The following is a 144,179-nucleotide window of genomic DNA, read 5'->3' as shown; positions in this document are numbered from 1 at the left end:
GAGGGGGAAGGGAATAGGATCATTAAAAGACATCTAGATCAGCTGAGGAAGAGATCTAGTGGATGCTTGCCAGAAGATGGGGACCAAAATATATTGGGGGGAAACAGTACATCCAGGTTCAGTAATAACATCATGCCAGAGAGTGAGGGAGAGGAAAGGCAAAATAATTCACCCCCTGGTACTCAACAACAACCATTTAGTCAATTTGACTGGGTAACACCCCTGCGAGGTAGGCCAGTGACCACTAATCTGCAAGCACAAACAAATACACAAATCAGCAACAGGGAAACATCAGAGTCGGGTAGCCAAGAGCCCAGGTCCAACAGAGACAATCAGCCAAGCATAAATTCAGGAAAAGGGGTCCCTTGCAGCCAGAGCAATAGATACCCTTCTAGAATCCATAAGCCACCAAAATATCTAAAGGATTTTGTTCAGAAATAACAACAACTGGGGGGTAAGGGGTGTTGTGTATGTAAATAGTTGCAAACAGGGAAGATTGCAGATTGCAAAAGTAGTGGGGTTTGAGCGGGAGATTCTGTTGCAATCATTGGTTGCCATAAACAAGAAGCGGGAAAATAGTCTCCAACGATTGGTTACAGTTCAAACAGTTCCACTATAAAAAGGTTGCAACATTTGACAGTTGACAGTTGACTTTGTGTATTCAATAAACTCATTCCTTGTTAAACCACTCTGAGTCCTGGTCTATCAGAACCAAACAGGCAGGCTTCCCCAGTTCAGTGCCTTCCGGAAGTTCTGAAATAACTCTTCAATAGGGTTTCTCAGTGTGGCCAAGACAGCTAGAAATTTTGGGAATTATATCACAGTGAAAATGGCAGTTGCTGATTTGAAAGAGGCAGAATTAGGAAACGCTATTACTAAACGAACCAGAGAGGCAAGACAGCAACTCTGAGAAGGCCTTAGAATAAAGTCACAGGAATAAACACCTTGTTTGCCATTGCAGAGAGGGAAAAAAATGTCTTGGGGATAAAGGTGTGCTGCTGTGCAGTGAGTACTAGTGCAGTTAATGTTTAATATTACCTCATCTTCCTGGAGGCACCTTTACAGCATAACAAACTGATGACAGGCCCCTGATACTTCAGAAGAGATAGGAACTGAAGCCTAAGGTAACGGATGAAATGTAACTTCCCTTCCCCCTTTGTTTTGATTTTCTACTCATTACTCCAGAGCTTAGGCTGGGCATGACCTCTGGCTGCTTTTTCCATCATTCTACTCCTGCCAGATTTTATGTGGAAGTTAATGTCTGCTGCAGCCAAGTCAGCCTTTGCTGTTACATCTAGACATTAACCCCTGCCTTCCATGAGAGGCTGATGCCACAGGCCAGGCCAGGAAGTAGCCTGGAGGAGAAAGAGTCAAGACGAAGTTGTTTTATCATTGACAAAGGTGGTGCTGACATTTCTGTGAAGAGGATTACTGAGTAATTGCATGCTGAAGACTCTTTCCCAAAGATTATGATTCTGAATTGCAACATCCCAAGTAACGATCAGAATGGTTGGAAACAAGGACCAAAAAAAAAATCACATTTCAAATCAGTGGGCTCTATTATTCTCCTTGTCATATTTGTGTGAAGCTGCTTTTCAAAATGCTAACTACACCACAACAATTTTCTTCCAACTGATGAAAATGCTAGTTTGTTTATCCTTACGTGGCATTGATTAAAATAGCAGAAAGATTGCCTCCCCCAACCTTCGCCCAATGTTCAGAGTGGCTGTATTCTCTCACTTGGAAAGTAGTACTTCATAGCACTACACCATTTATTCTGAGATTGGCTACAGCTCACTTTCTTTTCATCCCCTTCATTGGGAAGTTATAGAACGGTTTCACATTTGCTATTTTTGGCTAAAATGTTTTTGTGAAAAGTCGCTTATCAGCAGCAGGTGTCTTTGGAAGCAGCTCAACAGGGCCTAAGGCCAACATTTAGGAAAATTAATAGAAAGGGGTCAATTAATCTTCCAGCTCTCTCAGTCGAGATGAAGTCGCTGCATAATATATTCTTTTGGAACTTTTACAAGGATTAAAAGTAAGAGACATTGCCTTGTGGAGATTCTACACATCTCATGTATGGAAATTTCAGAAGATAGAACTGGGAGACATCAGCCCAAAGAGATTTATTCCTTGTTTTGAATCAACACGTTCCTTTTCATCTCCTTTACCCATCTACAGAAAATGTTCTGGTTAGGTCACTTCTGGGAGCCTGAGGAAGGTATTGTTGATATAGGATAACACTGTGTTATCTTTTTATATTTCCTTATGTGACAGAATACCATGATCCTCCATGAATGATAACCATGACGAATAGAATTTATGAGACAAATGAAGCTTAGACATCACTCTGATCTAGATATCAGAGGCAGGAAAAATCAAATGCATGGGTATAGTATAGGTGGTACCTTGCTCAATAGTAGTAACTGTGAGAGGGATCTCGGAGTCCTAGTAGACAATCACTTCAATATGAGCCAGCAGTGTGCTGCAGCTGCCAAAAAAGCCAACACAGTGCTAGGCTGCATTAACAGAGGGATAGAATCAAGATCACGTGAAGTACTAATGCCATTTTACAATGCCTTGGTAAGGCCACACGTGGAATACTGCATTCAGTTTTGGTCACCACGATGTAAAAAAGATGTTGAGAAGAGCAACAAAGATGATTGGGGGACTGGAGGCTAAAACATATAGGGAATGGCTGCTGGAATTGGGTATGTCCAGTTTAATGAAGAGAAGGACAAGGGGTGACATGATAGCAGTGTTTCAATATCTCAGGGGCTTCCACAAAGAAGAGGGAGTCAAGCTATTCTCCAAAGCGCCCGAAGGCAGGACAAGAAGCAACGGATGGAAACTAGTCAAGGAGAGAAGCAACCTAGAACTAAGGAGAAACTTCCTGACAGTTAGAACAATTAACCAGTGGAACAACCTGCCTCCAGAAGTGGTGAATGCTCCAACACTGGAAGTTTTTTAAAAGAGACTGGACAGCCATTTGCCTGAAATGGTATAGGGTTTCCTGCCTCAGCAGGGGGTTGGGCGAGATGACCTCCAAGGTCCTCCTCCTCCTCCTCCTCCTCCTCCTCCTCCTCCTCCTCCTCTTATTATTATTATTATTATTATTATTATTATTATTATTATTATTATTATTATGTGTTATCTATTTGGTTTCTGTGGTAGCCCAATTCACAAGAGTGTCTCTGGGAAACTTACAATTGAAAAACTATGCAAACAAAGAATTAAAAATGCAGTAATTACAGTAATAACAGAAGCAACCAAGGTCAACCAACACATCTAATTTAAAAATCTTGAATTCTCTAGCTACGGACTCACCCCACAGTTTGTTCCAATGTTTGGGGAAGAACCAGGTCTTTGAGGGATAGAAAGGTTGGTGCCAGCTGAAAAAACTGGAAGAATGAGGTTCCATAGGACAGGTTTTTAACAGAGAAGGCATGCCTCCTTGGACCCATAAGGTGACCCTGTTTCAAGGAAATGATCCAAAGTGTGCACACTTGTGCTAAATATCCGTTAGAGCAGAGACAGATAAAGGGGTACTGCAAGTAACACAGCCCTAGCCATGAAGGACTTCACAGATGATAATCTGCACCTTGAATTGCATCTCAACATTTTGGAAGGCCAGTTCAGCTAGCAAAGTTGTGATGTCACATGCCACACTGAGGTGCATTCACATCTACGTGTGCCAATGCATTATGGACCAATTGTATCTTTGGATGGTTTTCAAGAACATCCTTGTGTATAGTGTACTGCAGTAGTGTAGATGGGAGATGAGTAAGGCAGGAATCACTGTGAATGTAGTCTCTCAATCCAGAATAGGCACAATTGGCATGATAGATTTGCCCTCTTTGATATGGCTGCCATTTGTTCTTCTAACAGAATCTGAGACTCCAAGGGGACCTCCAAATTGCATACCAGTATAACCTCTTTCAGAATCAAAAATAGAGAATTTCCAGAATCTGGGATCCAAACCCCTGCAGCCTGACCCCATACTTATGAGCCATGGTAGTGCAATGGTTAAAATGCAGTATTGCTGACAGTCTGGAGTTCGATCCTGATGGGCTGAAGGTTGACTCAGCCTTCCATCCTTCCAAAGGTGGTAAAATGAGGACCCAGATTGCTGGAGGCACTATGGTGACATTGTAAACTGCCCAGAGAGTTCTTTAAAGCACTGTAAGGCAGTATATAAATCTGTTGCTATTGCTATTATTGACCTCATCCAGATATTTCATGTAGGCATTAAATGGATAAACAAAAGAGCCTGGGCAAAGTTGCAGTGTAGAGGCCTTGGGCTAGATCTATTTCCTCCAAAATTGACTTGAAATCTTTCACTTTTAAACCTCAAAACCAATCCAGAAGTATACGTATTATGAGTGATGTATTGAAAGCAGCTTCAAGATTAATGTGATAATACTTTCTTTGTCCATACAGAGCACTTGAGATGTGGTTTATGACATTTACATATTGTCCAAGTAGATAAAGTTCTCTGGACATTTCAAAACTTTCCTAGTAATTATCATCCGCATGTACCAAAATAATTTCTAAAATGAAGCTGGCTTTATAAACTCGGAAAGCTATTAGTGCTCACATTCTATTGCAATGCTTGTTTTGTAGGATTTCTTTTTTTAAGTGGGGCACTAAAATGACCCAGTGATAAGGTTAAAGATGTTTGCTAGAATTAAAGGGTTTTGGAAGTTTATGATGTTAATTTTTGATCCATGCTTACATTCAGAGGTTGATTTGAGAAATATATTGGTTTTGATTCTCTTGTGATTGTTATAAACAAAGGCAGTGACTTATATTGGAGGCACTAAACATGATTTAAGTGATTTTGTCTGGGCTTCAAGCCAATTTATAAGTCCTTTGGTTTGCACTCTCCTTCTCCTGGTGAAAGAAATATTATTATCATGTAAGATTCTTAAAAGCTACCAATTTGGTTTTCCTACAGTTTTATAACAAGCCACAGCTCCAAATGGACAATTGGCCATTGCTTCCTTTGATGTCATTTTTTATCTTCTGGACTGGGGTGTTTCTCTCCCTCTCTCTCTCTCTCTCTCTCTCTCTCTCTCTCTCTCTCTCTCTCTCTCTCTCTCTCTCTCTCTCTCTCTCTCTCTCTCTCTCTCTCTCTCTCTCTCTCTCTCTCTCTCTCTCTCTCTTTCTCTCTCTCCCCCTTGCCTAAGGCAATATTCCATAGAGTCTCTAGGGAAATTTGTCTTTCACATGCATTTAAAAAAGATTGGGAGGCTGGTACAATGACTCCACTGTTTGACTTTTCACCCTTCCTAGTTATGAGAGGCCATAAAATGCAGGATGCAAAAAACAAGGCTGGTGTCTAGGGCAGATCACAGCACTGGACACAGATCTAGTTTCTTGGGATTATTTTGGTCAAATGCAGGCAAGAGATTGGATGAATTGATATCTTCATTGCTTTTTGCATTATCATCACTTATAGTTGATGAAAATGGTGACAGTATAAGAGATGTAAACTCATCTTTGGTGTGTGTGGTAAAAATGGTGTTCTTTTATCCTGGGCCTCTTTAGGACTCCTCAGATAGTTTGTGTGAGCAGGGACAGCAAAACCATCGATTCAAGACCATTTTCTTTTTTTCTTTCTTTTTTACATTTGGACAGGGGCATAAAAGTTGGATTTGAAATCCATAATCTAACCCACTTGGTGAGCTCATGTTTATAACTAACATTTCTAGGTTGCCTGGTCTGCATATAATAAAATCATATACATCAAGAAAAACTAAAACTAAAAATGAAAATAGAATATATATATTGTTCAAAATCTAAACTTAAAAATAAATCTCCCATGCACCTATGACTAACCTAACTTAAACTAAACTTAAACCTATGACTAAAGTAACTGTTCCAAAGGAGATTACTACTGAAAGGACTGCCACCTCCTGTGCCTCAGGAGTCTAGCTGAGCAGGGGGTTGGACTAGATGACCTCCAAGGTCCCTTCCAACTTTATTATTATTATTATTATTATTATTATTATTATTATTATTATTATTATTATTATTATTATTATTACATTTATACCAGATGAGTTTCTAGGTTATCTCCAAGGCTGTATCATGTGGAATACGTAATTCAGCCAAGTGGGGCGTCATGACATAGTATTGACAGGGCATCTTGATCCAGCTAAAATCAGAACTAGTAAATCAACCAAGTTGCAAGTTAGAAATTCTTAGAGAGTGTGTGATCCTCTGCAGTGTCAGTATTACTAGATTACCTGAATATCCTTTGACAACTTGTATTCCAACTTGGAAGGACAATCTGTTTAACTTTTGAAGCAAATAATTTATGTTCTCAACATCATCTATCTCTATCTACACAGACACACATACACACACATACACACACAGAGAGACACAGACACAGACACACACACACACACACACATGTATACATACATACACACACACATTTATATATTCATATACACATACACTCATATATAAACTTATTGACTTAAGCAACCTTTGACTCCAAATGTGCACAGAACATTCCATAATTTAGTTGAATTAACTGTATCGTATGCTTTCACTAGGTCAAAATTTTCTTTCTCTCATTTTTTCATGAACTGCTAAGGAAAAACCACATCAGCAATTCTCTGTCCAAGCATTGTACTTCCCAAATTTTCAAGGGGTCACCTTTTACAGCTTTCAATTGAAATTCTGCCAAATGCCTTCCCAGACACACCTAACAATCTAATCCTCCTTTAAGTTTTGCACTCATTCTTTCTATTTCCCTCATTATACAAGGGGACAATAAGAGTATTCTTCCAATTATCAGGCACAGATGCAGTCTTCACACACATGGTAGAACAAGTTGCACAAGTGGTTCCATAGCAAGGCTATATCCAGATGTTAATTCTTCACTTAAACTATCTACTCCTACAGCCTTATTATTTTTAGGCATTCCCCCTATATTTATGACTTCTTTTTCATCATTTCAAGGGCACCAACTACATTTACATTTTTTTCAACAAGTGATTCCAATATTAAATCTCTAAATCACTATTTCCAGCACTACCTCATGTCAGTATAATTGCTATTATATTATTCTACTATTAGAATAATATAATAGAGAGGATATAATATCCTCTCTCCTTATATCCATGTTGGGAAATTAATCTTCTAATGCCTTTTCACACAAAACACATACTTTCTCTTCCTATAACCACTCCTCTTTCATTCTAACGTCTCATGCCTCTTTTCTCCCATGTCCTTCCCCCCACCCCCAAAGATCCATTTTTGGAGAAAATCCACGCTTGGATCCATCCAAGATGCTACCATATCAGACAACACCTTTGTCTGTTATGAGCTATGGTGGCTCAGTGGTTAGAATGCAGTATTACAGTTTAATTCTGCCCACTGCCAGAAGTTCAATCCTGACCAGCTCAAAGTTGACTCAGCCTTCCATTCTTCTGAGATCCGTAAAATGAGGACCCAGATTGTTGCAGGCAATATGCTAACTCTGTAAACCACTTAGAGAGGGCTGTAAAGCATGTATGAAGCAGCATGTAAGTTTAAGTGCTATTGCTATAAATGGCTATTGATATAAATTGTTATAAATGAATCTCTCATCACCTTTGCATCCTTCCAAAATTCTCTCAGTAATTTATCTGTACGAGATGCCTTGCGTACAGTCACTCATGCGCTCGTGACCTCCCGTTTGGACTACTGCAATGCTCTCTACATGGGGCTGCCCTTGAGGACTACTTGTTGTGACTCAGGGCCAGCCTGTGGGCCCGACAGCCGGGTCCGATGTATCGGAGGACTCAGATGTGGGGGAGGAGGGAAACGAACCGGCTGATGATGATTTGGAGACTTTGCAGAGTCCTCAGCCGGGAACCTCTTCTCAGCTGTGTGAGCCCGAGAGTGCGGAGGATGATGACCCACAGCTGGCCCTGTTCAAGGACGCCCGACGCAGGAGGCAGACGAGCAGGGACAAACAAAGGAAGGCTATGGGACTCCTCGGGAGGAGGCACAGGGAGACCACGCCCTGAGCTCTCTATAAAAGAAGTGTTTGGGGAGGGGCTAGTTGCTGAAAGCAACTTTTTCTTTGAGAAGTCAAGCTCTTGTATTTTTGTAACAGTGTAATTAAAACTTGGCAGAAGCCTTTTGATCTTGGACGCTTTCCAGACTCTTCCTTTGATTAGGGGTGTGAGAAGAGGGCTGGTTTAGAACACTACTCGGAGGTTTCAGCTGGTGCAGAATGCAGCCGCGCGAGTGGTGGTGGGGTTTCCCGATACTCCCATGTAACACCTCTACTCCGTGAGCTGCATTGGCTTCCGGTTGCCCTCCAGGTAAGATTCAAGGTGCTCGTAATGACCTATAAAGCCCTAAATGGCATGGGTCCGGATTACTTACGGGAGCACCTGCTGCCGGCATCAACTTCCCTTCGTCCAGTGCGCTCCCACAAAGAGGGCCTCCTTAGGGTGCCGTCGGTCAAAGAGTGTCGACTGGCGACCCCCAGGGGGAGGGCGTTCTCTGTGGGCGTGCCAGACCTTTGGAACCGTTTACCGGTTGAGCTCCGGATGGCTCCCGACCTTCGCTCCTTCCGACGTGACCTAAAAACATACTTATTTGAACAAGCCGGCCTGGTCTGATGGGTTCGGGTATTTTAATATTAATTGTATTAATTTTTATTGGAATTGGGCTGTATTATTTCTTTTTAAACTTTTGTACATTGTATTTTTATTGTATTTGCCCTGTACACCGTCCTGAGTCCTTCGGGAGAAGGGCGGTATAGAAATTAAATTATTATTATTATTATTATTATTATTATTATTATTATTATTATTATTATTATTATTATTATTATTATTATTATTATTATTATTATAAACAAATAAATCAATCCTGCTTTTTATCAGATTCCTCCCTCCATTTATATGCATTTATAAAAAGGTAAAGGTTCCCCCGCACATGCGTGCTAGTCGTTTCCAACTCTAGGGGCTGGTGCTCATCTCCGTTTCAAAGCCGAAGAGCCAGCGTTTGTCCGAGGACGTCTTCGTGGTCATGTGTCCGGCATGACTAGACGCCAACTTCTATGGAGGTGCTTATCTGTGACTCTTTTCAAGTGATGATCCTTTTCCTTTTTTTCCTGTAATTTCTCATTCATCCATCCTACCCATACATGTCACCTAACAGAAACCTCTTTCTTCTGGATGTTTATTCAGAAATTTGCATTTCCCCCCCCCAAAAAAAAAAATCATCTATGGTTCTTCCATTATTTTCATTCATTAAAGTGAAATAAGTAACTACCAACATTATAGGAATTCCTACTTTCATATGGAACCAAAATAATGTAGATTGGGGTCTCCAACCTTGGTAACTAAGACTTATGGACTTCAACTCCTAGAATTCCCCAGCCAGCTGGAAGCTGAAATCCACAAGTTGCCAAGGGTGAAGAGCACTGATGTACAGTAGATGACACCAATGAATACCTTTGGTTTTTTCATCCATTAATTCTTTATTTTTTAACATATTTTTAACAATGAAAATTATTCTTGGCAGCCTACATAAAAATGTAATACAAAACATATCAAATATAAAAATAAAAAAACAGCAGCACTACGACAATACAAAGAAGACAGATAAAAAAAATAAAAATATATCAAATGGTGGGGGGAGGCTCTCCTAAACAGTTTGATTTTATGAACCTTTGAAAAAATAGCAAGGAGGCAGTGAATTTGTATTCCTTGCCTTCCATTTCCTGGTATATCAGGGAACTTTATCTACTCTTGTTCTTTTAGACATTTTGCTGCTGCTTTTAAGAGTGGATGTGTTATTTTGATTTGATTGCTTTAATTGCTACTTAGCTGGTTTTGTTTGACTGCAGAAAGAGTAGGTCTTTCCTTGTGTGGCTTCAGTGGTTTGTTGGCTCAAGGGAGGAAAATGCTATCCACCATTTATAGCAGGGGTGTCAAACTCAATTTCATTGACGGCTGCATCAGCATGGCGGTTGCCCTCAGGGGGCCAGGTGGGTGTGGCCAGGGTGGGTGTGGCCTACTGCGTGGGCATGGCTAGTGCGTATGGCCTACTGGGTGGGCGTGGCCAGCTCTACAACGTTTGCATCAAGGGTGCTTATGGGGGCCTGGGCAGGAGTGGGACAGATCTGAGGGTCTCTGGCAGGAGGAGGGTCTCTGGGCCAGGGCCAAGGCAGTGGGGGCCGTTCCCTCACTGTTTCCAGGATGGCTTCGTGGGTCGCATGAAACCACTTCGCGGGCCGGATCCGGCCCCCGGGCCTTGTGTTTGACATGTCTGATTTATAGTAATAGGCAGCCCATGTGTAAATTTGAGTTAAAGACAGACTTAGGAAGACCACTGGATCTTAATGCAGGGACTACCTATATGCACAAAGACGAAAGATTTGGCAACACCTACAATGGAAGAATGATTGGTAAAGATGACAGAATTTGCTGAAATGGCTGACTTGATTAGAGAAAAGACAATATTTACCTTTATTGCTGACTGGAAACCTCTTATGGACTTTTTTGCTTAAGAATGAAAAATAATGAATGTGACTTATGGTTTTAATGATTAGACAGGGTAGATTGTAGACTGAAGAGAGTCATGATATAACTTTACAGAGAGAAGTTAAAATGTAATTGTACTTATAATTGCTGGGAAGATGATCAGAAGCCACTTCTCTTTATTCTTCTCTTTCTTCTACTTTTTTTCTTATCGCATTTTAGCATTTTATTTCTCTTTCATTTTCTTTGTCCTGTTTTACTTTGTATTAGTTATTGCTGCTATTAAAACTTTCAATAAAATTATATTTATAAAAAAGAATAAAAGGAAATATTTGTTAAAGAGACAGTCCTGTTCATGCATTTTTACAATATTTAGTTCAGCCTTCTCTAACCTGTTACTTTCCAGATGTTTTGACTGTGACTCCCTAGATTTCTAGACAGCATGATTAGTAGTAGTTACATCTAAAATATACCACAGCAGGGAAGACTAGTTTAGCTTGATTATATGTATCTTCAAAATGCCACTGCTTAGTCTCAAAACAAAATCTGACTTTTCAAGATTATTAGTGTACTTGTAACCCACTTGCAAACATGTCTGGGCAACATCTCTTTTCTGCCATGTCCTCATGATGTGGTCTTCATATCATTCCCAGTTCCTTAGTTGTACTGATCTCAAACTAGCATTTGACCCCTTAAGTGGCATTTTCATTCTTATTTAGACACAGGGCAGCCTTAGGGAACATAAAACTGGTTAGGCTTTGTCAGCCATTATCTTGAAGTCAGGTGGTCAGCAGTGACTGAAAACAGAAGCAGTAAAGGCAATAGAGCAGAATAGGGATCAGCAATAGAAACAGCAAGTGTCATGCTAACATAGCTTTCTGATGGCTAAAAATATAGGTGAAAAACGGTTCATTTAGCAATGTCCAGTATGAAATTGGAGCCAGTGCAAGCAGGTGTGCAAGTTGTGCCCTGCACAAAGATGCCATGACATGGGGGGGGCACCAAACAATGAGAGCAGTGATAGCCCAGTGCCGCAACACAGAATGCCAGGTTGAAGAAAGAAGCCCATCCACTTACTACTCCTTACATGCACTGTAGAAGAAAAGGGAGAAAAAAGTGCTAGGAAACACCATTCTCCCCATTTTTGTGAGGTAAAAAGGACTGGACCCAGAAGCAGTCTTTTTTTCCCCATAGCAGCCATATAAAGGTAAAGGTAAAGGTTCCCCCGCACATGCATGCTAGTCGTTTCCGACTCTAGGGGCCGGTGCTCATCTCCGTTTCAAGAGCCAGCGTTTGTCCGAGGACGTCTCCGTGGTCATGTGGCCGGCATGACTAGATGCCAAAGGTGCACGGAACGCTGTTACCTTCCTACCATAGTGGTCCCTATTTTTCTACTTGCCTTTTTACGTGCAGAAGCTGGGACGAGTAACAGGTACTCACTCTGTTACGCGGCACTCAGGATTCGACCCGCCAAACTGCCGACCTTCTGATCGACAAGCTCAGCGTCCTAACCCACTGAGCCACCGCGTCCCTAGCAGCCATATAGAATATACCAATAGCACTTAGACTATACTGTACAGCTTCAGAGTGCTTTACAGCCCTCTCTAAGCAATTTACAGAGTCAGCATATTGCCCCCAACAATTTGGGTCCTCATTTTTACTAACCTTGGAAGGATGGAAGGCTGACTCAACCTTGAACCAGTGAAAATCAAACTGCCAAACTGCAGGCAGTAGAAGTAGCTTGCAGCACTGCATTCTAACCTCTGCGTCACTACGGCTCATGGAAGAATATTCTTCCCTTTTATGGCCTTTTAGGTTTTTTACGACCTTTTAGGTTTGTTACAGACTTCTGAAAACTGGTTAAAACTAAAAGTGATAGAGTTGGATTCATCTGTAATTTATAGTTATTGGTTGATGGTTTTACTGCTCCTGATTTTCTGAGTTTTATATCCCTTTATCTTGTTTTTTATTATTCTACAATTTAAACACCAGGAGATTGTCACTAGTTATGGTAATATATAGATATAACTAATTTTTATACTATTTTTATACAATTAAGTCATCTCCTGATTACTGTTTATCACCAATGAATCTCAAAGCTATCCTTCTTAGTTGACTCTTCTATACAATTCCATATATATATATATATATATATATAGTAATGCTGAAAACAAGTAGTCCTTTTTTCGCGTTCATTCACTATGATGATGATGATGAAAAATCTTCACATTTATAAACTTCACAGGTTTGTAAAACAAAGGAAAGCTGAAGTAAAATTATAAGTATGGTTATGGTTTCACTTAGCAACCTCTTCACTTAACTACCCTAGTTTCCGGCGTATAAGACGACTTTTTAACCCATGAAAATCTCAAAAGTCAGGGGTCGTCTTATACGCCGGGTGCTGAAACTTTAGGGACAGGGCTGGCTGGAAAACCTGGAGCAGATCTCCCATTTAGTCTGCGCAGGGAAAGCGGGACCAATTGGAGAAGAAGCTGCAGTCTGTGATTTTTTACAGGCTGAGGTCTGGGCGTCTTTCCTTCTAAAGTTGAAGAGCAGCTGTAGTCTATCCCAACTTGAAAGGCAGGTGGGGAATGCCGCAGTCAGAGCAGCTGCTTAGGTCTAAGGACACATTTGACTCAGGAACTGGGTGGGCTGGCTGGAAAACCTGGAGCGGATCTCCCATTTGGTCTTTTTTTTTAATCCCATTTATATCCCGCCCTTCTCCGAAGACTCAGGGCGGCTTACAATTTAAAGCACAAATCAATGTGCTTAGCAATAGCCTTCATTCTATGTATATGTCTGCTTATTAGAGCTTTCACCCCCTCCCACAAGCAGCATTATTACAAAGTCAGCTTATTGCTCCCAACAATCTGAGTCCTCATTTTACCTACCACGGAAGGATGAAAGGCTGAGTCAACCTTGAGCCTGGTGGGATGCGAACCTGCACTAATTGCAGGCAGCTGGTGTTACTTAAGGCTCTGTGCAGGGAAAGCTTTAGAGTGAATTAGGAAAAGTGAAAAAGTGAATTAGGAAAATAGGAAACGGTTGCTGGAATTGGGTATGTGTAGTTTAACAAAGAGAAGGGTGAGGGGTGACATGATAGCAGTGATCCAATATCTCAGGGGCTGCCACAAAGAAGAGGGAGCCAAGCTATTCTCCAAAGCACCTGAAAGCAGGACAAGAAGCAATGGATGGAAACTAGTCAAGGAGAGAAGCAACCTAGAACTAAGGAGAAACTTCCTGACAGTTAGAACAATTAACCAGTGGAACAACCTGCCTCCAGAAGTGGTGAATGCTCCAACACTGGACGTTTTTAAGAAGAGACTGGACAGCCATTTGTCTGAAATGGTATAGGGTTTCTTGCCTTAGCAGGGGGTTGGACTAGATGACCTCCAAGGTCCCTTCCAACTTCTTCTTCTTCTTCTTCTTCTTCTTCTTCTTCTTCTTCTTATTATTATTATTATTATTATTATTATTATTATTATTATTATTATTAAGTTTAATCCATTTGCACTGTTTTATGTTTACATGTTTGATGACAAACAGCCTTATGTTTATAAGTGACAGTTTTCCTACTAAGTACCTGCATGTCATAAGCATTTGAATTAAAATTACTATATTAAAATCAAATCTGATGTTTTTTAATTTTTATTTGGTGTGTGTTGGAAGAGGGGTAGTCTTATACGGCGAGTATAGCCCAAACTCTATAATTTAACAGGAAATGTAGGGGGTCGTCTTATACGCCCAGTCGTCTTATACGCCGGAAAATACGGTAATGAGTTGCCCACCCCAGTTGTGGTCTCTAAATGAGGAGTAGCATAAATAATTGAAAGGTGGTCAAACTATTGATCAAAGAATTAGCCCAATAATTGACTCTGAAAATGAACAAATAAAACTTTACTAAAAAGCTATATCTTGTGCATTTCTTGGTATATTACATGTCCTTCTTAGTTTGTAGGATGCCAGCAATTGTACTGGTTTGCAAAGTAGCCTCTATTTTAGAGATCTTAACTTGCATAATTTACTGTGAGCATGTAAGATAAAACTGGGTTTATCCCAAAAGAGAATAGCACAATAGCTATGTATGTCTGTAAAAGATTCTGTTATCATCTGGTCAATACAGGCCTGCAGGCTGGTTGAGAGGAAAAATATTCTGTTCTTAAATGGAAATGTTTTCTTTGCGGCCAGCAGTTTGATAAGATCTGAGAAGCACATTTTAGTCAAAATGCTTAACTCACAAAACTTGATTTCTGTGACGGCAGAGGTTTTTTCCCCTTCTTTTTTCACTATATGAATTAGCCTTTAGGCATTTTACCACTACAGTGTCATGTCATATACTTCTATTTAGAGTTCTACTCCCTGTCTGTCACCTGCAGAATCACAGATGCATTTGACAGAAGAAACTACACACCACAAATCTGCAGGTGTGTCTGGGCCCTGTGGGGAAGAATATTCCCATTAACATAGACACACAATTCCAATACAGGGACAAAGTTTGCAAGAAACTCTACTTTAGAACAGTCTTTTTTGTCCCAGCATCCTGTAATGTGTTAGAACTAGTCTAAACACATCTGGTAAGGGTGCCAGTTGAAGAAGGCCCTGTAAAGCCATGAGGCTATGTTTCAAACTTTTAGTGAGGCAGTCATTCCAATAATTAGGAAGTGCCAACAAAGACCCTTACAGATTGAGTTGATTGGTGTCATTATTAGGCAGATATTTAAGGGATGTCCCATTTATGGAGGATATTGGCTTAAACCAATTCTGAATTTAAAAATAAATACTCTGCACATGTGCCATTGCACATGGTAATCTTACTTAAATTGGAGAATAAACATGACAGAAATAAAATGAAGTTTGCTTCTGTTTCCTCGATGCTAAATATAGTCATTTCAGAATAAGAAGTATTTAAAGAAAATTGTATACTTTAAAGTGAAAAATAATGTGTTTGTATCTGTGTTTCATTTTTGGACTGCTTCTTTTGACTAGAGGAGCATGCAGTTAAAGGGCTGAAGCCTCTCCCCACCTGTTTAATTGTAATTATTTCATTCTTGTTTTTAACTGTTTTTATTATAATATTTATATATGGCTTTCATGTTTTTATGTCTGTTTGTATACCACCCAGAATCACTCTGTGAGGAAGATGGGTGATTTCTAGATATAATTAAACACAAATAAAACATATAAGATCCTGTGATGACCACTGTTAGTTTTGGTGATCCTAGCACACATATCAACTTAGAAGTGGCTACTACTCTTTTTGCCTTGATTATTTCTGAAGATTTATTTGAATGGCTACTTAAATACTCTATGACTTATGTCATCCTGGACTTTGATATAAAACTCAACTTCTGGTAGCACTGCTGGTTATAAACTGAGGTGAAAAAAGCAGGTAGGATGAGGTGGTCAAACTCAGTTGAAAAGAAATGGAATAAATCTAACTCTGCCTGTAAAAAAATATGGGATGACCATTCCACTGGAGCACTACAAGTAAATAAGAATGAGCTAAGGTTCACAGGAATATTTTGTCTGGAACACTGTATATGTTTGACAAGTGTATATAAACACCTCATTGACCTTCTCTAATTTGTTTGTTCAGCATAATATCTTGCTGGAATTGGAAGCCATGGCTGTTTCTCTTGATGTGTTTAAATAACAAGTGGGAGAGGCAGAAATATAGCAGGTGAAGCTTTTCCTGGCGGAGAGACAAAAAAATTAAAGCTAAATGTTTCACCTGCTAAATTTCTTCTTGTTAGGCTGAGAAAACTATAAAAGGGTAGAAGCTGGCCAGAAAGTAGTTAGCAGCATTAGCTTGGGCAAACTCTGATGTCATGATGGCACTGATAAAATGGCTCATTTGATAAATAATATAGGAGCACATTTTCAGTAAATGGCTTGTGTTTACATTTTGCTGACAAACTATTTTGCTAACTGAGACTATCCAGGATTCTGGTCTTAGCTCACAGGCTTGGCAAGTAGTATGTGTGACATAAACAGATAAAATGTTTGCCTTCTGGGGGTTAGTTATTTTGGCTATGGACAGGCTCTAAGGATGATTTGAGATGAGGCTTATGTCATGCAATCCCTCTGCTTTCTTCATAGAATTTTATGGGTGGCCCAGACTGTTATTTTCCACTAGCTGTCCTATCTTCTCCCATTGCTTCAGTTGCTTTCCATGCCCCCCCCCAAAAAAAAGATGGAATATATATGTCATTTTGACTGAAAGTACAAAGAACTGTGCATCTGGGCACACCCTCAGCAGCTGCCGATGACATTTTTACTTTCCAAGGTAGAAGAGGCTTCTGCGCAGCTTCTTCTGCTGTCATTCAAAAGGCCTAGTGCAGCTGCTGTAGCTTATCTTCCTCACTAGATGTTATCCTTTTTTTAAAAAGAGAAACTTAATGGGAAAGCACAGGCAGATTATGTACGGAATACAATGATGTCTAGATCCCTTGTAAAATTCTGTACATCAGCAGGGTAATTATACAAATACAAATCCAATAAAGTAAAATACATAATAAGAACATTGACAGTATAATAAACTGTGTTAAAACAGAAGATTCAAGGATAAGCATGAAGTGAGCTTCCATTAGTACCACATTCTGAAGACTGGATAATCAGGCATCACTTTTCTTAACCGAGGTGCCCAGGGAAGATGCTAATTCTTGGAGAAAATTATCTTTGTGCTGTATAATGTTTTAAAACTAAGTGTATATACATGTTTTAGAATAATTTCTCTTAACTGATTACTTGTTTACTGAATGTCATTTCCAATGCTACCCTATTGGTCAGTACTTCTCAGGTGCCTGGTAGCACCTCAAACAGGTACCACCTGTTTCAAACAGGTGAAAATCTTAAGGTAGGCAAACAGAGTTTTCAGTGACTTCACCCATAAAATCTTCCCTGTTCTTGTATGATATCTGCCCTGGGCTTTAACAACACTGCTATTCTGTGAATTTTTAAAAGAGTATATGTACAAGAGTAAAATGACAATGTATTTGTTTACTAGTTTTGCTAAAATCTTCCCTGTTCTTGTATGATATCTGGCCTGGGCTTTAATAACATTTAATCAGATGAGCTGTAGAAGAAGCACTTAAAAAACACATTTTAAAAAGATTTCCTAGCTTTTTTTTGCTATTCTGTGAATTTTTAAAATGGAATTGGAGGCTATTATCTTTCTCTGATCAAAATACATGCACACAAAGGATATTTTTTTTCCTTGTTTGTACAGACCTTCGGAGGGATGCAAATTAAAAGTGGTTTTCTTGAACCAAATGTTCTTGATGTCAATCTTCTTTAGACCTATTCCCAAGTACAAATTAAACCCTTAGAAATAGCTTAAATACCCCACATCTGTTTGTTGGTGGGGGGAGGGGAGACACTGTGTAGATAAAATTAAGCATTTGGTAAAAAGAGCATCTTTCCCATGAGAAAAAGATGTGGAACAGGAAAGATAGCTCTCAAGGATCCAACCTGGTAAATAGTAGCATCTTACAAGCCGCGCTAATGTCAGTATTACAGCATATGCGTCATGACAACATCATGCAAATAATGCATTAAAGTAACGATGCAATGACATCTGATGCAAGCACACAAGTCACATCAGTTGTATGATAATGCAATGACACAGGTCATTCTTTGCTCCTCCTTCCCTCTGTGCAAATATCTACCTCCAAGCACCCATTCCTGACCTTGAAAAATAGGAGTTGGCAGATGGGAAAAGGCAAGGAAGGTTCCCATCCCTACAATAGGGCCCACTCATTAGCTTTGTAGAACTGTAGTGATCTAAACAAATAGAATTCCTCTGCAGTGATTTCATATGTGGTGCTTCTGGGAAAAAGAAATGAATGGATGAGATCAGTTCTCAAACACAACGGACATCATGAGATCAGATAGCCTTTGCACCAGTCCAGAATGAGCTCTGTGCCTTGCGCAAGAAATCCCAGAGACACCTGGTGGCTGCCACGGGAGGCAGAAATTTAATCTATATAGGTGTGGAGGACCTTTGGTTCTCCAGATGTCGTTGGACTAAATTCCCATGACCCCTTGCCATTGCTAAAATGGCTGGGGCTGATGGGAATTGATGTCCAATGTATCACAGAGGACAACACTTTCAGGAAGGCTCCTTTAAAACAATAGGAGAAAAGGCAATAGGTTGTAAACACAGTCATAAAACCATTTTCAAAGAACAGTTGTCCTGGATCTCTCAGCTGTATTGCTCTGCTCTTTCACCTTTCGGTAACAGTAAACTCCTGCCAAAGTTTAGAGTGCTTTCTCGTTAAGAAGAGGTATACTCCGTGCCTAGCTGTTGACGTGCCTGAAGGTGAGACCTCTGCTTAAATTCATGGCTTCAGCTGTCAAAAGCAAAGAAAAGCAGCTTTTCCTTGGCGGCTCGTTGCTTTGGGTAGAGTTTGACATCTTCCTCTGTCAGCAGAATTTAATCAGCAGTGAGTACCCACAGCCTCTACGCTCCACCACAGTTCATTTGAGAGGGGGTGGAGGTTGGGGACAAATGCTGGGTAATAGAAGGGGAAGGGAAATCAAGGCACAGTGTGCCTGAAGGCACATGATCTCACCAGGGCCTGGAGGAAATCTAAAGCTTTGTCAGTCTCATTACACTGTTTGACTCGGGGATTTCTGTTTTTATTAACCGCAAAGCTGAACTCTCGTCTTTTTTAAGGATACCTGTCTCATACAAAGAACTCATGGAGTTTTGAGCTCCACTTTAAGTGGTTCACATAACAGTGTTTTAGTTTGCAGATTTTGATGATAATGATTCAGCTGTTATAAAAGTCTTCTTAGAACAAAAGGCTGTAGAAGAATAAGGCATATATCTGATTTCTAAAAGCTGGATCAAATCCCTGAAGGAGACCTCCTTACGACCAATAAGGATTTTTCCTTATTACTTTCCCTCACTCGGTGTGAATGATCTCATTTTTCACCCCTTTCCCCTATTCTTATCAATTCATATAAGCAGAGGGAGTATATTGCCTGAGTTTAAATAATTTGCAGTAAGCATTTGTTTGTTTTTAGAATTTGTTGCTGTATTAATTTGATCATAAGTAAGGAATCCTCTACAGCAGACATGTCAAACACAAGGCCCGGGGGCCAGATCCGGCCTGCGAAGTGGTTTCATGTTGCCCCCAAAGCCATCCTGGAAATAGTGAGGGAACGGTTCCTGCTGCCTTGGCCCTGGCCCAGAGACCCTCCTTCTGCCAGAGACCCCCAGATCTGTCCCACTCCTGTCCAGGCCCCGGTAGGCACCCTTGATGCCAATGATGTAGAGCTGGCCATGCCCACCCAGTAGGCCATACGCACTCCAGCTGCACCCACCCAGTAGGCCACACCCACCCTGGTCATACCCACCCGGCCCCCCCCGAGGGCAACCACAATGCTGATGTGGCCCTCAATGAAATTGAGTTTGACACCCCTGCTCTACAGCTTGATTGACTAACGATCATAGGATTTGCTCTTTTTTTCTCTAGCACATCTGGTGGCTTATAGTTTCATTTGCAGTGATGCTATTCTATAAACAATATCTCCGGTTAGTTAGTTTGGTTTATGGCTATGTGTTCAGAATGCTCCCCCGTTATGGGTTTGATGTAAAATTGTTTTATTCATTCATTTTCTACCAGGGCTTCTTGTAACCCAGTCACAGTTGCTCTGTTTTGTTTTGTTTTTCCCCACGTGATTCTTTTATTTTTTCTCAAACAGCAGAAACCCTTGACTTCTTTTCTTTGGAAAGGATAGAAAAATAGTATAAACTTCTACTATATTTTAATAATTTTTTCCAGTATTTTAACAGCTATATTTTCGCTATGGGCAATGTGCATTATTGTATACTATACATTATGAGCCTTAAAAGAGGCTTATAATAGATTCATAGATTCATTTTTTTTCTTACCACCAAATATTAATGAAGGAAAGATGGAAGATCTATTCAAAAACAGCATGGATATCCTGTTAAAAGCTAATGAATAAAATAATGGTAATTTCAGAATAAATTCCTAATGTGGAAGTCCTCCCCAAAATTCAAGTTTTTCTTAATATGAAAAAATAAAAAATAGAAAGTTCAACATTTTAATAGGCATCCCACACCAGTGTTATTAAAAATACAGTTTTTAATTTTACCTGAATAAAAATGATTTTGAAATATTTGCTGGGTAAGAACTGGTCCTCTCTCTGAGTGGACTGTAAAGTCATCAGTTTACGATGACTGGCTTTAAATAAGCTACTTTTCTGCTACAGTCTATTATATAAGGATATCACTAGCCACTTTATTGGGGTGTTATAAAACCAATATTTTGTGTAAAATGTTTTTCATCAAGTATGGAAAGTGCTTTATGGTACATACCTGCTAAATATTACAGTTATAACCATTTGTTTAGTGACCGTCCAAAGTTACAATGGCCCTGAAAAAAGAGACCTATGGCTGTTTTTTCACATTTACGACCATTGCAGCATCCCTGTGGTCATGTGATCAAAATTTGGACACTTGGCAACTGGTTTATATTTATGATGGTTGCAGTGTCCCGGGATTACATGATTCCCTTTTTGCGACCTTCTGACAAGAAAAGTCAATGGGGAAGCCAGATTCATTTAACAGCTGCGTTACTAACTGAACTACTGCAGTGATTCACTTAACAACTGTGTCAAGAAAGGTTGTAAAATGGGGAAAAACTAAATTTAACAACACTGTCTTGTTTAGCAACAGAAATATTGGGCTCAATTGTGGTCATAAGTTGAGGACTACCTGTATTATCATTTGGACCTGACTGGCACTGTTTTAACAGATTGAATGGGATAAACTAGGTCTGAAGAAGATTTGGTGGCTGGGACAAATTGAATGCACCCAAACAATAACCTGATAGTATAATGACTGATGAGTCATCTATATGCCTGGGAGATACTATATATTCTGTCCTAAAGATCTGTACACTATTGGAAGATACACTATTATTTACCTGCAGCATGATATATACAGTAAAGCCAACATCTGGATGTCTATTTAAATCTCTCAGGCCATCAATTATATAGAGTGGGATACACCATAATCAGCTCAATTCCATTAGACACCCCCCCCACTTATCTGCAACTCTCCTTCTTCCTTCCCTGAGCAACATGTATGTTCTGCAGCATACTAGGTTTGGCAGGAGTGATCACCATAAAGTAAGCTTCAACTTGTTTATGAGTCATACTGTCAGCCAAAGTGCTCTTCACTCCATCCCAGGAGAGACAAATGCAGCCTGTTAAATACATACAACAGACATCAGCCACAAGAGTTCTACCACGTTTCCAAGTGACACCTTGTAAAAGAATTATATGCAGTACGCTCTCATGAATCAAGTCTTACACTTCAAGTGCAATTGCAAATATACGTAGCATATTGCAGCAAAATTTGGAGAAAAAATACGCTTAAGCCTGACAAGAGTTTTGCCGGCGTCCTATTCTCTTCAGAAGGAATCAGCTCGCAGACAAGGCCCTACTAGAGGTTTTTTTTTTAACCTTTCCTTTCTGCAATGAGTGAGGAGATTTTGCTGCAGCCAAATCCCACAGCAGCACAGAGCAGGAGGATGTTTTTCTCTCCTCTGGTGCTTTGCATGCTGGCTGGTCTCCTTCGGAAGAAAACAGGGAAGCTAACAAACTCTGCCATGCTGGTTTTGTATGAACTAAGACAGACCTGCTAGGGAGAAAGAATTGAGGCAACAGTTGGGTCAGATTCTGCCAATCCTAGGAGGACTTCCGGACTAGAGTGGAAGTTGAAACATAGGCACAAATAAACACAGAGTCTTCAATTAGCTTCATAAAAGTTTGTTTACATCAGTTTTTCTTAAAGCAGGCTCCAAGGATTCCTGGAACTCCCCCAAAACCCTCTCAGCGGTTTGTGAAAATTATTCGCCAGACACTGAACAAATTTGCAAAAAAATTAAAATAATGTCACTCTTTATTATTTTTATTGTAAAAATATAAAGTTGAAAATGAAAAATCTAATGGATTTAACAATGTTTTTAACATGGTTCAATAAACTATGAGTGAATCAATTTTATATTTCAATGTGGCAAGTATTAATGCATATAACCCATACAAACAAAAGTTCTTTTGGAATCTTCTATAATGTTTAAAGCTGGGAATGGATTTTGAGATTAAAAAAAAGTTTAAGAAATACTGATTTGCATCATATCTCAGTATTGTTGGGGCAAAACAACAAATGCTTTTGTAAAATATCCCACCCCTCACTATGGGGGGGTGAGTCATTACCTCCTGTAGATAGGGCTCGCAACTTGGGAGTCCTCCTAGATTCACAACTCTCCTTAGAAGACCACATTGTAGCTGTGACTAGGGGGGCCTTCGCCCAGGTTCGCCTGGTGCGCCAGTTGCGGCCCTATCTAGACCGGGATGCCTTACGTACGGTCACTCATGCGCTTGTGACCTCTCGTCTTGATTACTGCAACGCTCTCTACATGGGGCTACCCTTGAAGACCACTCGGAGGCTCCAACTGGTACAGAATGCAGCCGCGAGAGTTGTACTGGGAGTTTCCCGATACTCCCATGTCACACCTTTGCTCCGCGAGCTGCATTGGCTACCAGTTGTCTTCCGGGTGAGGTTCAAGGTGTTGGTAATGACCTACAAAGCCCTTCATGGCATGGGTCCGGAATACCTTGGGGAGCACCTGCAGCCGGCGTCAACTTCCCTCTGCCCAGTACGCTCCCACAGAGAGGGCCTCCTCAGGGTGCCACCGGTCAAAGAATGCCGACTGGTGGCCCCCAGGGGGAGGGCGTTCTCTGTGGGTGCACCGGATTTATGGAACCATCTTCCGGTTGAGCTCCGGATGGCGCCCAATCTCCGCTCCTTCCGGCGCGATCTTAAAACCCATCTCTTTAAACAAGCTGGCCTGGCCTGATGGGACGGGGTGGGATTTTTATAAATGAACTTTAATTTTAAATTTGTATTAATTTTATGGGCATTGTTTAATCATGTTTTAATAATTTTAATTTTTGTATCTAGTTTTTATGTATTGCCCTGTTCACCGCCCTGAGTCCCCTGGGAGAAGGGCAGTATATAAATTAAATTAATAAATAAATAAATAAATAAAATACTGAAAACTTTTTATGGACTTTTTGCTGAAAGTGGAAAAGAATGAAATGAGGATTTCTGGATTTGATGATTGAAAAGAGAATGAATGAAATCCTGAAAGGATTTTTATAATAATAAAAAAGGGAGAAGAATAATTAATTTGTTTGTAACTGCTGAAAAGAAGATTGGAAATTGCTTATTTTTTCTGGTTTGTGCTCCTTTTTCTTTCAATCTACTGCTTTCTGCACTTTTTCTTTTTTATTCTTTCTCTCTCTTCTCTCTATATTTTTATATTTGTCTTTTATCCATGTAAAACTGTTAGTAAAATTATATGTATATGTGCATGTGCATGTATCTACTTCTACACCTATGCCTATATTTATAGGATTTCCTAATCATCTCCTATAGAACTTATAAGGTCCAAGGCTTAACCTTTCTGAGACCAGCTCTTTAGTCAATCTTGGCTAATCTTGGAAACTAGTCTGGATAGACCTTGGTTAATATTTGGATGGGAATTATTTATTATTATTATTATTTATTATTATTTATTAAATTTTTATACCGCCCTTCTCCCGAAGGACTCAGGGCGGTGAACAGGGCATATCTTAAAACTACAAAAATACAAAAATTAAAAAGAATTAAATTATTGCCCACAATAAAAACAATAAAAATATATATAAATATTAAAACCCTAAGTAATTCCCCATCAGGCCAGGCCAGCTTGTTCAAATAAATGGGTCTTTAACCCGCGACGGAAGGAGCGGAGATCCGGTGCCATCCGGAGCTCAACCGGCAGCTGGTTCCACAAAGCCGGAGCGCCCACAGAGAAGGCCCTCCCCCTGGGGGCCACCAGCCGGCATTCTCTGACTGGAGGCACCCTGAGGAGGCCCTCTCTGTGGGAACGCACGGGGCGGAGGGGAGTTGACGCCGGCAGCAGGTGGTCCCCGAGGTATTCCGGACCCATGCCATGTAAGGACTTAAAAACCATCACTAAGACCTTGAACCTCACCCGGAAGACAACTGGTAACCAATGCAGCTCACGGAGCAAAGGTGTAACATGGGAGTACCGGGAAACTCCCAAGACAACTCTCGCGGCCGCATTCTGTACCAGTTGGAGCCTCCGAGTGGTCTTCAAGGGAAGCCCCATGTAGAGAGCATTGCAATAGTCAAGACGAGAGGTCACGAGCGCATGAGTGACCGTACACAGGGCATCCCGGTCTAGATAGGGCTGCAACTGCCGCACCAGGCGAACCTGTGCGAAAGCCCCCCTGGTCACGGCTACTACATGATCTTCTAAGGTGAGCCGTGCATCAAGGAGGACTCCCAAGTTGCGAGCCCTATCTACGGGGGGTAAAGACTCACCCCCCATAGAAAGTGATGGAACGTTTTGAATGTCCCGGGATGCCGGAATGCACAGCCACTCAGTCTTGTCCGGGTTGAGTTGAAGTCTGTTCCTCCCCATCCAGACCCGAACCGCCTCCAGGCAACGGGACATCAAATCGAGGGCATCACTGGGTTGGTTTGGGGTCGAAATGAAAAGTTGGGTATCATCAGCATATTGATGATACCCAACTCCAAAACCACGAATGATCTCACCCAGCGGTTTCATGTAGATGTTGAACAGGAGAGGCGAGAGAACCGAACCCTGAGGAACTCCACAAACGAGAGACCTAGGGGCCGATCTCTGCCCCCCTGCCAACACCGACTGCGAACGTCCCAGGAGATAGGAGGAGAACCACCGAAGAACTGTGCCTCCCACTCCCAATCCCCTGAGACGCCGCAGCAGGATACCATGGTCGATGGTATCGAAAGCCGCCGAGAGGTCTAATAGGACCAGGACAGAGGAATATCCCCTATCCCGGGCCCTCCAGAGATCATTCACCAGAGCGACCAATGCCGTCTCCGTGCTGTACCCGGGCCTGAAACCCGATTGGTACGGGTCCAGATAATCCGCTTCATCCAGGACCAGAGGGAGCTGGTGCGCCACCACACTCTCAACAACCTTCGCAAGAAAGCGAAGGTTGGAGACTGGACGAAAGTTGTTCAAAACAGCTGGGTCCAAGGCAGGCTTCTTGAGGAGAGGTCTCACCACCGCCTCCTTCAAGACGGTGGGGAAATTACCCTCACTCAAAGAAGCAGATATCACCGCCTGGAACCAGCCTCGTGTCCTCTCCCTGGCTGCATAAACCAGCCAGGAAGGGCACGGATCCAATAAACATGTGGTGGAGCTCAACCTCCCCATAATCCTGTCCACTTCATCAGGGGTCACAGAATCAAACTCCTCCCAGATAAGAATCCCATTGCTGATGACAAGTTAGAGAAATTAAAACATTCCAGAAAAACCATTTCTGTTCTGCTGCTGTGGAAGATATGTGAGTCATTAAGATCAAGGTCTCTTTGTAAGTACTGAATCTTTCTGGGTTAAGTTTCAGTGGATCAGACAGATTCTAACATTTGTGAGAGAGGGAGAAAAACTTCCATTTTTCACATCACTTTTATGCTTCTATTATGTATTATGCTTGTATTATGTCTTTACCTGCTTTCTCGCTAAGCTAAAAGGATGTACTTGTTGTGGACTTTGTTGTAGGTGAGCCACTTTAACCTAAATTGCTCTTTTTCTCTGCACTATTCAAGTAAAACAATAAATACTTGTGGCAAATATGGCATTAGCCCTCAAAATTACTATCATTCTACAGGGTCAAGTGGTTGCAGTTTGGCAAGACCAGTAAAAAAAAACAGGTTCTGAGTTTCTTAGAAGGAAAAGTTTGAAATAACTTCAGCTAAATGATGATGCTTCCCTCCAATGTTGCTTGGATTTTTTTTCACCTTTTCAATCAATTTATACAAAACAATGTTTAGGTGTGGGCAAAAATAAGACAATATTTTGTAATGGCATCACCATTCTTGACATTTAGTGGCTTCTTCTCCCACCCAATTTTTGTAAGGTAGATCAAACAAAAGTGTCATTCCTACATCTGGCCAATTATTTGTTGTTCTGGGTAGTAAACAGCCCTCATGCATCTGTCATGTCTAAGTCTCAGTGACTGCGTCAACCTCTGAATTAACCCCTCTCAATTTTTGAGAGAAGACTAAAGATGATTAATGAAGCTAGAAGAATGGATTGGAGTTGTTTGGAATTAGGAGATTGTATCTTCTTTCATTTGTAATTTCTTCTACATACTGCCTTTCTCAGCCTGGCTAAGAGTTCTGGGAGTTGCAGTAAAGCATCTAGAGGATGCCAGACTGGAAAATCCATTGTTGATGTATCTGATCAGGCCTCAAAAGACCAGATAGCCAGACAGAGTTTCTGTGCTCTTTCTATTCTACTATCCTGCCTAGATACAATGTTATTCTACTTGACAAAAAAAAAAACTAGAATAATGACACATTTCTTCATTGGCTTTTCCATTTCTAATTTATAAGCCAACTCACATTAAGATAGGTACAGAAAGAAAATCTTGGTTGACTATTAGAAATATGAAAAAGAGAACATTCCTGGGCCAAATTTAAAGTGGCAACAACAGCAAAATTTGGGGAAGCCTTCCTTTCTTGAAAAAAAAAAAAGCAAGACCATAATTCCACTGTAGCAGGCATTCCACCATGGGGTTGCCCAAGCTTACCACCTTCATAACAGCAGAAAAATTATATATAATGTTTCAAATCTGGATGTTTCAGAGCCAACCAGCTATCCGACACAGAGCCTTGAGGAAGCCAATGGAACATGAACAGGTTTTATGACTCTTGTTTACAAACCAGAACTTGGAAAGACTTAAAACCAATAGCTTGGGTATGAGTCAGGCTGTCCTTGACATGGTCTTTTCCTTCCCTTGTCGTGTCATTTTAACCTAAGCCAAAGAGGTCTGAATATATCAGGACTATCTGCCTTCTCTACAGTCTGGCATTCTCGTTCCATCGTGATGTAACACCTTCTCAGTTTCTACAAGAGAATAAGAGTTTGTGGAAGATGAATACGAGCCAAACAGAATATTTGTAACAATGCTTAGTTTCTTTATTGGGAATATCTGAAAAATTAAATTACTCTTACAATTGTAGGTTTTCTTACAATTTTAACTTTTGTAAATAGAAATGATTTGGGTACTCTTTAAACTGCAGGTTGAATAATAGTCTACGCCAGGGGTGTCAAACTGCCAGCCCATGGGCCAGACACATCACGACAAAAACCGTGCCCACCCCATTGCCGGCAATGGAGAAAAAGCTCTGATACGTCGCATGCCGTCATGTGAGGTTGCAAGTTTGACATGTCTGGTCTACGCTATGCAATTGCTTGAATGTTCAAATACCTTGATATGTTTTTCTGTCTGATACATATTTATGAAAGATATTCAGCAATAAAGCTAAGGGGTTAGTTATTAAAGGGAAATGCACAGAGTTAACAAATAAATCACCTTCCTATGTATCTATGTGTGTTTGCATCTGTAAATTCATATTTTTGATAATAGAGTAGCACTAGCATTAACAGAATAACAGTTGGAAGGGACTTTGGAGGTCTTCTAGTCCAACCCACTAAATGTCATTTGCAAATAGACATTGGCCTCCTCCCCCCAAAAATCACATTAGCCAGTCAGCCACTAGCATATTCACCACACTGTGTGAAAAAAATACTATTCTGGAAGGGAAACCCTACCCAATTTCTCCAGGTTTGGCCTAGTATCCCACAACTGTTGCACTGGAAAAGTACTGATTTTTTACAGTTTTACAGCATCATATACTGCATAGGTTTTCAGTATTTGATCAATAGATTTGGCTTCAGGATAGGCTGTGATGTAGACAACAGATTTCATGACGTTCCATCAGCAACTGTCTCTATGGAGATTCTCAGTCATCCAGGTCAGGGTTGTACCAAAAATGCTTTTTCAAGAGGCTACTGGACTTTCTTGTTTTTCTTTGAAAACATTTTGCTTCTCATCCAAGGAGCTTCTTCATCTCTTCTAAAGGTTCAGAAGCTTCTTGGATGAGAAGCGAAACATCTTCAAAGAAAAACAAGGAAGTGCAGTTGCCTCTTGAAACTGCACCTTTGGGTTGGCAGTTGGGGCATATTTAAGATGATCTGCTTTGCTGACCACAAACAACTTGTTGTGATTCAGGGTCAGCCTGTGGGTTCGGCAGTTGGGTCGGACGACTCAGAGGAGGAGGAGGGGGGTGTTGAAGAGCTTGCTGATGATGGCCTTGAGGCTCTGCAGAGCCCTCAGCCAGGCCCCTCCCACCTGGTCACGACGGAGACCCAGCTGTGTGATCCTGACAGCGTGGATGAAGATGACCCACAGCTGGCCCTGTTCAAGGACGCCCGACGCAGGAGGCAGTCAATCAGGAGTAAACAGAGGAAGGCAATGGGGCACCTCGGAAGGAGGCAGAGAGAAGCCACGCCCTGAACTGTATAAAAGGGGAATGTGTGAGAGGGCTGGTTTGCTGAAGGCAACCGCTTGATTAGTTCCTGTTTCATAGCTCCTGTTTCATGGTTGGTGTCTTGTTTTGCTGTTTTATGTTAATAAATTTGGCAGTCTTAATTCCAGCCTCTTGCCATTTGTAAAGGGGTTGTCCCTGCCTTTTCTGCAGGGCCGGTAGCAGGCTGGTACAGAACACAACTGAGCAGTGACTGAGTGAGCACCTATCTTTATAGCCAGGTGTCCATAGTCCATTAGTCCATAGCCAGACGGTAGGCTTACTTGCGTACAGTACAGGAAGTGTGATTTATGCTTTCAGTCCTGGATACTGCATTTTGTAACAGGCTTGCCTTTTCAGCTGCTCTTTTGCTTCACTTCTTGTTCTGGAAGAGAAGCTCTGTGCTGTGTGTCAGTGGACTGGGTTAAGTATTCCCACTGTTGCAAGAATCTCCCTGGGATGCTTTCTCTGAGGGGGAAAAATGCAAAAGGCAGCTGCTTATTTGGGTCAGAAACAGTACAAAGCTTGCTTCTGGGACAGTTGACGACACACTGGCACATCAGCAAGGTTTATATACAATTTTCAGCCTTTGGTGAGTGGAATATGCTTTTATGATCATGAGAAAGCAGGAAATATAGCTTTTATGGATGGAGGAAATCTTCTTTATCAGCAGAGATCTTGCTGGCTAGGCAGAAGTGTAAGAGCATGGGCACAAGTGTTTAAACTCCCATGCCTTTTAAATGTTGATTGGTTCCAAGGCTGTCTGCCAGCATTCTACTGGCCTTTAAGGAAAGATTGTATTTTATTAGTGGAGATGGGTTTTTCTGACTTCAGATCCGAAGGCTGTTAAAAAGATTGGGCGGGGGGCTTCTATCACCACAATATGGTTGACTGGGTGGGGTTAATTTAGCTATGGCTGCAAGACCCAGGCTACAAAAGTTCTAATGATGAGTGTATGGTTCAGATCTGGTAGCATAATGGCCATGCAGGAAATCATTATTATTCCAAGGAGTTTAGTGACATATTTTGATTTCTCCTTCGTATCAAGAAAAGTCTAGAAGTTTAGAGCTCTTTCTGAAGACACCATAACTGGACCTCTCCATTTTTAACAAATGTAGATTGGTATTGAATTTGCCAATCCAGGCCCTTCAACTGTATGATCACTGTTGTCAATAAAATCACATGACTTGTCATAGGTTTCTATGGTAAAATTTAAACAGTACATTCTTGATTCTATATTATCACTAGTATATGTTCTTGAAAATAAAGACTTATTGGAAAAATATTTTGATTGAAAAATCATCTTTCTGATGCTGGAAAACACCACACACACACACACACACACACACACACACACACACACACACACACCCTAAGCACATTTTTTGCAGATTTTTGCTGTAATTTTTGTTGTTAATCAAAAAATGGTAGAGTGTCCTCCTTCCCTCTCCTCTTTTCCATGGAGACCTATGGAATTCTTCCTCCTAACATTGTAATCTGTTGCTACTTTGGTATGTTTAAGATTTTTTAATGACTTTTTTTACCCTATAGAGGATGTGTTTTTATCTACTGTCTAGTCTTTTAATTATAATATGATATTTCTGAATGCTTTTTAATTTTGTAGCTATTTATTGCAGTATAGGTTTATAGCATATATATTTGAATATGTTGTCATGTCCTTGGTGGAGCAGTGGGCTGATGCCTCCTTAAGTAACACCAGCTGCCTGCAATTATTGCAGGTTCACATCCCACCAGGCTCAAGGTTGACTCAGCCTTCCATCCTTCCGAGGTAGGTAAAATGAGGACCCAGATTGTTGGGGGCAATAAGCTGACTTTGTAATAATGCCGCTTGGGGGGCACGAACGCCCTAATAAGCAGGCATATACATAGAATGAAGGCTATTGCTAAGCACATTTGATTTGTGCTTAGATTGTAAGCCGCCCTGAGTCTTCAGAGAAGGGCGGGATATAAATGGGATTAAAATAAAATAAAATAAAATTTACTAATTTTTTTAGACACTGCTGTGACTTTCCTGGGATTGTATGGTATAAAAAATGTTTAGATCAGTTTCCTCCAGTAGAAGTTCCAAATACTGATGTGTAAGGCAAATCACAATTCAGGTCTTTTTCCCATGAGCCTGGCTCTCAATCTAGATCTGCCATTTAATGTCAGAATGTTCCATGAACATCATAATATCTCATTTAATTTGAACCTCATAATCTGTTATGTCTGACTTTGCTTTTCTCCCATCCAGTTTCTTCATAATAGTGTCTTGTTCCTGGACATAATGATAAAGAGCTTTACTCAAATGAGTCATGAATTACAAGCCATTATCTGTTATTAACTCATCTATAATATTCTGGCAAGCAATCCATGAGCTCCAATGCTCCATAGCCTATCCAGTGCTATACTCTCTGTTTGAAAAACGGTCTGTGACCCAGTTTGAAAAAGTAATCTTTTAGCAGGGGTGTCAAACTGCCGGCCCACGGGCCGGACGCATCATCCCAAAACGCACCCACCCCATTGCCGGCAACGAAGAAAAAGCTCCGATACGTTGCGCGACGTCACGTGATGTCGCGAGTTTGACATTTTCAGAAATATTAGCTGGCTTTTTACTTGACTATTTTTAGAAATTGAACTTTCATGTTGCATAAAAAGTGTATATACACAGATCCACACATTATCAGTATGAGGGAGACATATAAATGTGTCCTTGTGCTTCCTTAAAGATAATCCCAATACTGTAAATGTTACAACTGCCATGGAAATCTCTTCTTAAGCATGCATATCTGTTAAATTCACCAAAAGGAGGTTTTTCTGTACTTATTTGGTTATGTGAGGGACCACCTATCTCCTATGCCTATGGCATCTTCTGAGGCAATTTGATCCTGTAGGATTGGGTTGCTCTGGGTTCCTTTGATTAATCAATATCATTTCTCATGACCCTAGAAGCCCGCTTTCTCTGTAGCAGCCCTGGGTGTTTACCCTGACTTTACTTCATCATGCTTGCTACTTTTATTTGTTTATGTTGCATATTTTATTGCAATTTCCTTGTTTGATTGTTTTGAGCCACCCAAAGTTGTTGAAAGTCAGGCCTAGGAGGAAAGATCAGCCATCTTGCCTGCAATTGCCTCAGAGCTTTTTAAAGGACACTAAGTTCATAAATCTCTTTCTAATCACTTTTGGAAATTATCCATTAACTACTGTTAAGTTCGCCTGGTGCGCCAGTTGCGACCCTACCTGGACCGAGATGCCCTACGCACAGTCACTCATGCGCTCGTGACCTCCTGTTTAGACTACTGCAATGCTCTCTACATGGGGCTGCCCTTGAGGACCACTCGGAGGCTTCAGCTGGTGCAGAATGCGGCCGCGCGAGTTGTGATGGGGGTTTCCTGATACTCCCATGTAACACCTCTACTCCACGAGCTGCATTGGCTTCCGGTTGCCCTCCAGGTGAGATTCAAGGTGCTGGTGATGACCTATAAAGCCCTAAATGGCTTGGGTCCGGGATATCTGAGGGAACACCTGCTGCCAGCATCAAGTTCCCTTCGTCCAGTGCGCTCCCACAGGGAGGGTCTTCTCAGGGTGCTGCCGGTAAAAGATTGCCGGCGGGTAACACCCAGGGGGAGGGCCTTCTCAGTGGGTGCGCCTGCCCTCTGGAACCAGCTGCCCGTGGAGCTTAGGACTGCCCCCGACCTCCATTCATTCCGCCGGGACCTGAAGACCTGGCTCTTCAAGCTCTCTGGCCCAGGCTGAGAATTTTAATTTTAATTTTAATTTTTTTTTTTACTTTTCAGGGACTGTTGTAATTATTTTTAATTATTTTTAACTTTTGTATTTCTTGTTTTAAATACCCTGTAAACCGCCCTGAGTCCTTCGGGAAAGGGCGGTATATAAATCCAATAAAATAAAATAAATAAATAAATAAATAAGTTATTAGAGACCCTCAGAATGATATGTTTGAAAACACCAGATAAGTGTGCCTTCAAAGAATGAATTAAAGAAAAATTAATCATAAGGCTAAGAATTTAAAGACTTTAAAATGAACAGCAAACAGCTAAATAAGATTTTGATCTTAGAAAGTTATAAATGAACTAAGGGTCCAGATAAAATTGTGATATTGAAAATTTTACAGTGAGATTTTGGAATTAATAACAAATAGCTTCTTGTGGGAAATAGATTTGTTTTGGTTTTTATAAGACAAAACAAAGATAAACAACTTATGCTTTCAAAAACTGGACACTAAAGGAGACTGAAACTTTTAGGCCAGACATGTCAAACACAAGGCCCGGGGGCCAGATCCGGCCCGCGAAGTGGTTTCATGAGGCCCGTGAAGCCATCCTGGAAACAGTGAGGGAACGGCCCCCACTGCCTTGGCCCTGGCCCAGAAACCCTCCTTCTGCCAGAGACCCTCAGATCTGTCCCACTCCTGCCCAGGCCCCCATAGGCACCCTTGATACGAACGACGTAGAGCTGGCCACGCCCACCCAGTAGGCCATACGCACTCTAGCCACGCCCACCCAGTAGGCCACACCCACCCAGGCCACACCCACCCGGCCCCCTGAGGGCAACCGCAATGCTGATGCGGCCCTCAATGAAATTGAGTTTGACACCCCTGTTTTAGGCAGAAGGTAAGATTTATAATCTGGAAAAATGTTGCAAAATTTTGTACCAATAAAATAGTGAAAGGGCGTTTTAAAGAATAGAATCAGAAAATAGTAACCACAATATTATTATATTCTTACTTTTCTCTGTATTTTCACTTTTTTCCCTGCAGTGTTTACTCCTTTTTCCATTGCCATCATAACTGCAAATGGTTGCTAAGTAAGGCAGCTGCTGAACAAGGGCTACCTGTACTAGCTTTTTAATCTCTGTTTCAGTCTGAATATCCTTGTCTTTAATGCTGAATAATTTTACAGTCTAATCGTGCAGTGATATATTCAAGTGGAGGCAAATCAGTTTGTCATCTTTGTTGAACTGTGAGAAATTCAGGTCTTAGTGGAAATATAAATCTATAACTTTATAATTTATAATATGCATTTAATAATAAATAAATAAATAAATAAATAAATAAACATGTCGCTTCTCCAATCTTCTACAGACTTTCTCTTAAACTGTGTGTTAAGACATTTTGCTGCCTGTGACAAATATATTGGGAATGTCCAAGCAAGTCAACTAGATTTGTTTCACTTTTAGCGATAGAATATCAACTTCTGTTACAGCAGAAGGCAGGCTAATTCAGGGGACACTAAGTAGGTTGTGTGTTGCAAAGAGTTCTACTTTCTCAAACCTCCCATCTGTTCCTTTTCCCACATCTACACGCTGAGAGGCTGATTCACAATCACTCTTGCTGACGGGGCCCGACTTGTTTATCTTCTTTTCAGTAGCAAAAACTACAACTATTTGGATTTGCTCAGTGTTATATTGGATGCAGTTCCTGCAATCTTTTATTTTCTCAGGAGCTTGTGAGAACAACAGTCTCCAAATATCTGTCTCTCACAAACCAAAGAGTTCTTGCTTTTCTAGGATCCCTTACAAAGAGTGACCTAGAAATACTCTTTGCCGCTTTGTATTATGCAATTCCCCAGTGTAAACTTCTAATTCACTCTTGCCAGTTGACCTACAAAACTTTAGATTTGTTTGCCAACTGTTTTTCTTTACATCTTGCAAGATCTTTAACACTTTTGTGGCAAGGAGAAATCAATCAAGTGAGGCAAGAAAAACACTCTGTCAAATCTATAGCTATAACATAATTATTAAAGGCTCAACAGCCTTATTTTTTAAAAAGCTTTTCTTATTTTAATGCCAACTTGTAGTTTATGGTCTCCACTTGGATTCATAATATTGAACAGCTTTGCAAAGAAATGAACTATAAAGCTAATTAAGAATGTGATGTGCTTTTCTTGACTTCCGGTGGCGGCGCGGCGCCGGAGACAGCCTTCCCGGGCTGCCCACGGCTCAGCTGAGTTATTTTCACCCGAAACAGCGCCGATCAGCTGTTCGGGTGAATTTGAAGCCCCCTCCTCGGGAGAAGAGGAGGGGGTGAGGCCCCAGGTAGGGGTTGAGTTCTCCGGGGCTGCCTGAGCTTGTAGCTTGGGCGGCTGAAGGATCGAACTCCCCCGTAGCCTGGGCTGCTCCCAGCTGGTCAGCGTCTCTGCTCCGGACTTTATGGAGCAGAGCCAGGCGTTTGCGACCACCCCTGCCTGAAGGAAGGATTATGGAATAAAAGGAGCAGGCAGAGCGGTACAAGAGGAAAAGATGAAGAGGATTATTATATTCTACTCTCTAGCTTGATGGACTTTTTAAACTTAAAGTGAAAGTGCGTCACAAGTGAAAGTAAAAGATGGCGGCTAAACCTCCCTCAAAAACTGTTCGGAGTGCTGGAACTTCTCCGGTGCAACAATCATCATTGCAGGCGTTGTATCTTCCTGATGTATTGACATCGAAGGATTTACAAGATGCTCTTGAAAAACATGCCCAGGTAATTCTGGAATCAATGGGTGATAAATTTGCACAGATGGAGGCGAAATTGGAGAAATTGGAGGAGAGAATGGAAGAGAGGATGGAACAGAAGTTCAGGGTGATGAAGGCAGACATTTTGTCTTCAGTGTATAAAGTGGCTGAATGTGTGGAAGATCTGGAGGAAAAAGTGGAAGATTTGACTCAAAAGAATGCCATATTAGAAGCAAAAGTATTGGAGAATGAAGATTTAAGAGACAAAATGGACAGAGAATTGAGTCTTGCTCAATATTACCAGATGCAGTTTGCTGTTAGAATCAGAGGTTTAAAAGAGAATATTAAGGAAGATCTAAAGCAGCTGATTTCTGAGGCTCTGGAAGTGGTATTGAATCAGCCAGCATCTGAAATAAAGGGAGGCATGGATAAAGTGTTTCGTGTGAATTCATGGATTGCCAGACAGAGAAAGCTGCCTAGAGATGTGGTGGTTTATTTTACTAAGAGTGAAATTAGAGATGAAGTTATACAAGCTGCCTATGATTCTAAAGTGGTGATTGTTGATCAAGAAGTTTTGGTTTTAAAAGAAATTCCTCCAAAGATTTTAAGGAGAAGGAAGGATTTTACATTCCTCGTGCAAGAGCTCAAGCAACGAGATATAAGGTTCAGATGGGAGATTCCAGTTGGGTTGATGGTGATCTATGAAGGTAAAAGGTACCGTTTGATTACTGTGATGCAGGCGCGTGATTTTTATAATAACGTTTTAAAAGCAACCTCATTATCACTTCTGGAAGTTGCAAAGGGATCTGGAGAAGGTGAACATCAAGAGGCGGAAGATGGACAGACAGAGGAGAATGGTGCTGGAGGAGATCAAGCTACAATTTCTTTGGATGATCCTGGAGAGCGGAGGGTGACGCGTGCTGCTTTAAAACGATCAAAAAGAAAATAATAAAAGAGCAAGACCAGCAGAAGTCTATGGAATTTCCACAACGAATATCTAGGAAGTTATCGCAATGGACACGTGGGAAAAGATTTGGGTGAGGAACGTAAAATGTACATAAGCTCAAAATTTAAGAGAGAACTTTTATAAAATGCTCTATAGATGGCATTTAGATCCTAAAAAGCTTGTAAGTAATGTATCCGGATTATCAGCCAAAATGTTGGAGATGTGGAGATGAAGATGTTACATATTTTCATGTATGGTGGACTTGTAAAAAGATCAAGGCTTTTTGGATAAAAAATTTTGTGGGGGATAATTACGGATGTTACGGTTGTGGACACTAAGTTGATGTTAAATTTAACTACGGCAGCAAGACGTTTGATAGCTCAGTAATGGATGAAAGAGGAACTGCCGACTATAGGAGAGTGACTTTAAAGATTTCCGACCTGGCAGAGATGGCGAAGATTTTGGCCTATGATCTTTCGCAAGAACGTTATATTATGGAATGGAGAAAATGGATTGAGTTTATTCAGGATAAGTATAGGGTTAAGAAGTTTTATGTAGCATTTGAATGAGTCTTTTTTCCTTTCTTCTTTTTTTATTTTAGTTTTTTTATATATATTTAGTATTATTAAGGTTTGTTTTATCCTATATAAGCTAGAGAGTGATGGATTTTAGAGTTTAAGGTTGTTAGTATATGGTTGTTTATGATTGTTTTTTCTTTTTTTTATATATACCTTGTACTTAGCTTTGGGAAGTCGGGGGGAGGGTGGGGGGGAGGGGGGAGGGCTAGGGGGGAGGGAGGAGGGAGGGGGAGGGGGGTTTTAAAGAAAAATTGTATGTTAAAACTTTTCAATAAAAAAAATGTGATGTGCTTTTCTTGATCTAGACACCGTATGAGAAGCAAATAAAATGGACAATTAAATCATAAAAATCTGATTATTATTTAAATACCTCCCACTAAAAACAGCATATCCTTAACAACCATAGGAAATAGCTCTATTCTGTAAAATAATTCAGTTAAATATTATTCCAGAAATATTGGAAAAGAAAGTTCATAAAATTTGTTATGGTTCTCCTTAGACGATTTAAAAAATGATGGCTGTTTATCCCTGAGCTTCCTATTGAGGGAAGTCAACTCCCCAGAGAAGGAAATATTAAAAGGGCAGAAAAATATATTTCCTAAAAAGAAATTGAAGAACCAGGAAAGCATGCTGAGTTTTCTTAATAGTTTCAGGTCTCCTTCCCCCCAAGCAGAAAACCAGTTCTATAGACATGCAAATGTGAGCCATCGAGAAGGTTGGAGCTAGAAGCTTAGGAAAGACAAAGACATACCCCAGCCCCAGGAAGGCAGGGGCTGGGACATACCATACCCACAACCAGCAAAATTCCTAGCAAGATTCCTAGAGGGGCCCACCTGGACTAAGGATACACAGGAAATAGCCTCAAACAGGAACAGGAAACAACCAAACAATAGAGTCCAGGGGGTACAAAAACCCACTCCATCTTCCTGTCTGGCTTTCCTCTGCAATAAACTGTAACCCTCTTCACAAAGCAGTCGCCATGTTGTTTATCCCCGGCTTGTATGGAACTATGATGAAGGCTTTTCTTCCAACACTATGATTGTTGTTGTTCTTAGCTGCAAAGTCGTGTCCGACCCATCATGACCCTATGGACAACGTTCCTCCAGGCGTTCCTGTCCTCTACCATCTTCTGGAGTCCATTTCAGCTCACGCCTACAGCTTCAGTGACTCCATCCAGCCACCTCATTCTCTGTCGTCCCCTTCTTCTCTTGCCCTCAATCTTTCCCAGCATTAGGCTCTTCTCCAGTGAGTCCTTCCTTCTCATTAGGTGGCCAAAGTATTTGAGTTTTAGCTTCAGGATCTGGCCTTCTAAAGAGCAGTCAGGGTTGATCACCTCTAGGACTGACCGGTTTGATTGCTTTGCAGTCCAAGGGACTTGCAGAAGTCTTCTCCAGCACCATAGTTCAAAGGCCTCAATTCTTTGGCGCTCAGCCTTTTTTATGGTCCAACTTTCACTGCCATACATTGCAACTGGGAAGACCATAGCTTTGACTATATGCACTTTTGTTGAAAGGGTGATATCTCTGCTTTTTAGTGTGCTGTCTAGATTTAACATGCCTTTCCTCCCGAGGAGCAAGCGTCTTTTAATTTCTTGGCTACAGTCCCCATCTGCAGTGATCTTGGAGCCCAGGAAAATAAAATCTGTCACTACCTCCATTTCTTCCCCATCTATTTGCCAGGAATTGATAGGGCCGGATGCCATGATCTTGGTTTTCTTAATGTTAAGTTTCAACCCAAGTTTTGCACTCTCCTTCTTCACTCGCAACAAGAGGCTCTTTAGTTCCTCTTCACTTTCTGCCATTAGAGTGGTATCATCTGCATATCTTAGGTTGTTGATATTTCTTCCGGCAATCTTAATTCCAACTTTTGATTCATCTAGCCCTGCCTTTCTCATGATGTGCTCTGCATATAAGTTAAATAGGCAGGGCGACAGTATACAGCCTTGCCGGACTCCTTCCCCAATTTTGAACCAATCAGTGGTTCCGTGTCCAGTTCTCACTGTTGCTTCTTGGCCCACATATAGGTTTCTCAAGAAACAAATAAGATGGTCTGGTACGCCCATCTCTTTAAGAACTTGCCACAGTTTGTTATGATCCACACAATCAAAGGCTTTAGCATAGTCAATGAAGCAGAAGTAGATGTTTTTCTGGAACTCTCTAGCTTTCTCCATGATCCAGCGTATGTTGGCAATTTGATCTCTAGTTCCTCTGCCTCTTCGAAATCCTGCCTGTACTTCTGGTAGTTCTCGATCCACATACTGCTGGAGTCTAGCTTGGAGGATTTTAAGCATAACTTTACTAGCATGTGAAATGAGTGCAATGGTGAGATAGTTTGAACATTCTTTGGCTCTGCCTTTCTTTGGAATTGGAATGTAAACTGATCTTTTCCAATCCTGTGGCCACTGTTGAGTTTTCCAAATTTGCTGGCAAATTGAGTGTAGCATTTTTACTGCATCATCTTTTAAGATTTTGAATAGCTCAGCTGGAATACTGTCACCTCCACTAGCTTTGTTGTTGCTCAGCTTTTCTAAGGCCCACTTCACTTCACATTCTAGGATGTCTGGCTCGAGGTCAGTGACCACCTCATTGTGATTATCAGGGACGTTAAGCTCATTCTTGTATAGTTCTTATGTGTAATTTTGCCACCTCTTCTTAATCTCTTCTGCCTCTGTTAGGTCCCTGCCATTTTGGTCCTTTATCATGCCCATTTTTGCATGAAACGTTCCTTTCATCTCTCCAATTTTCTTGAAACGATCTCTGGTCCTCCCTATTCTATTGTTTTCTTCTATTTCTTTGTACTGTTCATTTAAGAAGGCATTCTTATCTCTTCTAGCTATTCTCTGGAATTCTGCATTCAATTGGGCATATCTTTCTTTTTCTCCCTTGCCTTTCACTTCCCTCCTTTCCTCAGCTATTTGCAAAGCTTCCTCAGACAGCCATTTTGCTTTCTTGCATTTCTTTTTCTTTGGGATGGTTTTGGTTGCTACCTGTTGTACAATGTTGCGAACCTCTGTCCATAGTTCTTCAGGCGCTCTGTCTATCAGATCTAATTCCTTAAATCTATTTGTCACCTCTACTGTATATTCAACAGGGATATGATTTAATTCATACCTGAGTGGCCTAGTGCTTTTCCCTACTTTCTTCAGTTTAAGACTAAACTTTGCAATGAGAAGCTCATGGTCTGAGCCACAGTCAGCTCCTGGTCTTGTTTTTACTGACTGTATAGAGCTTCTCCATCTTTGGCTGCAGAGCATATAGTCGATCTGATTTCTGTGTTGACCGTCTGGTGATGTCCATGTGTAGAGCCATCTCTTGGGTTGTTGGAAAAGAGTGTTTGCTATGACCATCGTATTCTCTTGACAAAATTCTATCAGTCTGTGCCCTGCTTCATTTTGTACTCCAAGGCCAAACTTGCCTGTTATTCCAGTTATCTTTTGGCTTCCTACCTTAGCATTCCAATCCCCCATGATGATAAGGACATCATTTTTTGGTGTTAGTTCTATAAGGTGCTGTAGGGCTTCATAGAACCGGTCAATTTCATCCTCTTCAGCACTGGTGGTTGGGGCATAGACTTGGACTACTGTGATATTGATATTGCCTTGGATTCGAACTGAGATCATTCTGTCATTTTGAGGATTGTATCCCAGTATTGCTTTTCCTACTCTTTTATTGACTATGAAGGCTACTCCATTTCTTCTGAGGGATTCTTGCCCGCAGTAGTATACCTGATGGTCATCTGAATTAAATTCACCCATTCCTGTCTGTTTTAGTCAGTGCTTTTTTTGTAAAAGAAAAAGGTGCCGGAACTCACACGTCATACAACCCACCTTGCCTACCCTACAAGGTTCCATCCAAAAAAGGTGCCGGAACTCCGTTCTAAGCGTTCTATGAGAAAAAAAGCCCTGGTTTTAGTGCACTGATTCCTAAGATGTCGATGTTCAGTCTTGTCATCTCTTGTTTGATCACGTCCAGCTTTCCTTGATTCATGGATCTTATATTCCAAGTTCCTATGGAGAAAAAATCTTTACAGCATCAGACTTTCCTTTCACCACCAGACACATCCACAGCTGAGCGTCCTTTCGGCATTGGCACAGTTGCTTCATTCTTTCTGGCGCTACTAGTACTAGCCCTCTGCTCTTCTCCAGTAGCGTATTGTACACCTTCCAACCTGAGGGGCTCATCTTCCAGCATCATATTGTTTTGCCTTTTGGTACTGTCCATAGGGTTTTCATGGCAAAGATACTGGAGTGGGTTGCCATTTCCTTCTCCAGTGGATCACGTTTTGTCAGAACTCTCTGCTATGACCTGTCTGTCTTGGGTGGCCCTGCACGGCATAGCTCATGACTTCATTGAATTACACAAGCCCCTTTGCCACGACAAGGCAGTAATCCATGAAGGGGAACACTATGATAGCACTACCATATTTTGAAGTTGATTTGCATTACAGTAAAGAATTAATGCTGTTAACTTCATTTCACCATCCTGGGGGAACAAAGTATAATACTGTAGTAACTCTCATTTTGCTGTGAAGCCACAGCGCCTCCCCAAGTTACAATGGTAAAATGCATTTGATTTTCTGGAAGGAGATACCACCTGCTTTATTTCACACTATGGCTTAAAGACAAACTTATTCAATAATGCTCACTGCTGGAACTATTTTTCAAACTTGTTTCTTATACGTTATGAAACTGTGACATCTCATATTAAATAATAACTGACTAAAATATTGATATCTGTGGCAATTTATTATTTCAAGAAAATAAATGAAAGATATGCTAAGTAATAAGATGCCAGAAATTAGCCTAGGTTAATGTGCCTTGAAAATCTTTGAAAATGTTAACTCCCACATCTTTTCAGTAACCCACCTGGAGTTATCTCGAGTGAGTTCAATGGCCATATAAATTTTTGTAATAAGTAAATAATAATATCATCTAAAGCAGATGATACCACTCTAATGGCAGAAAGTGAAGAAGAACTAAAGAGCCTCTTGTTGCGGGTGAAGAAGGAGAGTGCAAAACGTGGGTTGAAACTTAACATTAAGAAAACCAAGATCATGGCATCTGGCCCTCTCAATTCCTGGCAAATAGATGGGGAAGAAATGGAGGTAGTGACAGATTTTATTTTCCTGGGCTCCAAGATCACTGCAGATGAGGACTGTAGCCAAGAAATTAAAAGACGCTTGCTCCTGGGAAGGAAAGCCATGGCAAATCTAGACAGCACACTAAAAAGCAGAGACATAACCCTGTCAACAAAAGTGTGTATAGTCAAGGCTATGGTCTTCCCAGTTGCAATGTATGGCAGTGAAAGCTGGACCATAAGAAAGCTGAGCGCCAAAGAATTGAGGCCTTTGAACTGTGGTGCTGGAGAAGACTCCTGCGAGTCCCTTGGACTGCAAGGCGATCAAACCGGTCAGTCCTAGAGGAGATCAATCCTGACTGCTCTTTAGAAGGCCAGATCCTGAAGCTAAAACTCAAATACTTTGGCCACCTAATGAGAAGGAAGGACTCACTGGAGAAGAGCCTAATGCTGGGAAACATCGAGGGCAATAGAAGAAGGGGACGACAGAGAATGAGGTGGCTGGATGGAGTCACTGAAGCAGTAGGCGTGAGCTTAAATGGACTCCAGAAGATGGTGGAAGACAGGAAGGCCTGGAGGAACGTTGTCCATAGGGTCGCGATGAGTCGGACACGACTTCGCAGCTAACAACAACAACAAAGCTTCTAGAGCTTGAGACCATTCTAAAGATGAACTTAGGATCTGGGAAAATTCATACAAAATTGAGTGATCCCCAACTTTCAAAGTGGCGCTGAATGGGGAAGTGCCATCCTGCCCCATCCAGAACCAAGGGTGAAAAGTCTCCAGAACTGGATCCCAGCCCCCTCACACCCTCTGAAAAATTCATAGTTACTCATTCTTGCTAAGGTTGAGTCATAACCTGTTTTTCTCCATCCAGATCTTCACAGCCTCCAAATACTGGACAAAACCAAGACAGCTTCACTGGGGCAGCCACCAGCAGATGTATGTAGGATAGGATAACCTTTATTGTCATTTTTTACTGTGGGCACATTGGCACACATTAAAAATGAAATTTAGTTGCTTGCTCCCAAAAATGTACACATACATAACACACATTTAAACATGCTATATACAACATATGTATAAACCTACACCCTTACATATAAATAACATAAATATTAATAACTGACCATCTTGAATATGTTACCAAAAGAGGAAGCTTTAGAGTTCATAAAGTTAACATTGTATGGAACAAAACTATGACTGAATCTGGATGTTCTGATTTGGATACCACGAAGCTTCCTCCCAGAAGCTAAAACAGGTCATGAAGAGGATGTGCAGTGTCCCAGACAAGTGGCTTTCCAAGGAGTGTGCAGGCTATTGGTTCCTTTAAAGATAATGGAATCCCCTCCACCATCAAGTGAATGAACCACACATCGCCTCCCAAGATGCCTTAACTTAGAGGTCCCCAACCATTTTATGTACCAGGGACCAGTTCTGTGGAGAGAGGTTTTTCTGCAGACTGGAGTGGGCATGGTGTTGTTGGATCCTGCTTCTTAGGCTCAGGGAACACGTCCTCTGAGCACGCAGCCACTAGTGTAGCTTTACTAGCCGGCTAGAGAGGCGGGGGGGGGGGGGAGATGCCTCTTTCCTCCAGCGAGTAATGCCATCCCCTTGTGACTTCAGCCCTTAGGCGGTGAAGCAGGATCCCACCTTTGTCGCCACTATTATGTCATGGGCTCTGATGAGCAGGAATGAAGACAAGCAGTTGAGTACAGAGAAACTCATTCTTTACTTAAGCTGAAACTACTGAGGATTTGGAGTCACCCTGCCTCAATATATAGCCAGACCCTCTAGTAGCAACCAATCGGATTGAACCCATGTTTGCCGCCCATTGCAGGACCGAAGACGTCTTGTGTGGGTTGCTGGAGGACTGTTAGTTCTCCAGCAACACACAGGGTGATATTCCAAAAACCCAGTACATAACACCCTGCATTCCGTGGATGGGGTTTTGCTTGTTTGCACGGACCAGTTTCTGGCATGCCACAGCCCGGTGCCAGTCCACGGACGGGGGTTGGGGACCCCTGCCTTAAGCTACTGGAAGAGGCATGGGTTTGTGACACAGGTGGAGATGACTCTGGGACTCTACTCAGTTCCTCAGGACTAACAGCCTTAAATTCCTCCCAATCAAGTTAGAGCTTGTCTGAATCAACTCCATTGAACCTACATAACAAGTGTTCAACTCAGGCTAGATCTGAATGAATTTATTTGACAGATAACACCCTTGCAGGTAAATCCACTGGTTTGTACTTATGCAGGAGGGACCAGATCACCTAAAGTAATGGGTGACAGGATGCACATTGTTAGAGCAGAAAAATACATTTTGCTACTCTTATGGCTCTCAGGTAATCCCTAACAAAGAGAATCATTTGATGTAGTGGTTACAGCATTAGGTTAGAAACTCGTAAATCATGAGTTCTCTAGTCCCATCTTTGACATGAAGCAAGCGGGGTGACTACTGGGCCAGCCATTTTCTCTAAACCTTAGGAAGGAGGCAGTAGCAAATCACTTCTAAAAATCTTGCCAAGAAAAGTGCAGGGACTTGTCCAAGCGGTGGCCAGGAATCCAGTGACTGGAAAGAACCAAAATAAACATAAAATAAAATAAAATAAAATAAAATAAAATAAAATAAAATAATAAAATAAAATAATAAAATAAAATAATAAAATAAAATAAAATAAAATAAAATAAAAACCATAACAAAGGCTTCATTAGGTTTTAATATTGCTCCTCACCATCCCCCCTCCCTGTTGATGGTAATTTTCCATAGCTTTCAAAATGTGGCAACGCACCACCACTACTAAGGATTTTACTGGATCTGGATTGTCAAAACTTAGCTGATAGCAAAGAGACATTAAAGAAAAAAAGAAAAGAAAAGAAAAAAATTGTCTCTGTAATTTTGTGGCCATACAGATTTTTGGCAGCCCAGTCCCAGCATTGGAGTGGCTTTTTGTATACTTTTTTCAAAGCACCGTCAGGAACTCTTCTAGATTAATTAATTAATTAATTAATTTTATTTGTATACCGCCCTTCTCCCGAAGGACTCAGGGCGGTGAACAGGGCAATACATGTTAAAAACAGAATACAAAAATTAAAAAAAAGATTAAACAAGTGCCCAGAACTCTTAAATAGATTAAAACGGCATTTAAAAGTAATTAAAAACCCAACCCCCTCCCATCAGGCCAGGCCAGCTTGTTCAAAAAGATCACCCTATTGGGATTCTTCCATTTTTTCCCCAATGGATTGGAGAGCAGAACTGCCACCTGAGAGATTTCAGCCTCTGCGTGCACAGCGGAGAGACCGTGAAAAAAACTCAGGCCGATCGGGGGACGGGCTCCTTCCGAGGGGCTGACCCACGCGAGCAACCTTCGATTCCGAGAACCAGTTCGGAATGCAATTCCGTCTGGAGCCCTGCAGGGGGCAGCAGAGAGAGAGAGAGAGAGAGAGAGAGAGAGAGAGAGAGAGGCCGGGCGCGGTAGACGTTCTGTCTAGAGTTTCCGCCTCTCGTGCCCTTCCGCTAACTTCCGTTTCCTGGCCGGTCGGTCGGTCCGTCGGTTCGGCAGCGGTGGGGAGTTGTTGGCTGAGTTCGCGTCAACGGCTGGGAAGAAGCGCGCGGGGCGATGGTGCTGCTGGAGAGCGAACAGGTGCCGTGGGCTAACGCTCCGTCCCTGTGTGTGTGTGTGTGTGTGTGTGCCTTTTTGGGGAAGGGGCCGCTCTTTGAGCTCGCAAAGCCCGTTGCTAGGAGCGGAAAGGTCCTCCGACCTGGCCCCTTCATATAGGGCAGGGGTAGGCAACCTCGGCTCTTTTATGACTCATGGACTTCAACTCCCAGAATTCCTGAGTCAGCGTAGCTGAATTCTGGGAGTTGAAGTCCATGAGTCATAAAAGAGCCGAGGTTGCCTACCCCTGATATAGGGGAAGGCTGGCTTCCAGCTGTTCCTTGCTGCGTAGAGCCGATTAGGCGGCAGTGGGACGGGGGGGGCGGCGGGGGGACGGTTAACAAACAACAACAACAACAACAACAACAACAAAGGCAGTTTCAGAGGTCTCATCTCTTTTCCGCATTGAGTCTTCTCAATATCTGTATTGGGATTCTAGCAGCCGGACCAATGGTGCATAAGGCGCTGGGCCAGGCAGGGAGGAGCGCCCAAGCACTTCCCTCTTATAGTATTATGTCACTCTTGAAGGTTGTTTAACACACACACACACACCCCCGGCATTTCTTGGCAGAGGGGGGCGCTTTAAGAGCGCAGTTAATGTGTCTAGTGCCAGGGGTAGGCAACCTCGGCTCTTTTATGACTCATGGACTTCCAACTCCCAGAATTCCTGAGTCAGCATAGCTGACTCAGGAATTCTGGGAGTTTATTTATTTTTTTTAAATTTTAATTTAATTTTAATTTTAATTCCATTTATATCCCGCCCTTCTCCGAAGACTCGGGGCGGCTTACAAGCTTAGCAGTAGCCTTCATTCTAGGCATATGCCTGCTTATTAGGGCTTTCACACACACACACACCCAAGCGGCATTATTACAAAGTCAGCTTAATTGCCCCCAACAGTCTGGGTCCTCATTTTACCTACCTCGGAAGGATGGAAGGCTGAGTCAACCTTGAGCCTGGTGGGACGCGAACCTGCACTAATTGCAGGCAGCTGGTGTTACTTAAGGAGGCATTAGCCCACTGCTCCCCCAAGGCTCTTAATACCGTTTATTTTATTTATTTTTATTTTTATTTATTTATTTATTTATTTATTAATGGGACTTTATTATTTATTAATTAATTAATTATTTATTTTTTTCTTTCTTTCTTTCTTTCTTTCTTTCTTTCTTTCTTTCTTTCTTTCTTTCTTTCTTTCTTTATTATTATTTATTTATTAATGGGACTTATATCCTGCCCTATCTCCCGAAGGACTCAGGGCGGTTAACAACAACAAAATTAAAGGTCTCTGTACAATAAATTAAAATTAAAAATTAAAATAAATTAAAGATTAGAGTTAAAAATTGTAAACCTAATTAAAATCCCCATCAGTCCAGGTCAGCCAGGTGGAAAAGGGAGTGTTTTGAGGCCGCGGCGAAAGGACTGGAGATCTTGGGCCATCTGAAGCTCAGGGGGGAGCTGGTTCCACAGGGCTGGTGCTCCCACAGAGAAGGCTCTTCCTCTGGGGGTTGCCAGCCGACATTGTCTAGCCGACGGTACCCTGAGGAGGCCTTCTCTGTGTGAGCATACTGGGCGATGGGAAGTCGTTCCCGGCAGCAGATGGTCCTGCAAGTATCCCAGGCCTAAGCCATGTAGGGCTTTAAAGGTAAGTACCAGCACCTTAAATCTCACCCGGAGGGCAACCGGTAACCAATGCAGCTCACGCAGGAGGGGTGTAATATGGGAGTATTGGGGTGCTCCCATCACTACCTGTGCAGCCGCACTCTGCACCAGCTGAAGCCTCTGGGTGGTCTTCAAGGGCAGCCCCATGTAGAGAGCATTGCAGTAGTCTATACGGGAGGTAATGAGTGCGTGAAGTCCATGAGTCATAAAAGAGCCGAGGTTGCCTAACCCTGGTCTAGTGAATGCCAGAAGCTCCAGCCCATGGCACGAGTTCTTTCCTACGTGCCACTTCGTTTTCTGGCCCCACCTCATTTTGCAACTGTTAACGTGCTTGTTGAAAACTCCTTGTCGTGGAAAATTAATTATCATTGCAAAGCAGCTCGTTTGAAGTGGCTTACATGGCACTTTAAGAATATTGGCTGTGATGTAACGAGAGGTCTAGCTGAATGCAAATTAGTATCTGTTTAATAGGGAGGTAAGGGGCAATGAAAGATGCAGATTCAGTGCATATCTAGCTCCATGAATAGATTATAATGCTGTGGCTTAATAGTCAAATACAGCGGTTTCAGTTTAGTTGGCATGACTGGAAGCTTTAGGATAGAATTATTCACTAGCTAGAAAAATAAAATAATTATTTTATAGAAATAACTATAGAAGAGTGGACTTTAGAAGTTTCTAACTTGGCGGAAATGGCAAAGATTTCAGCGTATTTGAAAGACCAATCGCAACAGAGATATATTGTGGAATGGAGGAGATTGATTGAATATATTCAGAATAAATATGGGACTAAAAAGTTTCATTTAGCATTTGAATAAGTAGTGGATCTATATGATGTATAACTAGTTAGTAGTTATTTTATTAATATTTTGACGATAAAGAGTTAAAGTGCGATAGAATTTAATGTTTTATTGTTGTTAACATATTTTAGATTATGCTTGTTTGTATTTTTATACCCTGTATTCAGCTCTGGGAAGTCGGGGAGGGGGGAGGGGAGGGTAGGGAGTGGTTGGGGAGGGGGAGGAGGGTTTTTTTTGTATTCAAAAATGTATTGTAAAACTTTTCAATAAAAAAAGAAAAAGAAAAATAAAATAATTCAGAATTGTGATCTCTGTAACAATGAGATGTTTTGTTTGTTTGCAGTTCTTGACAGAGCTAACCAGGCTTTTTCAGAAATGCAGGACCACAGGCAGTGTCTATATAACATTAAAGAAATGTAAGTATTACATTACTGTTTGTCTCACATTAGCTCATCAGTATTTTCTCACAACAAAATAAAAGGAAGATTCTGCAGTACTGAGTAGTTGAAACTGCAGTTCAGTTAGTAAATGGGTAAGCAATAACTTCAGCAAATTCAGTAATAATATAGGAGTTGATTACTTCAAATTTAAACTATGGGGGGAAAAACCTGATTTAGATCTGTACTGAGTCAGGGATGTTTAATGCTTCCTAAACGTATTTTCCCTTAATCTGAGTATTTTCTGCTTATTGGATAGAAACTTCCAACTTTTTTCCTGATATAGTTTTCACACAGATAGATGATATGTGGCCAACTGTACCCGTTGTTTATAATAGCCTTTAGCTGGGAATTTCTGAGAGTTGAATTCCACACATCTTAAATTTGCTACGATTGAGAAATGCTGAAATAGTGGATTGGAGAAAAGAGGAACATAAAAATAATGGGGTTTTCTGTACTTCTAAGGTATCTTGCCTCCAATTCACCTGGTATTGGGGTAACAGAAAAAAGAGCAAGCCAAATTTTATTCTCCTCACCTTGCTTGAATCATAAACAATATGAAAAGGTAGTAAATTCTCTTAGAAAAAAATGTCTTGTAGCATGGGAGGAAAAATGTTTGCTTCCAAATGAGCAATCTGTATTGGTGTTGCCACAATTGGGAAGTGAGTTGGGTCCTTTAACTATTAAAGAACAACTTCACGTGTGCTTAATATTGTGAAACATTATTGTGCCCACCTTAATATAACAACCAGCATTCTAACAAAATTGTTGCCTCCCAATCTGCAGTTTTAGAATTCTGATATGTGAAGCAGAATTCAGAAATAGAGAAATGTATTTTATTAAAACATTATTTTGCCATCTTTGGATGGGAAAAATTAACTTGCTAGTTTTTGCTAAGTGCGATATCTAACTTTGGTGCTTCTGTTTAATGTAGATGATGGTCGGACAAGACCAATTCCACGGAAGGGCCATCTTGAGAGTTTTGAGCCTGTAGACAACAAATGTCTTCTTAGAGCCACAGATGGGAAGAAAAAAATAAGCACAGTGGTAAGTACTATTCTTTTATGAACAGATGTTTTTTCACCATTGCATTCTTATCTGAGTGGGGGGAAAGACATTATACATATTTTATGTATTTCAAGTTACTGCCTGACTTTGACCCTAAAGGTAGCTAACACTTTAAAATGAAATGTAGACAAATTCCAAAAATGGAGTAATCAAGTTCAGAGGAATTAAAAGGTCTAGTTAATTTCAAAATTATTAATTATACCTTTTGAAGAGATTTCATTGGTCTCTTTATATGTACGTGATTTACATTATGGACTTGTAACTTTGACTGAATTGTTGGTCGCACAGTCATATAATTAGACTAGATTGGGCATTTTTATCCACCTATTAAGTTCTTCCCAAATACTTAGGGTGGGAAGATGGTGTTAAAGGATGCAAGCTGTTCCAAATAAAACTGCCTTTTGCAATTGACTAATGGTGATTTTGTCAATACAGTGTTGTTCAAATGGTACCCTGAGATGTTTTGGAATTGCACCTAAGACACCACTTGCTATCTTTGCTTTTTTGCCACATATTATTCTATTATTTTGTATACTTCACAGTTAAATACATTATGCTCTTCCTGTTTTCTCTATAGTCCTGATATGTGGGCTGGACTGACAAAATATGACTTACCCAGAGGGCTTTCATACCAAAGAGAGTTCTAATATTCACTTTCCTGGTTTTTAGTTCAGCCCTTAACCAATGCACCAAAACATAATGTATCAATTCTTATTTTTCTGAATTTTGTGATCAACAGAACCAGCTGTTTTTGAATATAGTGGTTCATCATCTAATAATTTTATCACGTGATTAATTTCTTATAGGTGAGTTCGAGGGAAGTTAACAAATTCCAGATGGTAAGTTTGCATCTATTCACTTAAACTTCAGATTTTTTTAATCAATTTCCAATTTTTACACTGAAGGCATGACTGAAACCCATTATAGAAAAGTGTAGCTGCTTTATCTCTGCAAATATTTTGAGATAAACATTAGCAGTTTCCTGAAACTTGTTTTTTTTTAAATAATAATCTTGTTTTTGATTGCAGGCATATTCAAATTTGATTAGAGCTAATATGGATGGTTTAAAGAAGAAAGACAAGAAAAGCAAAAACAAGAAAAGTAAAGCAACACAATGATATGAAAAAAAACATTTCTCTAAAGAATGGACCCATGTTTTATCCATTTTTTCGTTATGTAACCACTTACCCTTTGACTTCATTTCCAGCTAGTAACTGAACAATAAGATTATTATACAAACCGAGAATGCTCTCAGGATTGTGATACACAAAAATGAATATCCATAATGCATAAATTTGCGCAGCTGATTTGTTTCATACCTTTGACTTATTTCAATAAGTAAATTACTGGAAGTTTTACTTAGAAAAATAATTTTGATGTAGTAGTTTTTGTTGAGTATGTGCAAAAGTTTTATGAGTGGAATAAAAGTTGAGAATGACTCAGTTCTGGCTTTGTTTTACTGTACATGGTAAAATCATTGAAGTAATTTTCAACTACTAGTATCTTGATTCTTAAATATTTGCGCTTAATGTAACAACTGTCAAAACAGTTTGATTCAATGGGACTTGTGTGGAAACGAGATGATTATAATTAGAAACATGCATCTTATAGAAATGAATTTGGTTCACAGCTATAGATATTTTTCATTAAAAAATGTTACTGTTTGACTGTATATTTTTGTACACTTTTTTCAAACTAAACAGAACTTGCCAACTAAAATACTGGAAAATGTGACAATCCGTGAATCCCTTTGTGCAAATAACAGTCAGTAGAGACTTGGTCAGCGGAAGAGCCATTTTAAAGACCCTAACTGGTTAAGAATACTCACATGGCTATGTGCAGTTAACCCCTATGATAAATACAAATGGTTGATGCTCCTTTTGGAAGTACCTTTAGTAATTCTGTAGTTTTGTGTTAAAGTGTGTATGAATAATAAACTAGCCTGTGTCTCTACACTGAGTGGGGAAAAATCACATCTAAAAGGCTTTAGGCAGAAAGGTATTTAAAAGTGCATGTCTGAGCTATCAGACCTACATGTATCAATCTAAGCAGTGAGCGGAGACAATAAAAAAACTGCCACCTCACGGCAAGGTTGCTCCGCTATGAGAAGAATGCAGTTGCAAGCCAGCCTACCATCACAGTGAACGATTCAAAAACATCTTGGAAATTGATTGGCTGGAGGGGGGGGCAGAATGGGGAAGTGCCTAAGTGAGGAAAACTTCACTTCCGGATTTGGCGCATGAATTTCAGTTCTGGCTTTGCTTTACTGTATTTCACTTGATCTTTTGTAAACTATACCTTCCTCAGCAAATGGGAGTGAAGGATCATTGTTGCCTAAAGGTTCAAGTTGAGGCAGGACTGACAAAAATTGTTAAATAGCCTATCGGGAAGAAGATTTCCTTCCCAGGTAGGCTTTTAAAAAAATCGGAGTTCCATTTTGTCAGTCATTGGCAGAAGAAACAGAAACATTCCTGCCCAGTGGCAGGTTGCAGTTCCAGGAAAAATACGTCAATCTTAGGACTAATAGTTGTTCCCTAATGAAAAATGATATGTAGTGCTGCCTTTCCTATACTTCAGTTTACTTGTTCTGCTGTGTGTATGTGCATATACACTGAAGGAACAACAGCTGGGATTACTTTTTTTCCTTTTCCTTCCTTTTTTTTTGACAAACACTTGCAACAGACCACATTCTAATCAGTAGCTTTTGTACTTTCAAAAAAACCCGTCACTTGTAAGCATTCTTAATACATAAATTCATCCACTTGTGCTAGTTCTTCAGCTTTTTGTATTCCAATTCTTCATTCCATTTTCCCTGTCATATTTTCAGATTGCACTCCATATGCATTGTTGTTGTTAGCTGTGAAGTTGTGTCCGACCCATCGCAACCTCCTGGACAATGTTCCTCCAGGCCTTCCTGTCCTCTACCATCTTCTGGAGTCCATTTAGGCTCACGCCTACTGCTTCAGTGACTCCATCCAGCCACCTCATTCTCTGTCGTCCCCTTCTTCTCTTGCCCTCAACCTTTCCCAGCATTAGGCTCTTCTCCAGTGAGTCCTTCCTTCTCATTAGGATATGCATCATACAATCTCATATTTGCAGTGGATAGCTGAATTCATGCTGCATCAATTACACACATGGGTATATGTATATTCAGTCACAAACCACCACCCTACAAGTATTTATTCCTTAGGATTAAAGTTATTAAGCAAACTATAAAGAGGTGAGGTGAGAACTCATTCAATAATATTTCTGCAATCTGGATTTGAAGCAGGAAAGGTGTTTTGGAGAGAGTATGGGTGTGCTCGCTGGCCCTGCTGATGTCATTTTCCAGGGCTCTCATTGGAATTGTGTGGTCCAGGGAGGCCAGCTGTGAGTCCTGGAAAAGGAAGTGTCTTCTTAATGAAGGCTGCAGGTGTATGTCCATTCCCCTCCAAAACATCTTGCACTTCAGCTATGCTGTACATTCTTGCCTTAGAGCAGTGGTGATGAACCTGTGGCACGCGTGCCAGAGGTGGCACTCAGAGCCCTCTCTGTTGGCAGGTGCACCACCGTCGCCAGCAGCAAGTCCATCAAGCTGCTACTGCTGCCTGGAGCAGGAGGCCTGCCCAGCACAAAGGAGGCAAAGCGGCCGACTAGCAAGCTCGAATACAGGTGGTAGAGCAGAGGTCACCAACCATTGTCGATTGGTGGACTGGAAGAAAATGGAGGGGGAAGCATTTTACATGCGTGCATGAGCGCATGGGGCCATGAGCATGCACGCGCTGCAAATGGGGCAGGGCTAGGGCCTGCGTGATACTCGCCCTGCCCCGTTCTTGCATGGTGCAGCGCCTTGTATCTGCACCCCGTGGCGGCACGGTGGCCATTTTTGCACCTTGCAGCATGGTGGCCCATTTTTGCACCCCCGGTTTTTGCGTGCCAGAGGCGGCACTCAGAGGCGCCTCCCAGAGGGCACCACAATGCTGATGTGGCCCTGGCACTTTGCGATAAATAAGTGGGTTTTGGGTTGCCGTTTGGGCACTCAGTCTCTAAAAGGTTCGCCATCACTGCCCTAGAGACTTGAATTAGTCCATGCAAATTATTCAGATCTGAGGGTCTTCTCAGAAGGGGCAGAAGCAAAATTCTTTACAACATGTTAGAGAAGGAAAATAGATGTGAAAAAAACCAAATTTGCAAAAGTATAATAATCACCTCCCTTCTAAGAAAAACGGGGTCCTAGAGAAGGTCTTAGCTGATTCCACTGAAAAATACATCCAAGTGTCTCAGCCTCTTCCGTATAAATTCCTTTTGGTTCACAAAAATGGGATGACTGGAGATCATTGCTTTTCTGCTTAGCCTTCCTTCCCAATTTCAAAAGATGTGGAAGGAGATTCACGGGATGAGCCATGAAAATTGCAGTTACTTGACTTTTTCATACCCAAATGCCACAATCTGCCAATTTTATTTTAAGCAAAAACAAATACATCCTAAAGTACTAGAAGATTACTTTATTTTGAAAAGGATACTGTACAATATATTTTGAAAATATTTACACCTTTCGATAGCACATGAGCTCAACATAATACTTAAAGGCAGCGATTGTTCGAGGAACGCTTGGGGAATCGGCAAGAACAAAGTGCAAGTTTCCTTTACATGAATATAACTGGAAGCGCATATTTTGTCCCATTCATTATTCTCATGTTAATCCTGACTTATAACTAAAACAGGATTTTGTAGTAGTCATCTCTGTAACTGTAGAGAACAAGGACAGGCACTCTGCAAGAAATAAACAGAAAATTGAGAAAACATAGTCAATTTTGGTAAAAGATGTTATTGTATTTCAAATTTGTGTTAGGCTTCCTCATCAGACCAAATAAATTTGTCCAAAAGCTATTGGACAAATTTAATGTTGTTCCGCAAGATCTTATATCCCAGTTGAAATCATAGTGCTTTATGGTTCAGGATTTCACATTATAATGGTTCCATATTGTAGCTCCTTTTAATGAATCTCACAAAGAGAAAGTTCAGTGGCCTTTAACACTAGAGTCTAATGTCACTCTTTGATATTATAGAACTCTTGTAGTGTTTATACAATCACCTAAAATCTGCAAAATGATCTTCCGGATTCAGCATGAGAGACTTATACTGTATTGCTCGTATGCCTAGGAATACTTACTTTTTTTCGATTTTGATGGTATAGATTTCATCACAAACTTGTTTAATGTATCTTTGCTTCGGCAATCGAGACATCAATTGTTTCACAGTTGTATAGAAAGCTTGGTCATCAAACTGAGAAGATGGAAAATATTCAAACCAATATCTTAGTCTGAAACAGGGACTGTGAAAAAAGCAATGCTGAGAACATCAGGATGTTTTTTATTTTTTGGGGGGGGATATAAATAGAGATTATAATCTTTGATTTCTTGGAAAAGCAACATACAAAAATGGGTATGTTGAATTTCCTCTATGCCAGGGATGAGATTTTGCTTATATTATGTATATAATCAATAGTTATTAATTAAACCCACCAGTAAAGGCCAGTAACAATTCACAGGTTTACCTCTAATGATAAGAAGTGTATTATAGTTTCCTTTGGTAAATCAACCTGTAAAAAAAATAAAACACAAAATCATTATGATGACATCAACTACGAGATACAGTTACATTTGTTTCATTTAGACCATGTTAAATTGGGTCTTGCAGAAGGCTAAATCTATAAAGTATCCAAATTTTTGGACTGTTTACAAGCACAAAAATTAATTAGATTGAAATTCCTCAAGCACTGCAAGAACAATTAAAAGTATCAGAAGCCCTGATCTGTAGTCACATAGATTCATACAGTACTCATTCATACCAGGTTCTGATGACCAATAAATAAATACCCAAACCCCAACCAGAACAGAGCTTGAAATTCTGAACTCTGACATTACAGGAGTTCTAAAATAGGTTTCCCTTTTGGATTCCCATCAGAATATTCTGGCCTGGGCTTAGGGAATTAATAGGTCAATGAAGTCCCTAATACAGAGTACTATCACTCCTTTCCCATACTCAGTGCTCCACATGCCCATTATTACCTTTTGTTGCGGGCAAGTTATTAGAGGCAATCATTAAAAGGTTTTGGAAAGACTCAGGATAAAGAAAGTGTTTTCAATGGATTTCATTGAACAGGAAATTTACCACTAATGAAACATTGATTCCTGGAAATTACATCTGTACCTCCGGAATGGCTTTAAATCAGGGGTCTTCAAACTCAGCCCTTTTATGACTCATGGACTTCAATTCCCAGAATTCCTCAGCCAGCATGCCTGGCTGAGGAATTCTGGGAGTTGAAGTCCATGAGTCATAAAAGGGCCGAGTTTGAAGACCTCTGCTTTAAATAGTTACTGGTTTCTTATCCAGTTAACAATTAGCTTGTTGTAAAAAAACAAAAAACAACAACAAAGTAACTTACTGCTAAAATGTCAACTTCACTCAGCTTCAGTGGGAAATTAGTAAAGCAAGCTTGGAGTTTGGTTTGTACCTGGAAGTTACATTGGATTAAAATAATTAACAAACCCAGACACAAACACAGAATATTTTATTTTTATATTAAACAAGTATACCTGTTAACTGTTCTTAAGTCAAAAGTGACATGCAGGGAATTATCTTCATATTTATAAACAGCAGGAGACGAGGGTGCATTCTCAGTTCCATTCTTGAAATCCCTACACTCCTGGATTTCCATCTTTCCATCTCCTTTTCCAGATTAATAAGGGAAAGTCACACCTGGACTTTCTCCAGTATATCTTTCTGGAGTGATTTTCTTTTTTTTCACACAAAGGCCACCTTATTCCTGGATTTAACCAAGAAATAGCTTTTGAAAGCTATGGCAAAAGACAGTGTGTATCTAGGAAGGTCCAGAACTATCAGGAATTTGACTGCCTGTTCAGGGCACGCGTTCATCTCCCCATTGAAGTGATACCTATTTGTTTTTACTTGCCTAGACACATACTTTTGAACTGTTAGATAGAAGCTGAGGTAAGTGACAGGAGCTCATCTTACTACACAGTGCTAGGCCTCAAGCCGCTGGAGCTGAGATCATCTCCAGGTTCATTAAGCCACTGAGCCACAGCGCCTCATGAATAATGACCTAAAAGGACCAGAATTCTGCTTGCCTACTCACCATTTCTTGTATTTCTTTCTACTTCTATACAATCTTTGTGGTATAATTTCAAAACTACAAGTCATATTGCAATTTAATTATTGAGAGAAGAGGTACATCTATAATACCTGAGCTTCATAACGTCGTCTGACACTTGCTGACAACTTTTCTGGTGGAATAATGCACACATTTGGTATTACCACAGTTCCATGTGATTCAGACAAACCTGAAACGCATAACGATTTAGTTAAAAGTTCCACTTTTTCTCATAGAACAGGGACTATAAAAAGTTTTATTTGAAAGTTTGTCTGAAACCTCATTCAGATTTTGGATGCTGGACTACAGGTTTTATTATTAAAACTTTCCTTTTAAACTACCCCCCATCCCTCCTCACATGTCTTATATATGATAAACAGCCTCATTTGAATTCTAATTTGAATACTAATTTTCAAAATAATACAATTATAGATTCATTTATTTCCTGCATTCTTTTTAACCATCTTGGAGGGGACTGCTTTTCCATTTTAATCTCCACCCCTGCTACATAAATAACTACTAGATTTCTGAAAATACAACACACTAGTCATTGCATACCTGAATTACTGGAAAATGATCCTTTTAGATTTTGGGTTGTGACATTATCAGAAATTTCTCTAAAATAGGATTCAAAAACCAAAGTTTGTAATTCAGTATTGATTTCAAAATAACAGATTAGGACAGAAACTGATATTTTATTAATAACTGAAAGCATTATACATTTATTTGTGAATTACCAAGAACTGCTAGGTAGTGTAATATATATATATAATACTTTTAAGCATATATTAATTAACTATCTTTGTAACATTCACAAAGTTGGATCCAGACTTAATCCTTTGTGGGATGAAGACATTTGTCAGCATTTTCCAGCCCTAGTACCAAATTGTTTCAAAGACCTCTCTACTCTATGGAAGTCTGCAACCAATTCAGTGTATATTACATATAAATAATTTGAATTCCAACTGATATTTACACAGGGAAGATTCCTCCCCCCAGGCCTACAGCCCCAACTTTTATAATATTTCAGTTCAATAAAGCCAAATCATCATATGGTGCATTGTTTATAATCTTTAAGGTGAATCACTGCAAAAACTATAGCACAACCACTTTGGTTTCTGGTATTTCATTTCCTGCTGCAAATAATCCTTGTCTTATTCTTCAAGTTAGGGTACTTGTTGCTACCTGCTATTTCTTTCGTCATAGAATTTGGTCCTCAGTTTCTGGGCCAGATGATCTACTACATCAGACTCCAAGATTCTTTTTTCGGTCTGCCTTTCCCTTTCAAATGATTTTACCTGCAAAATAGCCCCACAAAGTGTTAAAGCCTTTACACTGTTAAACCTAAGGAATGAACTATCAGATCTAAATGAGGAAATGGATGAGATGCAAGTAAATGACCCCTTAACAAAACAGCAGCCTGAAGGAACAAAACTAGCATTGACCAATAAGACAAGTAAGGCCTTTGAAAGACCTTTCTTCATGCCTGTTATCTGCCCCAGTTATATTCAAAGAAAACTTTTAAATAGGCATGAAAGCTGGCTGGTTGACTTTGGGCCAGTCACTCTTTCTTGGCCCAACTTACCTCAAAGGATTTATGTTGTGGGGAAAATAAGAGGAGGAAGGAGAATTAGGTATGATCTTCTCCTTGGGTTATTTATAAAAATAATAAAGAGGGGATAAAGATCTAGTAAATAAATAAATGCATTGAGTGGACAGAGTTGAGAAAGGAAGTATGGAATGATGCCACCATCACATTTACCTTTACATGATTTCCTTCTTTATCATAAATGAGGGCCACATAGGTGATTCCAGAACATCTGCAATACTCCTGTAATTCTTCCTGGGACTAGCACATTATTAAAAAGGAATAAAATTATTTTTGTATTGCTAAAGACTTTTTTCTCTTCCCCGAAGAAATTTGAGTAGTACTTGAGTAGTATTTAAACAGAAATAGATTTAAATCCCTTCCTTTTTAATAGCTTCTTTGAGGCCAGTCTTTACCTTACAGACTGACCTATCTTTTATTTATTTATCACATTTGTATACTATTATCTTTTATGACTGTAAGCTCCCCAGAGGTTACCCTGAGGTAAGATGGGGGACCAGTAAGTTTTGCAAATAAATAAAAATAAGTAAAATAAATTATAATCTCCAAAGACTCCAAATGACCTGCACTGAAACATTTAGCAGTAAAAAAGAATTCCAAATATTAAATAAGTACAGAATCACTTAACAACCTTCTTACTAACTGAACAACTGCAGTGATTCACTTAACAACTATGGCAAGAAAGATCATAAAATGGGGCAAAACCCACTTAGCAACAGAAATTTTGGTTGTAAGTTGAGGACTAGTTGTAATATAAATATTAATATAACATCTTAAAGTAATTAAACTGGCCCATTTTAAAACAGCAATGAACAATAAAAATAAATTTTACATGACTGATATGGAAATAATTCCATGGAAAGAAAAGACTAAGAATGATGATCTATCTAATACTCCAACTAAGCCTTTTAACACTCACACAATAATAATAAACTGCTTCGATTTCAATGTGAAAGATATGTGGAATCTCTTCTGAAAATAATAATGCTAGAAAATGTAGATCTTTACAATAAATTCAATAGATTCTACTAGTGCATCCAGTTTTATTAATAATATTTATGGAAAGCTACTTTAAAATGGTTACAGAAACCAGCCAGTGTCAGAATACAGCAGGCGTTTGCTTTATTTCAATGTACCACAGAGCAACGGGAAGTTGTAACAGCGAAACGGAGATGCTCTCCAGAGCCCCACAGCTTTCAACAGGAGGCAGGCTGATTACAGTCTTCTTCAGTGCTCTTTTAATGATCCTTTTACTCTAGGGCAGGGGTAGGCAACCTTGGCTCTTTTATGACTCTTGGACTTCAACTCCCAGAATTCCTGAGCCAGCATGCTGGCTCAGGAATTCTGGGAGTTGAAGTCCAAGAGTCATAAAAGAGCCAAGGTTGCCTACCCCTGTTCTAGGGTAAGTACTCAGAGTTTTGGTAAGCCTGAAGGATGCCATATGTAAAAAAAATACTTAAAACTCCTGACACCTTATAATAATAGACCAATCTGTGGTTGGTGGTTTTCAAAGGCAAGACAAGTAATTCACAAGTGAATTTTCTGCTGGTAGTTGAAATTTTTCCTCCTTTAATGAAATCTTCTTTAACTTAGCTTTGTTTACCATTCTACTCCTGGTGCGCTTGGAAAAAAGCAGATAAGCTCAGAAACAACCCTAATTAACAATTATAATAATTGACAACTTACCTGGGACCAGTCATACATAATTTCAGCTGCAATTCCTGCAGCCCAGAGCTTCTGAACAACATTTATGGCTCTTTCCATTGACTTCTGGCCAACACTAACAACTAACAAATCACAAGAGCTCACTGTAAACTGGAAGAAAAGAGAAATGGAAACCAGAATGTTATTTACTTGGATGGATTGTTCTGAAATCATTTAAACTAGAAAGGCAGGCAATGTTATTCTAAAGTTAAGATATTCTTGGTCACTTAATACAATTCGTATTACAATTATGATCCATGTTTTTTGGGGGTACATGAGACACCCTCCCCCCAAGACAACACCTTGGCTCTTCTGAAGAGATATACTAAACAATTTGAAATTACCATTTTATGCACTGTCTTCTTTTATTTGTAATTACAATTAGGTACAATTACATACAATTAGGTAATGGAAATAGTAACGCCAATGTGACACTGAGTTATCTCATTTCATTATTTAGATTGCTTGAGGAAGATCTATATTTCCTACCCTTTATGGAGTCTACCTGAAATATTCAAAGTAGAAAGACAAACATACTGGCTCTTCCATATTCAAAACTGTGGAACTTATTCTGTCTACAGCAATGCTGACTCCAACAGCTGAAGGAATCAGACCAACTGCATCTGGGCCTCTGAACTGTGAAATCTGCAGAAACCAGAAAAAGAAATATGCTAGAAAATGAGCAGAGTCTTTTCGTATACCGTATAGGACAAATTTGTAACACTTACCATATGATCGTATCTACCTCCAGCAGCAAGAATGTCAGTAACTGTTCTTTGTCTCCGTTTAATATATGCAATAAACTGAAAAATAATTCCATTGTGCTGCTGTATTTTATAAACCAAGCCCAAATTTATGGATATCTGTAAGAGAAAACTCTTATTTCATTATTTCAATCACATTTCAGAGGTGGGCAAGCCTCAAACTACATGTGAACCGCAAGGCCCATTTTCAACCTTCTGAAATTCCTACAGTGAGCTAAGCTAACAATTTTGGATACACCATTTGTTTTTCTGGAAAATTTCAGGCACCAATAGTAAGGTTGTGGCTACCATCTTGACTTTTTTGACTAGCCCCACCGTGAACACCCTTGTGAGGTAAACAAGTAACATCTCCTTTGCAATGATATATTACTCACACTTAAACAGAAACAAATAATGTAGTTAAATCTACAACCTGCTTATTTTTTGTAAAATAATACTGCCTCCTTCAAGATTCCAAACTTACACCATGCAAAATTTTACACCCAGATCCCTCTTTCTCTATGATGTTTGAATATTCTTTACACAGTTGACTGACTTAAGCCTTTAAGAAATTCTAATGATACAATTGACTTTGTTTTACAAACCTGGAATTTTATGCCAAGTTTTTTTAACAGACCCACTGTTTCCTCCAGTTCTTTCATGCCAAGTTTCACCAACGAGGCAACTCCTGTCTTTTGCTTCACCATAGTATTCAACAACGGGGATATATCTTGCAGCTCCCCTTTTTGCTCGATAAATCTGTAGAGTCGAACAAGCTGAAGAGACACGTGAATATGAACTGGAGTTCTGAACCAAAGGTGCAAAAGCCACTTTTATGTCTAACTTAACCTTTGTATTATTTAACTGCTTTGACCTCAGTTTTTCTTTAAAAAACTAAAATATACAGCTAGTCCTCAACTTACAACAGTTTACTTAGTGACCATTCAAAGTTACAATGGCCCTGAAAAAGTGACTTATGACCAATTTTTACACTTATGACAGTTGCAAAATCCCGATGGTCATGTGATCAAAAGTCAGACACTTGGTAACTGACTTATATTTATGACGATTGCAGTCTCCCGGAGTCATGTGATCACCGTTTGCAATCTTCTGAAAAGCATTGCGGTTTAGCAGTTAACTATAGATAACCCATGATTTGTTGGCCATTCTTTCAATGGGAAAGCCTGATTCACTTTACCAGCATGTCCTTAACTTTACAACTGCAGTGATTCACTTAACAACTGTGATAATAAATGTCTCAGCAACAGAAATTTTGGGTTCAATTGTGGTTGCAAGTCAGAGATTACTTGTAATTCAAAGCAAACCATTGGAAAGACTCTTCTTTCCTTTTCATCCCTTTTTGTAAAATAACTGGCAGGAGAGGTGAGACGGTAAATCTATAAAATAAGCGTGTACACAATCTTGTACTAACCTAATGAACTACTTGATTTATTTGTTCACACAAAACAGCTATGAATTATACCTGCACTCCACCCATTCAGCCATCTTAGCTGAGGCATCAGAAGTGCTGTGCCTCATCTGACGATGGAGAAAAATACAAAGAAAAGGTGAACTATGTTTTCAGACAAATAGGAATATTTGGCCAAGTTAACCTTTTGACACTGTCTGAAAGATAAAAAAAAGAAAATGTTGGGTTTAGTAGTTAACTAGATAACCCATGTAATTCTTTACCAGATTCCTCAACGCCTTCAACAAAAATAGAATTTCTAATATACTGCCTTCATTGGAAATAGTGGGATACTTCAGAGATGTATCTGGGCCTTGAAAATAGTCCATGTTGAGTTGTATAACACAATCATCAGCATAGGAAATGTTTTAGGACTTTTTGTATTATGTCAAACTGTTTTATGATGATTTTAATGTTTATAATTATAAAATTATAAAATGTTTCACAAAACTCACCAAATTTGAATTCTGTGGGAGACATGGGTCCCAGTCAGCCCATTCGAGATACCTTAGTTTAAAAATTGTTACCCTATTATGCACCATTTTACCCGGTGCAAAGTTACGGGAATAAGTTTTAGTAATGTATTAGACTAATGAAAGAAAGTTTACAGGACTGATGAATGGAACATAAATAATGTATAAATAAAACAAGTTAAATTTCAAATTACTTACATTGTTTGATGAAAGGGAAAGATTGCAGAACTTGGCCTCTACTTCTCTTTTAGTTAGCTTTTCAGTCTGCAATAACAGAAATAATTGTAATAGATTAGTTGACATTTCCTTATCCCTCATTTAAAAAACTATCCTGCAAATGTTAAAAGTGGTTTCCATTCTAACAACTATCTCTTCAGCAATTGCAGGCTAATCATTAGCGAAATTATAAGTAAATATGGTTAGTGTTACTAATTACCATAAATTTCATTTCATGTAAGATCTCCCAACTTTATCTTGACTTTGGAGGAATGCCTAAATAAATACCATCACTTGATATTATTTGTCAATTATCATGCCACTTTAAAAATGTATATGTATATTTTTATGAGAATCAGTGTATGTTCAAACGTTCATTACAGTGAAAGAAACAAAGTCCAAATGAAAGCCACCTATGTTTGGCATCTGCTTAGCAGTGGATATGTCAAGATCTAGGAATCACCAAGAACAATGCCCTCTATAGGGCCAAACATAGTTCTGGATGTATCACCCTACTCCTGGTCCTTCTTTTATTCCCCCTATCTCCTCAACCTTCTCTATTATTCTTTCTGGCACCAAATCCACCTTATGAGATGGTGGCACTGACATGTCTTCCTTTTCCTTTAACTCTTAAAGATTTTGAAAGCTACAGAACAAAGAAGTCACATGCAATTTTTCCATTTCTCCTGTAGTAAAGAAAAAGGAGTGGATCTATACTCTTTTAAAACACAATCTCCAGCCGTTGCCAGGTTTAGCAGCACCATTGCTTTTTAGTAGGCTCATGACGAGTAGAATGATTGCATCATTGCCTGATTGCAATTGAAATATTTTACTCAGTATCCAACATGTTTGTTCTGATGCAACTTGAAGTCTTTTTCTTAGAATGCCCCATGAAACAATGGATGCATAGACCAGATTTTTCAAAGTTTGCCCTTCATTTATTTCCACCTTTTCATTTTGCTTTTTTAAAAATTCCTATGCACTGGTGAGGCTGAAAATCTGAGCAAGAAAGATGTAGATAAGGCAAAACAAATACTGCAGCTGCACCTTGAGGTAACTTTCCAAGCATTTTCCCTTTATTTACAGAGAAGCTAATGCTGTCATGACTGGCTAGTTTTTTTTTAAAAAAAATCTGTGTATGTATGGGGAGGAAAAGAAATAGAAAAAGTTGTCTATATAGGTGAGAGAAAGTATATGTGTATTTGGAGGGACAGTATGTATCGGTTTCGTTACTATTCATTTCTTATTGTTAATAGAGGCCTTTTAGTTCAGTTCATTGTAAAAGAAATAGAGCTTTGCTCTTTTTTGTCATAGCTTACTTTTTTGGTCACTGTCCTTCTAAAGGGTGTTTTAATGGCCATACATTTTTTTTCTATGAGCCTAGTGAACGGCTACTCTTTCTGTTCTTTTAAAACATCCTCCTTCAGTGACAGAGGTACCCTGTCAGCCCATCCTATAATCTATAACATAAAAGTGCAATTGAAAAACAACATAATGCCTTACCACAGCATCATACAAGATTGTGTAAACTTGATTGAACTTATCTTCAGGGATCCCACAATGCAGAAGGATTGCTTTCAGCAAGGCAGTATGATTTAAGTAGATACTATAGTTTCTTTCCTAACAAACACAAATGAATTTCAGTTGAATTTCCATTACTTTTTCATGACAGCTAAACTTAAATTTCAGCATTCAGTATTTCTTCTCCTATCCCACCTCATGTGTGTGTTATATCACTACTGAGGCTAAGAGAATCTTACTTGACAATGAATTTAATTCCTAAATGAAGAGTCTGAAGACCCATGAACCCACAGAGGCTCTTCTGGAATAGAAGCTTCCTTCTTAACAATATTCTGGGATAACACAAAGCTTCTGAATTGGATTTGATCAATGTATTAGATTTAATTCAATTTAACTGAATTTCATTAATGAATTAAGATTTAATCAAATTGCACTGGATTTCATTAATGAAAAATATCCTTAGTAATGGCCAGATACTGTAAGAATAATTAGGTCAAACATCTACCATATCAATAATTATAAGTCACCAATAAATCACTACCTTTTGGAGTAATATAGTATATTGTATTATATCAACATTGGAGCCTTTATTATACAATTATAGCATTCACCCATCTTTTTTACTAGTCATATCAATGTGTTTTCTGTTTTTCCCCCTTGTTGTATTGTTTATTTTACTTTTGTTTAAACTTGCTTTTTATTTCTTCATTTTTTTAACACTTGTGAGCCACCTAGAGTAGCTCCATGGTGAGACAGGTGGCAAATAAATTTAATAATAGTGATGATGATGATGATGATTTGTTTGCACCTACTCAGAATAGGAACCGAGAAGGAACCTGCTCACATGTTTACTAGTCTTAGCAAGTAGGAGGAGTTAAATCCTGGATTCTCACACAGCAAGTGAAAAAAATAATATTCCCACCCTTGATCCTATGCCTTTTGGAAAGCATATGGAAGAAAAACACCTACTTGCAATACAGGAAATTCCTGGATTATTTCACAGATTGTGTAGATTGTTTCTGCAATAGGTAAAAAACTATTCCCAGCAGGTGTGATTATATCAAATGCACATTCTAAGAGTTCTCTTGGATGACAACGATCTAATTTCCGAGGCCTGAAAACTCTCTCAATGCAGTATCTAAAGAGATAAATGTTTTCAATTGGATATATATATATATATTCTGTGTATATATTCTGTGGTAGTATATAGTATACATTAATCGATCTATCCGGTTTTATCTACTCCAATGATTTTCAAAAGCGTATTGTTTAAACTTGTTAAGCTACGCTCCCATAATTTCCCGTATATTTTGGGATATGATTTATCCATCAAACTTGGCTACAGCTTAGCTCACAACAATTCTGGATGGTTTTACAAGAAGGATATTAACAATAACATCAATTTAAAAAGAAGATAAAAGGTAAGAATGACAGAAAGGATGAGTACGAAGGGAGGGTTTTCACTCTCCCTCACAAAAAGCCTGGGCAAAGAGCGAGGTTTTCATGCCCCTTCTAAAGGGGGTCACCGGGATCTTGGAAGAACCTTATTCCAAAAGGCATGTGCTGCTACAGAGAAGGTGTGTTTCTGGGATCCCAACAGATGACATAGTTTAATTGAAGGAACCTGGAGTGCACCAACCATGTAAGATCAAATCAGTCAGATAGATATTATGGGAGATTGGTAGTCACTAAAGTAATCAGGTCCTATGCCATGTACATTATAGGTAATGTTCAGCATCTTGAACTATGCTCTGAAGCTAACAGGCAACTAGTGCAGCTTGCCAAGCAGAGGTTTTACATGGTCTTACTGAGGCACCTATCACTGCATGCAGTGTTGAAGTTTCTGAGTGATGCCTAAGGGCAGCCTCCAATAGACCATAATGTAGTAGTCAAGCCATAAGGTAACCAGGCATGAGTAACTACTGGTATCTGAAAGGCCCACAATGACAGTGAATGATGGGGATTGTGCTCCAACATACCTAAAGTGCATTATGTTGGGGATGGTTGCTTCGAGGCTCTAAATAAGGATATATTACTGGAGATCCCTTTTAACTATAGATGCCAAGAAGCTCCATTCAAAACATATGGTTTTCAGTAAATTTTGGTCCCTCTTCTAAGCCAGCTTTATTTTACAGAAGTACAATGCATAAACAATCCATCTTTGTCCAGTTTTATGAACAATAAAAATATACCTGGGAGATTTCCCTTACCTTTTCAAGTTTGTTATATTATTTCTAGCTACAAATCTTGCAAATGGAATCTGAAAAGAGGTATAAAAGCAGGTGATAAACTGAAAAAAAAGCAGTATAAAGCAAAATATAATTTTCATAGTTATGAGCAGCAATCTTTAAATAAAAATATAGTTTGTAATATAAAGAAATCAAGATGTTCTACTATGCATGTAAACTTATTTTCCTGTCAAACACAGAACTATACTGATATTTATTTTCTTTCTTCCCAATGCATCACCTTGTGCAAGCTCTTAAAATCAGTTTCTAATCCACAGTAGTTGATTTGGCCATACGGCCTGGGAACTGCAGAAGCTGTATTCCATGAAATCTGGAGGCCACCAGACTAGGAAAGGCTGGTCCAAGGTCCTTGAAGATGATAACCATACTCACTCTGAGATCATAAGGAAGCATCACCAGCATTCCACTGTGGTCCATCAAATATGAAGCTTCATTGTGCTCATAGAGTTTTCTATTCCTAGGCATCAGCAGGGGAGTGTTCATCTTGACAGCTCCTGTGCAAAAGTTTAAACTGTTATAATTCCACAGAACAAATAGAAAACAATGTTTAAAGAAACTGTTTCAGAAACCTATTGCTTAATGTTTTCATTTTTCAAATAAAGCTATGTTTTTAGGACTTATTACAAAGAGAGAGATGGAGAGAGAGAAAGGGGGAGAGAGAGACAGAGATCTTGCTGATTTTGCTATTTTCTTGAGTTTATTCCTTGGCACTACCAATTTATTTAACTTTTTGGTGATTTTTACTTAATAATCTTTGTGCCATACATTTCCTGAAACAAGCCTTCTTATATAAAGTAGGGACATTGAACTTCTGTGCAGTGTTCGTTCATTCATTATTTCAATAAATCTAATTATCTGATAGCTGAAAACTCATATACTGTAAATGTAATACTGAATATGTCTGAAATTAATTCAAGAACAAGGTATGGAGAATACAGAAGTACAGTATCTATTTCTGCTGTCAGCATAATAATGCTGCCTCTTATCAAAATATCACAATCTAATTCAAAATTATTCAACAAAGCATACATACCATGTCTTTTAAAAATCCGGCTAATTGTCTCACATACATGTTGCTGAATCTTGGTTGACCAAACCGAAAAACTACCCTAAAATTAACAATGATCAGAATGTAAGCAATGCATTTTTTTCCTCTTCAGTTACAAAAATACAGAGTGCACCTAGACCATAAGCAGCAAATCTATATTCATTCAGCTTAACATACTGTAAGGTAAAGGTAAAAGGTAAAGGTTCCCCTGCACATGGTGCTAGTCGTTTCCGACTCTAGGGGCCGGTGCTCATCTCCGTTTCAAAGCCGAAGAGCCAGCGCTTGTCCGAGGACGTCTCCGTGGTCATGTGGCCGGCATAACTAGACGCCAAAGGCACACGGAACGCTGTTACCTTCCCACCGGAGTGGTCCCTATTTTTCTACTTGCATCTTTACGTGCTTTCGAACTGCTAGGTTGGCAGAAGCTGGGACGAGTAACAGGCGCTCACTCTGTTACGCGGCACTCGGGATTCGACCTGCCAAACTGCCGACCTTCTGATCGACAAGCTCAGCGTCCTAACCCACTGAGCCACCGCGTCCCTTTAACATACTGTATTAATTAGCAAAGATATTTTCAGTAAATATTTGCAGTTTCAAATTATCAAATTAGTTTTATATTCCCCAAAAGGGAGCATTAAGTAATGTTTATCTGTTACTTTCACTTCATTAGCCTTTGAGAGTTTTTATGCTTGAAATCTGGTTCTCATCTCTGCAACTTACTCCTACATTCCATCTCAGCTCACAAATAAATACAGGTGACTTTGAAAACAGTGTCTGATGCTTGTGTTTTATTTGAACATTTTACAATGAGTTTGTCCTACATGTTTCTGCAATGAATATGCACCATGTCTTGATTGTTTAAAGCTATTATCAACAATAATGGGCAGTAGAATGTTTAAATATATCTCAGAAATTCTGCCTTGAAAGAACTCAGGAAGCACCATCTACTGTATGCGAGTTGAGCAGTATACAAATTTAATAAATTATTATTAAGCAATAATAGATCAAATTAGCCACAACTCTGTCAATCTTCTGTAAGACCTGGTTTGTCACTAGGCATAAGTTGGGGTTGAGCATTGGCTATGTTAAGTGTTATGGGTGGGTCTGTTTTTACTCTGGCTATTGTTGTTATGTGTGTTTCTTTCCTTTAGTATACTTTTAACATGGTTAGAGCTATTAATTTGGGATGGGCAGCCCTATAAATTGATTAATAAAATAAAATAATTATTGTGGCTTCAAAAGCAAATACCACTACCAATGAAAAGAGCTTATAAGACATAATGGGAAGCCACAAAATAGCAACCAAAACATTCACTAACACTTTCTTCCCCTGCCAATGTTCATACTAAGCCAGTGGAGCTTAGGATCGCCCCCGACCTCCGTTCGTTCCGCCGGGACCTGAAGACCTGGCTCTTCGAGCTCTCTGGCCCAGGCTGAGAATTTTAATTTTAATTTTAATTTTAACTGGGGTTTTATTTGTTCAGGGACAGATATAATTTTTTAAAATCTGTTTTTAACTTTTATATTTTTGTTTTAATCACCCTGTAAACCGCCCTGAGTCCTTCGGGAAAGGGCGGTATATAAATATAATAAAATAAAATAAAATAAATACTTTGTGTATGAAAGTTCTACATTGGAAACATTAGAAGTAATCAAAGCAATATTTCCCAATACTTTCCACTTTTCTTCCCCGTTAGTTTTTTCCCTTTTTCTCTTCTGTTTGTTGTTTCTTGTCCTACTATTAAAAAAAACAAGATTCCAATCATATCTAAGTTGCTGCTTCTTTTTAATGCAGACTTAAGAACACACCTTGAGGATATCACTGTCATAGGTATAATCTATTGCGGGAGAAATGCGCTGGGAGAATATTTGGCCCATCATGGTCCGGTATGCTTTTCCATCCACATTTGCTAAAGTATGATGAAGGACTTCGTGAAGTTCAGACTCTTCCAACTGAGTAGGTGGAAGATGTTCACTTTTTAAGAGCTCCATAGCAGTTGGTCGTTTTGAAGGATCGTGATTCAAGAGCCAAGCAATCACCAGTTTCTAGAAAGCCAAAATACATTGTGACATTTTAAGCATATAAATTAAAGAGTTTTCTAACTTCTATATTTAGATATGTCGTCCTGGTTAGACACCAGGAAGTGTGTAAATATATCATATTTACAGCTAATATCAGAAAATACAAAAACATTGAATAATAATTATAACAACAACAATAATAGAGTTGGAAGGGACCTTGGAGGTCTTCTAGTCCAAACCCCTGCTCAGGCAGGAAACCCTATACCATTTCAGACAAATAGTAGTCCAATCTCTTCTTAAAAACTTCCACTGTTGGAGCATTCACAACTTCTGGAGGCAGGTTGTCCCACTGATTAATTGTTCTAACTGTCAGGAAATTTATCCTTAGTTCTAGGTTGCTTCTCTCCTTGATTAGTTTCCTTCCATTGCTTCTTGTCCTGCCTCCAGGTGCTTTGGAGAATAGCTTGACTCTCTCTTCTTTGGGGCAGCCCCTCAGATACTGGAACACTGCTATCATGTCACTCCTCATCCTTCTCTTCATTAAACTAGACATACCCAATTCCAGCAACTGTTCCTTATATGTTTATATGATCATCTTTGTTGCTCTTCTCTGCATTCTTTCTACGAGTCTCAACATTTTTTTTTTACATCGTGGTGACCAAAACTGGATGCAGTATTCCAAGTGCAGCCTTACCAAGGCATTATAAAGTGATATTAACACTTCATGTGATCTTGATTCTATCCTTCTGTTAATGCAGCCTAGAACTGTGTTGGCTTTTTTGGCAGCTGCAGCAAAATCTTTTAGCCGTGCTAATAATCTTTCACCCATGCTAATAGCATCTGTAAACTCTATAATATTTAAGTTATTTTTGAAAAATATTATTTCAATATTACTTTCTAAACATTAGTTTTGTTTCAAGGAACTAGATTACTTTGATACGTATTATTTAATCCTAATAGGGCAAACGGATATTATTTATGATTAATTACGAATAAAGGATAATATTTGTAACTCAGGGTTGAAATGAGGATTCCTTGGTGCTCTCTGAGCTTAGTTGTTTTCTTGCAAATGCTTTATCACTCAAACTAGGTAACATCATCAGTGACTATCACTAATAATGTTACTTAGTTTGAGTAATGAAACCTCTGAAAGTAAATGACCAAGATCAGAGAGCACCAAGGACTCCTCATTATTATTATTTTCAGATTTAAGTAGGAAACAGACCTAATGAATCCCAGTGGAGGAAACAAGATATCATCCAGTGTTGCTCTGATAGTGAGATGGGTGGTCTCTAAATTTGATAAACAAATAAATTAAATTTTAAACACACAATGTAATAATTACTTTTTTTAAAAAAAGTGTATACCTGCTTTGCATTTTTCACTTCATCGAAGTCCTCTGGAAATTCAATAGATGGCTGAAAAATAAGACAGAATAAACAAAGATGATCTTTAAAGTTATGAGTTTCAAAGTGAAAATATGTTTACCATACTAGCTACATATTATGAAAGCTGAAATCCATTGTATCTAGAGGGTACCAGACTGGGTAAAATATGAGATACAGACCGATAACTATTTAAACCAATTCCTCACACCTGTCTTTCTACTGTTGCCATATCATACTTAACACCAGCAATTGTCTGGTGCAGATCCTGTATCTTTTTCTAAACCATTACTTTGTTAATGTAAGCTAGAAGTAAGCAAAGTGTTTGAAAGAAAGAAGTCTTTCACAAAGTACATTAGTGGAGACAAAGCATCTCTCTTCAGAGTGCTAAAGCAGCCACATCTTTCAGAAGGTTACCTTCTACAAGTTACTACAAGGTTCCATCTTAGGCCTAGTACTCTTCAATGTCTTCATAAATGACTTAGATGTTGCTATTCAACATTATTACCATGCCAGATTTTTAAAAAAATATCCTACAAAATAACAAATTCAAAATGCTCTGAAGATTTTGTACAGACTGTCCTGGGTATATGTATTAAGCCAAATACAGTCATGCTCGAAATTGTTGGCACCCCAGAAATTTTTCCAGAAAATCAAGTATTTCTCACAGAAAAGTATTGCAGGAACACATGTTTTGCTATACACAGGTTTATTCCCTTTGTATGTATTGGAACACAACAAAAAAGGGAGGAAAAAAAGCAAATTGGACATAATGTCAAACAAAACTCCAAAAATGGGCCGGACAAAATTATTGGCACCCTTAACTTAATATTTGGTTGCACACCCTTTGGAAAAAATAACTGAAATCAGTCGCTTCCTATAACCATCAATAAGCTTCTTACACCTCTCACCCGGAATTTTGGACCACTCTTCCTTTGCAAACTGCTCCAGGTCTCTCTTTGTTCTGAACCAGCCCTCTTCTCTCAACCCCTATTTCAAAAGAAGAGACTGGAAAGCGTCCAAGGCTAAAAGGCTTCTGCCAAGATTTAATAGTAAACACACAAGAGCTAATCTTCTCAAGCAAAAGAGTTGCTTTCAGCAACCAGCCCCTCCCCAAACACTCCTTTTATAGAGAGCTCAGGGCGTGGTCTCCCTGTGCCTCCTCCCGAGGAGTCCCATAGCCTTTCTTTGTTTGTCCCTGCTCGACTGCCTCCTGCGTCGGGCGTCCTTGAACAGGGCCAGCTGTGGGTCATCATCCTCCGCACTCTCGGGCTCACACAGCTGAGCAGAGGTTCCCGGCTGAGGACTCTGCAAAGTCTCCAAATCATCATCAGCCGGTTCGTTTCCCTCCTCCCCCACATCTGAGTCCTCCGATACATCGGAGCCGGCTGTCGGACCCACAGGCTGACCCTGAGTCACAACACTATCCCGCACCGCAGGGCCCTTCCCCCGGGTCTGCCGATCCGGATGCGGTCGGGATGGGAACTGTTCGTGAAACGCAGTCACCAACGCAGGGGCATGAACGGCGGTCGCGTCTTCCCATGTGAAGTCCTCCGGCCCGTACCCTTTCCACTCGATCAGGTACTGGAAGCGACCTTTCAGCCAGCGGGAATCCCTGATGCTGGCGACCTCGTACTCGGGGGTGCTGTCGCCATCACGAGGTCCTGATGGGGGAGGTTCCGCTTGGCGAAGTGGACAAGCCGGTTGTTCGGGGACCAACAAGGACCGATGGAAGACGGGGTGCACGCGCAGGGAACGTGGCAGAGTTAAACGATAGGCGACCGGATTGATGACGGCCTCGACGGGGAACGGTCCAAGGTATCGGTGGTCCAGCTTCCTCGCCGGCCGAGTGGATGGTAGGTTCCTGGTGGACAGCCAGACCCGATCCCCCACCGATAGTGGAGGCGTATCCCTTCTCGACCGATCGGCGAACCTCTTGTAGTCGGCCTTGGCCTTCTCCAGCTGCCGTCGCACCAACCGATGGATCGCCTGTAACTCCACCATGAATTCGTTCGCTGCCGGCTCCGGTGAGTCCACGGGAGAAAGGGGGAAAAACCGGGGGTGATAACCCACATTGGCCAAGAACGGTGTCATCTGCGTGGAGGTGTGCTGCGAGTTGTTAAAGGCAAACTCGGCTATGGCCAAATAGTCCACCCAATTGTCCTGCTGCAGGTTAACGTAGCAGCGCAGATACTGCTCTAAGATGCCGATGACCTTCTCGGTACCCCCGTCGGTCTGAGGATGATGCGCGGACGAGAGGCAAACCTTAATGTCCAACGCCCGCATCAACTCCTGCCAGAAGCGGGCTGTAAACTGGGCCCCCCTATCGGAGACGACTCTATCGGGAAGGCCGTGCAGCCGGAACACCTGTTGGATGAACATGCGACTAGTGGCGCGAGCTGACGGTAAGCCGCGACAGGGGATGAAGTGCGCCATCTTGGTCAACATGTCCACCACCACAAACACTGTCGTGAAGCCGGAGGATGGGGGTAGATCCGTCAGAAAGTCCATGGACACAGCCCCCCAGGGTCTCTTGGGCGTTGGCAAAGGCTGCAGTAAACCAGGCGGGGCCCCTGTCGCTGACTTGGCCTGCCTGCATGGGACGCAGGAGGTGACATAAGACTGGACATCGTGTCGGACTCGGGGCCACCAGAATGTACGGGAGACCAGGTTCAGAGTCTTGAACAGGCCAAAATGCCCCGCAGCCGGGTTATCATGACATTGGCTGAGGACGAGTCCCCTGAGTGGCCCTCCTGGAACATAGAGCCGGTCACGATAATACAGGAGTCCATCCGTGACCGACCAAGGCGAATCTGGCCCCACCTCTTCCTTCCGCTGAGCCACCCACGCCTCCTGCTGCTGCGCCTCCCGGATCCGAGCCCGTATATCCACCGGCTCCCGCACCGCAGCAAAAGACTCGACGGGGATCACGGTCCTGGGAGGAAGCTTGTCTTCCACTCGGGTGTACTCGGGCTTCCTGGACAGAGCATCCGCTCTCTGGTTGTGCCCGCTTGGTATGTACCGCACCTGGAAGTCAACCCTCGCAAAGAAGAGGGACCACCGGATCTGGCGTTGGTTCAAATTCCGAGCGGTCTGCAGGCTTTCCAGATTCTTGTGGTCCGTCCGGACCTCGATTTGATGCCGCGCCCCCTCCAGATGATGCCTCCAAGCCTCGAACGCCGCCTTGATGGCCAACAGCTCCTTCTCCCAGATGGTATAGTTGCGCTCCGAGGGATTCAATTTCCGTGAGTGATACGCGCAAGGGAAAAGGGTACCGTTGGGCGTCGCTGCCTGGAGTAACACGGCCCCAATGGCAATGTCGGAGGCGTCCGCCTCCACGACAAACGGCCGTTGCGGGTCAGGATGCTTCAAGATGGGCTCCTTCATGAAGGCGTCCTTCAAAGCTTGGAACGCCTGTTGTTCGGGGGCGTTCCACTGGAACCGAGTCTTCTTCTGCAGGAGCCGGGTGAGGGGGGCTGTCAAGGCAGCAAAGCCAGGGATGAATGTCCGATAGTAGTTGGCAAATCCAAGAAGTCGCTGAATATCCTTCACACGACGCGGGGGTTGCCAACTCTGCAACGACTCAACTTTACTCGGTTCCATGGCGATGCCCTCAGGAGAAATGCGGTGAGCCAAGAAATCAATGGTCACCTGGTAGAACTGGCACTTCTCCAACTTGGCAAACAGCCGATGTTTCCGGAGGCGCTGCAGGACCTGACGGAGATGCTGATGATGCGCTTCACGCGACGGGGAGTAAATCAGGATGTCGTCCAGGTAAATCACAACAAACTGGTCCAACAGATCCCGAAAGATGTCATTCATAAAATGCTGAAACACAGCGGGGGCGTTGGTCAGGCCAAACGGCATCACCGTGTACTCGAAATGTCCATAGCGAGTACCAAACGCCGTCTTCCACTCATCACCCGGCCGAACCCTGACGAGGTTGTAAGCTCCACGCAGGTCCAGTTTCGTGAAGATCTTAGCCTCCCGGAGTCGGTCCAAGAGCTCGGGGATGAGGGGCAGCGGGTAGCGGTTACGCACCGTGATAGCGTTGAGTTTCCGGTAGTCACAGCAAAGCCGTAACTCGCCCGACTTCTTTTTGACGAAGAGCACGGGCGCAGACACTGGCGAGGACGAGGGCCGGATGAAACCACGAGCCAAGTTCTTCGTCAGGAAGTCCCGCAATGCAGCCAACTCGGGCTCCGACATGGAGTACAAACGCCCCACTGGGAGAGGCGCATCAGGGACTAGGTCAATGGAGCAGTCGTAGGGCCTGTGCGGGGGTAATTGGTCCGCCTCTGACTCGCTGAACACGTCAGCAAAGTCGGACAGTTCGGGAGGCAAGGAAACCCCTGGGGAACCCTCCACCTGGCCGGCACAGATATGGCGGGTGTGGTCCACGCACTGCAAACTTGGGAAGGTGACCAAGTTCTGAGACCAATAGATCTGTGGATCATGCGCCCGGAGCCACGCCAGTCCCAAGACCACGGGAAAGTGCAGATCCGAAGTGACGTAGAACTGAATGGCCTCCACATGGGTACTGATGGCCATACACACGGGTTGCGTGGCGGCCGTGATAGGCCCGGACAGGAGCACTCGACCATCGATGGTCTCCACAAGCATGGGCGGATCCACTGGACACTGGGGAACAGCCCATTTGGCCACAAAGGCCGAATCCATAAAGTTAGTGGTAGCCCCAGAGTCAATTAAGGCATGGACTGGAATCCCCTCTGGCTTGCCAGGAAGGATCAGACGTGCCTCCAAAATCAAATGCCGTGGAGGTTCACAGGCACCATCGGAACGGCGTCGCTCGGTGTGGTTGTTGTGGGTCGCCCGATCTTTCACACCGTCTAGATCGGGCTCGGGCCGTTTCCCGATAGCAAAGCGGGGGACTTTCTCGGGGCAGGCTTGGTCACTGACGCCCGCTGACGCTTCTTCGGGCAAGAAGCAGCCAAATGTCCAGGGTCCCCACAGTAAAAACACAACCCCTCCAATCGTCGTCTGTCCATTTCCGTCACCAATAGACGGGACCTGGCGGCACCCAGCTCCATTGGCTCCTCCCTCTGGACTGGGGGCTCACGCACAACAGGGGCGGCAGGGGTCTGTGGGGTGGCACGGCGACTCTTACGCTGCTGCAGCCGGGCATCGATCCGCAGACAAAGATGGATCAGCCCATTCAGGTCTGAGGGAATGTCCACGCGGGCCAGCTCATCCAACATCTCCTCTGACAAGCCATCCTGAAAGGCATCCACGAGCGCAGCCTCATTCCAGGCGGAATCCTGGCTAAGCAGCCGGAAATCGCTGATATAGGCCTGTAGAGGGCGCTGACCCTGCCTCAAAGCTTTCAGGCGTCGGGTGGCAGTCTGCGCCTTAATCGGGTCCTCGTACATGAGGCGCATATGGTCACAAAACCCCCCAAAGTTATCCAACAAAGGGCTAGGCTGTGCCAACAGAGGCGTGCCCCAACGAGCTGCATCTCCCGACAGAAGGCTCAACACAAATCCCACCTTATCTCGGTCAGTGGGGAAATCAGCTGCTCTCACGCTGATATAAAGCTGGCATTGTCCCAGGAAGGCAGGAAACAGTTCTGGATTACCAGCAAATTTATCCGGCATAGCTATCTGACATTTCCTCCTGGGTGGGGGGGCAGCATGTACCTGAGCCTGCAGTTGTGCCACCTGAGTGGCCAGCAAGGTGAGTTGCTGGTTGAGCTGGGCATTTTCGGCAAGAAGCTGCTCCATCGTAGTAATAAGGGGTGGGTGGCTGAAAGCAAACTGTTCTGAACCAGCCCTCTTCTCTCAACCCCTATTTCAAAAGAAGAGACTGGAAAGCGTCCAAGGCTAAAAGGCTTCTGCCAAGATTTAATAGTAAACACACAAGAGCTAATCTTCTCAAGCAAAAGAGTTGCTTTCAGCAACCAGCCCCTCCCCAAACACTCCTTTTATAGAGAGCTCAGGGCGTGGTCTCCCTGTGCCTCCTCCCGAGGAGTCCCATAGCCTTTCTTTGTTTGTCCCTGCTCGACTGCCTCCTGCGTCGGGCGTCCTTGAACAGGGCCAGCTGTGGGTCATCATCCTCCGCACTCTCGGGCTCACACAGCTGAGCAGAGGTTCCCAGCTGAGGACTCTGCAAAGTCTCCAAATCATCATCAGCCGGTTCGTTTCCCTCCTCCCCCACATCTGAGTCCTCCGATACATCGGAGCCGGCTGTCGGACCCACAGGCTGACCCTGAGTCACAACACTCTTATTGGAAGGGTGCCTTTTCCCAACAGCAATTTTAAGATCTCTCCACAGGTGTTCAATGGGATTCAGATCTGGACTCATTGCTGGCCACTTCAGAACTCTCCAGCGCTTTCTTGCCATCCATTTCTGGGTGCTTTTTGACATATGTTTGGGGTCATTGTCCTGCTGGAAGACCCAAGATCTCAGACGCAAACCCAGCTTTCTGACACTGGGCTCTACAGTGCGACCCAAAATCCTTTGGTAATCCTCAGATTTCATGATGCCTTGCACACATTCAAGGCACCCAGTGCCAGAGGCAGCAAAAGAACCTCAAAACATCATTGAACTTCCACCACATTTCACTGTAGGTACTGTGTTCTTTTCTTTGTAGACCTCATTTCGTTTTTGGTAAACAGTAGAATGATGTCCTTTACCAAAAAGCTCTATCTTGGTCTCATCTGTCCACAAGACGTTTTCCCAGAAGGATTTTGGCTTATTCTAAGTACATTTTAGCAAACTGTAATCTTGCTTTTTTATGTCTCTGTGTCAGCAGTGGGGTCCTCCTGGGTCTCCTGCCATAGTGTTTCATTTCATTTAAATGTCAACGGATAGTTTGCGCCGACACTGATGCTCCCTGAGCCTGCAGGACAGCTTGCATTCCTTTGGAACTTGTTTGGGGCTGCTTATCCACCATCTGGACGATCCTGCGTTGCAACCTTTCATCAATTTTTCTCTTCTGTCCACGACCAGGGAGATTCGCTACAGTGCCATGGGTTGCAAACTTCTTGATAATGTTGCACACTGTGGACAAAGGCAAATCTAGATCTCTGGAGATGGACTTGTAACCTTGAGATTGTTGATATTTGTCCACAATTTTGGTTCTCAAAATCCTCAGACAGTTCTCTTCTCCTCTTTCTGTTGTCCATGCTTCGTGTGGCACACACAGACACACAATGCAAAGACTAAGTGAACTTCTCTCCTTTTTATCTGCTTTCAGGTGTGATTTTTATATTGCCCACACCTGTTACTTGCCCAAGGTGAGTTTAAAGGAGCATCACATGCTTGAAACAATTTTGTTTACCCACAATTTTGAAAGGGTGCCAATAATTTTGTCCGGCCCATTTTTGGAGTTTTGTTTGACATTATGTCCAATTTGCTTTTTTTCCTCCCTTTTTTGTTGTGTTCCAATACACACAAAGGGAATAAACCTGTGTATAGTAAAACCTGTGTTCCTGCAATACTTTTCTGTGAGAAATACTTGATTTTCTGGAAAAATTTCTGGGGTGCAAACAATTTTGAGCATGACTGTACTTATTTAGGCAGATGTGATCTAGATATTTATAATAAATGATGCTATTTATTGTTAGCAACTGAGTTAGTCTTAAATGACGTAGAACAATTGGCATGAATATTTTTTTTAAAAAAATGCTTTATCAGTTGTTGCTGAACAAATTATTACTAAAATCTATACGTACAAGCCTTAACTGAGTGAGAACAAAGATTCTTTCCGATGCAGTAGTCATTGGATGATAGGACATCTCAAAGAATATTACACCCAAGCTGAAGAGGTCCACTTTCTAGAAAAAGAAGACTGGAAGTCAATATACTTGCAAGAAGTAGAATTTAGAATCTAAATGGTCCAGATATCTTACTTAATCAGATTGCTTATCTTCCAATAGACACATTTAAAAAAATATTGTGAAGGAAAGTGCAAAGAACTTCTTGACTGCAAGCTGAATTCTAGGACAGTTGACAAAATAACAATGATACTGTACAATTGCTGCCATTATACTTTTATACAATACTAATGTTTGAAGTAAACAAAAAATAGTATCCAAATATCTCACTAGGCAAGAGGAAAGTGTGCCTACAAATGTAAACAGTCAATATGTAAAATCACTCCTCTCTTTTTGTCAAAGCTTCTATGATAGCAATTGCCATTCTAAAAGCTTTTTCCTATGAATAATGTTATGAATAATTGTTATTATTTTTTATAATCCTCCTTTTTTGCCTATATATTAGTCTTTCTCAGCCTTAGCAACTTTAAGAGATGTGGATTTCAATGCCAAGAATTCTTAAGAGTTGAAGTCCAGACTTCTTAGAATTGCCAAGATTGAGACACACTGCTATAGACCACAGGTGTCAAACTCGTGACATCACGTGACATGTTGCAACGTATCGTGACTTTTTTCCCATTGCCGGTAATGGTGTGGGCATGGTTTTGGCGTGACGCATCTGGCCCATGGGCCGGCAGTTTGACACCCCTGATATAGACAATGCAGGGATGTTCAATAAAACAAACCCAATTTACAAGAACTCTGTGCAGTAACAGAAGGAAATGGCAATTTTTGGATCTAAACAGGAAACGTGTATCCAAAAACTCCTCTGTGAATTTCACATGATGTCATCGAGGCAATTTCCCTAATAAGAATGTGAGTCTTACTGACATTTTTACCTGATTGTATGTAGACTTAGTACTTCCTTGGACTTCTGGACTAACATAAAGAGCAGTGCCAACCATTCCTGTTAAGTTTCCTATTAAAAAAAACAAAGATTTAATTACTGAACTTAATTAATTTAATATCTTTTGAATGCTTAGAAAGTAACTCACACATTTTGCATTGCTTTCTATTGTTTGAAAATGCAATTATTCTACAGTCAGTTTGCAAGTATGAATCCAAGTAATATTTGCCTAAACATTTTACTGAATCAGACTTTTTCTATCTCCTTCATAATAACAATAACAACAACAATAATAATAGAGTTGGAAGGGACCTTGGAGGTCTACTAGTCCAACCCCCTGCTCAGGCAGGAAACCCTATACCAGCTTAGACAAATGGTTGTCCAATCTCTTCTTAAAAACTTCCAGTGTTGGAGCATTCACAACTTCTGGAGGCAGGTTGTTCCACTGATTAATTGTTCTAACTCTCAGGAAATTTCTCCTTAGTTCTAGGTTGCTTCTCTCTGTATGACTTTAACCTACCGTCCCTGGGAGGATCGTCCGATCTGGCTCGGGAGTTCATGGCTTCCATGGCGGCCATGGACCTGTCGCAAATAATTTCTGGACCGACTCATGAGAGAGGCCACACCCCAGACTTGGTGTTCTTGTCTGGACGGTGGCGCGATGATATCGGTGGGGGTGCCACGACTGTTATGCCCCTGTCATGGACCGATCATCACCTCCTGCGGCTAGACTTCCCCTTTGCCACCCCCCGCCGTGGGTGCGCGGTGCCAACCAGATGGTACCGCCCTAGGCGCCTAATGGACCCTGATAGGTTCCAGGCAGCGCTTGGGGACGCACATGCACTCCCTGCTCACAGCTCGGCGGATGCCTTAGTGGAAGCCTGGGAAAAGGCAGCCACGGAGGCTCTGGACCGAGTTGTACCCTTGCGGCCTCTGACCCGGCGCAGATCCCAGTGAGCCCCATGGTTCACCGCGGAGCTCCGGGAGATGAAGCGTCGGAGACGGGGCCTAGAGAGCCGTTGGAGATCCAGTCGATCCGAATCCGACCGATTGCGATTAAGAATCCTCACCAGGTCTTATCTCGCTGCGATAAGGGTGGCAAAATCCAACTACTTTTCCACCCTCATCGCGTCCGCAGATAATCGCCCGGCTGCCTTGTTCAGCGTCACTCGCTCCCTACTGAACCAAGAAGTGAAGGAGGAACCCTTGCAGGGTCGAGCCGAGGAATTCGGTCAATATCTGCTGGATAAAATTGCTCGGATTCGAACCGGCCTGGACTCCAACTGGGCTGAGCTGGAAGAACAAGGCATGGACAGTCTTGTCGACGTCATCTGGGAGGAATTTGATCCTGTGACTCCTAAGGAAGTGGACAGGATTATGAGGAGGTTGAGCTCCTCCACATGCTTACTGGACCCGTGCCCTTCCTGGCTGGCATATGCAGCTCGAGGGGACACGAGGCTGGTTCCTGGCGGTCATCTCCGCTTCTCTGAGTGAGGGTCACTTCCCCACCGCCTTGAAGGAGGCGGTGGTGAGACCTCTCCTCAAGAAGCCCACCTTGGACCCATCCTCACTGAATAACTTTCGTCCAGTCTCCAATCTTCGCTTCCTTGTGAAGGTTGTTGAGAGCGTGGTGGCGCACCAACTCCCTCAGATCCTGGATGAAGCGGTTTATCTAGACCCGTACCAATCGGGCTTCAGGCCGGGCTACAGCACGGAGACGGCATTGGTCGCTCTGATAAATGATCTCTGGAGAGCCCGGGACAGGGGCCATTCCTCTGTCCTAGTCTTATTAGACCTCTCGGCGGCTTTCGATACCATCGACCATGGTATCTTGCTGCGACGCCTCAGGGGACTGGGAGTGGGAGGCACGGTTCTGCGTTGGTTCTCCTCCTTTCTCCAGGGTCGCTCGCAGTCAGTGCTGGCAGGGGGACAGAGGTCGACCCCGAGGCCTCTCGCTTGCGGAGTCCCTCAGGGGTCGGTCCTCTCGCCTCTCCTGTTCAACATCTACATGAAACCGCTGGGCGAGATCATTCGCAGCTTTGGAGTAGGGTACCATCAGTATGCTGATGACACCCAGCTTTTCATCTCAACTCCAAACAACATCAGTGATGCCCTCGACGTGATGTCCCGCTGCCTGAAAGTGGTCCGGGAATGGATGGGGAGGAACAGGCTTCAACTGAACCCGGACAAGACTGAATGGCTGTACGTACCGGCAAGCCAGGATACTCAGAACATCCCATCCCTTAACATCGGGGACAAGTTACTACCCCCTGTTGATAGGGCCCGCAACCTGGGTGTCCTCCTAGAGTCGCAGCTCTCCCTGGAAGATCACATAGGAGCTGTGACCAAGGGCGCCTTCTCCCGGGTTCGACTAGTTCGCCAATTACGGCCTTATCTGGACCTGGATGCCTTACGTACAGTCACCCATGCTCTTGTGACCTCTCGCCTAGACTACTGTAACGCTCTCTACATGGGGCTGCCCTTGAGATCCACTCGGAAGCTTCAACTGGTGCAAAGTGCAGCGGCACGGACACTCTTGGGAGCCTCCCGATACTCCCATATCACACCTCTCCTCCGTGCGCTGCACTGGCTTCCAGTTGCCTTCCGTGTGAAGTTCAAGGTGCTAACAATGACATACAAAGCCCTACATGGCATGGGTCCGGACTACCTACGGGAGCACCTTCTGCCAATGTCAGCACCCCACCGTCCTGTGCGCTCCCACAGAGAGGGCCTCCTCAGGGTGCCACCGCTCAAGGAATGTCGGCTGGTGGCCCCCAGAGGGAGGGCATTCTCAGTGGGTGCGCCAGCCCTCTGGAACAGCTTACCAACCGAAATCCGGATGGCCCCCGACCTCCGCACCTTCCGGCGCGACTTAAAAACTTACCTGTTCCAGCAGTCCGGCCTGGCCTGATAGCTCTAATTGGGGTCCCAGTTTGTTTTTTACTATTGTTTTTTTCACTATTGTTCATTCTGTATACCTACCTTATTCTGTACACCGCCCCGAGTCCCTCGGGAGAAGGGCGGTTTATAAAAACAAATAAATAAATAAATAAATAATCTCTTCTCTCTGTATAATCAGAACTGTGAATATGTATGTGTTGTTATGTGTTCTTTTAAAATCCAAGTTTTCAGTATTTATTGAAACTCCAGGTATTCACTATATTTTTACCAATATTATGTACATTATTTTATGACCAGAATTCCTGCTTTCATTACAAAATGATTAGGGAAAAGTTGGAGAAAAGTCCTTGATCAGAAGCAGACTAAAAGCTAACAAGAAAAGACAAGTGAGGTTTAAACTGCTGGTGAATTCAACTGAGCTGCTGTTGTTCACAACACAATGCTAGAAACACTTGTTAGAACAATGAATGTCATAAATATGAACATTTCTTTGTGTTCAAATATGAAAACTATTCATACAGGAAGTGATAAGGCATTATTGGGAGTTGCCAGCGACCGACATAAAGTTGCTTAAAAACTAAGCTTGGTGAGCATTTGAAGGACAAATGCTATCCCTGATCTTGTAATTTGAAATATATTAATTCATTTCAGTCTTAGAAATCTGCATTTCAAAATTATATGTTTAAAAAAGCAGGAAAGCATGTTGCCTTATACCTACCCAATGGATCATTTTTAACCACATTTTGGGTGGAAAGTTCTTCTCCAGGTTTAGAGTCTACCTGAAAAAGAAAACCCACCATATTTGTTTTTAGATAGTCCACATTCTTAGATCTTTAATGGCTGAAAAGCAAAAAGCAGAGCTGTTTAAAAATGTATGCAAATGGCAATGCATTTGACTTCAATCCCTGTTCAGTTATGGACCTCATTAGCAGGATCTTGAGCTAGACAGTAAGAATACAAAGATGATGTTGACAAGTATGTAAACCACAATATGATTACCCAGTGTAAGAATTAACATTTCTCCTCAATATTTATTAGCCATATAAGCTAAAATTAAAACATTGTCTTGTTCAATAAATAATAATATATCACAAATTATATATTACAGCATTCACTCACTGTATTTGCTGGATGATCTGTTGCCAAACCAAAATCACCAATTTTCACATGATCTTTTGAATCTAAAAAAATGTTGACAGGTTTCAGATCTCGGTGAATCATTCCCTTTAATAAAATCAAATAAAGTTTGATATGAAACAGTGTGTATATGAATCACACCTCAAATAGAACACCAAGATTGAACCCTCCGGTATGAGTTAGTTCAGCCTTTAACAGTAGCAGGGCAAACGTCTGTTTATATTTCTATGTTGGATGACGATTGTCAGAAGTCTACCAGGGTTTCCATCTTCATTTCGTTTGTTTGTTTGTGTTTGTGTATATGTAAATGTGTAGGATTGAAGTGGGGAGTGGCTGAGTTATTAATTAAAACATTCCATGTCTTTCATTCCGAAAATATTTTAGTCTTTTTTAACTGACTTTTATTTTACCCAAGCCTTATATATTAGTGCAGTGTTTTTCAAGCTTGGCAACTTTTACTGTAAATTGTCAAGAGAGAAAAAACACTGTATTATTAATGGGTTTATAACATATAACCACAATTTTTGAAAACTGCCCAGAATATTATAGCATATGTTATACATATTCTTATTATTGTTAATGCTACTTGTGAGCCTCATTGGTAGGATATACTAATAAATGTGTTCCAATATCTCAAGAGGTTGCCACAAAAAAGAAAGTCAAGCTATTCTCCAAAACACCTGAGGGCAGGACAAGAAACAACGGATACAAACTAATCAAAGAGAGAAGCAACCTAGAACTAAGGAGAATTTTCCTGACAGTTAGAACAATTAACCAGTGGAACAACTTTCCTCCAGAAGTTGTGAATGCTCCAACATTGGAAGTTTTTAAATAGAAACTGGACAACCATTTGTCTGAGATGGTATAGGGTTTCCTGCCTGAGCAGGGGGTTGGACTAGAAGACCTCCAAAGTGTTGTGATTCAGGGTCAGCCTGTGGGTTCGGCAGTTGGGTCGGACGACTCAGAGGAGGAGGGGGGTGTTGAAGAGCTTGCTGAGGGGGTTGAAGATCTTGCTGATGAGAGCCCTCAGCCAGGCCCCTCCCACCTGGTCACGACAGAGACCCAGCTGTGTGAGCCTGACAGCGTGGATGAAGATGACCCACAGCTGGCCCTGTTCAAGGACGCCCAACGCAGGAGGCAGTCAATCAGGAGTAAACAGAGGAAGGCAATGGGGCACCTCGGAAGGAGGCAGAGAGAAGCCACGCCCTGAACTGTATAAAAGGGGAATGCGTGGGAGGGCTGGTTTGCTGAAGGCAACCGCTTGATTAGTTCCTGTTTCAAGGTTGGTGTCTTGTTTTGCTCTGTTTTATGTTAATAAATTTGGCAGGCTTAATTCCAGCCTCTTGCCGTTTGTAAAGGGGTTGTCCCTGCCTTTTCTGCAGGGCCGGTAGCAGGCTGGTACAGAACACAAAGTTCCTTCCAAATCTGTTATTCTATATTCTAAATATAGTATATTTATTAGGATTTGTAAAATAGGATTTAAAGGTTACCTATCTCTGAGTAAGGGGATGGTTAGTCAGGTGGTTAGTCAGATGGTTATCTTGTTGGCAAAAGCAAGCATATATTGTTTTGGATTGTTTAAACAGATAAGGAGTTTTACTTAGGCTTAAAGCTGTGGGAAGCACAAATGAAAACTGGAGAGCAATGTAATAATTGAGACCTCCCCTGCCTTTATCAAGGACAGAATAACTTTTTGGTAAATAATTAACTAAAACCCAATAAAGTACAAGATATGTGGTTGACACAATAATCACTGACCTTTTCATGGATGTAAGCTAAACCATCCAAAATTTCCCGGAAAAGTCTCCAAAGACGATTTGTATCTTGGTATAAACCTTGATCAATAGTGTCTCGTAATGTGCTCTTTTCACAATATTCCATCTTTACATGCAAGATTAAGGAGAGAAAAAAAAAGCTGAAAACATCTGGGAAGGTCATCACATGTATAACTGTTACTATTCTACAATTCAGATTTGGGGTGATTAATCATTCAAATATTGGAGGCTTCTCTTTTAAAAGAAATTTATTTGAAGAAATGTATTCTGACTGGCTAAATTTAATCCTTTTTTTGAGGGCAGACAACAAAAGGAGACAAAGAAGGAAAACTATAGGTTTGTTTACCTGAATTATCTTTGCTTAGCTCCCTGACTGGAAAAATCAGTCCTTCAAAGAAATCAATGCATTTTCATCTTGTTATGCTAAGAGGAAGTTTGTAAGATTCATAATAATGCTTCTGCATACTTATAATGTTTGGTAAATTCTAAGGCAGTATGACCAGTCATGGTAGCCATTACACTTTTCAAAGGTACACAGTATTTGATTAACTCAGGTACAGCAATTTTGAAAGTTTCATGCAATGGGATGAGGCAAATCTAATACAAAGTGGTTTATTTTAAAGATCCGCAAATATTTTTAGCACCTCCTTGTGGAATATTTCTCACATCAGATGCAACACATAGACATGTTCTCCCACAGCAGGTGGCAGTATCTGGCTGACCTTAAGAAGCTGACATGGAGCAGAGACCATTAAGAAATCCCAAAGCTTTAAGTTAAAATTAAATATCCCACAGCAATAAGTACATATTGGTTAATCAAAGTACATCCCAGCACAACATCTCATGTCCTTATTGAAAACAGCACGCATGAATCCATGTAGTTATTAAAAGCTCAGCTTGAGCTCAGAGATATTTTGCTATTTTAAGCAAGCTCTGAAAACAAATTGTTTGCTTCTAAAAATTGTAAGGCTGAAAAAAATCACTTCTCACTGATTTCTTAGATGGCTTCTGATTCTGTATACTGACTATAAGATTACTTCTATCTCAGAGACATAAAATGTTCATTTTATTCTGAATACATTTATTCTAGATGTACCAAATGATAATTTCCAACCTGAATATAAAGATGGTGCACCGTCTGAATCACTGATGTTTTGTTTTCTTCACTATGACTCTCTTTTTCCTTGTAAACTTCATCCTAGATCACAGAAATACAGAAGTACAATATAAGCAAACCTAATTCTTCACTACATATATTTAATCAGTCCATAAATCTACTGATAACATTTCTTTCATTTGAAAACAACGTTCTTATGTGCTGAAATACCAAATAAACCTGTTTTATTTGTAGTCTACCATCCATCATCATAACATGATGCTGGGTACAAATATTCTCTCAATAAAGCAAATTGCAATGTTATTGTGGCTTTTAAATGCAAGCAGAATCATATAATACATGCTATAGCTTTTGATTTTCAGACTAATAATCCACAGATTTGAAAGAGGAGGTTTAAAGATGTATTTTCAATAGAATATTTACCATCATATGATTTCTACTATTGTCTTCTTCATGATCAAAAATGATGTCACTTTCAGAATCTGCTGCTGGCCTAAATCAAGAAACAAGAGCTTTTAAATATCCAAATCTTTGCAGAAGGTTCAGAAGGTGGTTTTAAAATGTTTCCCTCACATGTTCCACAGAGGTATGCTTAATGATAATTCCTTTAGGTTAAAAAATACTCTATTCCTGTGATACTTAATTCTAGCTTCAATTAATTAATTAATTAATTCTGTTGTTTTAATTACACTGTATACTAGAATAGATACGACCTATTTAATTAAATGCAATGTATAATCATATTAGACAGGCAAAAATCCTAAAAGATGGTTTATCTTCCATTTCAGATACTGTACACTGTTTAAACACTGCTAGTCAAAATGCATGTTTCAATGAATCTGTTAGTGTACAGAAGGTGGCACAACTTCTACATAACACAAACTTAACACAGCAGAGAGCCAGCATAGTATAGTGCAGGCGTCTTCAAACTTGGCCCTTTTATGACTCGGCCCTTTTATGACTTGTGGACTTCAACTCCCAGAATTCCTCAGCCAGCATGCCTGGCTGAGGAATTCTGGAAGTTGAAGTCCACAAGTCATAAAAGGGCCAAGTTTGAAGACCCCTGGTCTAGTGCTTAGAGTAACAGGCTACAAACCAGGAGACTGTGAGTTCTAGTCCCACCTTAGGCAGGAAAGCTGACCAGGTGACTTTGTGCCAATCACTCTCTCAGTCCAACTCACCTCTCAGGATGGTTGTTGTGGAGAAAGGAGTATTAGATATGTTAACCAACTTTGAGTTATTTATCAAAGATAATAAAGATGGGAAATAAACAAATAAAAGTATCTTTCTGCAGATTTGAGCCTATATTTACTTTACAGATTTTACAGATTTCACAGATTCAATTAACAAAATAGTAAACATGGCAGGGACAAGAATTTGCAGTGATCCATTTTGCAGATGCAAGTAATCTGGGGCCATATTGTGGTTTTTCAAGCTGATTTAGTCAGTGAAGAAACTGAAGCTGAAAAGAGACTGCACATTTCAGCATGGCAACAACATAAAACTTATAAACCATGAAGTACTTACAAGAAAGAAAGATAAAGATTTCGGGGTGGATTTCAGAGATTCCATGCTGAATATTAGTGAAAATTTATGAGGAAATTGAATGCACGCAGTGCATCCAAGAAGACATAAGAATATTTCTGAACTAGAACTGCAAGGAAGAGCAAGGGGGAAAAAAATTCCAAAAGCAAGAATAGAAAGAAAGTGTTACTTCTGCCAAAGGAAGTGCTACGAAATTTTAACTGAAAGGATGTCTAAACTTCTGTATCTGCCACATTCTAGTTTTCTTACTCGGAGTTTGAACCTGCAAATATTTGTAAATAAATAATAAGTATACGTTCTTAAAGGGACACGGTGGCTCAGTGGGTTAGGACGCTGAGCTTGTCGATCAGAAGATCGGCAGTTTGGCGGGTCGAATCCCGAGTGCCGCGTAACAGAGTGAGCGCCTGTTACTTGTCCCAGCTTCTGCCAACCTAGCAGTTCGAAACCACATAAAAATGCAAGTAGAAAAATAGGGACCACTACGGTGGGAAGGTAACAGCGTTCCGTGCGCCTTTGGTGTCTAGTCATGCCAGCCAAATGACCACAGAGACGTCCTCGGAGAAATGCTGGCTCTTCGGCTTTGAAAAGGAGATGAGCACCGGCCCCTAGAGTTGGAAACGACTAACACACATGTGCGGGGGAACTTTTACTTTTTTTATACATTCTTATCTGCAGAAACATGTTGCATTTAACTTTGTACCATGTAACCCCTGAAAAGTGGAAGGTTTCTGCAGGTAGGAGGTCTAGGGGGAATCAGCAAAAATCATCTTCCATTTTCACAGCTGTGTCTACTAGATTCCAAGCATCAAATAAGCCCATCCCTGAATGAACAACTCACAACCTAATCAACTGACAGTAAACAAGCAAAAGGAAAGCAGAGAAATTAATTGTTCCTACTTACAAGAAAGACTGCGAAAAGACTCCTTCCCCTTCATCGTCATCATCATCATCACTGGATTCCTGATCAGCTCCACTGAACCTGGCACTGGTTGACCTTTCACAGGAGGTGCTCCACTCCACCGAACTGGTCAGAATAGGAGGAGGGGCATTTGCTTCTATGTCATCCACAAACGCCTGCTCACCTTTCCCATTCTCAGCCAGCCTTTCAGCTACTTTCTTCTCTTCTGTGCTTTCTGATGTAGAATTAGTAAGTAGAGAACCCTCATATTTCTCTATCCAGGCATTGTAATATCGCACAATGTTCTCATGGTTTAGTCGTGACAAAAGTGTTACTTCCCCTTTGATTCTCCGAAACTGCTTGCTTGTGGGATTTATACGAATACACTTGACAGCATAACAGCAGCCATCTAGTTTGTTCTGGACCTGCCCATTGAAAAATGATACAAGACAGATGGTGTCAACATCCAGCTCAAGAATCCAAATAAAACTCCGAGTTCATTCCATCCCCGAAAATCTTACTGTTTATTGAATACACTGCATGGTAATGTTGAAGCAAAACTAATTCTGAGGATCCCAGACATCAGTTCATAAGACTTAAAAACAATAATTTTCCCAGCCAAACCCCAACGTCTTATGTAGTCCATATAAACAACTTCACTTTGTTATGGGAACTGTCTGCTTCAAATCCACACCTGTTATGATGTCCTTGAAAAGGTTTCAGGCTCTCACGGTCTTTAGAGGAATCATAGAAGCTTCGTTTCTCCAACTAACCTACTCAAAAGTAATACCTCCCCCCTCTTACTCTAAAGCAGGGGTATCAAAATGCCAGCCGGTTGCATCATACGGAGGCCGTGCCCACCCCAGCTCTAGCAATGCAAAAAAAAAAAAAGTCATGACACATTGTGACATGTCACATGATGCGGCGGGTTTGACACCCGTGCTCTAAAGGCAAGTTGAAAGGCAGAAGCACGGAGCTCCCAAAGTTTCATCCTTGACAAGATGCTTCAATGGAGATCATATAAAACAATTCCTTCTGGGCACCCACTCATTTCCTTTTACCCCAAATAAACTCTAAACTTTTTATTATCTGCAAAGCTGAATAAGGTCAACATTTATTACACAATCCCTGTTTTATTTACACACATACCTCAAAGAGATTCTACAGAGTAAAATCTGTTTCACACCGAACACTACTTTACCTTGATGACTGCTCCAAAGGCTCCTTTTCCAAGCAACTGTTGTTCTTCAAATTCATTGTAATAACGGGAAAGTTGCCTTTGTATTTCTGTGACATGAACATCACTAGCAATCTGACTGCTAGAAATAACAGTTTCAATATCATCTATTGCTGATGAATCTGAAATTTTTTTAAAAAAATATAATAGAAGGGGAAATGATTTGTATATAATCTGATATTTAAAACTAACAAAAGCTGGTGTGACCCTCAGCGTGGAAGACTAAAGCCTCTACTGGACTGGGTTTAAAGTGCTGATTACTACAACGTTTTATTGGCAGGTGTCTCAAAGTCACCCAGCCAGCTTTCAAGCCTAAGGAAAGCCGAGAACTCAAATGATGAGGACTATGTAAACATATTTACATCAAGAATATAAGATAGGACCATTTTGTAGTGATTCAGGCATAAATAATTCTGTAGAATTATTTTATTGCCTAAGGATTCCAACTGGTGTTAGAAATTATGATATTGCATATCTGAAATTCTCTCAAACAAAATATTTAAATAAACGTCTACCCAAAACTAGAAAATCACCTCATTGTTTTGACAGACATTTTATATTAAAATATGCAACTCTCTTAACATAATTTAAAGATGTATGCCACATGTTTTTAAAACACAGTTATATGTTTACCTAAAAGGTTAGCACATTAGAAACACTGATATATTTACCATCTGGGCTTTCTTCCAATATGGGTGCTTTTACTAGTGGTGGATTTATAAAACTATGCTGTAGTAGTTGCTGAGGACTCCATCTTTCTTTATCTTCCAAGCAAACACACCTGAATGCAATCCAGAAAAATATAGGGTTAATGTTGCTATTTAGATTGTAACTACATGAATCTTTCACGGTTTTTTCCACGTTTGCAATTACAGCTGCAAAACTTAAGTATAGATAGTCCCTGACTTACAACAGTTCATTTAGTGTCCGTTCAAAGTTACAACAGCACTGGATAAAGTGACTTATTACCATTTTTCACATTGCAACTTTTGTAGCATCCCCATGGTCTTGTGTTCACAATTCAAATGCTTTGGCAACTGGTTCATATTTATGAGGGTTGCTGTGTCCCAGGGTCATGTGATCGCCTTTTACAACTTTCTGAAAAGCAAAGTCAATGGGGAAGCCAGATTCACTTAACAACGGGGTTACTAACTTAATAACTGCAGGGATTCACTTAACAACCATGGCAAGAAACGTGGTCAATTTGGGCAAAACTCAACAAAATGTCTCACTTAACAACAGAAACCTTGGGCTCAATTGTGGCCATAAGTTGAGGACTACTCATATAGCCTTTTATAGCCTTGTGCTCTTTAAGGGTTGAAATCTTGAGAGACAAGAATCTCAGATCTTTCTGGGAAAAATGGCTAAGTAAGAAGTGAAATGTTTTCCTTAATCAATGTCTCTTAATACAGAAATACGCAATTTATCACAAGAACAATTAGGTAGCAACATCCTAAAATAATAAAGTTAGATAATAATGCCAAATCATGTAACTTTATTCAGATATTGTCCAAATCACATTTCAGCATTTCAAAAATCCCAGGTATACAGTAGTTTTCTGTATAAATACAGATAAAATAATTCTCCTTCCAGAGCAGAATGTAAAGGATATGAGGAAATTGACAGAAATTACATATAATCCACAACATACATTGATTGCTATGAATTTACAGGCTGATCCTGATATTTATTTATTAAACTTTCTATATCATGCATCTCAACTTAGTGGCAACTTTATGTGGCTTATCAATTAATAACAGCAATAATATGAAACATTAAAATAATCAGATATAGCTGATAAATACCATGCAGGAAAAAAGGATCACTATTTATTCTAGTAGTTGGGATGTGATCTTAATTACCAATATTAAATGTATTAATCTATTTAAGTAAAGTTTAAGATACCAAAGCACAGTCTAAACCAAAAACCCTCTTACATCCAACTAAAATAGTGTATTATCACAAAGGATTTAAAAGCTGCACTATATCCTCCAAATTATACCGAAGCATATGTTTGCAATATTTTTTATCTACAAAAAAATTAGTGGTTAGTCTTCTGATCTAATAAAGGACTTAAAACTTGATTAAAACCCCCACTCATAATTATCTGATCCACAGTCAAAGTAAATATAAGCATGCAAAACATCTGTGAAGTATTTCTTAAAATCCTTAGTACAGCCATAAAAGTTTAGGATTTACATTGTTCTATTTCGTAAGAGTCTACTTCCTCTGGGCCTGAGGCCTTTTATGTCCCACAAAAGTAACAGAAATATTATGTTCGGCTACAACTCAAAGTATAGAAGCACATATGCACAACTTATATCTCCAAAAGAAAAGGGAAAAAATAGGGGAGAAATTATCCAACATAAACTCTTATAAAGAAATGCAAATAGCTGAGGAAAGGAGGGAAGCAAAAGGCAAGAGAGAAAAAGAAAGATACGCCCAATTGAATGCAGAATTCCAGAGAATAGCTAGAAGAGATAAGAATGCCTTCTTAAATGAACAGTGCAAAGAAATAGAAGAAAACAATAGAATAGGGAGGACCAGAGATCTTTTCAAGAAAATTGGGGAGATGAAGGGAACGTTCAATGCAAAAATGGGCATGATAAAGGACCAAAATGGCAGGGACCTAACAGAGGCAGAAGAGATTAAGAAGAGATGGCAAAATTACACAGAAGAACTATACAAGAATGAGCTTAATGTCCCTGATAATCACAATGAGGTCACTGACCTCGAGCCAGACATCCTAGAATGTGAAGTGAAGTGGGCCTTAGAAAAGCTGAGCAACAACAAAGCTAGTGGAGGTGACAGTATTCCAGCTGAGCTATTCAAAATCTTAAAAGACGATGCAGTAAAAGTGCTACACTCAATTTGCCAGCAAATTTGGAAAACTCAACAGTGGCCACAGGATTGGAAAAGATCAGTTTACATTCCAATTCCAAAGAAAGGCAGTGCCAAAGAATGTTCAAACTATCGCACCATTGCACTCATTTCTCATGCTAGTAAAGTTATGCTTAAAATCCTACAAGCTAGACTCCAGCAGTATGTGGATAGAGAACTACCAGAAGTACAGGCAGGATTTCGAAGAGGCAGAGGAACTAGAGATCAAATAGCCAACATACGCTGGATCATGGAGAAAGCTAGAGAGTTCCAGAAAAACATCTACTTCTGCTTCATTGACTATGCTAAAGCCTTTGATTGTGTGGATCATAACAAACTGTGGCAAGTTCTTAAAGAGATGGGAGTACCAGAACATCTTATTTGTCTCTTGAGAAACCTATATGCGGGCCAAGAAGCAACAGTGAGAACTGGACACGGAACCACTGATTGGTTCAAAATTGGGAAAGGAGTCCGGCAAGGCTGTATACTGTCGCCTTGCCTATTTAACTTATATGCAGAGCACATCATGAGAAAGGCAGGGCTAGATGAATCAAAAGTTGGAATTAAGATTGCTGGAAGAAATATCAACAACCTAAGATATGCAGATGATACCACTCTAATGGCAGAAAGTGAAGAGGAACTGAAGAGTCTCTTGTTGCGAGTGAAGAAGGAGAGTGCAAAAGTTGGGTTGAAACTAAACATTAAGAAAACCAAGATCATGGCATCCGGCCCTCTCAATTCCTGGCAAATAGATGGGGAAGAAATGGAGGTAGTGACAGATTTTATTTTCCTGGGCTCCAAGATCACTGCAGATGGGGACTGTAGTCAAGAAATTAAAAGACGCTTGCTCCTCGGGAGGAAAGCCATGGCAAATCTAGACAGCACACTAAAAAGCAGAGACATCACCCTGTCAACAAAAGTGCGTATAGTCAAGGCTATGGTCTTCCCAGTTGCAATGTATGGCAGTGAAAGTTGGACCATAAGAAAGGCTGAGCGCAAAAGAATTGAGGCCTTTGAACTCTGGTGCTGGAGAAGACTCCTGCGAGTCCCTTGGACTGCAAGGCGATCAAACCGGTCAGTCCTAGAGGAGATCAACCCTGACTGCTCTTTAGAAGGCCAGATCCTGAAGCTAAAACTCAAATACTTTGGCCACCTAATGAGGAGGAAGGACTCACTGGAGAAGAGCCTAATGCTGGGAAAGATTGAGGGCAATAGAAGAAGGGGACGACAGAGAATGAGGTGGCTGGATGGAGTCACTGAAGCAGTAGGCGTGAGCTTAAATGGACGCCAGAAGATGGTAGAGGACAGGAAAGCCTGGAGGAACATTGTCCATAGGGTCGCGATGGGTCGGACACGACTTCGCAACTAACAACAACAACAACAACAAAGAAATGTAAGCAAAGGAAATTAGATACGTAACTAAACAGTAAAAAAAAGAAGAAAAATCCAGATGAAAAAATTTAAGTGTAGAACCAAAACTAACAACAATCCACCCATCCCAAGTGAGCTAACACAGCATTATAAAATCAATAAAAGGTGTATATTACTTTTAATTATGTACCAACGTTTGATTTTAGAATGATGCATGCTTTTTATTGTCTTCAGCTAATAGGGAAAAACTTAAAACAAAAACCCCCAATAACCTCATATTCCTGGATGCATACATTCTACTTGCACATCTAAATAATTATCTTGGTTTTTAATCCTTGAATCATGATGAAATCACGAAGAGCAATTATTATTAAATTATTGTTAAAATTCCCACCTATATCCTAAATTATGATTATGTATATTCAATAATAGTTAAACATTACGGGCTATTTACATACTTTTTCAAAAAATCTTCAAAATCATCAGGCAAATCACTTGGAATTGTGACTGGATATTCGTTGGTTAGCCATCCTTGGCTGAGAGCAAGCAACATCAAACCCAATCTCCATATATCTCCTTTTTTCCCTGGTTTGTTGGGCAAGGCGTCCTCACTAAATCGGACTTTGGTTTGCTCAAAAACATCCTCCTTACAGATTTCTGCCAAACGTTTGGAAATACTGTAATCAGTCATCTTGATGTTTCCTTCAGTATCTACCAGAATGCTGGATGCACTCAAAACTTTGTGGACTACTGAATTACTATGTAAATAGTCAAGAGCTGACAAAAGCTGAGTTGCATAATGGCGCAACTGATCAATGGGAAGCGGGATCTCTCTGTCCAAATACACGGAAAGGTTAGATCCATTGATGTGTTCCACCAATATGTGTACTACAATTGAGTCACTGTGCTCTTTAAAGGTCATAGATAGGTAACGAACTATGTTAGGATGGCTTAATTTCATCAGAGAACTGAATTCTGTTTCTGCTCCCTGTATCTGTTAAAAGGAAACAAACATTTCAATTAGTATTGAATTATGGAAGGAATATGATCACTCAAGATATTTTCCGTACAAGGCACTGAACAGGTCAACTGAACTCCATTGATTCAACTGAGGAAGCTAGATAAAAGACATTTGTAAGCTTTTAATCATGTGTACAACCTATTTTTTCTGTTTTTGCACAGGAAGTTTCATTAATATCCGAATCATGGAAAGAAAGAATTATGGGGATGACCTTTAGGGCAGTGCAAGCTACCAAAATTATTCAGAGAAAGCAAGTATGGCATCTTTGAAAGGGTTGAATTAATGAACTGATTCCTTGAAGCATACTCACCTGGAAGCCAGAAGACAAACAGACTACTCTAATGAATCACAGAGAGATAGCATGCTCACATATTTGCATGAGTGCAAAACACTACTTTTGAATCATTTTCAAAGCATGCAAAATCCTAATGATTAATATAACACAGAATAGCCATGCTGTGTTCAAATGCTTACAGATTAGTACTGGAAATCTATGTTAACCTTGCTAAATCCAATGTCTTTCACTTATGCCCCTCCTGCTTCCCCCCCAGGCCTTGAACTTCTCCCATTCGGTGCAGGGCGGGGCAGCTCCGCCCGCAGCCTCTTTTTTAGAACTCACGTGCCGCTTCCCTCTCACTGTCGGCCGAGGCGCGCTCGGCCTGGGCTCCCAGTCCCTCTTCCCGCCCTGCCCCTCATGGAGCTGGCCTGGGCGTGCAGCCTCTCAGTGTGGCTGCTTTTCCTGGGCAGCCTGGCGGTGCGGCTCCTGCGCTCCGACCTGTTGCTGAGCCGGTGGCTGCTGCTGCGCGTGCGCGTGGGGCTGCTGGCCGTCCTGCAGGCGCTGGGCCAGGCCGTCCTGCCGCTGCCCCTCAGCACCGCGCTCACGGCGGCTGCCTGCTGGCTCGTCTCGGCCAGCAACGCCCGGCGGAAGCGCATCCCCACGGGGGGAAGAGCAGTGCTGGTGACAGGTGGGTCCGGAAGGAAGCCTGAGGCTACAGCTTTCCCAAGTTGCTGGTCCCCAAAAGTTAGGCTCCCCAAGTCTCCTTCCTTCCCTCTTTGCCCCATGCGAGTTTGCTCGAATGTTGCAGCTGCTGGAAGGCCCCGCCAAACAGGAAGCTAAGCCTATACCTTCAGAACTGCAAAAAGCCACATGGTTCCTCGCGGGGCTTCCCGGAACAAGGGGCCGGCAGCCGCAGCCCCAAGCCAGGCCGAGAAGAGCGGCAGGCACGGGGCGGGGCCAGAGGGGGAAAGCAGGCCCAGGGGGCGCCGCCCCAGGCCAGGCTCCGGGAGAACCTTCAGCACAGGCACACCCCTCTCGCCTTTGTCCGCCAGCCCGCCTCGCTCCCCGGCCTCTCCCAGCGCCTCTGCCGAGCCACTCGCGCGGGAAGCGCCACTCGGCTTCACACGGCCCACCCAGCAGTCCCTGGAGAGGCGCACACCCCCCCATGAAGGGAAAGGGAAAAAGCGCCTCTGCACCGCGGCTCCGTGTCCGCGGGCGTGCAGAGGGCGCCGCTCCCTAGCCCGCGAGTTACCTGCAAAGCTTCGCGTGGGGAGAGCCGCCCGACGCTCCTGCCCAGCCGTGTCCCGGAGCCGTGCCGGAGATAGCTCGGTTGCACGGGGCGGCCCGGCTTTGCAAGAAAGTACGCTCGACTGATTTTTTTTTCCGGCGTATAAGACGACCCGGCGTATAAGACGACCCCCCAACTTTTGAGAAGATTTTCAGGGGTTCAAAAGTCGTCTTATACGCCGGAAAATACGGTAGCAATATTCTTGGGATGTCTGGTGTGAATCGTTCTCTTAAGGTCATGCCACAGCATTTCAATCGGGTTGAGGTCAGGACTCTGACTGGGCCACTCCAGAAGGCGTATTCTGTTCTGTTGAAGCCATTGTTTTGTTGAATTTCTTGTATGCTTTGGGTCATTGTCCTGTTGCATCACCCATCCTCTGCGGAGCTTCAGTTGGCGGACAGATGGTCGTACATTTTCCTGCAAAATGTCCTGATAAACTCTGGAATTCATTTTCCCATCAATGACAACAATCCGTCCAGGCCCTGAGGCAGCAAAGCAGCCCCAAACCATGATGCTCCCTCTGCCATGTTTTACAGTGGGGATGAGGTTTTGATGTTGGTGTGCTGTGCCTTTTTTTCTCCACACATAGTGTTGTGTGTTTTTCCCAAACAACTCAATTTTGGTTTCATCTGTCCACAGTATATTTTGCCAGTAGTGCTGTGGAACATCCAGGTGCTCTTTTGCAAACTTCAAACGTGCTGCAATATTTTTTTTGGACAGCAATGGCTTCCTCCATGGTGTCCTCCCATGTACTCCATTCTTGTTTAATGTTTTCCTTATTGTAGATGTGTCAACAAAAATGTTAGCATGTGCCAAAGATTTCTGTAGGTCTTTAGCTGACACTCTAGGATTCTTCTTTACCTCATTAAGCATTATGCGCTGTGCTCTTGCAGTCATTTTTACAGGACGACCACGCCTAGGGAGAGTAGCAACAGTGCTAAACTTTCTCTATTTGTAGACAGTCTGTCTTACCGTGGACACATGAACATCAAGGCTTTTGGAGATACTTTTGTAACCCTTTCCAGCTTCATGCAAGTCAACAATTCTTGATCGTAGGTCTTCTGAGAGCTCTTTTCTGAGAGGCATGGTTCACATCAGACAGTGCTTCTTGAGACCAGTAAACCCAAAACAGGTGTGTGTTTTTAAAGGGCAGGACAGCTGTCAGCAACACATCCAATATCATCACACTGATTGGAGTCAAGGTTGGCTCACTCCTGGCTCCAATTAGCTCTTGGAGAAGTCATTAGGCTAGGGGTTCACATACTTTTTCCACCCTGCACTGTGAATGTTTCCATCTTATGTTCAATTCAAACATGACAACAGCTAATGTTTGTGTAGTATTATTTTAAGCAGACTGTGCTTTTCTATTGTTGTGACTTACATGACATTTAGAGCGCATTTTATGGCCAATTCATGCAAAACTCCACGTAATCCCAAAGGGTTCACATACTTTTTCTTGCAACTGTATGTACTGTATGTTCTGTTCCAAAGTACCCAGGAAGATTTTCAAATGCATTACTGATATTAATTCAGTTTTTTGTTATACAGCACATCTCGGATGCTTGATGTTCAGTTATAATTTTCAGGTAGCAATAATAAAAGGGGCCACTAATTTAAAGACTAAATAAAATACACACAAAAGAATGATTACCTGTTTTTTACACTTTTCAACTTTTTCCTTTTCTTGAGTTGTGAGAAATTTTCCCATTTTCTTTTGCCACTGAAGCACCCATTCATTCACTTGGACAAAGTTGCCAGAACAGATATCTAAAGCATTGTAGATTGATTTACCAAGTTGTTCATCTTTGCCTTTAGATAAAGGTAGATTAAGATATCAGTTATCAATGCAGATATTCCTATAGATCCCAGGTTCATAATAAATTAAATATTAGTTCCATTTGGTATGTCCTTTTGTTGCTATTGTTTTAGACACACTGGGGTGAGGTAGGGTTGCATTCAAAATTAATTAAAAAAAACTGTCAACAATTTTGGTGGACTTAACCTGGGGCATTTTGATCATCTCTCATATGGAAGGGGAAATAAAAAAAATGTTACTATTTACAATTGCTCAAACAGACCACAATACATGATAGACAGACAATCATTTTCACAAATGTTGCTACCATAAAAGCCATCATATTATTATTCAACTTCATAAGTGGCTTGTTGCTTCAGCAGAATGACCAGCGCAGCCTTAGCGACACGCTGGGGCTTTACTTGCAGAGGCATCTAATATCAGAGATTCCATGCCCAACAGAGATTCCATTTGGTGGGGAAAAATCATAGCTTTTTTGGCCTAATTTGATGCAAACAATGGTAAAAGCACAATGTCAGAACTGGAAAGAATGTAATATTTGGCAGGTTTACCTTTTCTAACATTTAACAATGCTTAAAGATAAAAACTGAATAGATTGGATCCTTTGAACTGTCAAATAAACACCGGATCACAAAAAGGGGGGGTAGCTTTTCTCTTTCTCAAAGTACATATAGGATGTTTTTATCTTGAATCAAATGGACAAACACACAATATATTTTTGCATTTCTAATATGTTTATGTTCAACTTACCTATACATTTTCCTTTGTGCACTTTAAGCTGACCATTTGCACTGCTATGAAAATTCAGAATTTCACACATTCCTTGAGATTCTTCATTGCTGCAGCTAGAGTACTGACGCTCTCTCCTATACAGCCAACATCAATATTATTTTCTTTGCAAAACACATTACACATACACACAAACACACAAACACACACACACACACACACACACATGCTTAGGTGTCCCATCCCCCCCTCTTTATATATGTAACAGTCATTCAATTCACTGAGATGACGACCAGAATATTAGTTTAAGTGTGTGGTACTAATGGCAAATTAATGTATTTCCACAGAACTTGGTTCATTTATAATTTCAGTTAAACTATTATAAAACAGAACTGTTCATTTGCAACAGCAGAAAGCAAGTCGTTATCATGTTCTTTAGAAAATGTATATCATTTTCAAACAAAAAGATAACCAAGCAAGAATTTTTATATATGTTCCGATTATACCATACAATTCAATTTATATAGTACACCCTCAGCTTCATGGACTTCCTGTGAAGAGCAGGAGTCTATTATAGCTGAACATCTATGAACTCTACATAACTTTACATAATGAACTAAAAGTTAACTATATATAGCTTTTGCATAAAATATGAATGTTGTTCAAACTGATTTGCCAAATAATGGACCAGTCTATTGTTTGATGCTACTGTCTAAAATTAGATTTTTTTTTGTTGCATCCAAAGTCCACTATAGGGGGACAGAAAAATCAAAGTTTACTATATTTACCTAACTTATCGAAGTGGAAAATTAAACATATATAATGGTATAAGCAAATTTCTAAGATGTCTAAGTCTCCTGCAATAGAATACTTAATCAAACGAAGACAGATGGAAAACAAATATTTGTCCAACCTTACAAATGTTATTATTTTTGTAATTGAAATGCATGCAGTATTCATTATTTTGTTCTTTTTGTTAATTTTCCTACCATTTGTATACCATTCTAACGACATGAACATCTACAAAAACCGAGAAGTTTCATGAGTGAAAGCAATTAATTCTCTTAAAATATCTTATCCCCTTGTGATAAAATACATACTTTGAACGTCCTGTGGAATTTGCACGATATTTATTATTCCCTACGTGATCTGTTGCACCAATTGTTATGCTGACAGTCGTTTTGCTCCCTGCAACATCTTGAACAATAGAAGGATCCTGCTTTATCAGAGTGGCGTTAGCCAAGCGTTCCTGGAAAGATAGGCGGGGAAAGTGAATCACATTAGTGCACCAAAATCTTTTAAGTAACTACAAGTCCTGCACTTGTAACCAGAATTGGGGCCAGGAATCTGGTCGTAAATCATTACGATCATAATTTGAGACACTCAAATGAGAGGAAGTAATTTTGGGGCCTTTTTTGCAGTGGTTATTAAGTGAATGCTGTGGTCATTAAGCTAGTCCATTCATTTGAATGGGTATTTTTTTGCCAGAAACAAACAAAAAATTGCATTCAAGTGACCACAGAATGCCCTGACCAGTTGTAAAGCTGACCCACCCAACATGCAGTCATGTGATGGGGGGGTAGTATATTTACGATGGCTGAGAATGCTTTACAGGCCATAAATCACCCATTCTGTGGCTCTCATAATAGTCGTAAAACAAGTCATAAGTCGAGGACTATTGCAGATGGGCTCCTGACTGGCGCTCCCTTCGAGGGAGGGCTTTAAGGATCATAAGTTCCTTCTTAACCAAAAATTATTGTCCTTGCTATTCAAAAAGTCAGTTTTGACAGCGTCAGCTTGCAACAGGCAGAGATATTTATTATATGGTGCTTTTGCATGCAAATCTCTATTGAGTACAAGTCCAAATGTAAACATTGGGGTAATCTAGGTCAAACATATTTGTAGCTTTTAGAAAAGGGGAGGAATACAGAATCTGCATTGGTAAAACCCACCATTCTATGTTTGGAATATATAAATTTATGGTAAGAATACTACACCAATCTTCTCTTGCTATCCTCAATCCCTTTTATTCCCCTCTGCTTATTCCCGTGCTATCTCAGAGAGAGATGAGCAGCAAATAAGTCTGTGACTCCCAAGTCCACAGAGAATCTAGATCAGTGTTTTTTCAAACTTGGCAACTTAGATGTGTGGACTTCAATGCTCGGAATTCCAGAGTCACCTTACTCCTAAACAAATCATGAGAGAAATTCCCATTCTCCTATCCAATTTTAAAATTCTTTGGGAGATGTTTTCAATTTGGGAGAATGAATAGCTTCACAAAAACCTTGGCAGGGCATAAGCAAAGAGAGGTCTGCCTACAAAATTTCTGAAGAATACTGATGAGGTTTATGGCCTGCAGTCTCCAAACCTGAATCAAGACATTTTGAAGCAATTCATAAAGAATTCTAGAGAAGAAAAAAGTGGCTGATATGCATATTTCTTATTCTTTGGCAATACAGAGATATTTTTATAATACCTGTTTTGCTATTTCCTTCCTTCTTCTTTCTTCTCTCTTTTCTTCCTCTCTTTTCTGAATTTCATCAAGAATTTCACGTTGCTGAAATACATTCATTGATATGCCATAGAATAGTATCTTATTTTACTAAGCAAGAGTTTAGAAGATTAACACCAAACAATCAAGCAAAAAACAATACAGTAATCAAGGAATTACCAAGGAGGAAACCACGCCCTCATCAATATTGGCAGGGCAAGCTACTATATCAGACATGTCAAACACAAGGCCCGGGGGCCAGATCCAGCCCACTAAGTGGTTTCATGCGGCCCGCGAAGTCATCCTGGAAACAGTGAGGGAATGGCCCCCACTGTCTTGGCCCTGGCCCAGAGACCCTCCTCCTGCCAGAGACCCTCAGATCTGTCCCACTCCTGCCCAGGCCCCCATAGGCACCCTTGATGTGAACGATGTAGAGCTGGCCACGCCCACCCAGTAGGCCATACGCACTCTAGCCACACCCACCCAGTAGGCCACACCCACCCAGGCCACACCCACCCGGCCCCCTGAGGGCAACTGCAATGCTGATGCGGCCCTCAATGAAATTGAGTTTGACACCCCTGTACTATATAAACAGGAAGCAAATTCCACATTCATTAGCATTAATGATGTTACCTAGTTAGATAATAAAACATCTGCAAGCAAACAACCAAGCTCAGAGAGCATCAAGGACTCCATAGTTCAACCTTGAACCACATATATTCTTATCTATTGGACAGACAGATTGACTGGTTGATTGATTTGTACAGTTCTTCGTCCTTTGCAAGAGTACTATAAAATATATTAGTATTACTCATATAGATGAGTAATACAGATTGTAGGCATGGTCTTTTTTTCTGCTGAGATGAACAGAAATTAAAGGGATAAGATGGTGAGGATAGAAATATGACAATGTTCTCACCATCTGTTCTTCTTTTTTCTTTAGGTCTTGAATTCGTTGTTGTTCTTCCTTGGCTAGTCTTTCTTGCTCCTTTTGTTGATTCTTTAGCATTTCTTCATGGAAAGATTTTGAAGGGGGTTTATTGTAATCACTAAGAAATGACTGTATGTATTCTGCCAGCTCAAATATCATCACCTAGGAATGAAAGACAAAACTATTCAAATGCTTGCACTGGTTGCACTTATATATACACAGCAGCACATCCTTCAATGAAACACAACTGATTTTTTTCTTTTTAGCTAAATAACTAAACCAGCATAAAACTCAACTCAACTTAACTTTAGAAGCTCCTGTCCCATCTCACTCAATGACTATTATAAGAGTTTCTAGTGAATGCATACCTTGGTGGTAAGGCATAGTGCATAATTTTTCAGCAGTGATTCAGATGAAACTATATATACATATTGAAAAGTCATTAGCAATCTGCATCTGACAGTATCTAGGAAATACATGTGGACACCAATAACATTATTCATTTAAAGATGATATCAATCATTTTTAACACTTACACTTAACAATAATCATAACAGTAAAAAAAGAACTTTGTATTGATCTGTCTCAATTTAACTCTCCAGTTCACCTTGATAAAATATGATTGCACATTCATATCCTTCTAAATATATCATTTCTGCTTTGAATAGATAATCAAAATATACCAAGTTCAAAATTAATGCCTCTACAGTCATAATTGCTATAGAAATGTAGGCTTCATTCTTCTCAAACCTAAACTGCATTTGAAACTTCGGAAATTGACAATGGAATTTTGTTATATTTAATTGGCTGCAAAAAAGGGGGAGGCTAATCACTCCATTTATTCATATCTATTTCTACTCTAGAGCCAAGTTGGAAATAGTGATTATGGAACCAAATGAGTTCAGTCTTAGGCACAAGCCAGCTGGGTGACCTTGGGCCAGTCATTCTCTCTCAACCCTAGGAAAAAGGCAATGGCAAAGGACTTCCAAAATCTTGCCAAGAAAACTGAAGGGACTATGTCCAGGAATCAACAGTGACTCAAAGGCACATAAACACACACATTTCTGTTCTACTTTATTGGGCACACTGTTACTGGAAAATCATATATAATATGTAAACTCCATCAAACAATAGAACAGGATTTTCTAGTTTGAGAAACAGGAACTATTCAGATAAAAGAAGTAGTAAATTACTTTAAAACACATAGTAACAAATAAGTAACACTGGAAAGCAATCATTTAAGGCAAAGATGACATCACGTCGCTGCAATTAAGTCTCACTAGGAGCGTAAAAGTTATATTCTCCCCTGATAAAGAGGGGCAGGTAATAATAGCATGTAGTGCTAAAAGGCAGTCCATGCAGCAATCCTTAATTCTAAAGAATTCTTTATTCTTAAAGAGAAGGCTTGCCCTCATCACTAATGTGATGTTTTCTTCCAAGACAAGCCTAGTTTCTGGTGACTTCACAGACATATATTTGTATATTTGGGGAAACACTATTTATGTGATGCACCACTGCTTCTTCTGGGATTTCCCCCCCCCCAACTTTCTGTGTAACCTAAAGCTTTGGTGGTTTGTGTGTCTGTGCACGTGCCCATTAAATTTACCTCATTGAACTTACTAAAGGTAGCTAGACATTAGTATCTCTCTCAGCATTAATACACTGCCAACTCTAATGAGCCCCTGTTAATGTTCTGTGACAACTTTATAATAAACACTCATATAGCTATCCCTTCTAAATAATGAAAACTCACAAAGATTTTTAAAACCCTCTAATCAAGCATGATAAAAAGTAATACAGGGAAATATAAAAAAGTAATGTATAAACTAATTAATAATGATAAAACGCCTCCTTCCATAGGTTGGCTCCTATACTAACTTCATTCCCCGGAGCTGTTAAAACAGAACTTTTATGTAAAGCTTTTTCAACTATAGGGCTGCTTTTGCTGCAATGGGTTTGATACCTGCGCTCATCTATTTTTACCTTTATTTTATGGATCTTCATTTCATTATGATTTTGTGTATTATCATAGTATTGAAATGGTATGTTTCTTTGTATTTTCATTTACTGAAGACCACTGAGAGGATTTTTTATTATTATTATTATAGCAGCACAGAAGTGCAATAAATAAATCAGTAAATAAAAATAAAATACACAGCACTAAAAGGGGCATTCTAGCAAGAATACACACATCTGGTAATGATTTACAGAAAGAAATGGAAAGGTCTGAAGATCACAGTATTACAGAAGTAGCTATTAGAAGCAGAACTGATCTTCAGATTGCTTAAAGAGTAAAGATAAACGTGTTAGTACACATGGCGTGAAGGAACTCCAGTATATAATCTGTGACATATATTATGAATGCTTCTGATACAATCTTTTCAGCTAATAGAAATTACAGGGGGGGGAATCTATTTTTGCTCAAAATTGATGATCACATTCACAAAATACACATGTGCACACACAAACAATTTGCCATATTCTTTTGAAACCTCAAATATTATATCAACAATGTCACTCAACACTTACCTCTCCACAACGCTCTTTTGCTAATACCTCTAGTTTGGATTTTAACAAGTTTATATTTTCATTTGATAAGCCTTTCACATTTTTAAGTTCGATTTCTGGAACACTAGAGGGAAGAAAAAGAAATCACTAGAACAGGAGTTTTACGAGGTGTTATCCATATTATACCACAGCACTATTTTCCAAAAAATCATAAAAACATATTGAGATATTTAAAAAATAGGCCACCTTTTATTGCAATGTCCTTTCCTAAACACAAGAGAACATAACTGTAATAAAAAATTAGAAAAATGTATTTATACATTTCAAAAGAACATGCACACAAATTAAACAGCTATTAATATAAAATATTTAAAAAATAATTTTAAATCAACAAAGTCTAGATAAATAGTTTCTAAAATCAACCATTTCTTGAGTCCTAAAAATATCAAGCAACATTGAGAAAGCACAGTTGTTGAGTTTTACCAGTAAATATTTTTAAAGTTGCCTTGCAGGTTTTTTAAGCCAGAAGTCCCAGGCAGAGTCATATAAATGCAGATGTTCTTACAGGCAAATTGGCACACAATGTTTAGCATTTTGAAAGCCATTAGAGCATCTACCCATATATTACAAAAACTCTGTTTGTCTGTTTCTAACTTTCAACCAGGGGAAATGGTTTATCATAAGGCAACAATTTGTGTATTAAGGTATCTGAAATAGGCTAACTTAAAGAATGCATCCAGAATCCAGGACCTATTAGTCCTATAACTGAAATTTCAAGGATCATTACATCAATTGTATTCACAAAGTTGTGCCTATTAGCTGCAATCAACTGATTGTGATTTTCAACTATATTTTCAAGAAACTTGTAGGTTGTGTGATATAAGGAGAAATGTACTGCTGTCTTCATGCCCATTTCAATTGGCCACTTTGGAATTAGGCCAAAATCTATAATCTGTTAACGGCAGTAGATAATGAGGGAAGGATAATGTGGATGCCTGCTGGTGAGTAGGGCTGGCTGAGGTGGTTAATGTATAAAGTTTTTTCCTTCCCCAGAGGGAGAGGACCCCTTGGGAATAATTGAAGTGAAAACTTTCTCTTATTTGGATTGTAGATGGCTTAACTTGATAAAAGGTACTCTGAGCTATTAATACACATTGCATGCATACAACAAAGGCAATTTTCAGATAGAAGACATTTGGTTTGTCTAAATGTTTTGGACTCCAAGCCCATCAAGGCCAATTGTCTACGTGAACAATGAGCAAGGGCAGTGTTCCAAATTATCGGAAAGACACACAGCCTTTGCCCTGATTCAGTCTGCTTCCCATCCCAGTGCATGGTTCCTCAATTAAGTATCCTTTCACTCATCCATATCTGTTATGCTATTTTTCAGAAAATTTTGTTTTCTTTTTTAAAATTTAGAAAACATGGAATTTTTTTTACTCACATATCGGGATAGGTTTGAGGACATTTGACCCGTAAATCAACTTTGGCATAGACTTCATGGTCACCAGTTAATCCCTGAGGTCTCAAGACTAGATTGATTTCAGGAGACTGTCGTATCTGCAACATTTTTTAAAAAAAATTATGAATGTTAGTAAGAAACTGGGCTCAACAAATCCTCAAAAACTTTCTATCTGACCCACAAGAATGGATTCAAAGTTTTTATTTTTCTGATAAGTGGAATTTGTTCTCAAGGGAAATTATAAACTAAATAATGTGTGAATGAGCTTTGAATAAGTAAACATTTATCAAGTGTCATATATAAATGTCTTGGGGAAAAGCATAGTCTTTGGGGAAGTAATAACCTTGCTAATTATGTTTAAGTAAAACATAATTACTTATTGTAAGTAAGTTGTTGATGGTTTTCACAACACATTTAAAAAACAGCAGCAGCACTTGGGAAAAGAAAAAAGTATTCCCTTTCATTGCTCATTTTGATAAACAGTCATATTAAGAAATAATCTGATACTCATGTGTCTCAAATTCAAGAAAGAAAAGGAAGGAAAATGAAATAAAGGCACACTAGGAAAAAAAAGTCATCGTGTTGTAGATAATCTTACTCTGCCATTAAATTTCTCTAAGCTTAGCCCTGGGCTATGTAAAATCTAAAGTTAATTAATCTCAATTAATTATTATTATTATTATTTGCATTTATATACCGCCCTTTCCCTGAGGACTCAGGGCGGTTTACAGGGAGTTAAAAATCAAACATACAAAAGTTAAAAACCAAGTTAAAAAATATTAAATCAACCCTGTACTATTAAAAACCCCAATTAAAATAATTTTCTCCTCAGCCTGGGCCCGAGAGCTCAAAGAGCCAGGTCTTCAGGCCCCGGCGGAATGATCGGAGGTCGGGGGCAGTCCTCAGCTCCACCGGCAGCTGGTTCCAGAGGGCAGGCGCTCCCACTCTCTTACCGGCGGAACCCTGAGCAGACCCTCCCTGTGGGAGCGCACTGGGCGAAGGGCGTTTGATGCCGGCAGCAGGTGTTCCCTCAAATACCCCGGACCCAGGCCATGTAGTGCTTTATAGGTAATAACCAGCAACTTGAATTTCACCCGGAGGGCAACCGGAAGCCAATGCAGCTCGCGGAGTAGAGGTGTTACATGGGAGTATCGGGAAACCCCCATTACAACTCGCGCGGCCGCATTCTGCACCAGTTGAAGCCTCCGAATGGTCTTCAAGGGCAGCCCCATGTAGAGAGTAATACTAGAGAAGAAAGCAGAAGGAGTGGAATTAATTATTTATTTGGTGACATCATTGGCTGGACAAAGTCATACCATTATTGACAGCTGACTTGTTAAAAAAACTGTCTGCCAAATATTTTGCAACACTGTTAAAAGGTATTAAGACATTAAACACAATTTCTTATGCTATTTTTTTAAATTCAGGGAGTAGAACTAGGGTTGTATAATTTTTATACCTGTAACTACCAGAACACAAAATATATTCTTATCATTTATCTTAAATAATTGATGCATGGAGATGACATATTTATTCCATTAACATCCACTTTTTTCAGGGAGGTTCACATAGATAATATAGAGGAAGGTGTTGCCTAGTTTTATCCCCTTAAAACACGGGTTTCAAATTCGCCGCATCACGTGTCGCACTGTATCACAACTTTTTTTTTGCATTGCCGGAGCTGGGGTGGCCACGGCCTCCATATGATGCAACTGGCCTGTGGACCAGCAGTTTGACACCCCTGCCTTAAAACTACAGAAGTAGCCCGGGCCAAAGAGTTAAGTGAGTTTAACCCACAAAACTAAGAGTTTTCTCTCTAATTTTCAACTAAGAATACAAAAGGATAAAGTAAATAAGTAGTGGGTTGGGTGTACATGTTCATCCTTCTAATTGTTAGTAGTTGCAATGATACGACTTGTTATTAACAATTAATAACAGGTGTATGTATACAGTACAATGAATATATATTTTTAGGAATCCACAGAAATACATAACTGAGAAATTCTACAGTATAAATTCTTCATTTTTTTCTCTGGCTGTGATGAATCCTTACTGAATTCTCAGTGATCCCATTTTATTTTTTTACAAAAATTACACATTGCATTTTAGATTATCTCAGTGAGGTTTCTAACAGTAACATGAATATTACTACAGCCATTAAAGCCATTAAAACTGTAAAGTTATACTGAAGACTTAAGTGAGGGACAGAAAACCACATCTTTCTGTTTGGCACTAATTATGTTTTAGTAATTGTTACCCTAACTATCAAGCTGTCTCCATTAAAATTAACTCTTGCGTGTATATACATAAGTACATAGCTTGAAATTAAATCATGCTACTGAAGCATACTGTACCATGCTGTTAATTTTTAGGTAGCACATCCTGTTACAATTTACTTCCTTCGAATTGACATAGCCAATGCAAGTGCTAGATGGGTTTGTAACAAACGATGCATGCTACTTGGATAACCAGATCCCTGCCACAGATACACAAGAATGAGGCACAGCTGCCATAGGACTCAAACTCCATGCTAATTCATGGGATAGGTGTTTCAGTGGATTACAGTCATTTTTAAAATAAGCATCCTGGATGTGGGCACAAAAGGTGTAGGTCGTTAATACGCCTTCAAATATTAAATGATTTCAAGCAGACAACCCTTAGGAAAGGACGGGCGAAAACAAGGATTGGGGCGGGTCAGGCAACCAAAACGTCCAGTCTCAAAAAAGGAAGGTCTAGCCATCTTTAAATCCGTTTAATGCATAAATCAATAAATCAAAATCTACATGAGCTTCTGCGGCGATTCCCAATTTGCAACCACCAGGCATCGTCTGCACAACACCCACAAGCAGGAAACCCGGCCAGCCTTTTCGTATTACCTCCCATGGCCGGTCAAGACGCAAGTCTTGAAAGTCCCGCCCGTAGATGGACTCCAGCACCTGCAGCTCGTTCTCTTGGCGAAGCTGGTAGCTCTCCGGTTGCTCCGCGGTCACTTCGGCCGTCTTGGCTCGCGGCTGCAAGACCCCGTTCGAATGAGCCATCTCGGCTCCAGCAATTAAAGCCCGGCGGGCAGAAGGCCGGCGCTCAAGCACCGGGCCCTTGCCTAGTCGCCACGGCTGAGATGAGGTGGGCGGGACCGCGCGGCTCTTCCGCCTTGCTCGGAGGTCCCGCCGAAGGTCGGTGCTGCCCCTTGCGACGGCGGGAAAGCAGGAATCCAGAGTGGAATTGGCGCTGCTTTGCCGATGAAGCTGTGTCCGCGTCTTTCTACCTTCCGCAATAACATATATAGTCTAGGTCAGGGGTCTTCAAACCTGGCCCTTTTATGACTTGTGGACTTCAACTCCCAGACTTCAACTCTCAGCATGCCTGGCTGAGGAATTCTGGGAGTTGAAGTCCATAAGTCATAAAAGGGCCACGTTTGAAGACCCCTGGTCTAGGTCCCCTCTTTAGCTTAATCCTCCCAACAGGGGCTGCTGGCCTGCACTTTCCAGATGTTCTACTTCCTAAATGAAGTTCAAGCTGTTTTCTAGTTTGAATGGTTGGGGTGCCGAGACTTGTTGATTTCATGAAACCAATTTGGGCCCCACCAGGCACCCCCCCCCACCCCCGCTTTCCCTGGTGGCAACTGCTGGCTTCAATTTGTTGTGCTCCCTACCTTCTGGGATGTACCTTGGCAAGCAGAAGAGAGACTCATTAAACAAAAATGAAACCTATCCACAGTGGTTTTGTAAACCACCATTTATGGCCCTGGCATTGTGTGAACCCAGACTATGTATCTTACTAAAGTATAGTCAAACAAGCCAGGGGGTTGTGTGCTATGTGAAGATGTAAGCATGCAAACTATGCTTGTTGCTTGGAAATCTCTTATTTGCATACATGCAAGGTGTATCCATGGCTCAGAGTACCTTTTATCAAGTTAAGATGGTATTACAATCCAAATTAGAGAAGGTGATTTTTGCTTGTTATTCATAGACTATGTAGTTAACACAGATGCCTGAAGCTTCTAATACTGATGTGTATTATTTTTATTGCTGGTTGACTGCATTATTCTACTTTTACATAGCTCCAGAATGTATCCTTATCTTCAAATACAGCAACTGCATCTATTCTCATTAAAGTGATTCACAAAATGAAAGATTTTGAAACAACAATAGCAATAGCAATAAGACTTATACACTGCCCCATGGTGCTTTTCAGAACTATAGAAACTGAGGTTTTGATGTTTATTTGCAATTTCCCTATGTTTGCCAGTTTTAGTTACTTTTTCCCTATCTCATAACTTAAATATTTTAATACTTTGCTTTGGCCAAAGACTATCAGCTTAAAATTGCTCTCAAATGTTAAAAACATTTAGATAATAAAAATGCATCATAAAACAGATATTACTATAATAAAACATAACATAAAAGCAGTAGGAGACAAATTGGTGCAGCTGTTGAGGAACATGGATGAACTGTTTTATTGATAACTAACTAACTCTCTCTCGCTCTCTTTTTGGTGCCCTTGAATCAGCATTGTCTAGACAAGTCTGCATTTTTTTGGGCAAGCATTAGGAAATGGTTGTCATTGCCTGATTCCTAGGGCTGAGAGAGAATGACTGGCCTAATGTCACCCAGTTGGCTTCATGCCTAAGGCAGGACCAGAACTCACAGTCTCCCAATTTCTAGCCTGGTGCCTTAACTCAGCAGTCCCCAACCTTTCCAGCTTAGTGTCCTGTTGTGGGAGTGGGTGGGAAAGAAGATGGTTCTGTGTGAGTGGCAGGTACATGTTCGTGCACACAGTTCCATTTGTGCAAGTGGCGGATGTGTGTGCCTGCCGCTCGGGAATGGAGCTTCATGCAAATGAAACTTCATGCAAATAGAGCTTCATAATGTGAGCACCCACTGTTCATGCAAGTTGAATTGTGCACACGTGCTTGCCTGCTGCTTGCATGTGTAGTTCCAAACAGGCTGCAGCCTGGGGGTTGGGGACCCCTGTTTTATCCAATAAAAATGTTCGGCCTTATTAGTTTTAGCAGACTACCTGTCCACAAATAACAGGGTGAACAAGAATTTGTCTCAGAGTTTAGGCAAGTTGCTAATAGGATTATCAAAAGCTTGTGTAGATACCTACAGTATTTACAGTCAACCCTAAATTCTCTAGACATCTATTCATTGTACTTCAGATACAACAGACAACATTTTAGTTCAGACTCTATTCCCCCACACAATGCACAAACTCCATTGCTTCTGAAGAACTGTTGACAATTGATGAAATGTATGTGATTTGTGCAATTATGTGTAGAATCTGATGTTATTTGTATTAATTGGTTTTCTATTACATTATTTGAATATTTGACCAGTATTCAATGAGTTCAACTTAGGCTCATCCATGCAAACTAGCATCTTTATTAAAAGACTATCTTGCAAGCTGATATATTGTTGCCCAGATCCCACCAATTCAATGGTTCGCTCAGTGTACTGACAGATTTTCTCAATGCCAATTGTTTGGGAATTAGATGAAGAAGGCAACAAGGACCCTCCAAGGATAGTGAATTAAAGTGAAAATAAAGGTCCTAAAATGATTTGGGATGAAACTAAAATAAGGGTATTATGGAAGAAGTGCAGAAGAAAGCCAGGCGCAACAACCTTGGAGCGGTCAATGAAGAAGTGGTAGATAGCTGCAGATACTGTCAACTGTCAACAGTAAAGGAGCAAGCAATTTAAAAAAAAACCTGCCACAGCCTAGTATTTGGTTGACTAACATCAAAGGACTTGAGAAAAATATTCAGATTCTGTGATTTGTGTACACCTACAAAGATCAGAATTGTGCAAGCCACCATATTCTCTGTGACATTTTGGGAAAGTGAAAGTTGGACTCTGAGGGAGCAGAGTAGGAAACATGTTGATACCATTGAATTTTGGTGTTGAAAAAGCCTCCTGAGTCCGTCATGGACAGTAAGAAAACAAACAGTTGGATTGTCAAACAAATTTTGAGTTCTCACCCAAAGCACAAATGACCAGACACACATTATCCTATTTTGGACATAATATGTGAATACCTAATTCTCTGAAATAGTCTACAGTGCTGGAAAAGGTGGATAGAATGAGAAGAAGAGGATGAGCAGTAGCAAGGTGGATGGACTCAGGTATGGTGGCGATGGGTGGAACGTTGGCAAAATCTAGTGCCAATTTGGCCTTTACTGATATTTTGCATATAAATTTTAAAAGAAATTTGCAAATGTTTGCATACTCATTGAGAATCAGTGGCACCTACATTTAATAAACAACAGACAAAATGATTTTAAAAGAGTTATGTGTGTATTACAAATGGGAGGTCAAAAATATGTATTAAATTATTGCAAGGCTTGCTAAATTGAAAAGTCCTTTGTCAATTAAAACTTCAGTAGGTTAAACTTGTATCTCCTCTAATATACATAAATACAGCCCCTTTCTGCAGTACAATAGCTTTCCACTTCCCCAAAGTGGTTTTATTCAGACCTTACATTGACAGTCCAAAAGGCAAAATGGCTGCCACCTCCCCCAACCCAATATTTTAAAAAAATAAAATCGGAGCCCACCCTCTGAGGGCCACCCGTCATGTGAATCGTACTTTCTTTCTAGGAAAACAATAAAGCTGCCTTTTGGTTCTCAAAAACCTTTGAACAGTTGATGATGCCAATCTGTAAAGTGAGCGGCAGAAGCGTCAGGCTCTTCAAATGCGATTGCTGGAGAAGCACACATCAAGCATAGCCTAAATAAAGCCTTGCTGATCGGAAACCACCCGAGGCTCGCAGAAGACTTGAAACGGCATCTGTGTTAGGAAAAGGGATAGGGGAAGAAAGGCATTGCCTCGCCAAGATGTGCGAGCTTCGGTCCTCAGCTTCACCATGCCAGACACACCAGCACAGAAAAAGGGTTGTCAAGTGTCCCACTTGGAGACATGCTGGTTGCGCCTACTAGAGGGAAATGAGCAGGCGGCATGGGTCCTATCTAGGCTTTGTTTGTGGTTTTGGCTGTGCAAAGGCGCTGAAAGGGGACGGGCGCGCAGTGGCATTGAAGCGAGGGGGGGGGGGGAAGCAAGAAATATGGGACAACGGATTACCAGATGCAGGCAGCTTTCCCCCGCCCCCATTTTGCCATGATGTGTGCCCCTCTGGAATGAGATGCAGACCTGAAACGTCAGACGGCATATCATCCGGAGCCCAGACATTTAGTGGAAACACAATGGAAACGGCTCCGCTTAGAAAAGCAGGTGCGAACTGCGTGCTTTGTGCGGCGAAGAGTGCTGGCTTCGTGCGGAGGTGACCGTTAAGTGAGAGGGAGGCAGCAAGACACCCCGCCATGGGCTACAATGCAAGCTGGGCTTCAGCCAACGCGAGCGAGCGCGCTCCCTTTCAGGCTGTCAAAAGCTTGGACGCATCCGGGGCTCCTCAGATCGTGGGAATCAACCGAAGCGCCCACGCGGTCGGGACGTCAGAATACGAGGCATATAGGGAAGAACAAACATATCGACATTTTACTACCGTTATGCAGGTTGTCATCTTAATAGGTTCTCTGCTAGGTAAGTAAACACAGTTGCAGGGTGGTTTTTTTTTTCCTCCCTCCTCTGAAGTGGTCTTGTTTACAGGACTGACTGTTCCAAGGGCTATGGGCTGAGGTCTACAGGAGGTAACACACAGAAGGAGGAGAAAGAAGATCATTTAGCAGATTTACACATAGCACAGTTCAATATGATGCTGCTTCCTAGATGACAATATGCTGTGCTTTGGCCATCAGAGGCTGCTATCTTCTGCACAGCTGGCCTATTTCTAATAAAGGCAAAGGAAATTACCCAGCTAAACTCTATGCAGGATGGTAACCTAAGTCTTTTTTTTTCTGAATAGGGATGAGAGATAAGGGCTTGTCCATAGTTATTTAGAAAGCTTTATAAAGAGCTATAGCAGTTTGTTATAGGAGTTCCCTATCAATGCACTGCTTCTGCTCCTTGTTCACATTCTATGCATCTGCAAAACTTTTCCAGTGGCAGGCCAGTTGCATAATGAGAGTCTTCCGCAGCATCCCATATTGTCATGATCACTTGTTCTAGACAGGGAAATCACAAACTCGAATTAGTTCTCTCCTTGGTTGAAGCCAACTCTGTGGATCACGTGTTCAGGATTGCTACCTTTCTGCAGAAATGATCTCTCTGTGTTTTTCTATTTGTGTGAATTATATTTAAGTCCCTGGAAAATCTATATGTAATTATATTCCATAATTCCCAATCCAATCTTCTTGTATGCAGATATGTGGGATGAACATCTGAAGAATTCTGTGGTGTTCATGTTTGGATGTTACTAACCTTTATGTTTACTTATTAGAAAGTAAGCATAATGAAAACATTCCAGCCAATCTTATTGGGATATTAATTAAGGGATTATTCAAAAAGAAAAATAGTTGAGGATTTTACTGAATTTCTAATAGAAAACATAACCCAAAAGAAAGGCTGCGGGTTCTAGCTTTTTTCTCTCAATTGGAGGTAGAAAAGTTTGATATCTTAATATATGACTTTTAAAATATGCTTATTTGATACTAAAATTACTACACCAAGTTTAGTAAGAATCACTACTTATTGATTAGTTGATTGTTGTCTTAGATAACAAATGGTTTGGTCATTTAACCTCACGGAGGCTATTAATACAGATGATTCTTTTGTCAAAGTTCTTTCTAAGTAATTCCTTTTAATACTGTTTAATTTTTAAATTAAATGGCTAGGCACGTTTAGACAAAGAGTTCCTACCTGCATACTTTTTGGAGATACCTGGAGTTTAGAGGAAAATCTCCTGCTGTTTTCTTCGAGCATCTCTGAAGCTCAGGCAACTGCAGTTGTAATTCTCTGCTCATATCCAGTGCTTTCTTATTAGATCAAAAGATTGTGGCTTCTAGTATTATGGAAGTACATTTGTGAGTCATAGAGTTCCTAGTCGTATCACTATATTATTTTTATTTGTGTGTGATTTTTTTTTAAAAAAAAACAACCGTTAGGTATGTTTATCATAGTGTCACATTTTGTGTTTTATATAGTGTTATCTCTGTGTTTTCAAGAAAGTTTTCTGCTTTGTGATGCTTCCAGGTTATTTTGCTTACTGAACTTTTACATATCTTATTGCCTCCTGTGGCTGGTATGCTTCGTCTCTGCTCTGAACTGGATCTAAGTTAATGTTACATGAGGTTCACTGGTATTTTATAAAAGGTAACTGCCCTGAATTATTCCTTGTTACACAAGATGTAGAAATATAATAAAACAATTCAACTTGCAACCATGATTAGAAATCAATTTGCAAACTGTAATGTGGACTAACTTTGCTGATGAACATATAACACTGTAATGAATCTCTATCTCTCAGTCATCAAGGTCATGGTTGTCCCAAGGTCATGGTTGTCCCATGGTTGTCCCAGTCATCAAGGTCATGGTTGTCCCAAAGGTGCTTTTCCAAAAGGCAACTGGATGTTATTTTTCTTGAAGATATTTTGCTTCTCATCCAAGAAGCTTCTCATCCAAGAAGCTTCAGTTCTTTAGTCAGAACTGAAGAAGCTTCTTGGATGAGAAGCAAAACATCTTCAAGGAAAAAAAAACAAAGTCCAGTTGCTTTTTGAAAAAGTACTTTTTGGACTGTAATGAATCCAACCCTGTAATACTATGAATACCAAAATTTTTAAAAAAGAAGAAAAGGGGGATTGTTTGAATGAACAGGAATATGGAAGAATACATGAGTCCGTAGAAAATTTCTGGATTTAATTGTTTAAAAATATCTGGGTGATTGTGTAGCATTTTCTACCATAGGATGTTATGCATAAAAATATGTAATGCCATGTATTCTTCCAAAGGTGATTTTTTTTTTCCAAAAGGCAACTGGACTTTCTTGAGGTTCTTTTTTCCTTTCTTTGAAAACATTTCACTTCTCCTCTAGGAAGTTTCTTCAGTTTTGTTGCCTTTTGGAAAAGCACCTTTGGAAGAATACATGGCATTAAGTATGGTATTGTGGTTTGGTATGCTGGTCTGACAGCCGCGGACAGGAAAGTATTACAGAGGGTAGTGAGCACAGCACAAGACATTGTGGGCTGTTCCCTGACACCACTGGATGACATCGCCAGGGCTCGTTGCCTTGGAAGAGTGAGGAAGATTCTCAGGGATGACTCGCATCCTGGACGGTATCTCTTTACTCTCCTACCATCCGGTAGGAGATATAGGAATATAGCCAGCCGTACCAACAGGCTGAAAAATAGCTTTTATCCGTGGGCTGTTAGGCTTTTAAATGGGACATAATCTTATGCAGAATTGACTTGGGAGGCCGGTGTGTGGTGTAGTTGGTTCACATGGTGTGGTGGGATGGAGGGTTTGTTGTCACTGTGTGTTGGGGGGAGAGAGCACGGGGGGGAGGCTCAGCTAATCTCAATGTACACATGTTGTACTTTGACAATAAAGGTTTATTTATTTATTTATTACATGGCATTACATGATCTGGATGATTGAGAATCTCCATAGACATCCTTGTATTCTTGCCTTTTGTCTGAAGTAAGGCAATTTTTTTGTGCTTTTAACTAGGTTTCCTATCTTTATACTCAAGTGTAGATAGTGTTTGCCAATTATATGGTAGATGATAATTGGGTAATCTGAGGCCTACGTGTTACCTCACCTCTCAGGAGGGCATTCAGATTTAAGACCTCTCTGCAACATTTACACCGAAGGAACTTTAAATAATGGCTGAAAAGGAATTTTGGGGAATTAAATCCAAGTATCCTACATTCATCAGTCTTTTCCAAGTAAACAAATTTTCATTGATACATGTAACGCAAGCAGAATCAAAGAATCAGAGTGTTTCCTTTAGAATTAGCAAGAAATTAATAATCTATAACGACTTGAGCTGGAGCAAATTAATAATTAAGTACAAAATACAGCATGAAGAATAAAATGCAAATCAAATGAAACCACAAATATAAAAAAAAGTAAAATGCAAGTCAAACTGATGCAGAATAGAAACAGACAGTGACATTTTTGGCACAGACAGTAATCGTCTATAAAGAGGAGCCATCCTTCTAAGACTGTAAGCCATTTTGAGGCTGGATATGTTAAATCCATTCTGCAGCCCACATGAATGGCTGTGAGCATTGTTTACTGAGCTTTTGTATCATTTTGCCCAGTTGGTGTCTCCCCTACTCTGCACTAAAAGACTTGACACTGAATTGATTTTGAGTTATATAAAGAAGTCTTGACTTGTAGATGAAGAGGGCATGAATAGTCAAATGGCCAGTTATCCATGAAGGGGCTCAGTTGACGCACTAGCTAGATCCGTGCAAAGGCCGTCTTGATCACAGCTGCCATCTCTTCTTCCAGTAAGAACTGAGAGTCCAAGAGAACCTCCAAACTGCACATCATTCTTAAATGAGGAAATTGAATAATCTGAGATAACTTCATCTTTGCATACCATTGAATAGCATCTATACAGAGCTGATGTTATTAGCAACTTACGAACAAATTACATACTGAATTGACATAGATTAGCTGTGGATTGATATAATAAAATATGGTTATCATTTATTGACGTGTGTATGTGTGTGCGTGTGCGAGAGAGAATGTATCTGTGCAAATATGTCCTATATACTGTTTCTTATTTTAGTTGGTTTCTTTTTCTTTCTCCATAATTTGTACTGTATATTGCTTATTTTTGTTTGGCTTTATATTGAATTAATAAAGCAAAATAAACTGGAAAGGATAAATAGGATACAGTGAATGTACAAAGGAATTAATTTATAAAAATAATTAAATGGGGTTAGGATAAATGTGGTCTTTATTCTAAACATGGCCATTTTTTCCTTTGACCATACACAAATGGAAAATGGCTATATATAACTCTGAAAAGAAATTCAGAGCATTTTTATATCAAATCTCAGATCAGGTTTTGAAGCCCAGGTCAGGTTGGTATAGGTTAAAACATGTTTTATGCTGAGTATTGAAAATATGTTTCTGCTGGAGGAGGAGGGGATGCAGTTTGTGGATTGTAGTGTGTCTAGAGAGGCATGAGCTGAATGTTTGCAGCCCTTTGGGTTCTGAGATCAGTTTTAGTTGCAAAATAGCTAATTAAAGCATATTTAATGCTTAGCATACCTATTTTGCATCATTTTGTGGATTGATCCATCCCAAATTGGTCATTTTCCACAATTTATAGATTGAAAAAATTATCATGAGGGCTACAGGGACTAAAGAAAGTAAGCCACATGTAAGCAGCTGAGTTTCTGGCAAAAGCGATGTGCTCAAAGTCAAACAGAAAGAAGAAACAATTTAAATTTGAATTAATAAAAAGAATTCTGCAGAATTTTAGGTTGCTTGATTACCTTGACATCCGTTTAACCAAAAACAGACTGCAGGGGAAAAATGGAGAGTGACATCACGGGGAATAATAATAGTGTTCATCTGAACATAAAGAGGCAATAATGACTCTGAATGCACTTAGTTTTTCCATCTTGTATTATGCATTTACTGACAGGATAGAAACTGGCAGTCACTGGCCGATGCTGGTACTTTTGGGGGTTGTTTTTTTTTTGCCAATAACGGCTTTTCATTGAATCAGCCAATGATTGGATGAAGGTACATGAACAATCACGGTCCTGTCTATAAAACATATATTGACTTTCATTCTCAGGGTATCTTAGTTGTTGCTAGAAGCTTTCAGGACTTTTTGTGCACTTCCTAGAGTAAAAAAGAAGCTGCAAGCTGGGACATCTGAGTAACTGTCAAGGGAAAACAGGAGACACCAATGGTCAGGGATTCAGCATGGTTGGGTTCTTCCATAACAAGTTTCTAGGAGATAAAGCAGCTGTAGAACATGACCTGTGAAATCCCACTTTTTAAACTTAAAATTTCTATCTCTAGCACAAAACTGTCTATTTTATGTTCAGCCATATCATTTTTATGGCTATGGTTAGAAAGTTGCATATATAGTGTGACTTTAATCACACTAAATAATATTGATCATTTTTCATCAAAAGACACTTCATAAGCAGAATCCAAACATATATGGTAATACTTTTCTAAAGTATATCCATGTACTTTACCCCATGTATAAGCCCATCTGCAGATAAATAGACCCTTGATTTTTTAACCAAAATAATAGGACAACGCACTACCTTTGGATAAGCAATTGTGAAGATTAAAACATGAAAATAAACTGCAAATATTTAAGAGCCCTCTTTATGATATCCAAATGCATATGCAGTGAGGCATTAAACTAAGAAGCTGGCTCCCCAGAATACAAGCCAAAATCTGGCAAGCAATATTAATGGTCTGGCTGAGGATCAACTTGGTGACCATGGGATTGCTCCCACTAATAGCAGTGGACAGTCATAGATCATTGAACCCAGTGTTTCTTAGCCTTGGCAACTTTAAGATGCATGGACATCAACTCTCAGTATTCCCCAGCCAGCCCCCGAGAACCGCAGAAAAGTTCTTTTTTCTCTTTTGCTTTATGAATTGGGATTAATTCTTGTTCCCCCAGTGCAAATTTCCTAATCTAGGTGGTCTCCCTCATGATATACAAGATATGAAATACGTGTATTTACATAGTATCTTAACTTCTCCCTACAGGATAAGTAACAGTTTGGTTTGTGACAACTGCTGGCTTAAATCAAGAAAATTTTATAGCAAAAGAATTGTCTTCCTTTGATTTTATTTATTTATTTATTTATTTATGGGACTTATATCCCGCCCTATCTCCCGAAGGACTCAGGGCGGCTAACAACAATAACATATAATAAATACAGATTGCTGAAGCTATCTCACGTCCTCATGCATTTGAGTGTGTTCGTTTGTTTTAAAGAGAAGTGTTAATCAGACTTCTCCAGCATCACCTTTGGGTTATCTAACTGAGGTTTCACACAAATGCAAGGCACTTAACTGGTGCCTTCCTTGTTAACTGGCACATTGCCTTCAAATCAATCCTTCTAATGGTCATTTACTACTCAGTCCTACTGCCATTTCTCATTCACCTTTAATTTGCTGAGCAGCAGGCATAACAGTTTGTTCCGGGCTTGGAATTCAGATTAATTGCCTTTTCAGATTTCCAAAGGCATTGTAGGCAGCTATCCAAACTTACAAAGCTGTGAAGAAGTGCGAAATAAACTATAAAACAACACCTACAGCTTCACAAGGAACAGCATGCTGATCCTCAGTTTTCTTTTAATCTTAAGGACTTTTTGTTCTCTTTTCTAGGGCCTCCTGAGCGCAGTACGTTATGTTTTGTGAGTTTCACAGGTATAATATCAAGACCTTGCAGATGGCAGGCAACAACCATTGGTACTCCTTTTTGGGTAGATCAATTTTAAATTAGATTTCTGAAGATAGAGCATCGAGCAGAGTAACATAACAAAAAAATTATAGACTGACCTCACTATGTACAAAAGGTTGCCCATTATGATATCTTTAATTCTGTCTCACAGAAATTGGGCTTTGCTAGAAGCTGATTGTAGATTCCCCATTTATTTTCAGAATTTAGACATCTGAATAGAGAGGATGAACTAGATGTATTTTACTCCCTCCTTCCTCTTTGTAAGGACCCAAGTATACTTCAAAACACTCCTGTTCTACCAGGCTGACCTGGACTGACAGGCATTTTAATTAATTATATTTAGAATTTTTAATTTTTTTAAATCTTTAATTTTAATTTATTGCACAGATGATTTCAATTTTATTTTCATCTTGATTTCTGTACTTATTATATGTTTTGTTGTTAGCCGCCCTGAGTCCTTCGGGAGATAGGGCGGGATATAAATCCCATCAATCAATCAATCAATAAATAAATGTATTACAATTGCATGTCATCAAGGATCAAGAGGGTTACATTTGATCACGTTATTTGGTAGTGGGAGAAAAACCGTCTTCTTTTATCCTCTTCTTCACATCATGCCAATCCTGTGCCTGTTTCATTTTTACTCCTTCAATAGGTCCACTGAGATTCAAAAGACGGTCTATCCACATTTCCAGCACACTTGGTGAGCTGAGGTGTTCAAACACATCATACGTACACAGCACAAAGCCCCAACAAAATATATTGCAACAGTTATCGGGAAACTTTACAGGCGCTGCATGACAGACTATAGGTTTTGAAGTGGCATGTCAATAAAATCTAAAACATCTGGTAAATTCGGGCTTGGAGGCCTAAATAAACTGAATTCATAGTTTGTATTCTAAAAAGCCTATTTAATAGCACACCAAACATATAGGGACAGAGTACTGTAGGGAGAGTGTTAAAAGAGCTAAAACTCAAGAATGAATTGATACTAGTATCAACATATAAGTCCTTAGAGAATAGAATTAGAATACCAGATTTTCAGTGAAATTAAAGTGTTTAATGGGTAACAAAGAAAAGATAGAGCTAATCTATTCCTGTTTCAGATAACTTTTTATTCCAAGGAAAGGTAATGTGTCCCAGATTATGAGGAACAGAATGAAGAAATACCTTTTAAAACTTGAAATTAACAAAAGCATAGTTAGGGAATGTTTTGAATTATTTTGAAACTCAAGATCCAGATCAGTAGCATTTTAGGGTTTTGAAGGAACTGGCAATTGGTTTGGCTAAAACCTTATGTGTTAATTTTGAGAACCCCAGAAGAATGGATTAAATGCCAGATGTCTAGAGAACAGCATATGTTAACCTTATTTTTAAAAAGTTGAAAAATTGAGGGAATTAGCAAACTGGTATGTCTGACATTAATATGCTGGAGAGCACTGTAGCAGGATTATAAATGGAGTGATTTGTAAGCACTTTAAAAACTATTTAGTGATTACTAGAAATCACCAAATTGTCAAGAGAAAACTATTATTAGACTATACTGATGTTTTTTATTGTTATCTATTTACATAGTAAATTATGGGATGCTTTAAAAGCAATATATCCTGATTTCAGGAAACAATTTGACAAGGTATGTCATAACATTCTAATTCAGTGTAGATTGGACATGATAATTACATGGATAAATAGGTGCTCAACATGCATGCTTAAAGAGTTTTTAGCAATATCTCCCTATCAGGTTGGACTGCAATAATGCATTGGATATGACAATGTTCAGTTTTTATTTTTATTAATGAAGAAGAAGGTTAGAATGCTTATCAGTTTAATGGGGGGATGCTCAGTGAAGTGGGAGAAAGTAACACCCCCCCAATTGTTCCACCCAATCCTTCTTCTATGGCTGTAAATTTCCTAACCTAGACTGGAACCTCTGTTTAAAAATACAGTAGCTCAAGTACCTAAGACCTATCAGCAGACAATGACAGCAGGTGCTATTCTTGCTATTGTGATTATTCATAGATGGATAGGTATATTCACAAGAAGGGGTGATATTCTGGTGATCATTTGGAAGATGCCTTCTCTAAATTGCACAATAGGTTGGGTGCAGAAAAGTAGCTGCAGAAAAAAACACAAAGATAAATGCAGCAATTTGCTTGAGCTGATGGGCCCTATACATGTCTGAAGCCTCCCTGGCTTGTCACACAGGGAGCAGCCAAGACCTCCAAGGCTGTAGCAGGTTTCTATGCGCTGGGGGCCCTGTAGCCTGCAACAGGCCTTCCAGTGCCTCCCCCATCCCCATGAGCTACCCTCACAATCCTTATCACAGACTTCGTCTGCTTAACAAAGTGCCAGGATTGCAGTCATTGAGCAAAGTGGTTACATGATGTCTTCGACTGCTTTGCTCAGTGACCAAGATTCCAGACCCAACTGTGGTCATAAACTGAGGCCTACCTATAGTTTATCTATACATTATTATATGAGCAACAACTGGAACGGTCACGAGTTTGCTTTGCTTTCTTTAGGGAAATGTTTTATAATTGCTAAGAAACATATTTTTCAATGGAGATATGGTATCCTTTTTATGGGATTTCCTCACCAGAGTAGCTTACCCAGGTCCTAAGAGCGTTATGATTTTAGTGTACAAATAATAATGTGTTTACTTGTAATCTGTTCTATTTTTATAAGCTTTCCTGGGATTAATAGAGCAAGACCACACCTGGAATACTGCAACCAAGATGTTGTGACTTTGGGAAAACTTCAGAGAAGAGCAATTAAAATGCTCAAAGGCCTGGAGACTAAAACATATGAAGAACGGCTTCAGGACTTGGGTTTGGCTAGTCTAAAGAAAAGAAGAAACAGGGGCAACATGATAGCAGTATTCCAGTATTTGAGGGGCTGCCACAAAAAAGAAGGGGTCACATTATTCACCAAAGCTCCAGAGGACAGGACAATCGTTGGAAACTGACCAAAGAGAGAAGCAACCTGAAATTAAGGAGAAACTTCCTAACAATGAGGACAATTAACCAGTGGAACAGCTTGCCTTCAGAAATTGTGGGTGCTCTATCACTGGAGGTTTTAAGAAGAAACCAGACAGTCACTTGTCTGAGATGGTATAGCTTCTCCTGCTTGAGCAAGGGGCTGGACTAGAAGACCTCCAAGGTCCCTTCCAGATCTATTCCAACTAATTTTATTCTAAACTTTTTAATGTGGATGCTCAACAGAAATATCAGCTGGTAATGTTGATAAAATTCATTACTCAAATCAGTAGATAGGAAGGTGAACTAAAAGGATATAATATTCTGAATGTAGAGGCAGGTGAACAGTTGTTCATATCTACATTATTGCCCCAATAAATCCATCAAACTAATCTTTTACTCATAAATTTAATTCAAATTAAGCATGTATTCAAGCACACTCACAAGAAGGATAACATTAGAAAGAGCAGGTGAGAGATGTCAAAACAGAAGATGAATTATAAGAAGTTTTTGGGGCTATGTATGCTAGACATAGAAAAATAATTGTTATTACATTGTGATACTGCTGAGCCCATAAATATCAACATCTTCTGCCTGGTAGCTCTGTCTCTTACAATAGCCAAGTCTTTCTATACCTCTCTATCTTCTGATGCTCTGTCTTCAGAAGGCAGCGCTTTCAAAAACTAGGTGAAAGAAAACATTTGATCTACATCAAACTGCTGGTTGTTCAAGTGACATTGCTGAGGTTCAGGATTCATGGAACATGTTATGTATGGGGGTTTAAGAGATACAGCAAGCCGCAGCATAGCTGATACCACCAGGTGGCGCTGTACCGAAACTTCTGTGGCCGGTTAGTTTTCGGCGGGAAACTAAGGTTTAAACTGATTGGCTGAGAGCGTACCTGGCCAGGTATATAAAGGTACAGGTAACCCGGGGGGGCGGAGCCAGCTGTCAGAGCGGGCGGCTGTGTGAACGGAGTTCTCTCCACGCACAACCTCTCACCCAGTGTTCGCGGGGGCTTTTCGGAGCTTCAGGAGGTCCTGTAGGGACATCCGAAGTTGCAGGCAGCCCGGAGAACCTTCATGAGCGGCGGTTCGTGTTGGAGATCCGGAGAAAGTCTGATGCGAGCGAACCGGGGAGAAGGAGGCCAGTAATGGCCGACATGAAGATCTGACAGAGGGACGGAGCTAGCACGTAAGCAGCGGGACAACGGTAGAGCGAAGCTGACGGAGAGTATATCCGAATATCTAATAGGAAGCGCTTGAGAAAGAGGTACTGGTTTGAAGTGGGTGCCTCACGGAGAGGGAATAAGCGGCGATAGAAGTCTCGAGGGAGGCGTTTGGCAAAAACAGCAAGGAAAAGAAATTCGAAGACTATATGACTGCATACTAGCTGGAGATAAACTACAACAGGTCAAAGTCTGAGCTTGGAGCCTTAGAGACTGAACTCTGGATTGTCGGGCGTGGAAAGCGATCAGCTTGGTCTATTCTGGTCTATCCTGGTAAATTTTGAACTTTTGAAACTTTTGAAATTCTACTCTACTTGTCACGGGCGGCCATTTGATATAGCAATTTAGTAATTGGAGGTTTGTTTAGTGGGACACCTACTGGTCTTTGACAGTAGAGGAAGAAGGAAAAGGTGTCAATTTCTGCGCCGGAAACGGAAAAAAAAAAGAACGTGACTTTGAATATATCCAGACATATATATTATAGAATTCTATTATATAAATTGCTTAGTTGGTAATAAGTATCTGGTGGTAACTGTTCTATATACTTTTTGTCATAGAGTTAAAAGGTTTATATAAGACTCAGGGTATTACATATTGATAAAACGCGTGTTACAACCGGGAAAACATGACAAGTATTTCGGGAGCAACTAAGCCTAGCGCTGGCAAAAAGGCGGCAGCACAGGGACAAGGGATGGTCTCAAGTCCCTCCAATCAGAAATCTATAGAGGATATGCTGCAAAGGGAAAGATCTAACTCGAATTCTTTTAAAGATCTACATGCCCTCTTGCAAAACCTACACGAGGTAATGGCCAAAAACCATGAGGAGATGAAGAGAGAAATAGGCCAAATAAGAAATGACACTGGTGAATTAAAGGGGAAAATCCAAGCGATAGATGATAAATTTGAAGGGATTCAACAACAATTAGTCAAAAACGAACAAAGACTTCAAGATATGGAAGCTAGAATGGAAAAAGAGGAAAAGAGAGTAGATGATTTAAATGAAACACTTCTTCAGGCTAATAAGGAGTTAGAGACAACAGTCATTTTTCTGGAAGCAGAAAAGGCTGCTCATTATCTACGCTTCCAAAACGTTCAAGAAAAAAGAGGGGAAGATTTGTTGGTCATGATGGCAGAACTGATGGCAAAGGCACTCGGTGTAGGGAAGGAGGAAATGTTGGCGGAAATTGATGAAACATATAGGGTTCAAACTAATTATGCGAGAAGGCACAACCTCCCAAAAGAAGTACATGTAAGGCTAGTTAAAAAATCAATTCGGGATGAGCTTCTGCATAGATCTAGAGAGGAACCATTAGAATTTCGGGGCCAACCAATTACTATCCTTAAACAGATACCTAAAAGGATGAGGGATCTGAGACGTGGCTATCATTTCTTAACATCTAAATTAATAAGGGAAAATGTAAACTTTAGATGGCTAACCCCAGAGGGTATCCTAGTTACGTGGCAGGATAGAAGGCATAGACTGGACACGATAGAGAAGGCAGAAGATTTTTACAAACTCCACTTCCACAGCCAAGAGGAAGTAGATTTAGAAGATCAAGATGGAAGGGAGGTAAGAGAAAGAGATATAATACGAGTGGCAATGGATGGGAAGGTCTTAGCAACAGAGGATAGAAGGAACAAATCTGGAGAGTTAACAGAGAAACATGGAGCCAGAGACAAGGAAGAGAGAGAGCCCCGAATTACGAGATCCACAAAAACCAGAAATAAGTAAGATGAAGGGAGGTGAGTGTAGTATCATGTCTGTGAATATTAATGGACTGAATTCGCCAGTGAAAAGGCAGAATTTTTTTTAATAGGCTTATTCACCAACAATTGGATATCGTGGCAATACAAGAAGTCCATATAAAGGAACAACAAAAATATTTGTTAGTACAACCAAGAATAGGGAACCTATTCGTTTCCTTAGACCGACACAAGAAAAAGAGAGGAGTGGCACTATATGTAAACCCAAAATTGATTGCAAAACAAATTTATAACGATAAAGAGGGTAGAATACTGATAGTCGAGGTTGTAATAAATCACAGGAAGGTCATGATGGTAGAGATATATGCCCCAAACCATAACCAAGAACAATTTTTAAAAACACTTCACAATAAGATATGTAGCATTGATTATGAGGAGATTTGTTTAATAGGAGACTTTAATGCTATCCTAGATATAAATTTGGATTATATGGGAAAGACGCTTAGGAAAAAGAAGAGAAGAACTCTACCGAGATCTTTTCTCAACTTGGCTAATGACCTAAATATCCAAGATGTCTGGAGGGAAAGAAATCGTAAGGCTAGACAATATACATATTACTCCAATCGACATAACTCATGGTCTAGAATAGACATGGTATGGATGACGAAAGAAATTAGTTCTGAAATAGACGAGGTGCATATAGCGACAGGTACTTGGGCAGATCACAATCCTATTAAACTTAACTGGAAAGGTTCCAAAAAAATACCCAGATGGACGCTACAAAGAGCAATTTTAAAAGAAGATGAATTCAAATCTAAGATGGAGAGAGAACTAAGTTTTTTCTTTAAGGAAAATAAAGCTATAGACACCTCAGTACAAAACAATTGGGATACAGCCAAGGCAATGATGAGAGGGGTGGCGAGGGCATACATGATATACAAAAATAAGGGGAAAAGACAACAACGAGAAAGATTAGAAGGGGAATACAAGAGTTTAGAAGTTATACTCCAACAAGATCCACAAAAAGAGAATATTAAGCAATCTATGGATCTGATTAAACACAAGCTTAACATTTTAGACAAAGAGAAATTAGCACAACAATTGAGAAACACGAAACAAATTTTTTTTGAAAATGCAAATAAACCGGGCCGTTGGCTCGCATATAAATTGGGAAAACAAAAGGGGAAAAACTGGATTCGCGAACTACGAGATGAGGAAGGGAGAATATTCCACCAGGAAGAAAAAAAAAATCATAGCCCAGGAATTTTATGAGCATTTATACAAAGAAGATAGCCAGGCAAGTGTGGAGAAAATGGAGGAATATTTTCAAAAAGCCAAACTACCCAAGGTCACAGAAGATACCAGAAATATGCTAAACGAGGAAATTCGGCTATCTGAGGTGATAAAAGCTATTAATGCACAAAAGAATAATAAAGCATCGGGCCCCGACGGTCTCCCATCAGAAATTTATAAAGAACTACAAAATACCTTAGCACAACCCCTAGTGGAGGTATTTAACGCAGTATTAGAAGGCGCAAGAACGCCTAAATCTTGGTCGGAGGCAAACATAACCCTTATCCCGAAAGATAACACGGACCATACATTAATCCAAAATTATAGACCCATATCACTTCTTAATTCGGACTATAAGATATTTACATCAATTATAGCGGAACGATTGAAACAATTTCTGAATGATTTCATACACGCTGATCAGAATGGTTTTCTCGCTAAGAGACACATTAAGCACAACATTAGAATAATATTAGATACGTTGGAGTACTATGAATTACATAGTGGCCAACAGATGGCATTACTTTTTTTAGACGCCCAAAAGGCATTTGATAATGTTAAATGGTCTTTTTTGCGCCAACAGCTTAGCTTTATGAATATGGGTGCAAAATTTATAAATATAATTAGGGCAATTTATGACAACCAGGAAGCAAAAATAATCATTAATTGGGAAGCATCTAGGAAGTTTCAAATTCAAAAGGGAACACGGCAAGGCTGCCCTTTATCACCATTGCTGTTTATATTGACTCTTGAAGTATTAACGAGAATTATAAGAAACGACCCAAAGATAAAAGGATTAACCATTAAAAAGGAAACCTTTAAACTTCAAGCTTTCGCGGACGATCTGGTTTTTATTATGGAGGATCCATGTCAGACGGGACCAAATCTATTGGAAGAACTATCTAAATATTGCGAGGTTGCCGGACTGCGAATAAATAGAAATAAGACCAAGATGATTGTTAAAAATATGACCAATAAACAAAAAGAAAATCTGGCCGGAATCATGGATATAGAAATAGTCAAGAAAATAAAATATCTAGGGATTAACATTACGGCTAGATGCACCTCACTCAAAAAAGATAATTATGATAATGTAGTGAATCAAATAAAAGGTGATCTGGAAAGATGGGGAAATCTAAAACTCTCATTATTGGGAAGAATTGCTGTCATTAAGATGAATATTTTGCCTAAAATCCTGTTTCTGTTTCAGAATATCCCAATACAACTTGATCCTAAATTTTTTCGAAATTTGAATAAATTATCATTAAATTTTGTTTGGCAGGGGAAAAAACCAAGAATTAAATTGAAATATTTACAGGACACGAAGGAAAATGGGGGTTTTGGATTGCCAGACTGGGAATTATATTACCATGCCGCGGCTCTGAGTTGGATTAGAGAATGGGTAATCTTGAGAAATAGAAGACTATTAACTTTAGAGGGTCACGATTTGCAATATGGTTGGCATGCTTTCCTTTGGACGGAGAAACAAGGTCTTTTCTCACATTTTCAAAAACATCGGATCAGGCAAGCGTTACTTAATACTTGGAAAAAAATTAGATCTCACAATTACACTAAAATACCGGTCTGGCTATCCACCCTGGAAGCGATTGTTTACCCAAATCTATTTGATTTGGGTAACATAATCTCATACAAGGATATTCTGAATGAGGAGGGGGAATTGAAACTTAGGAATGAACTAGAATTACAAGGTATAAAACTCGATTGGTGGGCCTACTTACAAATCCAATCGAGATTTAGGAAGGATAAAAATGAATGGGGGATATATACCTCTGAAACAGCATTGGACAAAATATTATTGGGACCAGACTCTAAACAAATAAGGAATTTACAGTATATAAATTGCTTTTGGGATATAAGCTGTTTGAAGAGCAAGTGAAAGACCCCATGTTGATCTGGGCTAACAATTTAGGACATAACATTGACTTAGGTACTTGGCAAACAATTTGGGATAGAAACAAAAGGATAACACTGGCCTCATCGTATAAAGAAAATTTATTTAAAATGTTTTACCGATGGCATCTTCCCCCAGCCCGTCTAGCAAAAATGTATACAACAGCATCTCCCAAATGTTGGAAGTGCTCTGAAGAGATAGGCACATACTTCCACACGTGGTGGTCTTGCAGTAAAACACAAAAATTTTGGAGAATGATTTGGATTTGGTTGAAAGAAATATTGAAACAAGATATTGAGTTTAGTCCAGAACTCTTCTTGTTGGGAATTACGAAAGAGAAATATTCTAAAGATGTGCTATATTTAATGATTCATATTATCACAGCAGCTAGAATATCATTTGCGCAAAAATGGAAAAAGAATGAGATCCCAGGAGAAAAAGAGGTTATTAGGAAAATTTGGGACTGCGCTGAAATGGACAAATTAACTTTGGAACTAAAGAATAAAGATCAATCAGACTATTATAGAATTTGGAACAAATTGTATCTTTGGATGGATAAAAAGAAAGGTCTCTATTAGGTTTTACAGACTAGCTCACTGGTTTAAATATTGTGTTATTTCACCGATTTGTAATTTAAGTGTATTTAAGTGTATTTTTGATGTACATATATACATGTATATATATATATATTTGAACATTGCAGACAAAAAGATTTGTCAGCTCGCTGGTACTGTGTCCAATGTTTTTAAATAATAAATTTAATAAATAAATAAATAAATAAATAAATAAATAAATAAATAAATAAATAAGTACAGGTAACCCCTATTTCCCCAGTATAGTTTCTACCACCAATAAAGAACCCCTATGCTGTACTCATCGGCCTGGTGTTTTTCCTGCGTTCCAGAACCCACTACACAATAGAACACCTCCTCTTAATTATCTTCCTTGGTCAGTATACCACTACCAATAAAATAAAATACCAATTACTATATTCCTTTATTGATTGTAGGCAGGTGTTCAAGGGAACTATCCTCTTTCTGGAGATCCCCTGAGTATCTCCTTCAATGGTTTTATTGAAATATTATTTAAAATATTTAAAAAGCATTAGAGACAAAATAGAGCCCAGAGGGATATCATATGAGCCATTTCAGGGGATAGGTTTGCCTACAAGATACATTTGAATACATAAGAGATAAAGACTAATTACAAAGCCATTCCCAAATTGCTTAGGTGATCTAACTGGTATCTTGCTCAATGGTTTCAAAAGTCATGAGAATCAAGGAAAAAAAACAGAAGCATGCTCCTTAGTCAGCCCCTTGTATAGATGGATCAATCAATCAATCAATCAATCAATCAATCAATCAGAATAGAGCTGGAAGGGACCTTGGTGGTCTTCTAATCCAACCATCTGCTCAAGCAGGAGACCTGATACCATTTCAGACAAATGACTGTCCAGTCTCTTCTTAAAAACCTCCAGTGATGAAGCACCCACAACATATAAAAGCAAGCTATTCCACTGGTTAATTGTTCTCACTGTTAGGAAGTTTCTCCTTAATTTCAGGTTGCTAGATCAGCTATCAGATTTACCAAGGTTTTGTTTCCTGAAATCAGCTTGACATGGGTCAAAAAAATCTGTTTCTTCTAGCTTGCCTAAAGCTAAGACATTATTCACTCTCAATCACATTATCCAATTATTCAAGGTTATAGACTGGCCCATTATTTTGTATCTCTGATGAATCCAGATTAGGCTTATTAAGAAGAGGTCTAAACATTAGCTTTTATGAGAGCTAAATAAAAACATAATTCTCTCATTACACTTGCTGTAGAATATTCACCAAATTAAATAAAGCAAAGATATTGGAAGCACAGTGAAGGACTAATAAAATTACTTGCATCTTAGCTGTAACAGCTGCAACAATCTAAGAACACTCAGGGTAATGCACATAATGAATCTAATTAAATAAATCTATATATTTTATTTTTATTCTTGACCTGTATAATAGTGGGTAAAATGAAACCAAGGAAGAAGTTATTCAATTTTTATGAAACTTCTTAGCTGCAATCTTTTCTTGAACAAATTATAGATATTAAATCTACAAGAACAGAAAAGCTCCTGCTTCAGGTAGATATTCCACTTAGTAGCTATATATTGAATTCTTTGCCCCAGTGTTATTAGAGATCAGTAATGATGCATTTTAAAATATTTTCTTGGTGCCAAGCTTAATGCCATTTTTTTTGCATTTATACTTTGCAGTACAAAAAAACTGGCTATCAACAGGATATTTACTTCAAAATCACAGTGGCTGACTGCAAAGTATCACCCAATTTCCTTGTAAAATATTAATACAAAAATTTTGACAGCGAATCTTGCACAGAGATAACTGATATTACCCTGGTAGTGCAGTGGTTAGAATGCAGTACTGCAGGCTACTTCTGCTGCCTGCTGCAGTTCGGCAGTTCGATTCTCATCAACTCAAGGTTGACTCAGCCTTCCATCCTTCTGAGGTCGGTAAAACGAGAACCCATATTGTTGGGGGCACTATGCTGACTGTAAACTGCTTAGAGAGGGCTGTGAAGCGGTGTATAAGTCTAGTTGTCAAGTTTCCGACATATGGGCTTTTCAAGTGACTCTGAGGCATTGTTTACCTTAAAAGTCCTTTATTAGCCTAATACACCGGCAAACGCTTGCTCGATATTGCTATTATCCCATTATGCTTCCAGCACAGCTTTGGTATGTCACCAGAGAAATTGTCTAGAATGTATAAGGGCACTTCAAATTCATATTGGAAGTGTGAACAAAAGAAGGGACAATTTATCATGTTTGGTGGATGTGTAAAAAACCCTGAAAAACTCATATATATTGATTCAGCGGATTTTGAAGATTAATATACAATTGAGATTAGAGGTTTTTCTTTGGAGATTTATGGATAAATAGTTGGAAAAAAGTTTGATTTTGTACATGATAGCTGCAGTGAGATTATTGTATAAACTAAGATGGAAAGATTCAGCACTACCCACAATGGAGGAATGGTTGGTGAAGGTGATGGAAGTTGCTGAGATGGCTAAATTTGATCAGAGAAAAGACAGCAGCTACATTTATTGTTGATTGGAAACCCCTTATGAACTTTTTGCATTAAAATGAAAAATAATAATAATGTGATTTATGGTTTTGATGATGGATATAAGAGAGTCATGATGTAATTTTAGAGGAGATAAATTTATATTTGTACTTACTGCTGTGAAGAAGATTGGAAGCTAATTCTTTGTATCATTTTCTTTTCTACTTTACTTTTTCCCCCTTTCTCTTTAATTTCTTTCTTTTTCTTATGTTATATTTGTTTAGACTATATTTTATCTTCCTTCCTTAAAACCCTTTAAGGAAAATTATATAAGTAGATAATTATACCATGGTTCTGGCACAAATTGGTTTTATAGAAAGTCACAAATCTTCTGATGATATTAGATTACTCACTGAGATTCTGGGTACAGGAAAAAGATGGTACCTGCAGTGATGGTCCTTTTGGTTGAGGAATATGTGTATATATTCCAGTAGAGATTTTTTAAAATCCAGTTTTATTTAAAATAAATTTTTACTACTTGGATTAATATATGATTCTCCACTTTATTTGTTGGTCTTAATAAAAATTGAATTATTTCTTCAACCATCATATTGTCTTGTGAAACTCATCAAGAATATTCTTTATTTCCTCTTGTTTTTTTATTCGGCGCTGGAATAATTGACATTATTTATTAGACATATGGAAGATATTTTCAACACAACAGAAATTAGAACTATTATTACATGCTGATGACGTTTTAAAATTTCATTTGTAACAATGAATTTCAAACTTTTGTATGGGGCCTGATTCTATAAACCAGTGGTTCTTAAACTGTTTGACCCAATTTCTCCACTGTTGAGTAACTTTATTATCACTCCTTCCCACACACACAGACTTTGTTATACATTAGCATCTTGGCAGTCCCATAGTAGATCTCTGATTCACAAACAAGCAATTAGAAATTGCTTATTCCCTGTTTCGGAACCACTAAATTAAACTTCCCTCCCTTTGACTCTGTCTATATACTGTTGGATTACCTAGAACCTTAGATTGAAAACTCCAGATCACTCGGCTTCCATAAATTGCATAATTTCTACCAATTTACACGAATTAGTATCTCTTGCCCAGTATTTTTCAAACCTGGCAACTTTAAGATAACTTTAACTTCAGTTCCCAGAATTCCCCCGCCAACATTACTAAGTTTAAAAAATACTACTTTAGACAGAATGTGCACACAGTCTGGATCTCTTAATTTCCATTTAGCGATCCAAAACAGACAATGATCCCCAATAAGCTTTCATACATTTCTGAGAAATCATTTATGCTTAGGATTTGGAAACACTCTTGACACAAAGGCAACAGGTAATGAGTAGTCAGGTCTGATTATTTCTATGCTGGGGAAGAGATGGGGAACTTCTTTTTTCTTATTTAGTATTCTTCCATCAAGGACTACTCTACTAGTCTCAGGGAAGAGGTAAACATGCCCACATTCTTTACTTTCAAGCAATCTTCATGTACAACTAAATTTAACTAAATAATCTTAAACTACCTGTCAAGGTCAATAAACAACATATCGTGTATTTGTGAATATGTCGGAGTTCTTTGGTTCAAATAAGGGGGGAAAAATCCCTGAACAAGTCACGTTGCTTCAGAACTGGCACTAGGTTCTCATTTGTCATGCTAGACATAAAGCCAAAATGATTGAGTCATAGTTAACGATTTAGCCAAAGAAAATGATTTTAGCTTCATGAGATTATTGTTGCTATGGTAACCGTAGAGTAGCCTATGTTGTTTGCTCCCCTTTGAAGCTGTTGCTAATAGGCGAGTACCATAAACTTAATGGGCAGAGTGAGCTGGGGAGAAAATAATATATTGGCAGAGCTTGCTTTAATCATTCAGAAGATCTCTCCAGAGTTAAGCATTTTAAGGCTGCAGTCTTCTGCGCACTTATATGAGAATAAGTCGCTGAGCATAGGAAAGATTTAATTATGAATTAGCAAACATCTGCTTGTACTTCCTTTGTCTCCTGCTGAAATCTGTGAGGTTTTAATGAGCTTAGCTTTCCTGACTCTTGTGACCAGCTTTTTAAAATAATGTGATCTTTGTAGGGAAGAGCCCAAATGAAAAGGGGGAAAAATACCCCTTGGTTTTGTAAAATATCTATGTGACAACTTGGACACTTAAGAGAACTCATTGACTTAAGAGAAACTTCACTTCATATAAACCTTTGCTAAAGCTTTTTTCACCATATTGTGTTTCAGTCTCTTGTACTTCCCCCAAATTAGCGCTGTTGTATTAGGATTGTTTTCCTTACCTGTACTAACAGTGCTTTGCCCTAATGCCAAGCAATTTCAAATATTTATACTTATCATGAAGAACAGTGCAAGGAGGCAAAAAAAGCAGCAACCCCAAAATAACCCATAATATATTTCCACTGTGAAATTCTTTAAAAAAATCTCCATTAATACACAAGTATTTCAAAATTTTATCAAATCATTTTTGCATGCTTTGTAACATTACATTTAGGAAAAAAATCATTTTGGTTTAATATTCCTTTGGAACCATGTTTATTTGAGATAGTAAAGTTCTACTGAATTATCCAAAATCCTGCTTTCACATTGGTCCCATTTGTCTAAAAGAAAAATAAATCATAACTACCAATTATCGCCATCAAAAATGCTCCTCTAACATGATAATAATTTCCAAAGTTTTTTAGGCCAATAATCTCATATATAGCAGTTATTTTTATGAAAAAGGATAGGTAAAATGACTATTCAAGAATGTTTTCCCATGTTATCTAAAGGTATGATTCAGCCTAAAATGAGCATATTATTGGATAGAATAAATCTAATAAGGTAAACCTTTACAGACAATTCAATCAAGAAGACCACAGCTGATGTAATATAATGTAATACACAAATGATCCAGAGAAAATAACTGCTGCATCTCTCACACACACATGCACACGCACGCGCACACACACACACACACACACACACACATACACACACAGAGAGAGATGCCAATCTCACATATGGAGACTCTGGGTCACTTGCAGCATTAAAAATCCACAACATACAACTCCACTCCCCCCACCCCCCATTTGAATAAATTGAAAAAATATAGCACATATTGAAAAGAAAAACTCATAAATGATTTGACAACAAGATAATAAAATGCAAAGAAAAATAGATACATAATTTAACTGGCTCCTAATAAGCCATGATTTGAAATGTATAGTGGTGATTTGTCTTTTTCTTTTTTCTTTTTACCCAGGGCATGGCCAGATCACTGCATTAAAGTATTTTCTTCTTGTCAATGAGACAGCAGAAAAAAATAGGCTAGAATAAACCAAACTGCCTCCTTACTGGTCCTTACTCTGCCTCAGTATTCAGACCAACAGTGGATATACTTTATGGTTTTAATATGGAACAGCTAAAGGAAAGCAATCAGTGAATTTCGGTCTTCATTTCTCTTCCAATCAAGTGTTGCCTGCCAGCAGGAAAAGCAGCCACAAATGGCTCTCCATTAAAGTGTGGTGGGTTTGGGATAGGTGCATAAAACAACTGGTTTATCCACCTGAAAAAAATGTTTGAGTTCCTGGGCACAGGGCTCCTAGGAGAAAGTGCCAATCTATGTCAAAAAAGAGCCTGGCTGTAGTGCAAAGGATGGGTTGTAATGTGAACTGAGAGGAAGCAAGGACTCACAAGGGAACTCCATTCTTATTGGGCAGATAATCTGATAGGGTTCCATCCACTCTGGCTTCCAAGAGTTAAACCATGCCATCTTTCTGGATCATGGAAATGCACCTTCTCTGGAATGAGGATCCTCCTGAAATTCAAACAGCCCCCAACCTTTCTGGTGTTTTGGAGGGCTTTAGGCCTGTAAAGGTAAAGGTAAAGGTAAAGTTTTCCCCGCACATGTGTGTTAGTCGTTTCCAACTCTAGCGGCCGGTGCTCATCTCCGTTTCAAAGCCGAAGAGCCAGCACTTGTCCGAGGATGTCTCCGTGGTCATGTGGCCGGCATGACTAGACGCCAAAGGCGCACAGAACGTTGTTACCTTCCCACCGTAGTGGTCCCTATTTTTCTACTTGCATTTTTACGTGCTTTCGAACTGCTAGGTTGGCAGAAGCTGGGACGAGTAACAGGCGCTCACTCTGTTATGCGGCACTCGGGATTCGACCCGCCAAACTGCCAACCTTCTGATCGACAAGCTCAGCGTCCTAACCCACTGAGCCACCGCGTGTAGTGAGCATAATTGAAGCCTCACTCCCCCCGCCTCTTTTTTTTTGTTTCTACCTGGGTCTGTTGTCTCTGCCATCCTTGTTCTTTTCTGTTTTATGCTATTTCTTGTTTTCATTTTTTTTAACAAGATGTTGTAAGATGTTGAAAGATGCTGAGAGCCAGGTCGCATACACATTAATTAAATAGGAATGTATGGAATGAGATGCACCAAGTACAGTTAATATTAAACTGATCTATGTGTTACATTAACTGCCACTTTATCCAGAAATTAGGACATTTATGGAACATATTTTTATTGAAATTATAACTCATGCTGAAATCCTATATTCCTACTAGGAAACATCATTACTCCTAGGGTGAGCAATGAGCAGCGCTTAATTCTGGGTAAATATCTACAGGATTAAACGTGATCCTATTCTGAGAAAGATAGCAAGGTATACAATTATGTCTGAATTAAACTGTAGTGCTGCTTGCTGAATAAAATGAAAGAATTAACTGGATCATTACACATGCCTTTCTTAATTTTCATAGTTTGATTTTTGTTTCTGTTCATCCAGGAAATGTGGTGGTCTTGTGGTCGACATGCAGGACATCAGTTTTTAAGTCAGTAACTAATCGATTTATTAAGAACCTGGCCTGTTCTGGGATCTGTGCCAGCCTTGTCTGTGTGCCTTTTGACATTGTTCTCAGTACCAGTCCACACTGCTGTGGATGGGTCTACACCATGATCTTCTGTAAAGTCATCAAATTCTTGCATAAGGTCTTCTGCTCAGTGACCATTCTCAGCTTTCCTGTCATTGCTCTGGATCGGTAAGACACTATGATTACTCACAGGTTATCTTTGAAGTTTAACATGGACAAATCTGTTAAAATACCTTTCCTCTGTTGTATTTTTCTGTTTTTTGTTTGTCTTATTTCCCTCTCAACTTAATATTTTTTAAAAAACAAAATTAAAAATAAAAATATTGCATACACAATTTTTAAATCCTTGCTAATTTAACCTGACTGGCTTTTTTCTAATATTCCTGATCCACTAAAAAAAATAATTTTCTTTGTGTATCTATCACCCACAGAAGAAAGGAAGATAATCACACTTCTTTTTAAAGTACTTAGCAAAACATATTATGGATTCTAGGACTCAATCTTACTGTCTTGGAATCTCTAATAATATTGAAGGACATGACAGAAGTTCTATATTGATTTTTCACTAGCTAAATAATACTGGTTTTATCTATTCATTAGCTCCCATTACTAGCAAAGCTGATGCTGGATAGGTTGACTTCTAATAATTTATTGAATAAGTCACAGCTAGCTAAGCTAAGATTAAATCATACTCTATCGGTTATAAATAACAATGGTCTTATGCTAAGACCAAAGGAAGAAACTGTATTATGTTTTAATGTAACCTGTGAACTGAGTTATTGAGTACCATAGTGGAATTTTCAGGTCACATGCTATGTTTAGGTATTTTAGCAAATCTACTCTTTTTCTAATGTAGCAATCTTTCACGTGCATTAATGAATTGTGCAGTTTGGCTGGAACTGCTACATGCTAAGAAACATGGTTAATCCAATTCTATTTACAAACCAGTTTGGAACAAAGAAATTATGAGATAATATAGAAAAATAGGAGTTTCAGGGTAAATTCTAATCCCATTTTTGATACAAATTAATATAAGTTGCATTTGTCATTATTTTATATAGGGTTACATTAGTGGCTAAAAAGTGTATACAGTATAACTCCTTGACTTACAACCTTTAGTTTAGTGGCCACTCAAAGTTATGACAGCACTGAGAAAAATGACTGTTGCAGCATTCCCATGGTCACATTTGGATGCTTGGCAATTGGTCTGTATTTATGGTGGTTGTAGTGTCCTGAGGTCATGTGATCAGCTTTTGCAACTTTCAGACTTAGCAAAGCCAAGGGGGAAGTCAGATTCACTGAAGTCTGATTCACTTAATAACTGAGTTACTAACTTAACAACTGCAATAATTGACTTAATAACTGTGACAAGAAAAGTTGTAAAACGGGGCAAAACTCACTTTAAAAATGTCTCGCTTAGCAACATAAATTTTGAACTCTATTGTGGTCGTAAGTCGAGGACTATTTGTACTAGATCTAACATTGAAACATCTTAAATCCTAGCATCTCTGATAATAGTTCAAGTTTAATCTACATAATAGGATAAGGAATAGCATTCTGTATATTTAACTATTGGGAGATGGAGTCTATTTGATAGAATAAGAAGGAATGGCATTTCTGTATCCCTTATAGATATTTCTGCTCTCTCCTCTGTTTTTTGGATAGGTACTATGCAGTCTTATACCCACTGCAAAGAAAGATATCAGATGCCAAATCACGAGATCTGGTGATCTATATTTGGGCTCATGCGGTGGTGGCCAGCATTCCAGTCTTTGCTGTGACCCATGTGTCAGACATATATGCTATATCTACGTGTACCGGGCCCTGGAGTTACTCTGTTGGCCATTTAGCATATGTTATCACTTACAACCTTACCACTGTGGTTTTACCAGTGACTGTGGTATTTCTCTTTATGATCCTCATCCGCAAGGCACTGAGCGCCAGCCAGAAGAAAAAAGTCATTATAGCTGCCTTAAGAACCCCTCAAAATACAATCTCTATTCCTTATGCCTCCCAGAGAGAATCTGAACTTCATGTCATGCTGCTCTCTATGGTTATGATTTTCATTTTCTGCAGTATTCCCTATATGACTATGGTGGTTTATCATGCTGTCCTGGATTCTTCTGATACCTCTGTATACTTGCTTCTCACTGCTATCTGGTTGCCTAAAATATCACTGCTGGCCAACCCACTCCTCTTCCTGACCATTAACAAATCTGTACGGAAATGTTTAGTAGGGACGATACTGCAATTACACCGAAGGTATAGTCGGAGGAACATAATCAGTTCTGGGGGTGCTGGGGAGGCCAATCTGGAAACTCATGCTCGTTCTGGCAGCCAACTCCTAGAAATGTTTCACATTGGGCAGCAGCAAATTTTCAAGCCCACAGAGGATGAAAATGAAGCTAAATCTGTGGACCCTAATGAATACCAACAGGAGGAGATGCCCACAACCAGCTTAGATGTAGGACAAGCCCAAATCCAGAGGTCTGTTTGTCCCGCAGTTGCAGATTCTGCTGCACAAATAGCACCAGCTTTCTCTACAGAAGCCGAATTGGCCAAAGAAAAGTATTCTACGCAACTGGGCTTTGGACCTTTTGAGTTGCCACCACAGTGGCTATCTGAAAACCGGAATGGTAAGAAACGACTTCTGCCTCCTTTAGGAAATACACCAGAGGAGCTGATCCAGACAAAGCAACCCAAGGGTAAATCAGAACGAAAAGTGAGCAGAAACAATAAAGTCAGCATCTTCCCCAAAATGGATTTCTAGTCAAAGAAGTTCAATATGATGAGAGAAGACTGCCTTTTTGCATATATGTGATCCTATGGATCTGTGCTAAACTGAAATTAAAGGGTTATTTTTGTGCCAGCTTATGTAAAAACTAAAACTTAAGTGTTCCTTATACACGGGTTTTGTTATGAACACGTATTTCCTTATTTCACAATACCCATTTCCCCCATTATATATAGGACAAATGGACTATTTTCCAAAGAGGTATGTTTGGTTCATTCTTGCCCTACAGACTGCTCCCTGTACTGTGATGTATAACAGGGCTTTTCAACCGGTGATACTCATACCACTTGTGGTACATTAGCATGTGGCAGGTGATACGCGGCCCTGCCCACCAAGTGTAGTGGGGGAGGGAACGAGCCAGTACAGGGCAGGACTTACTGTCAGAGAGTCCTCCGGAGCTGCACAGTGACTGGGGTGAGGCAAAGGCCCCAGGCTCACTTCCGGCTCACCTGAATGAGAAAGGAGAAGGAGGGGGCAAAGACAGGAGAGGTTATAAAAGGAGACAGTTTGGGTGGGAGAGAGAGAGAGAAAAGAGGTAGCCTTGGGGGGAGGTGGAGTCAGCTGTAGCTGCACCGAAGGGAAAGAAGAAGGAGGAGAGTGGGGGGAGAGGAGAGGAGATCAAGCAAGCCGATCTACAACTTCTGTGGCAGCCATCCATGCTGGCAGCAACAAACAGGCAAGAAATGCAACAGGGGAGGGGTCACCCTCCATGAGGAATGAAGAAAGGCAGCAATGAAGAAAGGCAACATCGGCTGGAGGCAAGGCACAGAGGGAGGGAGATGGAGAGTGGAAGGATTCTTATGTGCTTTTGTGACTTTGAAGTTCTGGGATTTGTGCAATGTGGGCTTTGTGTTCTTAAGGAGTGTTTGGCAATTTCTATTTGCCTGATGGCTGATGTCCCGTGTTAGCTTCTATTGCTCTCCTCTTAGCTTTAAGTTTTGCTGCAAGGGATTTTGAAGTATTTTTCTCCTGAATGGATTTTGCCTGTAGCATTCCTTTACTTATGAATAGAGCCATTTGGGGAGGCTACTTTTTTTTTCTTCCTTCAGTGCTGGCTGCCGGCTCCTTAACTTTCCTTTCTAGCCAGTAGCTAATTCTTAAAGGGGAATGTGCCTTTTCAAGCTAGTTCCCTCAGCGGCTTGTCTTTTCTGTCTCTGGAGTCTTTTCTTTGTTTGATGAATATATGGAAGAGGGAAAATATGGGGGGAGGGGGTTCAAATTCTTCCTTCAGAAGGAGATGGGAATGAGAAAGAGAGAGCAGGGAAGGAGGGAGGGAGGGAACGAAGTCCCACCTCAGCACTTGGCCACCAGCAGCCCTGCCATTGACGTTGCTTGTCAAAAGGTTGCAGAAGGGGATCACATGATCCTGGGACAATGTGACTATCATAAATATGAATCAGTTGCCAAGCATCCAAATATAAATCACATGACCCTAGGTATGCTGCAATGGTCATAAGTGTGAAAAATGGTCATAAATCATTTCAGTGCAATTGAAACTTTGAACAGGTTTTTTGTTTGGTCATCAAGTTTTGGACACCTTCCTAGGTGGTACTTGAATATTGCCATATCCTAAAAGTGGTGTAATCGGTGAAAAGGTTGAAAAGCCCTGATCTATAAGATAAGCACAGCAAGTCTGTATAATTAGGGCTAACAAATCTGGTCTGAAAAGATTAGGATGAACACTAGAGGACAGCAAGGCAGCACAGAAAATCTAGAACAGACATGTCAAACACAAGGCCCGGGGGCCAGATCCGGCCCGCAAAGTGGTTTCATGCGGCCCGCGAAGCCATCCTGGAAACAGTGAAGGAACGGCCCCCACTGCCTTGGCCCTGGACCAGAGACCCTCCTTCTACCAGAGACCCTCAGATCTGTCCCACTCCTGCCCAGGCCCCCATAGGCATCCTTGATGCGAACGATGTAGAGCTGGCCATGCCCACCCAGTAGGCCATACGCACTCTAGCCACGCCCACCCAGCAGGCCACGCCCACCCTGGCCATACCCACCCAGCCCCTTGAGGGCAACCACAATGCTGATGCGGCCCTCAATGAAATTGAGTTTGACACCCCTGATCTAGAACCTTTGCTGACATTTAGTGGTGATTTGGAGTTTTGCTGTACTTCATGCATGCATGTGCGCATGCATACACAAGATGTAGCATTTCAATTATAGAATTCCAGGGAAAGGAATTCAGTGAATATCTAGTAATGTCCATTCCTTGGGACTCCATGCTTTTATTCTCACATAAAAATCAAACAGAATCTTTTAGGAGCATTATATGACTTGGCGATTTGGGATGTCTTTTAGCAATTAAAAAGACCTTTAACATTCCAATTATATTTTATAAACTACTAAGCATTTTATCCATTTACTTTGGACTCTTTATTTTTAAGTATGTTTGGCAGGTTCCTGCTGTTGCAGTAAGCATCTGCTAAATTCATGCATATGATTTTAGATTTCCTTTAAGGACTGATTTTTAGTAGTCTGAGTCCTGCAAGTTTTTCATCAGTGAAGCTGCAGGAACCTGACTGAGAAGAACAAATACATTTGATGATGCTACTACCTAAAATGGACATAGCAAATGTTGAATACAGATAGTTCTTGAATTAATGATAATTCATTTAGCAACCGTTCAGAATTACAATGGTGCTGAAAAAGCACCTTATGATTGGTTCTCACACTTATGACTCTTGCAGCATCCCTGTGGTCACCTGATTGTGATTTGAGTGCGCT

The 144,179-nt window shown here is 40.2% G+C and overlaps 3 protein-coding genes across 6 annotated transcripts; 2 read left to right on the top strand and 1 right to left on the bottom strand.

Annotated features, from left to right (window-relative positions):
- The first annotated feature begins 45,509 nt into the window (after positions 1 to 45,509).
- Positions 45,510 to 51,594, top strand: SRP14 (signal recognition particle 14). Its single transcript, XM_083357968.1, has 5 exons — positions 45,510 to 45,670; positions 48,483 to 48,555; positions 49,511 to 49,623; positions 50,451 to 50,483; positions 50,673 to 51,594. The coding sequence occupies exons 1-5, from the start codon at positions 45,647 to 45,649 to the stop codon at positions 50,760 to 50,762; spliced, it is 333 nt and encodes a 110-aa protein (XP_083214094.1). The 5' UTR covers positions 45,510 to 45,646; the 3' UTR covers positions 50,763 to 51,594.
- A 2,469-nt stretch (positions 51,595 to 54,063) lies between these two features.
- Positions 54,064 to 110,412, bottom strand: EIF2AK4 (eukaryotic translation initiation factor 2 alpha kinase 4). Of its 4 annotated transcripts, XM_083349402.1 has the most exons (39): positions 110,178 to 110,412; positions 107,284 to 107,399; positions 105,861 to 105,963; positions 103,320 to 103,493; positions 102,386 to 102,466; positions 101,010 to 101,158; positions 99,931 to 100,046; positions 99,016 to 99,173; positions 95,237 to 95,772; positions 91,199 to 91,308; positions 90,492 to 90,649; positions 89,294 to 89,715; positions 87,271 to 87,340; positions 86,845 to 86,928; positions 85,714 to 85,836; positions 83,938 to 84,042; positions 83,537 to 83,597; positions 79,910 to 79,989; positions 78,930 to 79,031; positions 71,218 to 71,268; positions 69,638 to 69,874; positions 67,814 to 67,889; positions 67,153 to 67,274; positions 66,742 to 66,791; positions 65,501 to 65,669; positions 64,514 to 64,630; positions 62,993 to 63,058; positions 61,459 to 61,629; positions 60,839 to 60,973; positions 60,648 to 60,755; positions 60,093 to 60,221; positions 58,560 to 58,646; positions 57,983 to 58,095; positions 57,356 to 57,414; positions 56,890 to 56,987; positions 56,072 to 56,140; positions 55,181 to 55,225; positions 54,797 to 54,909; positions 54,064 to 54,396 (listed from the first exon to the last, which is right to left on the bottom strand). In XM_083349402.1, exons 1-39 carry the CDS (start codon positions 110,337 to 110,339, stop codon positions 54,339 to 54,341), a joined length of 4,983 nt encoding a protein of 1,660 aa, XP_083205528.1. In that variant the 5' UTR covers positions 110,340 to 110,412; the 3' UTR covers positions 54,064 to 54,338. The 4 variants fall into 4 exon arrangements, 3 of the variants coding, with proteins under 3 accessions (XP_083205528.1, XP_083205529.1, XP_083205530.1); XM_083349403.1 differs by lacking the exon at positions 54,064 to 54,396 and having other exon boundaries at positions 54,803 to 54,958; XR_014490828.1 differs by lacking the exons at positions 54,064 to 54,396; positions 54,797 to 54,909; positions 55,181 to 55,225; ... (2 more) ...; positions 57,356 to 57,414; positions 57,983 to 58,095 and having other exon boundaries at positions 60,616 to 60,755.
- Positions 110,413 to 114,620: 4,208 nt separating this feature from the next.
- On the top strand, positions 114,621 to 141,425 carry GPR176 (G protein-coupled receptor 176; the record flags this gene model as incomplete). Its single annotated transcript, XM_083354882.1, has 3 exons — positions 114,621 to 114,840; positions 138,571 to 138,823; positions 140,321 to 141,425. 3 exons carry the CDS (start codon positions 114,621 to 114,623, stop codon positions 141,423 to 141,425), a joined length of 1,578 nt encoding a protein of 525 aa, XP_083211008.1.
- Positions 141,426 to 144,179: the final 2,754 nt, after the last annotated feature.

The sequence above is a fragment of the Vipera ursinii genome, assembly GCF_947247035.1.
Source record: "Vipera ursinii genome assembly, chromosome: 1".
Taxonomy (NCBI): Eukaryota; Metazoa; Chordata; class Lepidosauria; order Squamata; family Viperidae; genus Vipera; species Vipera ursinii.
Note: the sequence above shows the minus strand (reverse complement) of the source record. Positions and strands in the feature narration are given on the sequence as shown.

Bases quoted from the DNA above. Each gene is read 5' to 3' on its own strand.
- EIF2AK4 (XM_083349402.1), bottom strand. From the start codon at position 110,339: ATGGCTCATTCGAACGGGGTCTTGCAGCCGCGAGCCAAGACGGCCGAA. The intron at 107,400-110,177 runs GTAATACGAAAA...AAAATGTTGCAG, and splicing joins GTCTTGACCGGCCATGGGAG to ATACGACAGTCTCCTGAAAT. The intron at 66,792-67,152 runs GTGAGTATGGTT...ACCTCTTTTCAG, and splicing joins TGCTTCCTTATGATCTCAGA to ATTCCATTTGCAAGATTTGT.
- SRP14 (XM_083357968.1), top strand. From the start codon at position 45,647: ATGGTGCTGCTGGAGAGCGAACAG. The intron at 48,556-49,510 runs GTAAGTATTACA...TGTTTAATGTAG, and splicing joins CTATATAACATTAAAGAAAT to ATGATGGTCGGACAAGACCA. The intron at 50,484-50,672 runs GTAAGTTTGCAT...TTTTGATTGCAG, and splicing joins AAGTTAACAAATTCCAGATG to GCATATTCAAATTTGATTAG.